The 144179-nt window shown below is 44.2% G+C and overlaps 1 protein-coding gene across 1 annotated transcript; it reads right to left on the reverse strand.

Moving 5' to 3' along the window:
- Positions 1 to 23275: 23275 nt before the first annotated feature.
- Positions 23276 to 116270, reverse strand: LOC124614049. Its single transcript, XM_047142882.1, has 4 exons — positions 116180 to 116270; positions 77452 to 77738; positions 51263 to 51445; positions 23276 to 23622 (listed from the first exon to the last, which is right to left on the reverse strand). The coding sequence occupies exons 1-4, from the start codon at positions 116243 to 116245 to the stop codon at positions 23604 to 23606; spliced, it is 555 nt and encodes a 184-aa protein (XP_046998838.1). The 5' UTR covers positions 116246 to 116270; the 3' UTR covers positions 23276 to 23603.
- Between the last annotated feature and the right edge of the window lie 27909 nt (positions 116271 to 144179).

Consider the following 144179-nt stretch of genomic DNA (forward strand, 5'->3'; position numbering starts at 1 on the left):
CTGTTAAATTCAGTGAGTAATTCAATTCTTCATGGTCTACTCATTAGGATACAGTCTTATGCCAAATATTTGATGGTAACTTGTGATCTGCCACCTCATACAAATAGCTGAGTATAACTCTTCATAGGGACATGACATGGAAAGATCACGTAGGCTCAGTTGTGGGTAAAAGTGGTAGACATCTGTTTATTGGTAGAATACTGGGAAGTTCAGTCAGTCACTCTATAAAGGAGATTGCTTGCAAATAGGTTGTGTGGCCTGCTTTAGAATATTGTTAAAGTGTGTGGGAACTTACCAAATAGCAGGGCATACTGAATCTATCCAGTTAATGGTAGTCGGCATGGTCTGAGGTTTGTTTAATCTATGGGGAGTCTCGGCAGACTTTTTCAAAATAGTTTACGTAAATCTTAGAATGTCACAGAGGTACTGAAGAAACTGACCAGAAACAGAGTTTCAAGAACCAGCTTTAAATGACACTAGGAATTACTGTAATCCCCTAAGTATTTTTCTCACACAATGAGGATAAGATTAGAACTATGGCATGCACAGTCAGTAGGGGTGTAGCTCATGATGTGCAATTTACCCAGCCTACATTCATGCAGTGTTTCATGTTATGTATTTAGTGACTTCAAAATTTTAGGGAAGGTTTGAACCTACATTTAATTTTTTTTCCTTGCTCACATGTCTGTTGGATATTTTAACATGAAAATAGCCACAAACTTCAGATTGATTCAAAAATATTTTAAAGACTTGGGAGTTTGATTCTTCAAGGAATCAGCAATTTGACACTAAACAGTAAACCTCTACTACTGCTCCTTTGACTGATGTTTCTTCTGTGGTTTATATTAGACCTTTTCAAAATATTTTAAGCATGTGCTTGAGCTGCAATACATTTTGTCCCATGAGAACTACAGTGTCAGTTTAATTTAGATTTTAGCACACTCTTTGCCTGTCCTCTAATCTCATCATATGCCTTTAAAGTTAACAAGGCCAAACACAAATAGATAACATTCATGCTTTTGTCTCTTTCAGCCTTGATTATCTGCGACCTTTATTGTATAATGTACAAAATTTTATACATTATTGTATAAAGTATAAAATGTAGTCATGTGGTGTTAAAACGCCTGTTCTTTAATCATTGTATGATAGTTTTCAGTTAAATACACGACATAGTGGTTGGAGCATATATTTGTATTAATAATTGTTTCAGTGTAATCTGAACATAATGGATAGGTGAAGGGGAAAAAAAAGAACTTCTGAGCCCTTCCCATTTCTCACTCTGTGAGAGTCCTTGCTCACCAGTTTGTGGGCTGTGTGTAACACATTTTGCTCTAATTTTTTGTTAAACTTTGAATATTTGTGTTAAGTTATTGTGCATATGGAATAACAACATGCAGACTCAGTATTATGTAGTGTTAGTGGACTATTCATATTGAACTGCTCCCACTTACATAGAGTAGTAATGAAATTGTGTGACATTATGGAGCTATCATGTTATGTTCTGTTGACTTGCTATTCAGTGTGATCGTCCATATTCTTCTGAATGATTAGATACTCGATATGAACATTGACTCATGTACTGCAGTCTTTTCATAGTGTTATGTACTTACGAAATACTGAACATAATTGTATTGTCATATTCCTTAATTTCATTAAGCCACTATGGGCTGCTCACACGAGCTGCAGTAGCATCAGACTTAATCTTGCTCACTGATGCTACCACAGCTCGACACATGTGAGTAGCCCATAGTGGTTTGCCTTCTATGTTTTGTATTTTAAAATTGTGTGATTAAAGCTTCATTGCTTGACACTTACTTTATACATGACATGTAAGTACTATGCCTTTTCTTTTTATACTGCCAGTCAGTTCTTACGCGTAACAAAATTTTTCCTAAAACTTTGTACTTACATTATAGGCCAGTTTAAATGTTTTATTTCTGATGAAGGGACTCTTTGTAGTGGCCAAAACCTAGGTCAAAAAGAGTTCATTTTGTGACTGAGGGCTGTTATTGCTTAAATTTTAATGTGTAATCCCTTCTAATATCATATTAAATTTCATTGTTACAGAGTTTCCTTCAGTTTTATTAATTATTCAGAAACATGAGGATGGTAATGACCAAAACCATCTGTAACAAATTTCAGAAGACAGCATTGTCATGTATTTTTTGAAGACAATGATTACTTAATAATTTTAGGGAGACTATGTGTACCTCAATGTCATTGTATTAATGTATACACACAAAGGTATCTTTGGATACCATTTGTTCATTGTGTATCCTCACCATTACCACAGATGGGCCACTCTGATTGTGGCATTGGATTGACTTCCTCTTCCTTCCTTAACTCCTCCCAGTGTACTGCTCTCTCTTGACTGAGGAAGTAGCTGTAACAGAAGCTGTAGTTTCTGCAGTTAAATTTTCCATTTGATACTTAAATTTCTTTGTATGAATTTTTGTGTGTATTCATACTGTTAGACTGACAGTGTGATAAACAGTTTGTATAAAATTTGTTAATTTTATTATTTACTTTCTAATAACTTGCACTAATGTTCGTATAAATTTTTCAGAGTACTTCATGAAACCGATTTTGTGGTGTGCTTGTAGTACTCATCTTGGCCAAAAAGGTTATTGTTCCTCTGTTCAGAGAAACTTTCAGATACTTGTATTACATAAGGTTACTGTCTGACATTTGTATTATTAAAGTCATTGGAATTTTCTCTCTTTGAAAGGAAACAAATTTTTACAATAGTCTTAATCTTCTTAAGCATTCTTATAAAGTCAATTGTGAAAATACATCTCTGTATTTAAAAGAATTTGGCAAATCGTAGATACAGATATTATTGGCCTACAGTTTTGTTATGAATAAGTTACTTACGTTATGACCAGATCAAGCTACTTCCATTGCTGTAGTTTCAAATATAACACTTCTTTCAATTCACGAAGTTTCTACTTATAGCTAAGTTGTAATGTGTATGTAACTTTAGTTACGCAAAGGTTCATATCTTCCATTTTGGAATAGAAGATAACATGTCAGAAGTGTGTGTATGTTGTAAATTTACATTTATTGAATAATAGTGCTGTTAAACATTGATAAAATTTGCCCATCCATGAGAAAATCTAATACTTCACATGATGTTCCCTTTTGTCTCTCACTTTTTGAGAATGCCACCACATGACTGAAAGCTAGAAAGCTGTTAGCGAAGTCAGACATTGCTTCCACTTATTTGTCAAACTATTATCACCTTTCCTGTCAGCCTTCCTCGGCCAGCTCTTCTTTTTCCTTCTTCTTCGATCCCGACGGTATTAGGTTGCGAGGCCAGAGGGTGTCTTTCATTTTCATTCTCTAATCTTTCCTTGGAAGGGGGGGAGGGGGGGCCTGCTCAGGTGTGGTGAAAGCAGCATTCCTTGTAGAGAAAATGCATGACACAAAACCACATAAAAATTATCCTCAAAAGCCTGAAAATAATATTCCTCAGATACGAATACCAAGTAAGAGGTGCTGAGGTCAGAACATGTCATTATGGACATGCAGAGCAGTGTTCGTATGATAGCACTGTGACTCAGGTCTGGTTTTGGAGCAAAAGTGACCATTTAGATGTTTCTCTGCATGAAGTGGAATGGAAAAAGGAACATACTGGATAAGAAAGCACCCTTATTAGGAGGATGCAAATATTAACCATTTCTGAGCTTGTATGTTACCACCAAAAGACACGAGGAATTTTGGGAATGTGTAGTCCCATGTTGCTACCATTGGTACATGGACAATCTTGGGGTAGTGCACAATACTGTCTCACCTGTTTTTGTTCGTTAGTGATCTCCAGCCTGCTGCACACTGTCATTGGTATTTTAGAACAGAAGCCAGCTCTGGAGTGACGCTGATGGCTAGTGACCAAAGTAATTGTGTCTATCAGATATGAAGATGACTGCACTATTCTGTGGTGGAGCAATGCTGAAAGTAAGAGTGATTGGTGTAATTCTTCCCAAGACAATCTTTCTTCAGCACACAGCATCTCGATTGGTACCATATTTGAAGGTCTGTTGTCATCCTAGACCTCACAGATGTCTGCACCGATCATCATTTGTATTTTGGTGACTACTGCTGGGAGAGTGAAGATTGCTTGTCACTGAAGATCGTTCTGCACCTCTGCCAGCATAATATGAAGTGTTCCAGCCAGATGTTGACCTGCTATCCTTCACTTAGTGAAAGGACATCTGCTGCCTGTAAGGCAACATCCTTCCATAAGTGTTAGAACCATGACACATGGTAAACTTTATGTGCCAAGCAGAATGCTTTTTCCAGTACTGTACATGTCTCACCTTAACAAATACGCTCATCATTGTTACAAGAGCCAGGGTAATGAATAAAAGTTCGAATGCCTAACTACATTCCATGGATTCTCTGGCACTGTTCAACATAGTAGTTGCTCATGGCACATCATGTTACCATGAGTAGATTCGAGCTGAATGCAGTATTAAGTAGCAATGGACTACTACTTTAGCGTCACCAGAAAGCAGCCAACTTACTAGTAATACAGCGCAAGATGCCAGCAGTAGCCTGGCACCTCAAATTAATAACGTGATTGCATGGTTTCATGTCAATACTTTCAATACAAGGTTACTGGAGTGGAGTATCTGTACATCTCTAATTTATTCATGGAAATTCATAATCGCCCACATCTTACAAATGTACCAGTAAACTTCTGATCCCTCAAAGAATTGAACACCTTTGCATAAAACAGCTTCAATAGTGTGATTACTTTAAAACTGAGTTAATGTGTTAAATATTTGACTTAAAGTACTTAGTGTACAGTGCCACAAATTAGCTCACTTACCATGGGTTGGGAAGCACTGCTCTGCACTGTTAACAACTGCACATACATTATTAGCCTAAATCACACAATAAAGAATCCAGGCCAGGAGGTATTTTCTCCTCAAACACCATTCCATCAATACTACCAAATGACTGGCCTGGTTCATGATACCCAGCACCAGATACATGTTGGCTATGTAATATCTTCCAGGGACAACAAGAACTTGGATTTCAACATTTCATATATATATTATTAAATTAAGTCAGTAATGAAGCACATGTGTCGATCTACTCATTAAGAGGTATAATGTTAAGTCAAAGGTTTAAAGCAGTTCGATGTAACATTGGTCTGATAGTGTCTCCATTCAGTGTAGCTCATGATGTGAAAATTAGACTATATTTATGCAATGTTTCTTACTGAGAGAACTTGAGGACTTCAAATGTAAGTTCAAACATCCTCCAAATTTTTCTTGGTTACAATTCTGTCAGATCTGTGAACTTGATAGCTTTACAAATAATTTAAAAACTTGGGTCTTTGATTCCTTAAGGAATCACAGGTTGACTGTTTACTGTTTGTCTAATTATTACTGCTTCTCCTGACAGAGGTTTGTTCTGTGGTTTATATTAGGCATTCTTTCAAAATCTAAACATGTGCTTGATTCGTAAAACATTTTGTTCCTTGAGACTAAATTATCAGTTTAAACTAGATTTTAGCGCACACATCTGCCACCATATTGCTTGTTTTGTAATCCCATCATACGTGTTTGAGGTGTAGTAGTAGTAGTAGTAGTAGTAGTAGTAGTAGTAGTAGTAGTATATTCATCCAGCAACAATGTACATTGTATGGATTTCGTCAAAGAAAGGCCCAACACAAATAGATTACATTCCTGCTTCTGCGTATTTCAGCCTTTTGAGTATCCGTGGCTTTACGTATATTGTTTAAACAATAATTCTGTGTTTACAGTCATATGGTGTTAAGACTGCTGTTGTTTTGTCATGAGACAATACTTTTTAGTTAAATACACAATATTGTTGTTTGAGCATAGATTTGTTAATCATCGCAGTGATGCGATAAGTATAATCCGATCATAATGTATAGGTACAGAAAAACATATTACTAGTCTTGTGGTTTCAAACCTTTCCAATTTTTCACTCTGTAAGAGAACTTGTTCACCGATTTATTGGCTATTGCTCTAAATTTTTTTTGTTTACTCTATTGTGTTTAAATTGTGAATGTCTGTTTACAGCTATTGTGCATGTGGAAAATCATAAGCAGATTCAGTACCATCTAGAGTGCCAGTGGTATATTCATATAGAATTCCCTCCCCTTAAATACAGTAGTAACAAAATTTTTGTGATTACATTATGAAGCTCTCTACTACTTTCATGGTCTGACTTGCTATTTAATGTGATTTTCCATATGCTCCTGGATGGTAGGTTACTTGATATGAATACTTAATGACTCATGTATTGGAAATCTCTTCATAGTGTTCTATACTTCAGAAATATTAGACATAAATTTATTACTATAAAACTCATTGATTTTATTAAATTTGACTTAAGTAGGTTTAGTGATTGAGCTCCTGATAACATTTGAGATGTGTACCTTTTGCATAAGTTGGGTTTTGTGCACTGTTCCTTTTATTCCATTTGTGTGGCATATACACATACAGTATATGCACTGTGTAGATATAGTTCAGACAATGTGTAAGTTTTTAAAAATTACATTCACACAAATGGCCATTTACACACACCTCCATAAGAACTAAATGTATAATATTATGTAGAAACAGTTCCATGTTGCTATCTATGTATAAGTTCTTTGTATTATCTTATGTTTGTTACATTGTTGGTTTCTTAGATCAAACGTGTGTGCCTGACAGTGTATAGTCTTAAGTACTGGAAATGTAAGTTTCCTGTTCCATACATTTTGATTTTGACAGTTTCTCTTCATGTGTGGAGAATGTATGCTAACTGACATGATATTTCTCTGCAAATTCTAAAAGAATTTGTAATCCCTTTAAATATGGTATTCTTTTTCATTGTTACATTGAGTTTTATTCAGTTTTGTCGATTATACGGAACACTGGGGATGGTCAGTGACAGTTACCAGCTGTAGTAAGGTCCAGGAGACATTGTCATGCATTTCTCCAAGGCTGTTATTACTTAAGAATTTTAGGCAGATTGTCAGTGTACCTGATTGTCTTTGTATGAAGATACACACAAAAGTATCTTTGTCTACCATTTAAACATTGTATACCTTCACCATTACCTCAGGTGGGTCCCTCATATCGTGAGCTTAGTGACTTCCTCTCTTTCTCAATTCTCCTAGCATACCACCCTCTACTGACTGAGGAAGTAACTGTTACAGAAGCTGTAGTTTTTGCAGTTAATTTTTCTATTTCATAAATAGATTTCTTTGTGTGAATTTTTGTGTGTTAACACTGCGACACTGACAGTGTGCTGAACAGTTTGTGTGGCATTTGATAATTTCTCATGTTTATTTACTTTCAATAACATTGCACTAATGTTGATAGTTTCCCAAATACTTAACGAAAATGGAATCTGTGTTGTGCTAAGAGTATTCACCTTGATAGGAAGGAAATGTTGTTACTTCTCTGTTCAGAGGGACTATCTGATGTTTGTATTCCATATTTCACATTATTACTGAAATTCTTAGGTTAGTGTTAAATTTTCAAGCATTGTAAGAGACTGTTGTAAAAATACATCTTTATACTTAACATACTCTGATAAATTCTATATACATAAATTATTGGTCTACAATTTGGTTGTTAGGAATAACTTACTTTTATATTATGACCAGATGAAGTAACTTTCATCGTTATAACAACTGAGGATTTTTTGACTCAAATTGTATTCATAGCTAAGGTGTAGGCTGTATGTAGCTTTCATTGTGTAAACATACACAACTTCCATTGTGTAATAAGATAACCTGTAACAAGTGTCTGTAATGGTTTTGTTGTAAAAGTTACATTTATTAACATTGCTGTTACTGTATAAGTAACAACTTGGTTCCTTTTTTAATGCACTGATAAATAGCTAGTAGACTATTTTTTACAAAATTTGACAATCCAGGCGGTATCTAGTCATTAATACTATGAGGTTTCTTTTGTATCAGGCACTCTTTGACAGTCCTTGAAAATGCCGTCACATGACTGACAGATAGTAAGCTGTTAACTGTCTGACATTTCTTCCACTTTCTTGTCAGACTTCTATTAGCTTTACTGTCGGCCTCCCTTGGCCAACTCTTGTTTTTTCGACCCCGACGGTATTAGGTTACGAGGCCAGAGGGTGTCTTTATTTTCATTCTCTAATCTTTTCTTGGAAGGGGAGGGGACTGCTCAGATGTGGTGAAGCTGGTATTGCTTGTGGAGCAAATGCATAACACAAAGCCTGGTATTCCAAGCTGGAGGTTATATGAAAAGTCTGGTAAGGTGTCCATTTAAAAATCCTCACAAGCCTGAAAATAATTATCCTTGGATATGGAGGCTGAGTAAGAGGTGGTGAGGTTGCAACAGGCCATAATGGATGTGTAGCTGGCAGTGGTCACACCTCACTCGCTGAAGTCTGGGTTTAGAACTAAATGTGACCACAGTTAGACATTTCTCTGCATGAAGTAGGTGGGATGGAGAAAGGAGCCTAGTAGATAAGGAAGCATCCTTACTAGGAGGGTGTCAACCACAGAAAATACCAGCTGTTGTTGCATTTGGAGGTGTTACCACCAATGATATAATGGAGAATATTTGAAGCATGTAATCTCATGTTGGTGCCATCACTAGATGGACAATACTGAAGCAGTGCACAGCCAGAGAACAAATAAGTGAGAGAGCAGGCTGTTGTTCCAAAAAGGCACTGACAGTGTCCACTAGGCTCAAGATGACTAATGAACAAAGTAATTGTCTGCCAAATGTGACGAGGAGGCCAGAGAGAGAAAGAGGACAGAATGCTGTGGTGTAGCACAGCTCAAGGTATGAGGTACTGGTGTACTGCTTTCCAAGGCAATCTCTCTTCAGTAAACACATTCTAGAGTAGTACCATGTTCAAAGGTCTCTGTCCCAGACCTTATGGATGTCTGAATCAATACTCATATTTTGGTGACTACTATTGGAAGAAGAATGATCATTGGTCACTTAAGATCGTTCTCAATCTCTGCCAGCAACAATATGAAGACTTCCAGCCAATCTTCACCTGCAATCCTTCATTTGAGGGAAAGGATGTCAACTGCCTGCAGGGCAACAGCCTCCTGTAGCAGTGGTACAACTGTGACACGTCAGAAGTTCTACCTGCCAAGAAGGATGCCTCATCCAGTACTGTACCTATCTTGCCTTCCCTATTGTGGTCATCAGCACTAAAGTGCCAAGGTTATGGATGGCAGAGTCGCAAACTAAAAGCAGTATATCCTCTGGCACATTTCACCATAGTAACTACTCATAGCACATTATGGTATCCTGACTAGTTTTCGGCTGAAGGCAGTGGAGTACTACTTTCACCTCATCAGAAAGTGGCCAGCTTAAGAGAAATACAGTGCAAGATGCCAGTAGTAGCCTGGCACCTCAAATGTGAAAGTAGTTTTGTGGTGATCTGAGCCAGTCCGTGAGCTATGGTCAAGTTGGCTCATAAAGGACAATGATGGCCAGCAGAACTTATCAGTGACACGGTCCTCCTCCCCCCGTCCTTCTCTTCTCTCACATAGTAATGGAAGCAGTAAATGGCAAAGAGTATAAAGTCATTGTGTATGTAAATTACCATGTAAAATTTCGTGTTCTGTTCATCACTTAAACTAAAATTGTTACCAGATATTCTCCAAATAATCTTTTAATGTTGTATTTTATTTCATCAACTACATGAATGGAAATGATGGTAAATCCATTATAATCTACCATCACATCACTGTAACAGTGGTTAAATATTTATCATGTAATACAGTCATTAACATTTCAAATAGTTCGTGTGTAAGTGTAAACGTGGGAAGTAAGATTTAAGGTTTCTATTACTATCGTATTGACATACTGAGGTTGTGAACAAATAACTTTATATACGCCACATAAAGTTTGTTGCAAGTTAATGTGCTTGCATGGTTAGATATTCTAGATACAGTCAGGTTACTGCAGTGGAGTTTCCATACAAGAGTAATTTACTCACGGAAATTTTGTAAGATGTGGATAATGAGGTACAAATGTACTAGTAAACTGCAGAACCTTTAAAGAATCAACCTCCCATGAGTAAAGTGGCTTTAATAGACTGATTACTTTAAAGGATTACATTAAAGTGAGTTCGATTACTTTAAAGTGAGTTACTGTGTTAAATATGTGACTTCAAGCATATCAGACCTTTCCTAAATTTTTAATTTTTTCGCTTGTGTGCTAAAAGTTCATTGGATGTCATTAAGAGGTCATATTCCCAAATACTGCATGAAAATAGGCCAGGTACTAGCAGTCTATCCGTTACCATGCTTAGACAAATTCATAGTGCCCAAATGTGACTTGTTTCTTTCTGTTTTAAACTATTAATATATCTCCTAATGTGTAGTTTCAGATTATGAGAGAATTTTAAATTTTTAAATTAGGTCAATCAATATGTGAAATAATGAAACTAAAAACTGACCATTTGCATGAGCAGTGAATTTTTTTAAATGCTCCAACACGTCTTTGTTCACATTCAGCATAAATATTACTAAACTACCAATCTGCCACTACTGGTATTGAAATAATCCTCCTATTTTGTATTCTTCACTATTACACAACTGCAGCTGTGTAGTGTCTCAGTAATGGTATACATGCAGCCAAAGAACGATGGGATACAGCTACACTACATCCCACAGTTTGAGGTATTTGACACTTGGATTCCAGTGCTACCTTACATGAGCACCACACTGTCCTAACACCTCTTCCTGGGGTTCATCTGACCACTCTGTCAAATGAACTACCTAATTTCCAGTATTCTCTTATTTTCAATGTTGCTCTATATTCAGATTTCAAATATTCAGGTGCAATTGTGTGTTCAACAAACAATAAGATTCTCCTTTCCTTGATACAGATTGTCTGCTTTTGTGCAACGTTTGTAAGCTACCTCAACCTGACTAATGTAGTGGGAGAAATTAATTACAATTAGCGGTAGAAAATAACTTTTTCTGCATCGTTCTTAATAGGTTCTTGAGGTTGTGGTGATTTAGTGGGTAGTTCACCAAATTTGTCATCGCCTGGAAGGTTTGTGTTTACTTCAGTTGTCCCACATGTAAATCCTGCAACTTCCATTTTTTGTTTGCTGAATTCAGAGCATATGCAAAGGAGTGTTTGATTCTCACTGCTGTATCAGTCTTGGAGGTATGTGGTTACTGTGCAAAGTGAATGTGTTGACGTGTATCTTCTTCCACTCACTGGCTTTTTTGTTTTTGGGCTTCAAAAGGGTAGTGATGTAATTGGAAAGCGATTACTCTGGCCATTTTGGGTCCAAGTTTAGTAAGCCAAGTCATTTGTGATTTTACTTTCACCTTATAACTGAAGAACATGGAGTTGTGAAGATCTCCATTTCTATCCATTTCTGTTCAACCTGTAAACAATTGCTTATTACATTCCTACAGCCATTAACCCTAACGATAAAGGGCATGGCACAAACTGTTGAAATACAATGTGCTACTAACTGAGCAGAAAAATGATCTCAGCTTGTACAATAGTAGCGTTCAGTAAACGTCAAATACAGTTTATGGATGAGAACAGAAAAATTTGTGCAGAGTAAACAAAACATAATAAGCAGTTAAGTATATACCACATTTTTATAATCTGTATTCATAGGGATAACATTTAAAAACAAAATTAAAATACTGTTACAAATTCCTTATTAACTTTCCCAAGAAAACTGAGAAATTCCTCTCTTCTGTTGTCACAAACCAACAAAGTTTAGACTCTGTAATGCAACTAGACCATGAGAAAAGTGTGACTAAAGCTCTGAGAACTTTAATTTGCTAAAAATTGAATAAAAATCAACCATTTGTTTAATTCACTTACATAGCATTATGTACTGTAGCTAAACTCATTGATTCATATTTTTCATTTTTCAACTGTTGTGCTCTACATTCTAGCTTGCTTTGCTAGCTTGAACGGCATACCTTTCTGCTCTAGCTATGCATTTCTATCAGTAGCAGTGAGAGCAGAAAGTGTTCTCTGCAGATATTTCCATCTCCCACAGCACATTAATTCTGATTATTGTTCCATCATTGAAACAAGTTCCATACTAAAGATGCTTAAGGAACTTACTCTGACAAATACATTACTGAAATGTATCTTGCACAAAACACTCACTCACTCACTCACTCACTCACTCACTCACTCACTCACTCACTCACTCACTCACTCACTCACTCACTCACTCACTCACTCACTCACTCACTCACTCACTCACTCACTCACTCACTCACTCACTCACTCACTCACTCACTCACTCACTCACTCACTCACTCACTCACTCACTCACTCACTCACTCACTCACTCACTCACTCACTCACTCACTCACTCACTCACTCACTCACTCACTCACTCACTCACTCACTCACTCACTCACTCACTCACTCACTCACTCACTCACTCACTCACTCACTCACTCACTCACTCACTCACTCACTCACTCACTCACTCACTCACTCACTCACTCACTCACTCACTCACTCACTCACTCACTCACTCACTCACTCACTCACTCACTCACTCACTCACTCACTCACTCACTCACTCACTCACTCACTCACTCACTCACTCACTCACTCGGTAGAAAAAGTTCGCTATAGCCTGTTTGGTGGCACTGTTTATTATCCATAAACTTTCCCAGTGTAGTAATTAATGATATTCATATTGGGTCTCCAGCTAGAACATCTTGACACAGTATTTAGGTGGTCCTCCTGGCTGCCATCTTTAGGTGATGAAGCTGTCACACTAACTTATTGGAATTGAAATCAAACTGCAGTGGTGGCTCTTTCATATACCACCTACAGATGCACTGTGCCTGTGTGATAGTAACTGCCCTCTAGCACAAAGCACAAGAGTGCACCGCTGCTGAAAACCCATGAAAATGATAAATCCACTGTTGACATATTTTGATGAAACAAATCCCAAGACAAGGCCCCCTGCTGCCCCTGGAGGTGTCATCTCCCCCTTGAAACCTGAGTCGACATATTATTTATGGATGTCAGCCCATCCCTGTCAGTGACAACCATCGAAAGAATGATAGAACCTCCTCTTGGCTTCTTTGTCTAACTTGGACTCTCACCATATGATCATTCAATGGAACTGCAGTGGATACTATACTCACATATCAGAAATGAAATGTCTTGTCCTCTCCTATTCTGCTTTTTGTCTTGCTCTTCAAGAAATGTACTTCTGTGATAACCACTCTCCAATGTTTTGTAGTTATCAGGCATTATGTCAGAAGTGTGCTGACCCCCAGGATAGCATTTGGTGGGTTTGCACTTTGGTTCGCTCCAATGTCATTAGTGACTGGATCCCCCTATGTACCAACCTGGAAGCAATAGTGGTTAGAGTGCAAATGACTTTGGCAATCAGTTTGCAATGTCTCTCCCTCCAGGTAAGCCACTTTCTTACTTTGAAATGTCTACCTTAATAAAGCAACTGTCTCCATTTTTCTTTCTTGGGGACATCAGTGCCCACCACCCACTCTGGGGAGTGTCACTAATTGAACAACTTACTATGGACTTTTTCTCTCATAAATGATGGTTCCCCTACCCACTTCAGTGCTGCTCGTGGCACCTTTACTGCTGTCAATCCTACGCTGTCTGCCCCCTGGTCTCGTGGCTTCCCTACATTGGTCACTTTGTGGTGATTCTGTCATTTCCCTGCTGCCGCTAGGCAAACAGGCCCTCACGTTGAGCATTCTGCAGGGCCAACTGGCCTTTATATAAGACTGCTGTGCACTTAAACCTCCCTCTGGAATTGCATTGATGCGGTCATGCAAGGCATCTCTGCCCCTATTCTTCATGCTGCTAGCACTGCTGTCCACCTATCCACAGGTCCCACTAGTCGCAGACTACTACTGTAGTGGACTAAGGATGTAGCAGTCACTGTCCAGGACTGCTGACAGACACTGCAGTGATTTTCATGACACCCTTCGCAGACCAACCTTCTCATTTTTAAGTGTCTCCATGCTAAGGCTTGTTAACTTAAGCAGAGCAAAAAGGAATGCTGGGAGTGCTATGTTTCTTCTCTGGGGATATGTCTCTTTATTGTAGGTTTGCTCAAAGTTCTGTAGCCTTCTGAGCCACCAGAGACAGTAAACTGTTCTGGGTCTTAACCTCCAGGGTGCTCTGTGCACTGATCCATTGGTCCTTGCACAACACCTTGTGACACACTTTGCAATTGCATTGGCGTCCTTCATATCCTGTTACCTTTCTCCGACAAAGTTGAAAACACAACCCCCCCCTCTTCATTACAACCTGCACCACACTGAGTCCTATAATGAACCCTTCACTAAGTAGGAATTCGTGCAGGCTCTTACCTCTTCAAGAGGCACAGCCCCAGGTCCGGATTCCATCCACACCCAGATGACCCAACACTTCGACATTACCCAGAGGCAACATTTGCTCAGGGTCTTCTACCACATTTGCCTCACATATTCTTCCCCACCAGAATGGTGAGACAGTATAGTTACTCCCATCCTTAAGCTCAGGAAGAACCCAACATCTCTAGAAGGCTACTGCCTGATCAGCCTAATGAATGTACTTCGTAAACTCCTGGAGAGGCTAGTTACAGATTATGTTGGGCACTCAAATAGCGGGGCCTTTTGTCCCCTTACCAGTACAGCTTCCGTGCAGCATGATATCCAACTGACTGATTGGAAACAGCAATGTGACAGCGTTTTACTCACCACCGGCACCTTGTTGTGGTCCCCCCAGGGGTCCACAACTCTTGTGGATACGTGCATAGCGAGCATGGGACCCCGAGCTAATGTGGCCCTCCTTCCTTTCTGGGCTGCATACCTTCCTTTTGCGCATCCTTCCCCATCCCCCATCTTCGCCCCCCTCCCTCACCTCCGCCTCTTTCTTCTCCCCCTCTGGGAGTATGTGTTGTGCCTACGTCCGGAGACGGGTGCTCGAATGTAACACGTTCGTTTTCTCTGCTTGCAAGTCTTCATCTTCCCTTCATCCTTCCTTTGTCCTTTTTTCCTTACCTCTTCTCTTTACCCTTTTCTCCTCTGAGATCTCTCTTCTTCCCTTTCCCTTTCTTTGTTTTCCATTTCTCTTTTTTCCTCCCTGTGCGTGTCTGAAGGCCGACCCACGCATTTCCATGCGTAGCCGGTGACAGGGTAACGCGTAATTCCCCGCCCCAGGTAGACAGGTAGGACACGTACGTACCCCCTGGTAACGGCCAGGCCCAGAGAGGGGTGATTACCCGAGCTGATAGCTTCCGAAAGTGCCGATTGGTCCCTCCGTCTGTTTCTCGGGAGGTATGACCTGAGGTGTGAACAATCACCTGAGGCGGGAGTATGCTCAGGGAGGGCCCCCACAAGGGAGGAGAGCGCCACTGGAGACGCCGGTTATCATGGGGGATACTTCCGCAATGGTTTCCTCATCTTCCACTGTCTGATCACAAGCGTAAGTTCACTGAGTCTCAGCCACAGACAGTTCTTCCGTCGTTGCCACAGTTCCTTGTTGTTTCTCGGTCTGACGAAGGTCACGACTTCTCCACGGTCAACCCTTTCATTATTCAGAAAGGTGTCGAAGCAGTTGCAGATCCTGCAAAGTCTTGTTCCAGTTTACGGAATGCCACCCTGTTAGAAAGTCAGTGCCCTCCAGGCACAAAAATTGCTGTGTACGTCACTGCTTCACACCTTCCCTGTCCGGGTGGAAGCGCACCGCACTTTAAATTCCTCGCGTGGGGTCGTTTATACACGCACCCTCGATGGATTGTCCGACAAGGAAATTCAACACTACCTGTCTGACCAGGGCGTCACGGCTGTTCATAGTCATGAAAAGGATTGACACGAACATTGTTCTAACCCGTACTGTCTTCTTGACATTTGACAGAGTTCAACTCCCATCGAACATAAAAGCGGGCTATAATTTCCATTCATCCTCACGTCCCAAACCCTATGCGTTGCTATCGGTGTCAGTGGTTCAATCATACCAGCCAGTCCTGTTCCAACCTGGCCAAATGTGTTACGTGTGGCAAGGATGCCCATGAGGGTGCTTGTCCACCTCCATCCCCTCGTTGCATTAACTGTTTGGGTGACCACGCTGCTTCCTCTAGAGATTGCCCCATTTTTAAAGACGAAAAGCTCTTTCAGGAAATCAGAGTGAAGGAAAAGGTGTCGACCTTTATTGCTCGAATATTATTCGCCAGTCGAAAGCCCACTGCACCTCAGACAGCACTGTTCTTGCCTCTCCTTGGCCAACAAAGGAGGCAGCCACGCAGACTTGTGATCTCACCTGTAGTGCCACGGACGTCAGATCGGCCAGCGCAAAGATCGCCTGTTCAACCTCACCACTTTCGCCTGCCCACTCTCTGGCTCACCCTTTATCGGGTTCTGCTAAATCTCGAGCCCAAAAGTCAGACACCAAGACTTCGAAAAAAGAGCATACTCATGAAGATTTTTTATGTACCCCAAATTCACAACTATCGGTTCCTCCTTCATCTAAACATCCTGTTTCCGAGAAGGCTAATAAGAAACCCAGTTCCTCCCCTCCTCCGCCATGGCGTGTCCCATCTACAGCACCACCTGGCGGTAACCGCCCTCGGCCGTCTTCTGTGTCGCCGAGGCGCAGTGCTGGCGGCCGATCAACCGGCCGATCGCTGGTGGCAGGAGCTGCTCCTGAACAACCTATGGATCAGGATCTTCTGCCTTCGGCTGACTGCCGTTCCACGCTGTCGGTCGCAAGCTCTGAGCAGTCGTTGAGTTGACGGCAACCTTGGTCACATTCTTCCATTTTCTGTCCACCCTATGTCCATTATCCATTGGAATATCTGCGGCATTCGAGCCAATTGGGATGAACTGTCAATCCTCTTACGATCCTACTCACTGGTCATCTTCTGTCTTCAGGAAACAAAGCGGCGTCCCCCCCACGACCGCTTCCCCCCCCCCCCCCCCCTCAATTTTCAGTCATTCCGATTTGATCTCCTCTCTGTTGAAGGCACTCCAGCACATGGAGGACTCACGATTCTTCTCCATGACACTCTCCATTATCACCCAATCCCCTTAAACACTTCATTCCAAGCTGTCGCTGTCCGTCTTCCCCTTTCTGGATACACCTCTCTTCGTACTGTATACATTCCATCGTCCACACCAATGGAACGAGCTAATCTCCTTCATCTTCTTGATCAGCTTCCACGCCCCTATTTGCTCGTTCGGGACTTCAATGCCCACCACCCGCTTTGGGGATCTCCTCATCCTTGTCTGCGTGACTCACTATTGATCGACGTCTACCACCAAGCGGATCTAGTTTGCCTCAACACTGGGGACCCTACATTTTTGTCTGCCTCCACGACAAATTTCTCTCATTTGGACATTTCGGTCGGTATTATTCCGCTGGCTCGGCGCTTTGAATGGTTCGCCCTTGCTGATACACACTCCAGTGACCACTTTCCATGCGTCCTTAGATTGCAGCCACAACTGCCATATATGCGCCTGCGACACTGGAAGTTTGCCCAAGCCGATTGGACAATTTTTTCGTGTCTAGCGACATTCGATGACCGTCACTTTCCTAACGTAGACGATGAGGTCACACATATTACAGACGTCATTCTTACAGCTGCGGAACGTTCAATACCACGCACCTCCGAATTGCCCCGGCGCCCCCCAGTTCCTTGGTGGAACGAGGCGTGCCGTGACGCAATACGTGAGCGGCGGCGTGCTCTTGGCGTTTTCCGCCACCATCCTACTTTGGCCAACTGTATCCGCTATAAGCAGTTCCTTGTGCGATGCCGTCGCGTCATCCGCGATAGCAAGAAGGCAAGCTGGAACTTCTTTACTAGCTCCCTCCTCGGAAGTTTGGAGTCGGATTCGACGGTTATCAGGCGCGCCTAGTTTCTCCCCGGTCTCTGGGCTCACTGTCGCGCATGATACATTAGTGGACCCGTCGCAATTTCTAACTCATTGGGCCAACACGTTGCTGAGATTTCGAGCTCTTCCAATTACCCGCCAGCGTTTCTCCCGAAGAAACGTGCAGCGGAAGTGCAACCTCTTGCTTTCTCCTCTAAAAATCGCGAAAGCTACAATACCGTTTTCTCCGTGCGGGAACTCCAACATGCACTCTCTTCTTCTCGCTCCTCCGCCCCAGGGCCGGATGGTATCCACATCCAAATGTTGCTGCATTTATCATACCACAGTCTGCGTTACCTCCTTCGCCTTTACAATCGAATTTGGACCGACAGTACTTTCCCCAGACGATGGCGGGAAGCTATAGTCGTTCCTGTTCCGAAACCTGGAAAGTACAAACATCTCCCCTCTAGCTATCGCCCCCTGTTCTCTCACGAGTAGTGTCTGTAAGGTTTTGGAGCGTATGGTGAATTGCCGTTTAGCTTGGTGGCTGGAGTCCCGCAGTGTTTTAAAACCTGCCCAATGCGGTTTCCGAAAGCATCATTCTGCAGTTCACCATCTTGTTTCTTTCTCCACTTAGATCATGAACAATTTTCTCCGGAAACGCCAAAGAGTAGCAATAGTTTTTGATCTGGAGAGAGCATACGATACCTGTTGGACAGGCATCCTCCGCACATTGTTCTCTTGGGGCTTTCGCGGTCGTTGCCCCTTATTCTTCGCGAATTTATGGCAGAGCGCAGATTTAGAGTGCGGGTGAACACTACTCTCTCCCGTACTTTCTCCCAAGAAAACGGTGTACCTCAGGGCTCCGTGCTGAGTGTTGTACTGTTTCCCATTGCCATCAATCCAATTATGGATTGTCTCCTTCCTGATGTCTCGGGCTCCCTCTTTGTGGACGATTTTGCGATCTACAACATCTCTCAACGGACCAGCCTTCTTGAACGACGTCTTCAAGGCTATCTCGATCGCCTCCACTCCGGGAGCATCGAAACAGGCTTCCGCTTTTCTCCCAGTAAGACCGTTTGTGTAAATTTTTGGCGTCGTACGGAGTTTCTTCCACCTTCCTTACATCTAGGACCTGTCTACCTTCCGTTTTCGGACGTCGCTAAATTCTTGGGTCTTATGTTTGACAAAAAACTGCGCTGGTCCTCCCACGTTTCCTATCTTTTGGCTCGCTGTCTGCGATCCCTCAATACCCTCCGTGTCCTGAATGGTACCTCCTGGGGAGCGAACAGAGTGGTCCTCCTTCTCTATCGCGCCTTAGTGCGCTTGAAATTGGACTATGGAAGCATAGTTTACTCGTCTGCTCGACCGTCTATTCTTCGGCGTCTCGACTCTATCCTCCACTGTGGATTACGTGTCTGGAGGTTTTTCCACCAGCCCTGTGGAAAGCCTTTATGCCGAGACTGCTGAACCTCCGTTGTCCTATCGGCGAGCTGTCCCGAGTCGTTGTGCTAGCCATCTGTCTTCCATGCCTGCTAATCCGGCCCATGACATTTTTTTCGACGCCTCCTTGGATTTAGGGTATGCAGGCCGCCCTTCCTCCCTACTACCACCGGGAGTCCACTTCCGTCAACTGCTCCATTCTTTCCTTCCGCTTTCCTAAAACCTTCTTGACAACTTGGGGTACAGCACCGCCTTGGCTCCATCCCCGGACCTGCCTGCTCCATGACCTTTGTCAGTTTCCCAAGGATGGTACACCCTTCTCTTGCGTATCGTTTGGCGTTTCCTGCTCTATGTGCACAAATGAAGGAAGCTACTTTTATTTACACTGATGGCTCAAAAACATCGTTTGGTGTAGGGAGTGCCTATATTGTTGGCGACACCCCAAATCGATTTCGGCTTCCCGACCAGTGTTCAGTTTATACTGCGGAGCTGTACGCTGTTCTCCAGGCTGTCAATACATCCGTCGCCATCAGCGGATACGGTGTGTTATCTGTTCAGATTCTCTCAGCTCTCTCCTCAGTCTCCAAGCTCTCTACCCTGTCCACCCTCTGGTCCACCGGATTCAGGACTGCCTACGCTTGCTCCACATGGAGGGCGTCTCTGTGGCGTTCCTCTGGATCCCAGGACACGTTGATATTTGTGGAAATGAGGCGGCCGATATAGCGGCCAAGGCTGCAGTCTCTCTTCTTCGGACAGCTATTCGCACGATTCCCTTCGCCAATCTATGGAGTGTTTTATGTCGTCGTGTTACTCTTTTACGGCACACACATTGGTCGACACTTCCCAGTAGTAAATTGCGGGACGTGAAAGCTCTTCCTTGTGCTTGGACCTCTTCCTCCCGAACGCGTTGTCGGGAGGAGGTAATTTTAACTCAGCTCCGGATAGGGCACTGTCTTTTTAGCCATCGACATCTTTTTAGCGGCGATCCTTCCCCACTCCGTCCCCACTGCTCAGTTGTGGACGGTAAGACACCTTTTACTTTAGTGCCCCTATTTTACTCCGTTAGGCGCCCGTCTACAGCTGTCGCCTGATATATTGTCTATTTTAGCAGATGACATGCGTTCAGCCGATCGCGTTCTCGAGTTTGTGCCAGTGAGATGACTTCAGTCATTTGAAGCTCTTTTTGGGGACAACCAACCCCTTCCTATAGTGGTTTTTTAAGCTTTCCTTCTCTTTTTAGTTTCTTCAATTTGTTTCGTTCCCATTGCTGCTGGTTTCCAGTTTCGGTTTTTTACCTTTTCCTAAGTCACAGACCGGGCGCTAATGATCGTAGCAGTTTTGCGGCCTAAAACCATAACAAAAAACCTTGTTGTGGTCTTCTTTGACCTACATAAGGCATAAGACACAGGTTACAAGCCCATTGATGGCTATGAAGAAATATGATGGAACCAATCTTAGTTGGGACTGTGGTTACCCCAGCACTGTATGTCAATGATATTTGCGTCTGGTGCAGCTCCCACTCGGCAGCATCTGCTGAGTGCCAGTCCCAGGGTGCCATCCAATGTGCCTCTGTGTGGGCCATCTTCCATGTCTTCCAGTTTTCCACCTCCAAAATGCAGGTTACGCTTGTTGTCGTTGATCCACAGTCCACCCTGAGCTGGAACTTTATGTAGGCTACCAGATCCTCAATGTTGTGGCAAAGCCCCATTTCTTGGGCCTGATTTTTGATAAAAGGCTGACATGGCTGTCTTATATTCGCCACGGTGGAGATTGTACCACTCATCTTCATCTTTACCATGCTCTGTTCTTGTCCAGACTAGATTATGGTAGTCAGGTTTATGGCTCAGCGACTACTTCTGCTCTGCAACTACTTGGCCCTGTTCACCATCATGAGATGCATCTGGCTAAGGGTGCTTTTCGCACTAGTCCTGTTAAATCTCCTCACAGAAGTGGGGCTTCCACCTCTACAAATACAACAGATCCAACTTCTGGTGTCTCATGCAATTGCCATTTGCCAATTCTCTGACCATCCCATGTACCCTGTCCTCTGTCCAAATGAGGGATATCTCCCTTCTGACAATCACCCATGGGTGGGGGTTGCTGATTGGCATGCCTCACTTCCATCTGTTGGGATCTCTATATCCACTCACTGGAATGCACCCCATGTATTTTCTTCCCCTCCCTTGGATGGTGCCTAAACCACAGATTAGGACTGACCTAGTCAAGGGTCCCCTAAGGTATCTGTTGCTCCTATGCTTTACTGGCATCTTGTAGGTGCCATCCTTGAAGAGTTCCAGGGTGCCACCATCTTTTACATGGATGGTTCTAAGACAATAGGTAAGGTGGGATATGCTTTCATGTCTCTTACTGGCTTAGAACACCATTTATTGCCAGGATCATGTAATGTGTTCACAGCACAGCTTCTAGCCATTCACAGAACTCTGCATTTTGTTTCTCAGGCCTCCCTCCAGTGTTCTAATTTATTCAGACTCAATGATCAGACTGTCCATTTATCCACTGCATTTCTACTCTTTTACGGCATTGTGTATGTTGCATTGCAAGAATATATTTTCTGTGAAAAAACAGCATTCAGTTACTGTGCCAGGTTGACCGAAGACCTTGTTTTTTCTATCCCAGAATGTAACCATCGAGGAGGTAATGTTCCAAGCATATCCTGATGCAACAAACATTTTATTGATTCAGACCGCAATACCCACATTATTGAAGAAATAATACATTGTGGATTTTATAGGCACTGTTGTTCCAATGAGCGATGGCATAGTTAAAGGTGCTCTTAATTGTTTTACCAGGAATCTAGCACATAGTAGAGCTAATAATCCCTACACAAATTGCTGTACTACCTAATACAATCACCACTGCTTGGAGAATCTCAGAGTAACCAATCCGCGGCTGTGTTCATTCCTGCTGTCTCCCCAGCTCTGTCTTAGCAGGCACCTCTGTTTTGCATAAGAAACCCAAATACACACCTGCTGCAGTCTGTGTTATCAGGTGGCAACAACCACAATGACACAACACCCCCCCCCCCTTCCCTGTACCTTCTGTGCAGCATGACAGGTTCGAGACCATGTTTTCTGTCTGCCACTACTGTTAAATCAACTGTCACCTATATGGACTAAGTTCTGTGGTACTTAAACTATCCCATTCAAACAACTCCTACTTTCATGTGGAAAAGGGTGAAGGCAGATTACTTAATGAAAGAAACTGCAAGTGCTACCACAAGTAACAAATTTCTGAAGTGGGATGTTAAGCCTTCGAACAAGTTGCCAGAGAAAGGATAGCTGTACACAAAAGAAACAGCTGAGAGAGAGAGAGAGAGAGAGAGAGAGAGAGAGAGAGAGAGATCACAACAGAGCTTCCACAGTCGGTTTGTTTGCTCATGTGGTGCTGACAGAAACTGAAGATCGGAGCATTCCATACATGGTCTAATGTACCACTGTGTCATTGTACCTATTTCAGTGTAACTACTTCTTCGAGAATTCTAAACTCACAAGTTTCATTTAAAACAAGTTAACAACAACAACAACAACAACAACAACAACAACAATGCTGAGCAACAAATCAGTGCCAGTAGTAGTTGAATCTGTTGGCTGTGGTTCTCTCTGTGCCAAAGTACCAACAGCATCCCTTTTACAAGGTACATGCAAGTACCGGAGTGACTGGATGACCATGGAAAAACAGTGAGCTCTGCTTCAGGGAGCCGTTTTCTGACCATGATCAGATATGCCTCTGTAGAATTGCTTGTCTTACCCGTCCTCCTGTATACTGTCACACTGACTGATTGCAGAAGTTCTGACTTCATACCAGTCATGTGACAAACCAATCTGTGCCATTCGCTGTGGTAAAGAGAGTACACTTCATCGAACACAGCAAATACATCTAATTCAACTGCTGATGAATATAGTCATAAATGGGACCTCATCCCTATGGGACACTGAATGTTTCTATAACTTTTTTACAGCACAGTAGACATAAATATAGGTCACTTTTTAAATCAGTAAATTGGTATATGTTTCTCTATTTTATCAGAAATGTTGATTACAGTTATAATACAAGTTTGCAGTTGTATTGTTTCTTCTGATGATATGAATATCTTTGAGATGACGGGAAACGGAGTCATATTTGTTTTGTAAAGCGAGGACCATTCTGTGATGAAAGTCTTATTTTATGTCCGTGTATCTTCTTACACGTGTTACTGGCAGTGTTACTGCACATATAAACGTTCTAAATGAATTCTGCGTTCTAGAGGAAAGATATGACAAATGATGATGTAGCTTTGTACATTTCTTGCCAATGGCGCCAATCAGTCGTCAGTTATTTCCAGATGACACTAAAACTGGAGACCACATCTGTGAAAGAAAACATTATTACTCACAAAAGGCAAAAAAATGTGATTTCACATTTAATTATTGATTGAAGACTGAAACTAGTCACTCCCAAGTACCATTTTCATGTGTAATACTATACATAAATATGCACAAGTTTTATTCATATAAGAGCTGTTGTAATTTTCAGTGTTTAAAGCTTTCCAGGTAAAACCAAATGGTTCAGGTAAAACGTAACTGGCCCACAAAATATTTCATGGCCTTAAAATAGGCAATCCGACCTGCACAGTGTACACTGGGAAGTGTAATTGGCATGGCCTTTCTTAAGATGCTCGAAATATTTTCTGATCTAATTTCATTTTCTCCAACCTGTATAAGCTACAAATACTCACCAGCTGTTTCTGAAGTGTCTAAAATTTTTTCAGATGATTAGCATAATTTTAAAAATGTTTGTTTTATATACTAGCTGAACTCTTGCATTGGATTTTCTCTCTTGGAATAAAACATACCAATAAATATGATGCAGTCTGCAACTGACAGTACAAAAAAGTGAAGAACAAATTCAAAAATTTTTCAGTTCACAATAATATTCAGAGCAAGAATCATGGAAGGAATTGAACACACAATCATAAGATCCGAATTTGCGGCAGTTGAACCACCCCGTTTTCTCAAATACAAAATAACTGACACTTCGAACAGGCTCAGTCACCAACATACTTCAAAACCTAAATACTGACAGTCGTGTAACTGAGTGTACATCACCATGCAAGGTTTGATTGAATAGTCACAATCTGAGAAATGAGATTAGGTTCTATTACTGCCATATTACAAAAAAAAAGCATTGTAAAATTTGTTCAAATTATGTGTCAGGTATTTATTCGCAAAGATTTCTGAGAAAGCAAAAGAGTGAAAGCTAATTTTGGAACGCAAGGTGGTCAGTGAGCTGGTGGATCATAAACATATCATGTTTTCACATTACGGCAAATTCTGGAAGGTACATACAACAACAAAAGAAAATTGAATTAGTTTTCATTGATTAAGTAGCAGCTTATGATACTGTTCCAAGGAATCTGTGTTGGGAAACATTAAATTTGGTGAATAAAGAGACCTGTTCATTGGAAAAAGTATTAGAAATACTCTTAAATATCTGTGTAAATGTACTGCCGACTTTAAAAGGAACACGAATGCCCATGTCATCAACATATTACTATAAGGGCACGGTCTCATAAAGATAGGGGAATGGAATTAGTAAATAATGTATATTTGTTCATTCTTATTTCTATTTGTTGATGATGAAGTAGCCACAGCACAGTATACAGTTTACATATGCAGTAGAATAAAAAGCTGTGTTCTGAAGATCAGTAATGAAGACACAAAATACATTATTTTTCTAGATAAACAGTTGATATAGAGGAACAAAATCTGAAAGATAAGAAATTCTTGCTACTGTAGATCTGTTGTAGAAAAAAGAGGGAAAATGAGATTTAGAATTTAATAAAAGTAGTAGTGATGGACAGAATGCCATTGGCTTATTCAGCTGAATTTTATGGAACACAAATTGATGAAAAAAGCTAAAACTACCATAATGAAATTGATATTAGATAGTATAGTACTGTATGAAGCAGAGACTTCGATAACTAATAGGAAGCATATTAATACACTGAAAGTATTGGACAATGATTTTTGGAGAAAATGAGCAAGAATTTCATAAAAAGAAAAAGGAACACTGAAGTGTAAAGGAAAACGGAATTGAATGGAAGAATGTGTTATGTTGTGTAGAAGAAAATAGCTGTGTTACGGTCATGTAAAAAGAATTGATGATACTGTGATACCATAACGTATACTGCAGTGGGGAACTGAAGTACACTGGAGAAGATTGTGATTCATGACTATGTTCTTCTGGACCTACCACTATTAGCTGTACAGTTTGGAGCTAGATATACAGTACCTAAATATTACACATTACTTAAACTCACAACACACGCCCCCATGCCCGGGGGAGGACTCGAACCTCCAGTGGAAGCGGTGTACCTTGTGGTGTTGATAGTTTGTGTTGACCACGAAACTTAATATCTGTGAACTCTAAAGTTGAGATGGAGACTCGACTGAGCACTCACTTCGCGTCCGTACAGAATGAAGTATAGCAAATAACTGACTAGTGTCAAGTGTTATATATATATATATATATATATATATATATATATATATATATATATATATATATATATATATGAGCTACGACATGTATGGGAATTAAGTTTCCTATATCCCGGTTACTGATACCATTCCCATAGTGGTGGCCCCGCAGTTCGTTTGTGTTTGGGATCTTCCTTGCCGGTGTTTATGCAACAGGTTATATGCACTATGCAGTGACCACACCAAGCAATGTCTTTTTCGAAGATGTGGAAGCACAACTCCGCTCACAGAGTTTCGTTGTTTCTTCGCCAATGGCGTATTCATCATTTACGCACAGTGATTCGTGTTCTCAACCAACTTACTGTCCTGTCACCACAAACTGCAGTCGGCTTTTGGCCTCGTCAAGTAGCCTGGCCACAAAGCATTCAGTTCTTGCCACCTTCACAGAGTGAGGTGGCGCAGTGGTTTGAACCGTTGTCCTCCCAAATGAGAGTCCAGTGTGCATCCCGCGTCCGTCCATCCTGATTTAGGTTCTCCATGATTTCCCTAAATCGCTTTAGGCAAATGCCGGGCTGGTTACTTTGAAAGGGCAATGCCGACTTCCTTCCGTAAGTCGATGAGACCAGTGACCTCGGAATTTGGCCTTCTCCCCCAACTCCCCTCTTGCCACTTTCTTCCCTCGCCCCAAATGTCTGAAGGTCCTTGGCCACCTGGTCTGTCCATTTTCCTTTGACCTACGTTCTCCAGGTTTCATCTGACACTTCCCTCGGTCTTGCTCCCTGCTCTCTTCTACAGATGTGCACGGCCAATCTCAGCCTCCTTGTTTTCGCTTCCACATCATCTGTTCATTATACAGGATGAGTCACTAATTATTGGCACCAAGAATAACTCCGAAAGTACGATAGGAGCTGAAAAGTTTGTGGGACAAAAGATGCATGGGACAACGTGGGCCATAATATGACGTTGGTGTTTTGTTACTAGGTGAGGTCGCTTCAGAGATTGTCAACTCTTAAATGGGATGCTATAGTTCCGTACTTATTTTATGATAGCAGCTATAGAGACGAATCCAATGATACGTAACAGGAAGGTCTTTGAAAATATTCTGTAAATGGACTTTCATGCCAGCGTTGTGACCTTCGTTGACCTTCAAAGTGATGACCATCGATATCAATGCAGTACTGCAATCTTCTTATCATGGACTGAGTGTTATTCCTTATCACTTCGGCACTTAGGCGAGAGAGAATTGTCAGAGCATGTACTTCGATATCTTCAGGTGTAGTTGGAACGTCTTTATAAACAATGTCCCTTACGAATCCACACAGAAAAAATCCAGAGGCGTCAAGTCTGGCGAACGAACCGGCCACGACACATTTCCTCCGTGTCCAATCCAACGATTTCGGAATTCTCTCTACAACTCATTTCTAGTCATTACCGAAAAATGTGCCGGACACAAATTAACACATTTTGTTCCTTGCTCCTAAAGGCATTTCTTCCAGTAACAGACGTAATGTTTCTTGCGGGAATGTGGTGTACTTCCTACCATTAAGATTTCCTTCGATGAAATGGGGGCTATATTTCTGTCCTCCAGAATCTAACAACATTCACCGGCCATGGTTTTTGGTGTGCAACTTGCCGCAGCCAATGTTGCCCAATAATGTGTGTTATACAAAGTAAAATTTCCTTGGTTCGTGAAAGTAGCCTCGTCAGTAAATAAAATCAAAATAATAAATGTGTCATCCCTTTGAATCTGAAGTTGAGCTCATCACCAGAATTCAATGCGACGCCTGCAATCCGTACCAGTTAATTCTTGGTGGAGACTGATATGGTAAGGATGATATTTATGGCGATGCAGAACACGAACAACACTACTCTGGCTGATGACAGATTCCCTTGCGATTTGACGCGAGCTAACACATGGATCTCTAACCACAGTGGCAAGAGTACCAATTTCCGTTCTCTCGTTAGTAACTTTCCTTTGTCGGATATGTTTCCGAGGCGTTAAAGATAAAGTTCTCTGTTTATCATACACGTATTTAAATGTACGACATGTAGGGTGAGTACGTTGTGGATATCTTTCAATATATGTCTCTAGCTCTCACTGAATTTCGTTGGCATTCTCCTCCGTAAATGAGAAGCATGTCGACTTGTTCTTCGAAGGAATACATCAATCACATTCGCCTGATTCGACGATACTAGTCTTACCGTTACTGTTAGTGATGTATTGCGAAACCGTCGAATGGTGTTTACATGTCGATGACACCTTAGATAGATACGCCGTATTCGGCGAATATTTACTATTTGCACGATATACGATAGAGAACTGTCAGAGCATGTGCTTCGATAAGTGTCGAAGTGATAAGGAATACCACTCCATCCATGATAAGATTGCAGCACTGCATTTATACCAATGGTCATCACTTCGAACACCTTCTGTAAAAGGACGCTTATGCCACTTTTGTAACTTTCGTTGATCTTAAAAAACCTTACTGTTAAACATCGCTGGATTCGTTTCGATGGCCATTATCAGAAAAGAGGTACCAAACTATAACATCCCATTTAAAAAGATGACCATATCTCGGAAGCGACCCCGCATAGCAACAAAAACCAATGTCATATTATGGCCCCCGTTGTCCCGAGCAACAATTGTCCCACAAACTTTCCAGCTACTATCGTACTTCAGGAGTTATTCTAGGTAGCGGTAGTTGGCGACTCCGCCTGTGTATCGCCATGAGCCCTCTGTTTCTTCTTCTTCGCCGCTGTCTTCCCTCACAAATTGATGCAAATATCTTCCACAACATTTTACTTAAAAAAATATTTCTTACTCTCTATACACTTACCTTTCTGTTTTGCGGTGTACAGTAACACTGCTCTGACTATAATTTTGTTTATCCTTCTTTTGGTCCCTCTGGAAAATTTTTTGGAGGTCAGTAATGCGTTGAGTGAATATGACGCTCTGGATACAGATTAAGTCTTATAGACCCATCAGAAACGTGGTTATCGACATGCAGTGTATCCCACCATTTTTGTCTTGTAATTTCTTTCTGTCCTCCTGAATTTCATTTTCTCTTTATTTTAACAAATCACGGGGCTCGTATTACAGGAAAATGGTTTTCATCTAGATTTTCAGCCAGTAGGCCCCTACTGCATAATCATCTGCAAAGACAAGATTTTCAATTTTATTCCTCCGTTTGTAGGGAAGCAGCCTACTCACGATGTAGTAAATTCACATCAGTTTCCATTATGTGCCAGCCAGTCTGCTGTAACTAGCTCTGACGTCATAAATGTTGCGCAATACCTTAAAAATTAAGCAAATGAACTAAAACTTTTCTAGCATGTCAAAAATAATACTAAATTAATGTGTGTTAAATATCAGTTCGATAACTTCAGCCATTTCCGAGATTTGGACGTTTTTCTGGAAAAATCATTGGCGCAACAGAAAAGAGCTAGAGACTTCAAAATTTATATTTAGATTCATCTTTCATAATGATTTAATAAAAACAGTACTTTGGATTTCACAAATTAAGACTTTAGTGGAAATTCATGATTTTCTGGTTTTCGTCTCAAAACTGAAGGAAGCAAGATAGATTAAGTAGGTTAGTAAATAAGGCTAGGATGTTTAGATTTAAATAGGTTGGAGGTCCGCTATGATTATGAAAATGTGTAAAGTTTCTTTTTAATACCTATAAAATTATAGCGATAGCGGATCTCAACAGGGCCAGTTCAGAGCTCATCTAGTGCGTGCAGGGCAATTAAATTAATTCTCTCGCCTAAAGTATTTAACTTAGCCACGTCAAAATTTTATTATCAATACTTACCTGCGTGCTGAATGCACGTTTAAATTAAGAACTTCTTCGGCCATCAGCCAAAGAAGCTATAAATTATTATGTAACTTGAAGTGGTGCGTTACTAGCCCAGCGGCTAGTCGGGAGAGCGGATAAGATCAGGCGATCCCTCAGCCGTCCGCCCCGCGGCTTTATATAAAAGAACACTGCGCGAGGAAGCAAGGCCCCAGTTCTCTCCAGACGCTGAATGACACGCCATCTGTGTCGGTAGTCGCGTCGCATCAGTGTATCTGCTACAAACAGCCTCGGGTGCCGTATTAAGTTACTAGAGATACGCGGAACTATGAAAACATTATATGTGAAGTGTTAATTCTGGAATGATTTTCATTATCTAGCTTCAGTTTGCGTATTGTCGTATTTTTCACGTGCCGTCGCGGGACAGTCATTCTACCAAAAATTTAGCGTGGCGTTTGATGAAATATTTTCATCAAATTATGGCGAGCATTCTTTTTAACATTTAATTCGGACATTTATAGTTGCATCAGCGCATTAGACTCTGAACTGCTCTGTTAGTTAGGTTGTAGGGATACTTGTGATTTTTATCAGTGAATTTCAGAATATACTCAACTATTTTGGAAAACCGTTTTTGATTAGAAATCCCGGACAATCTCCTAATTCCTCAGAGCTATAAGCTGCAGCTATAAGAACATTCTCAGGTAAAGTGGGCACTAGGATATCTATTTACTGGCTCCAAGTTTTATTAAATCACTTTCTGGGGGTCACGGAGTAAATAGAGAGCCAGTGTTGAGAACGGCAAAAGACAGCAATAACAACATTCTAAAAGCTAGAAACTGATTCAGCACGCAAGCGTTTATACAACAGTAGATAATTTATTTTTACAAACTCATCCGCCGCCCCACATATGGTGCATCGGCCGGGAAATGTTTCTACAGTCTACAAATACTTTTTACAAACTTACTCATCCGCCGCCCCACACGTTTATACCCTCTCCTGGTTTTCCTGCTGTATCCACTACTTCCTGTATGATTATTTTTAAACAAGAGCTATGATACTGCATCACCTCGCCTGACCCTTCTTATGTCAAGAGTTGGAATATTCTCCTTGCATTTTCACTCCCCCTTTCCAGGCTTTCAATGTAACTTTTGCAAAACTTGTAATCTCTATTGCTATTCCAGAATTGTGCATTTTCTCCCAAGACTTTTCTCTGTTTATGCTATCGTAGGTTTTCTTCATGTTAGCAAATGTAGTTTTGTTGTATTATGCATATTCAGATATGGCTTCCTCCAGTGGAAACACCTGATCAGTGGTGGATGGGATTCTTTATAAATCCACTTGCTTCTCATATATTCCCCTTTTTACTTGTAATATCCGTCTTTTATGGAGAAAATGGAGAACAGTTCATAAGATGTGCTAGTTAATGAGATGTCACAATAAGTGATATGCAATTTAAGTCCTATTCTCTCTGCAAAATACACTAAGCCATATAGAATAAAAAAGTAGGCTGCAGTGACGAAACGACTGATCAGTCAAATCTGTTCAAGCGAAGTGTAATTCCCGGTTCAGGCCTCAGCTGTTGCATACGATACTTCAGTCAGCTAGTAAGGTACTGAAAGAATTGGTTTGTGGAACTGTTTCACTGACACCCTTCTGGAAAAACAGCGTTTTGTATCTCTAGTTATATACGTGAAGGTGATCTGCACTCTACATTGGTAATCGAATATCGTGAGTGACCCAGACGCAATTTTTTATGAAATAGTCATCTAAATAACGGCAGACACCATACAGCAGTTATCCTAATTGTGAACAATTAGAAGCGTTCGTATTTGATATCAGAAAGCATTAAAATGCCAGAGGGAATGCTCCTCCAATATCGGTTGACAACAGACGAAATGCGTTAAGACAAATATTAACAAACAGCACATTTACTGCCAGAAATACAATAAGATCTGGACTATACGAAACTGATTGTAGGAAGACCATGAACTGCACTCATTGTTTCCATAATGTAGAGGTAAGGCACATGCAAATCTGTGATGTAATCAATATAACTTTTTTCTTCCTACTACAGCCCTTTTTTCAAATTTTCATGGTAGTATTACGGCCCAGTCATTGTGTGAAAAAAGCATGGTGTTCAGGGGTAAAATATCCGTAGACGGGTATAAATATATCCTTTTTTGGTACAGGGTTTGCGGCGGTACAGGGTTTGCGGCGGTACAGGGTTTGCGGCGGTACAGGGTTTGCGGCGGTACAGGGTTTGCGGCGGTACAGGGTTTGCGGCGGTATGAACTCGCTTGGACAAGTCTCATGTCTCACAATTGGAGAAAATTAAACGAGAGTACTGTTTTCTATGAGAACTGATGAATACAATTTCGTTTCTGTCAATAGAAGGCACAATTCAGAAACATCGTCACAATGAAATAAATAGTTACGATACACAGTGAAAAATTGTACAGTATGACAACACATCTTGATGGGACAACATAAGTTACCCGTAAGCAACTGATGGAGCAGAATCTCAAGCAATGTTCTTTGCCGTTCTTAGTATCGAAATGCACCATGTGGTTACGAGAAAGGGGAGCAGTCTTTTTGCTGAGGGGGCGGTGCAGCTCCACTCATGACAGGGAGTCAGTCTCGTGGTCCGTTGGCGGACGTAGGAGGAACACGGAGTGCTGGGCTGCGCACAGTGGCTGGAGGCGCCTGGGATGCAGGTGGTTTGCAGCGGTATGGGGGTTTGCAGCGGTGAGCTGTCAAGGGTGGATGTGTGTGTTAAATGTAGACCGACGAAACGTGCGTCTTCGACACTTAACGTTAGGAATATTTTGGACGTGCAGTATGACAACACTGTAATTTTATGTCTTTGTATTTTGTACACTGTTATAAATCTGTTCTTCCTCGTAATTCTATTAGACTGTAAGGAGCTGAATGTGCAAGGGCTGGAGAGAGATTTGTGTAATGAACGAAGAGTTAACGCGTTGACAGTGCGTATATCTTCCTCTGGTTTCATTCTGAGTTGACTCTGTTCAACCTGTTTCCTCAAAGATAATGTTACGAGCCACATCAGAATAGCAGCCGCTACGCGTTAAAAGAAGATCCCTAACGTCTTCTTTATTATTTTTTATTATTTTGCAAATAGATCCTTCTAGAACGGGTAATTTCTTTACGCATTATTTCGTATCAGCCATTGCAGTCATCATCTGAAAACTTGGATCAAATTTTAGAAAATGTAGTATCAAAACCTGTGCACAACTGGTATGTTCTTAATCCTCTGATGGTGGACAGTAGCAGAAACGGCATTATGACTAAAGAAGTACTGTATATTAACCGATCTAGATGGTTTCATTGTCAAAATACTCCCGATGGCCGCAGACAATTACTGAAAATGTATTTTTTATTAATAATTGCCTGTGAGCGAGTGCACATGCCGTCATAAGGTTCTTCTGCATCAAGTTATGTTTACGTGTTATCAGTGTTGTTACGTGTGGCTTTCGAATATTCGTTCTAAAAAGAGAAATTTAGATATACAGGCTTTACTCAGTTGTGAAACGTAAATTTTTCGCGCACCTGTGTGCAACGAGCGAATTATTTCTATGTAAGCGACACAAGACTTCGTAAATAAGCGTGTCGATGAGAGATTTATTTTGTCTTTGTGTTCAGTCTTTCAGTTGACATATTATTTCCTAAGCTGTTAGTGTCTGAAGGCTGCATCTTTAAATTACGTGTCGAACTGCGATTGACGTTGTTGGTGTAGCCAGCTTTTATGTAAATTTGTAATATATTCAAACCATTAAGTATGGTTTCAGGGTACTTAATTAAATTTGATTTTCCGGCCCTCTTTTCCACAGTGATGTTTGTGTTAAGAGATAACAGATGAACGGGGTTAAAAGTATCAGATGAGATAGTCGGTGTCAGTAGATAACTATCGCCAGCCTGCGCTCAATTCGGTCACGTTCGATCTGAGTCCTCACGCTGTCGCAGATCTTGATCCCTAGTCCAGTAGCGCTCTGAAGTATTTCGTAGTTGTGGTGCCATGTTGTCAGTACTGTTTGCATGCAATCACACTTGGACTTCGCAGCGCGGTTCCTTACGTACCAGCAATACAAAAATCTCTCCCAAAATTTCGGGCAGTAAATGGACGTTAAAGATTGGCAATCTGGCAAGGGGGGGGGGGGGGGGGGGGGGGGGAGGGAAACCTTGTTTCACAAAGCGACTTGCATCCAGCGCACGTTAGTCTATCGATTATTCATATGACTTTGAAACGCATTCCTGTCGGTTTTTTAGCACATTCTAAATTGCTTTCTGCATGAATCGTAAGTTGATTTGTGAATGAGTGCATAGTGTACATGATTTCTGTGTCGGGGGAATCCTCGTCGCATGTAGAAACAAACTTTCCTACAGACAAAAGGGGCTACACGAGCTGAGCGGTGTAAGGCCGAACGGATGAATGCCAACCACTGTCTGATTGTGTGGTTGATTGGGTTTGCGAATAATGAGCGTTGTTATAATTATTAGCGACATTCAGACTACAGGAGTGGAAATAAACGAATAACAGGAAAGAAAGATTACGTATTACCTTCTCTATGTAGCCAAGAACATGAAATTTTGACAGAAAATTTTGGGCCATATCGCTATACTAGTAAGGGCTAGTTGTAGCAGCCGCTGAAGTTCTATTCTGGGAGTAGTGCAGAAAATGTTGCACAATCACTTAATAACGTCTAACCGGAGAATAAACGCGGGATAACTAAACTGGTGATCGTGGCAGGGTTAGTGAAGTTAACCTGCGAATAAGCTTTGACACTAGCGGGAATAGTTACAGAATTAGTGATAACAAGACTGTTGGAATCGTAATGTTGTTCCATAATTTGTGTGATTATCCGTTTCTTCTCCTTCCAAGTTTGTATAAAAATTTCGTGCTACTACTTCTCGATTTTATACTTGAGAAACTGGAGCGTATGAATGAAGTGTGAAACTATTTCTTAACGTAAAGCTTTTTGCTTGTAGTGGGTGAAATAGGGATTTGATACTGGTACATGTGAATTATGTTCTGCCGTTACAAAAAAGACCGTTTGTACCAAAACAGTCATGTTTATTTGATTTGTGTTAAAATTGTTGAGCATTAGAAAGGCCTATTTTGTTTTACCTACCAGACACTGACAAAATAGACGTAATCAGATCGGAATCCACACCAGTCTTGGGTGCTATTTGTAATAACAGCTTTCTCAGTATTAGACAATGACATTTCGACGTTTCATGTAGCAAGACGTTTGACGAACTTTGAGGTACTGGATTCTTTCGCAGAAAGGGAAGCACGCCATGTAAAGCTGTAGCAAGATTAGAGAGAGAATACACATTTCTTCGATCCTTAGCTCCTAGAATTTTTTGTTTTGCTTGTCATGTCTTTACTGGGTTTATGTATCCTATATTTAATTTTGTCACACAAAGCAGCAAGTTGTTAACTGATATGGGATAGTGTGCAAATTTTCTGAAGTTTTTTTTAAGAAAAGGGGACAGGATGTCAAACCGGCCGACTGTAAGCAGGAGAGAGACCACAGGACATTTTAATTTCCGCTGTCCTGAATATGGTTTGATGGTATCCATTACAAAATATACGTGTTTCAATTTAGTGATTTTGCTGTTCCCTCTTCGTTTACTGCTCTCACGTCAAATGAAAACAAAACAGATTTCTGTGGCCGGGAGCTATCAAACGAAATAAAATAAATTCACGTAATTACGGAAGGCTAAAATGTGTTACTAGTTGCAAATTTATTTCCACCTTTCTGACAGTCGAGCATTAATTGCCTTGCAGAACAATGAAATCATTTTTGTCGGTTTGCTAAAGAAATTTTTTTATTAATCTTTTCCGCTGAGGCAGACAATATATTTGAAACGAAGTGTTCAATTCCACACACTGTTCGCTGCATTTCGAGTGCACGTTTTCAACTTCTTGCACGTATGGCATTATGCCATAATAAAGAACCAAACATGAGGTAATACAGTACTGGTACTCCAAGAAAATTTACATCCAGAAAACCACATTGAAATCTTAATATCAGGTCGTGGCTTACTTCACTGGGAATCTGGACATATTAAAATTTGCACATTTAAAGTGCACATTCGTGTCACGAAATTCTGATGCTCTTCGAGTGTCCTCTGATGTCTTGTTTCTCTTATGATATAATATAAGAGCTTTGATGTTTTACACCTGTGAAGATACGGGCTTCCTACGACATCGTAGCTGCGCAAGCGCGGTCGCGCCTGTCATCTGGCGTCTCTGGCAAGTGCAGAAACGAACCTATTTCTAACAGGTCGCGGGAAAAAATTCCGAATGGTGCTTTGAAAAGAGTTACCATCAAAGTAGCATTCTGGCAGTTATACCGGAACTATGTGCGATGATGTACGATGAATTTCTTAAATCACAGAGCGTTTTACTCTCATTTAAAAATTAACTCTGTGATGATGAGCCATTTAGATGAATTTCGAGCCCAGAAGATCAGACATTTATGTCATTACTAAACATTTTACTGGCACATTTGTGTGGTATATCTTAAAATGTAATACGCGCATAAAAGAACAACATTGTAAGTAAAAGCTTAGCCTCTCTCGCAGCGTATTAATCATATAGACGAATATTAAATGTGAAAGCTTCGCATGTCATGCTGCAACACTATGTATATTAATTTAAACCATTAACTTTGTGTTTTTGCACTAAAGTGATGTTGCTGTTGGCTGACTACATCACGTGCCCTAAGCTCTGAATACCTGCTGTCAAAGGCTGGCGAGATCACGTGACATGAGCTATGACTGGCTTAAAAAAGCGCATTGAAATCTAGATTTCAATGCTTCGTAAAGTAAGATGCGGTGTTTGATGTGCAGCAACATGTACGCTGCATATTTTCGTATTACGAAAGCATAAATTCGAATTCCGCCAAAGATCTCTCCAAAATGCGTGTCCTCTCTGTGTTTAGTTTTAGATAGCGCCAGGAAATTCTACGCCCATGTATGTGAGCGCGCGCGCGCACACACGCACACACGCACACACACACACACACACACACACACACACACACACACACACACACACACACTCTCTCTCTCTCTCTCTCTCTCTCTCTCTCTCTCTCTCTCTCTGAGCAGAGCATACCCATCTGGTGGAGAATGGGCTACACGCCAGAATCAATTTATATGCAATAAATCCTAAAGAGTAAGGTGTAGTGGTGATCATAGCTGCCTCTAGACCATGGGGTTTGATTCCCGGCCGTGTCAGAAATTTTCTTTGCTCGAGTACTCTGCGATGGTGAGACGACGTGATCAGAACCCTACAAACGCTAAGACTCAAGGATTTCTGTGTAAGGCTATTCACCGACTTGTGCATTGTCGTAGCGGCCCCTTATCAGTTAGAGGGCCCGCATAACAGATAAGCAAGAAGGGCTGCCGAATGCCTTTCAAGAGTTCAGATCCAAACATCGCCAATTTATGTAAACAATGTCTTCTGGCGAAGTAGTTCCATGTTTGAATAAAATGTTCTCGGGTTCCCAACCGCGTCAATTGCTTAAAACTCCACGAGCTTTCGGCCAAGCACTCCTTGGCCATTGACAAGTGGTATGACTGCCAGTGGGCTGTTGGTACGCCCTTACATAAGGCAGCTGCCGGCTGTGACGTTACTGGTGCCTGTGACAGTGCCATATATGGGCATGTTTTGAGTCGGCGTGCGATGTGCCCTCTTCAACTGCGCGATCGCTGGATTCCACGCAGTGCTGAGGTGCAAGCCACCGTCTCTATTCAGTGTTTGCGGTAATTTTTATTTCAATAGCTTCCTTTATTAAACTGTCCCAGAAACCATTAGTGCGAGCCGCGACAGAGGTATAGCCAAATTTTATGTGGTGACCGTTTTTTTTTAACGCATGCTCAGCTAACGCAGATTTCTCTGGATAGAGTAGGCGATAATACCTCTCATGTTCTTTCCTGCGTTGTTCCACAGTGCGCACTGTTTGTCCGATGTACTTCTGGCCACATCCACAAGTTACTTCGTAGACTATAGGTGTTCTCAGACAAACTGCGTCTTTAACTGGTCTCAATAATTGACGGATTTTCGTTGGAGGCCTGAAGATTGATTTGATCTTGCGTCTTTTCAACAGGTGGCTTATTTTGCCCGACACCCAGTCACAGAGTGGTTGCAAAGCAAGTTTCTTTTCCTGCTCTTCGTCGGTGGTCTTATTTTGATATTTCCCAGAAATTATTACTTTTACTTGATGGGTGCTGTCGCCGTTATTCCTGAAAACGTTGCGGAGGTGGCTCAGTTCATGGGGCAGGTTATCGTCGTCTAATATTACTCTTGCACGATGCACCAATGTTTGTAATACTGTGCGCTTCTGTGCTGTATGATGATGGCTGGTGGCGTGCAGGTACAGGTCTGTGTGGGTGGGTTTTCTGCAGACGCTGTGGCCAAGGCACCCATTTCGCTTACGCTGGACAAGGACGTCGAGGAAGTGCAATGCATTATCTTTTTCCACCTCCATGGTGAACTGGGTGTTACTGTTGATGCCATTGAGGTGTTCCAAAAGCTCGTCTAGTTTCTCGCGTCCGTGTGACCAAATGACGAAAGTGCCGTCAACGTATCTAAAGAAACACTTCGGCATCAGTGGCGCAGTATCTATGGCAAAATCCTCCAAATACTCCATAAACAGGTTTGCATCAGCTGGAGCCAACGGGCCACCCATTGCTACGCCGTCTGTCTGATCGTAATACTGGCCGTTGTACACGAAATAGGAGGACGTAAGAGTGTAAGTGATTGGTCGAGCTATTTAGGCACAAAGTACTGGGAAATAGGTCCAAAGCGTCTTTGATAGGCACATTCGTAAACAGCGCCACTACGTCAAAACTCACCATAATATCATCCTCACTAAGGCGTAGATGGTTGAGTCTGCGAACATCATATTAAAAGCACAGCAGAATTTATCAGCAGTGTCCTACTTGTGGAGCGAGGAGCTTGGCCAAGTAGTGTATTTTTAAGCAATGGACGCGGTTCGAATCCCGAGAACATTTAATGAAATGTTATCACCGCGAGACTCTGCATTCATACATCTATGTAATTCTCAAAGCTAATCATTGTCGTTTACTTTTCGTAATGAAACTCGTTAATACGGTTTCTTTGAATGTTGTCTAGCGATCCGAGAAAGCAGGTTTCCTAGACACCCCATATTCGACTAGACAGGATTTTAAAATAATAAATTTGAAACTTCCTGGCAGATTAAAACTGTGTGCCCGACCGAGACTCGAACTCGGGACCTTTGCCTTTCGCGGGCAAGTGCTCTACCATCTGAGCTACCGAAGCACGACTCACGCCCGGCCCTCACAGCTTTACTTCTGCCAGTATCTCGTCTCCTACCTTCCAAACTTTACAGAAGCTCTCCTGCGAACCTTGCAGAACTAGCACTCCTGAAAGATAGGATATTGCGGAGACATGGCTTAGCCACAGCCTGGGGATGTCGTGCTTCGGTAGCTCAGATGGTAGAGCACTTGCCCGCGAAACGCAAAGGTCCCGAGTTCGAGTCTCGGTCGGGGACAGTTTTAATCTGCCAGGAAGTTTCATATCAGCGCACACTCCGCTGCAGAGTGAAAATCTCATTCTAATAATAAATTTGCTTGTGCAGAGGTGATTTCTTGCTGGAACGACGACGGAATGCAGGTTGCACTTAAACAGTGGATTGACTTGGCAGAAATTCCAACAAACAAAATGATTTGTTTTGTGTTGCAGTCACCGTGTCGTAACAAACAACAGAGCACCCGTGTCAGAATTTTGAACCTTTGTGTATCCAGTAACATCAGCAGTGAGTTTGTCTCCTATAGTTTGTTGTTCGTTTTTCTTGAATCCTGCACGCTTGTTGTCGGGTATAATACGAAGAGTCGTGGCCACCATATTGCATATATTACTGGAATTATGTGGAATTAGGCATTCTACAGAATGCCTAAAATGGAACGTCAACGCATGAAAAGACTGCCTACGCTTTGTATACTTTCTCGGATTGTCTGCTGTCAATGTATAAAATATCAAAGTATATGATATGCCTAATCCCATCGTTTTTCCCTCCGCCACTGTTTGCGGCGGTGTTCGGGTTCACCTGCCTAATATCCTGCCTAATATCGTGTAGGGCCCCGAGCACGCAGAAGTGCCGCAACACGACGTGGCATGGACTTGATTAATGTCTGAAGTGGTGCTGGCGGGAACTGACATCATGAGTCCGGCGGGACTGTCCATAATTGGTAAGATCACGAGGGAGTGGAGATCTCTTACGAACAGCACATTGCAAGGCATCCCAGATATGCTGAATGTTCATCTCTGGGGAGTTTGGTGGTCAGCGGAACTTTTCAAACTCACACGGGAACCTCCCCATCGCACCCCCCTCAGATTTAGTTATAATTTGGCACAGTGGCTAGGCCTTGTAAAACTGAACACAGATCAATCGAGAAAACAGGAAGTTGTGTGGAACTACGAAAAAATAAGCAAAATATACAAACTGAGTAGTCCATGAGCAACATAGGCAATATCAAGGAGTAAATGATCATAAGTGTTCCGTGGTCTTGTGGTTAGCGTGAGCAGCTGCTGAGCGAAAGGTCCTTGGTTCAAGCCTTCCCTCGAGCGAAAAGTTTAATTACCATTTTTGCAAAGTTATGATCTGTCCATTCGTTCATTGACGTCTCTGTTCACTGTAATAAGTTTAGTGTCTGTGTTTTGCGACTGCACCGCAAAACCGTGTGATTAGTAGACGAAAGGACGTGCCTCTCCCATGCACAAAACATTTGATCGGAAGGTCATAGGTCAACCGATTCCTCCACAGGAAAACACGTCTGATATATTCTATACGACACTGGTGACGGCATGAGCTTCACATGACAGGTATATGTTGTCGACCCACCTAACTTGCACACATGGCGAATGGTTAAAAAGATTCTTCTTCCTTGTCCGATTTAGGTTTTCTTGTGGATGTGATGATCACTTCCAAAAAAGTGATGAAAACATAAGTGTGTCACATAAACTGCAACAAATGAATGCAACAGTTTCACAGTCGCACAGTTTTCTCTGTGCTGTCAAAACATATGTTTTTAACGTTTTCAAATTTTTCCGTGTGTAGACCGTCAAATTCTGCATATGTCCAAGCAAATCTGAACATGTCCTGGAATTTTGGAGAGCGACGTTGATTATGTGTGAGTGTCTGAACTTCGGTAATTGTCTGAAAATAAAAAATTAAAATTTTCACTAGAGGGAAGACTTGAACCAAGGACCTCTCGTTCCACAGCTGCTCACGCTAACCACGGGACCACGGCGCTACTGAGCTTACAACCTCCTTGATGTTGCCTATGTTGCCCAGGGACTACTCAGTTTGTATATTTTGCTTATTTTTTCATAGTTCCACACAACTTCTTCCTGTTTTCTCGATTGATCTGTGTTCAGTTTGTCAAGGCCTATCGACTGTGCCAACTTATAACTAAATCCGAGGGGGGTGCGATGGGGAGGTTCCCTTGTCAGAAGTGTGTTCCTGGAGCCACTCTACAGTAATTCGGGACATGTGGGGTGTCGTATTGTCCTGCTGGAATTGCCCAAGTCCGCTGGAATGCACAAGAAACATCAGTCGAAGCAGGTGATCAGACAGGATGCTTACGTACGTGTCACCTGCCAGTCGTATCTAGACGTAAGAGGGGTCTCATATCACTCCAACTGCAAACGCCCCACGCCATTACAGAGTCTCCACCAGCTTGAATAGTCCCTGCTGACATGCAGGGTCCATGGATTCATGAAACATGTTGCTGCTCCAGTCAGTTTCCAGTCATCATAGTCCAATGTCGGTATTGACGGGCCCAGGCGATGCGTAAAGCTTTGTGTCGTGCATTCATTAAGGGTACACGAGTGGTCCTTCGGCTCCGAAAGCGCATATCGATTATGTCTAATTGAATGGTTCGCGCGATGACACTTGATGGCCCAGCATTGAAATCTGCAGCAATTTGCGGAAGGGTTGCACTTCCATCACAATGAACGATTCTCTTCAGTCGCCATTGGTCCCGTTCTTGCAGGATGTTTTTCCGGCCGGAGCGATGTCGGAAACTTGATGTTTCACCGGATTCCTGATATTCACGGTATACTCGTGAAATAGTGGTACGAGAAAATCCCCATTTCATCGGTACTTCGGAGATGCTGTCCCACCACTCGTGCATCGACTGTAACACCACGTTCAAACTCTATTAAATCTTGATAAGCAGCAGCAGCAGCAGCAGCAGCAGCAGCAGTAGCAGTACAACCAGACACTTGTTATATAGGTGTTGCCGACCGCAGCGCCGCATTCTGCCTGTTTACATCTTTCTGTATTTGAATACGCACGCCTATACCAGTTTCTTCAGCGATCCAGTGTAGTTCTTCAGTGTATAGCACGCGGCTGAACTCCGACAGACGCTCTCCTGGCATTCTTTCCCGATGTTTTTGTATCGCTATTTCGGAAGGTAGTGTAGTGTCAAGACAAGAATCACCCCATGCTGAGATGCAGTGACGGTTCTTCGATGAATTATCTCAAGTAAGTGCCAATGCAGCTGATTTCTGTTTTCCTAACCGAAACCAGTCACCAGAACTTATTCAACGATGTGAACAACTCTGACGACTATGAAGGAGGAACCACAAGGCTATTGGCTGCTGTAACACTATGACTAATGATGGCTGAGAATAAGACTAAGTTGATCCATCCTGTTGAAGGTATGAGTATCATTCAGTTTTACGTCCGAATTATTTAACATACTCTGTGAGGCACATCTGGCTTTTGGTCATGTAAGGCGGGACAATATGTTGAAAGAACTTTCACCCAAGTATAAGGACATTACCCCTCATGATAACGAGCAGTACATTCGTCTTTTTGCTTCTTCTGGCTGACAATGTAAAATCCAAAAAGCCATTGGTTTGACCACAGCACGTTTTTAACAGTTTGAAAATCGATGAGATCGACCTGACAACGTAGTGTCATTCTGATAGAGAGTACAAGTATATAATGGTCTACCAGGATCATCTCACTAGGTTTATAGTTCTCAGGACTGAAATCGAAGAGAGCGGAAGAAGTTGTCTACAGCCTCATCGACATATTTACGTTGCTTGGTGCTCCAACAAGTGTACAGTCAGAGACCGGCGGGACTTCACAAACAGTGTGGTAAGTAGCGTAAACGAGTATTAATTGGCCCACCTTGAATATCGTCCATGGTACGCCGCGCCAAAGTCAGGGGATAATCGAAAGAGCCAATCAGAACACTGAAAATATGCTGTGTGCTTGGATTAAAGATAAAAAACTAGCTGCTGGAGAGACGAAAATCTGTTTTGAACAAACAGGAGTCCATGTTGGGTTTAATAGGTTTCATACGAAGGCAGAGTAGATGCTCGACCTCATCCCTGCCTGACGACGTTTTACAGGACGTAGAGACTGAGGAAGAGTTAGAAAACGCAATATAGAGCGTGCAAATAACAAAACAGCAGAAAGACGAGACGAATCAATGCAAGAGGTACAGCTTCCTGCGGAAGACGTATTTGAGAATGGAATCCACGCTGGAGGAAACAAAAACCGTGATGAAGCAATGGTTATCGAAGAACCTTCCGTTTTCGTGGTTACAGAAAATCCCTCTTCTAAAACCAGTTGCGTCTGCTGAAAAGAAACCAGCGGTGCTCAAACCTATAGTGTCCACAGATGGCATGAACGTTTCGGCCGCACTTTTCCTAAAGACGATGAGGTAGAAAGTTACGGGGTTAGCATTTTGTGCAATGTTTGCTTCAATATTGAGAAAGCTATCTAAAGTAAAATGGAATCGAAATGAACATAGAGATTCAGGCCCAAAACAAGGAAAAATTCCTGCTATGCGTTTGGATACTACTGTGAGAGTTTCGAATCCCGACTTGGACAAAGGGCGGAGTGACTCGCACCGGCTGTTGACAGTTGTTACGAACGTGACAGAAGATGGCTTTTACAGATTTGGAACTGCAGAATGAATTTTGATCTTGCATAGAGCTGTTTCAAGATTCCCAGTCTGTCTAAAGAACTTTAGGAGAATTAAAGATGTTTCTGACCACGAAATACCTCTCAGATCTGCAGCTGCTTGTCTGTACACAAAAGGAAGATTGGGCTTAAAGTTCCGTCGACATCGAGGTCATTAGAGACGAAGCACAAGCTCGGATATTATCAAGAACTGGGAGGGGAATCGGCAGTACGCTTTCAAAGGAACCGTCCCGGCATTTGGCTGGAGCGATTTTGGTGAATCGTGCTAAATCTAAATCTGGATGGCTTGACACTTGATTTTTATTCGAGAGGACGACGGTTCAAACCAGTGTGTTAACCACTGCATCTCAGTCCCCAGGAAGCGGCCAAGGATTCGCCAGCTGTATGAGCAACACGAAATATCAAAATATGACATGCCTTTGTGTCAAAAAGAAAAGAGTAATTCAGAATGTCGCTCTAGCCATCCCTGCTGTAAGGTGGTCATGCCAGTTTTGATTTGTTTTACCGCTAACAATATCATGTTCTCATTCTTCTCTAAATCGTGATATGTATGTACAAGATCAAATTGTCAAAATGTAAAGTGTTCCTTCATGAAGGAGAAAAGTGAGTACGTACTGTAACAAGTTGTTCAATCTCAGTTCTTCTTTCGTTGTTTTCCGGTAACAATATCCTGTGCTTTGTTTCGTAGGTTTGTTCTTTGCTTCAAATGGGTATTAGTTAAAAGGCACAAGATGAGAAGCCTTTAGTAACACTTTTCGTAGGCGTTATACAGAATGACCAGTACCATTTACGCATTGTATAGAATGCCTAGGAAAAGTATGTAATACTTTCGTAAAAAGCTTACGTTTCATAGTTTGCCTATAAATATCAGGAATTCTATACATTACTTCGGCATTCTACAGCATACCAGAATTTCACACAATGTTGATAAAATATGCACTTCAAATATGGCTATCCGCCATCTTTCTGATGTCTCGGGTCAAAGCAGATGTGTGGAATCGCAACTTTCGGTAATCCAACAGAGCGTCCTACACCAGGAGTCTGCAATAAAAGTCGCTCACCTGAAGAGGGATGAGTGCTTGTCAGCCGAAATATCGTAACAAGATGCCCATGTCATCCGGTTTTGATCGCAAAATTTCAAGAGATTCATTTAATTTATTCTGTGTATTTATTACATAAATATAGTTCATTTAAGCAAAATTTTTCAATAACGCTTTGTTTTTATTAAATCTACTTATATTACAAAATTTGTGAAACCTACCAAGTTTTACAGGCTGCGGACGGATGTAGGCAGCGGTGGGGTGCGAAGCTTCGGTGGTTGAGCCAGCGTACAGCTTAACCTTGTAGGCCGGTTATTCTTTTCCAGACCTTTCGTCGGACCCCTTTCGGTCTCACTTCGTGTGCCAGCCAGACCCAAATCGCGCTGTCTGACTGCTACACGGGGTGTTCTAGAAGTTCATATCGGGAATTTCCGGACTTGGGAGTGAGTATATAATACTTTGAATAGGAGCCCATGTCCGGCAATGTCATCAAACGACGCTACAGAGTGTCATATTTACAGGCGAAGGAGCATTTAAATTTACGAATATAGAGCGTGGTTCTGTGATGATTATAGAAACTTTCTAGGGTGATGGAGGTAGATAAATGTATCCATTTGAGGCACTGATCCCTGCTCCGGAAGCCAACGAGTCGAAAGTTAAAAGCGAAAATCGTTCTGATGCCACTGACACTGGAATACATATGCTGTTGGTGTTGTCGCTAAGAAATTAGGCTACGCAACTTTCAGAGGTGGGAGCATGGACCAAAACAAGGAAAAAATGTCCGGTAAATATGGGCTCTAAAATGCATACCTGAGGAGCTGTGAGCACTTTTTCATCTTCGCTATTGTGGAATACGTCTGCTATATCGAGCAGTGATTGTTCCCATGGAATGAACTGGGTTCTCTGATCCAAGTGAACCAAAGGCCACACCATTATTGAGCCACCACCAGCTTGTTGACAACTAGGATCCATGGCTTTGCGGAGTCTCTACCATAATGGAACTCTACCGTCTAATATTACCAATTTAAATCGGTATTCATCCGACCAGGTCGTCTGGTCGGTCCGGTCCGGTCATCTAATTTCCAACCGATATTGTCAAGAGACCAGGATAGGCGCTGCAGGCGATGCGTCCCTCTGCTGCCATAGCCCATTAACGCCAGTTTTCACCACACTGTCTTAACGGGTACGTTCGTCGTACCTCCCACATCGATTTTGTTAGGGGCCAACCACCCCTTACGTGTTGAGAACAATATATCTTTAACTACTGCGACCTGCGTGAGGCACTGTCGATAGTCGAGCGCCCAAAGCGCCAGAGGGAGTCTTTTTCTTTAAAATAACCTTGGAGTGGATTTCGGCAGGACGGCCGACCGCGTTTACAATTGTTTAACGGTTGTGTGGGTCTCCCAAATCCTTGGGCCTGACCTCCAGGAAATACGTGAATGGAGTTACTTGAGTGATTTGTCTGATGTGTTTAAGTGTTAATGCGTGCACCGTGATTACGCGACAAACGCGCTGGATTCCCACGATTTGGATTGCGGTGAGGATTGCACAGTCAGTCATCACACGCCAGTATTCATGTGGCACTAATAGGCGACCTGTGATGATAGAACTGTTGTTACTTTGTCAGACGAAGGGAGTAACTGTTGCTCATGTTCTATATCAGCACGGATGACGCAGAGTATGTATCAATTATTGGTACTCGACATTCTGGTTAGCTTTGTATTCGGTACGAAACAACTGCGTGTAAATTTTAACGATCAGCCTTTGTCAGCTGCACACAGTCAAAATATTGTTAACCGCGGAAACAAACACTCGCATAACCAAACCCACTGTTACTGACTAGTTGACTGTAGCCTAACAGTTATTTCACGCAGTGTTGTTCGTCAGTTACGCCGTCGGCACACGGACCGTGCTGTCGAACGTGCTTTCAGTGTGCTGCTGAACGCTCAGGAGCGATGCGACTTGGGCATACGGTACGTGGGCCGCAACGTAGCAAACGCGATCGCAACGTACTCCAGCGGCAGTTGCGGGATGTTTCTAGTTCGTGAATCACACTGTTTCGAAATGAGCACGTGTAAAATTCCGACATTACGATATGGACAACGGGGGAAATGTGTGTGTTTTAGTAGAGCTAGTGACATTGTTCTATATGTAATATACACAAATAACAACTTACATATCCATGTACATGTCTCAAGACAAAAAGGAAAGTACCATGTACAATCAATGACACATGCTTATAAAAGTTCCATTACAGACAGAGCGACATAAATTTGCAATAGTTCTCAAAATAATGTTTATCTTATGGTTTTACTAAAATGTGGGAATGATCACATAAGGTCATTCTAACTTGATTACTGTTCCTACCCTGTAGCAGAATATGTACTACATGTGGATTACGAAACTTGATTTATTCCTTTTTCTTTTATCGTTATACGAGCAGTCTTGCACATTGTTCGGTTGGCATAAACTCACTCCTCAAAAATCGGTGAACTTACGTTTACGTAACTTCAAATATTGTAGTATATACTGACATTAAACTTATAATAAAGCACTAGAACCTACTAAAAACGGAATGTTAGGAAAAAAATTTAGACATCTCGAGACGTGAGCCACCACTTTACCACGCATCTCGTTGTGAACCGTTAAGACAAATCACAACGTTAAACAGACAACACGTCATCTACAGCCAATCCTAACATGTTACCACTTGCTAAAAGCTTTAATCGTTGCTATGTTACTAACTGGAATTTAATTATAACAAATATTACCACGAATATGTTGTTTCTCATTACTTTATTGCAACGAATCACACAGTTAACAATGGGTTTTGAGTGATTCTCAGTTTGCTGGTGCTCAGAAACGGCATATACAGAGTGGTCCATTGATCGTGACCGAGCCAAATATCTCACGAAATAAAGCGTCAAACGAAAAAACTACATAGAACGAATCTTGCCTAGCTTGAAGGGGGAAACCAGATTGCGCTGACATAGGCCAAACGGATATCAACTGCGTTTTTTAAATAAAAATGGGGGTTCCTATTAAATATTCGTGTAGTACGTAAAGGAATATGAATGTTTTAGTTGGACCACTTTTTTCGCTTTGTGACAGAGGGCGCTGTAATAGTCACGAACATATGGCTCACAATTTTAGACGGACAATTGGTAACAGGAAGGTTTTTAAAATTAAAATGTTCAAACGTACCTACGTTCTGTACTTGATTTCGGTTGTTCCAGTGTGATACATGTACCTTTGTGAACTTACCATTTCTGAGAACGCCTGCTGTTCCAGTGTGATTACCTGTAAATACCACATTAATGCATTAAATGCTCGAAATGATGTCCGTCAACCTCGATGCATTTGGCAATACGTGTAACGACATTCCTCTCAACAGCGAGTAGTTCGCCTTCCGTGATGTTCGCACATGCATTGGCAATGCGCTGACGCATGTTGTCGCCGGCCGGAGTGGCATTGCGGTTCTAGGCGCTAGTCTGGAACCGAGCGACCGCTACGGTCGTAGGTATGAATCCTGCCTCGGGCATGGATGTGTGTGATGTCCTTAGGTTAGTTAGGTTTAATAAGTTCTGAGTTCTAGGCGACTGATGACCTCAGAAGTTAACTCGCATAGTGCTCAGAACCATTTGAACGCATGTTGTCACGCGTTGTCGGTGGATCACGATAGCGAATATCCTTCAACTTTCCCCACAGAAAGAAACCCGGGGACAGATCCGATCGGGCCATGGTATGGTGCTTCGACGACCAATCCACCTGTCATGAAATATGCTATTCAATACCGCTTCAACCGTACGCTAGCTATGTGACTGACATCCATCATGTTAGAAGTACATCGCCATTCTGTCATGCAGTGAAACATCTTGTAGTAACATCGGTAGAACACTACGTGGGAAATCAGCATACATTGCACCGTTTAGATTGCCATCGATAAAACGGGGGCCAATTATCCTTCCTCTCATAATGCCGCACCATACATTAACCCGCCAAGATCGCTGATGTTCCACTTGGATTTTCCGTTGCCCAATAGTCCATACTATGCCGGTTTACATTACCGCTGTTGGTGAATGACGCTTCGTCGCTAATCGTCCCGTAATTTCTCTTGTGGCAGAACTGTACATAACGTTCAAAATCGTCGCTATACAATTCCTGGTGCATAGAAATATGGTACGGGTGGAATCGATGTTGATGTAGCTTGAGATTCCCGATTCTCGCGCAATTTGTCTGCTACTGATGTGCGGATTAGCTGCGACAGCAGCTACAACACCTACTTAGGCATCATCATTTGTTGCAGGTCGTGGTTGACGTTTCACATGTGGCTGAACGCTTCCTGTTTCCTTAAATAACGTAACTCTCCGGCGAATGGTCCGGGCACTTGGATGATGATGTCCAGGATACCGAGCAGCATACGTAGTACACGCCCGTTGGCTATTTTGATCACAGTAGCCATACATCTAGACGATATCTACCTTTTCCGCAATTGGTTAACGGTCCAATTTAAGACGGGTAATGTATCATGAAGCAAATACCACCCGTACTGGCGGAATGTTACGTGATACCACATACTTATGGATGTTTTAGTTGGACAAAACTTTTTGCTTTGTGATAGATGACGCTGTAATAGTCACAAACGTATATTTCTTTACGTACTATACGAATATGTAATAAATAATGGGGTTCCTATTTAAGAAAAAAAAACGCAGTTGATATCCGTTTGACCCATGGCAGCGCCATATGGTGTCCCCCTTCAAGCTAGACGAGTTTCGTTCTTTGTAGTTGCTTCGTTTGATGCTTATTTCGTGAGATATTTGGCCCAGTCACTGTCAATGGACCATCTTGTATACGTATAGGCTTGAACTGAATGCCAATATAGCGCCTTACAGCTCTATGCTGAAGGGAGATGGCGTTCATGTGACGTTGGGCCATCCGATTGGTCAACGCTTAGACACACGCTCAGAATATCTGACGTGCTAGACATTGCTGTGCACGATAGGAGAGACTCCCGAACGTGCTACTCCACGCTATGGCGTCAGAAACTCGGCACGCTCAGTGTTCGGATGCACGTTCCACCCTAACAGCTGTACTCGAACGCCTCTGCTCTCGGTCGTTAAGTGAAGGTTGTCGACCACTGTGTCGTCCGTGGCAAAAGGTACTGACTGAAACCTTATTTTCTCAACGTATTCTTGACGCTGTGGATCTCGGAATATTGAATTCTCTAACGATTTCTGAAGTGGAATGTCGCGTGCGTTTGGATCCAACTACCATTGTAAGACATGCATATTTCTATTGTCAAATCACAATTTATGAAAGATGTTTATATTTTATTAGTAGGATTAAGTAGGAATAATTAATATTTGTCATGTTGGAAATAAATGCGGTAGCAGGGAATGTCTGCATCAAAGAATTGTTGAGAACAGAGACCGCAAATTGATAAAATTTTAAAAAGGGCGGGAGAGACCGCGTATGAACACATTTTAAGAAAAGAGCGGGGAAGACCGCGCATTAATACATTTTGTAATGTTAGCAGGAATTGTCTGCACCAGAAAGCATTGTTGGCAGGAGAGACCGCACTTTAGCGTTCGTAGGAAGTCAGTAGTAAGCGAGAAGTGAAGTGAGTCGGTAGCAGGTCTGAAGCGAGAGGTTGAGAGGAGCGGTGTGCCTGCCAGCTACCAGCTATGATTTACAAGAGATTATAAATGGATGTACAGAGACATCAGCTAACTATTATAATAAGAGAAACTAATATTATTGAATTAATTTTTTGAGAAACTCAAGACTACTGAAGGTACGTTTGCGCAATGCTAGTTGTAAGATTATTGTAAAAAGTAAGTCCCATTTGAACGTTTGCAAAATTATTTCATTCATAATATAATTAACATTTGTAATTACAATCCATCCCCAAAACCATCAACGTAAAACTTTGCAAAATTTTATTGTTACGTAATTCATAGTTACACTTTCTCTTAACTTCGGTCAAATTTAATTAAAGAATAACGTCAGCTTTGGTAATAAATACAGCCACTTATCAAGTCGGCCTGTTTGACGTCCTACCCCATTCCTGTCTTCACATAGACCACCAGCAGCTAATAGAGTATAGCAAAAACAGTATGTATATTCATGTCGCAGTTCGATGTAGCAGTCAGTTGGCGATCCAGTAACAGTAAAAAAAAAGGTAAGGAACAGTTTTGGGTTATTGCAGATAACGACTGAGGGCCACTCGACGACGACACATTCTATGTTCCGTCGAAATAATCTGAAAATCACTTTTAAAATAGCAGCAGTTAAATTTATATGAAAAGATTGAGAGAGAATAAATTTCAAAGGGAAGATTTCATTTGTCGTTGTTAAGCAAGAGATAGAAATCCTAAGGAAAGGTTTCATAGTTCATTGTAAAAGGGAAGGTTATCATTAACAAAAGAGGTATAGAGGAGACGGGAAGGTTTCACCATTCTGCGTTCAATGTCTGTCGATTTCCGTCGTGCGGTCGTAGTGCCATCGGAAACTTGTTCACGTGTATCACCTGAGCACAAATGAGTTCGGCCAAGCCGCTGCCACTTTAAATACCTCGCGTCCGCGAAGCTACCGCCATCTGTACAGGTGCGTATCGCTATCCCGTCAGCTCGGTGTAGGCTGGCAGCGAGTGGTGTGTGTGGGTACTCACTCGTAGCGGCCTTCGTCCCAGACGAGCCCCTGCGGGCACCTGTACAGCTGCGGCACCAGCCGGCCGCCGACTCGCGCGCACACGTAGTGGATGGCGGCGTTCTCCGGCAGGGCGCCCGCCTGCCCCAGCCGCAGGCAGCGCGGCACCGGGCCCTCAGAGCAGGGCCGCTCCGTCCGCTCCAGGCTAAGGGCAGGAAACACGTCACGTTGCACTACAGGCCAAGGGGGGGGGACACAAACAGTAAAAAAAAGCACTGATTTCCATAAACGGAATTGGTCATTTATGAAAGCTTAGTTCAGGAAGTAATAGACGGCAAATCATCGAGTAAAACTGAAGTGATATCAGGTGTTCCCCAGGGAAGCGTCCTGGGACCTCTGCTGTTCCCGATCTATACAGGGTGTTACAAAAAGGTACGGCCAAACTTTCAGGAGACATGTCCACATAACATATTGTATTTCTTTGCTTGTGAGGAATGTGTGCGGAAACGCTTACTCCCCATTTTAGAGCTCATTTTATTACTTCTCTTCAAATCACATTAATCATGGAATGGAAACATACAGCAACAGTACGTACCAGCGTGACTTCAAACACTTTGTTACAGGAAATGTTCAAAATGTCCTCCGTTAGCGAGGATACATGTATCCACACTCCGTCGCATGGAATCCCTGATGCGCTAATGCAGCCCTGGAGAATGGCGTATTGTATCATAGCCGTCCACAATACGAGCACGAAGAGTCTCTACATTTGGTACCGTGGTTGCGTAGACAAGAGCTGAAAGCCCCCATAAATGAAAGTCGAGAGGGTTGAGTTCAGCAGAGCGTGGAGGCCACGGAATTGGTCCGCCTCTACCAATCCATCGGTCACCGAATCTGTTGTTCAGAAGCGTACGAACACTTCGACTGAAATGTGCAGGAGCTCCATCGTGCATGAACCGCATGTTGTGTCGCACTTCTAAAGGCACATGTTCTAGCAGCACAGGTAGAGTATCCCATATGAAATCATAACGTGCTCCACTGAGCGTAGGTGGAAGAACATGGGGCCCAATCAAGACATAACCAACAATGCCTGCCCAAACGTTCACAGAAAATCTTTGTTGATGACGTGATTGCACAATTACGTGAGGATTCTCGTCAGCCCACACATGTTGATTGTGAAAATTTACAATTTGATCACGTATGAATGACGCCTCATCCGTAAAGAGAACATTTGCACTGAAATGAGGATTGACACATTGTTGGATGAACCATTCGCAGAAGTGTACCCGTGGAGGCCAATCAGCTGCTGATAGTGCCTGCACACGCTGTACATGGTACGGAAACAACTGGTTCTCCCGTAGCACTCTCCATACAGTGACGTGCTCAACGTTACTTTGTACAGCAGTAACTTCTCTGACGCTGACATTAGGGTTATCGTCAACTGCACGAAGAATCGCCTTGTCCATTGCTGGTGTCTTCGTCGTTCTAGGTCTTCCCCAGTCGCGAGTCATAGGCTGGAATGTTCCGTGCTCCCTAAGACGCCGATCAATTGCTTCGAACGTCTTCCTGTCGGCACACCTTCGTTCGGGAAATCTGTCACGGTACAAACGTACCGCGCAACGGCTATTGCCCCGTGCTAATCCATACATCAAATGGGCATCTGCCAACTCCGCATTTGTAAACATTGCACTGACTGCAAAACCACGTTCGTGATGAACACTAACCTGTTGATGCTACGTATTGGTGTCCTTGATTCAAGTACTGTAGAGCAATGAGTCGCCTGCCAACACAAGCACCGAAGTCAACATTACCTTCCTTCAATTGGGCCAACTGGCGGTGAATCGAGGAAGTACAGTACATACTGACGAAACTAAAATGAGCTCTAACATGAAAATTACATGTTTCCGGACACATGTCCACATAACATCTTTTATTTGTGTATGAGGAATGTTTCCTGAAAGTTTGGCCGTACCTTTTTGTAACACCCTGTATAAATGTCCTGGGTGACAATCTGAGCAGTTCTCTTAGGTTGTTAGCAGATGATGCTGTAATTTACCGTCTAGTATCAGTTGCAAAGCGATTTAGAAAAGATTGCTGTATGGTGTGGCAGGTGGCAGTTGACGCCAAATAACGAAAAGTGTGAGGTGATCCACATGAGTTCCAAAAGAAATCAGTTGGAATTTGATTACTCGATAAATAGTACAATTCTCAAGGCTGTCAATTCAACTAGGTACCTGGGTGTTAAAATTACGAACAGCTTCAGTTGGAAAGACCACATAGCCAATACATAAGTAGGCCCTACTTCCCCCACAGTATTATCTATCTTATTACTAAGTTAGGTTAAATGAAACTTAAAGATATTCAAATGTGTTAACAGCCATCAACGTTTTTCGTAGATACGCTTTGGTTGTGTAGTTTTTATTTCAAAAATTGTGTATAGTCACAGCCTCTGCACTGTTGTGCTCTGATTGTTGCGCAGTATAAAAATGGCTGAGGCTGCTTCCTGTTCCGTAGTGAATCATGCCTGTGGAACACGGTTAAAATATGTTGAGAAATAGGCAATTTTAATGTTTTTTCATAAATTTACGGAGATAACCGGCTTCGAAGTTTTCCGAGGGATTGTATTAGATACAGTTGCAATCCAAATGTAAGTTAATCTACAGCGGAATCGGTAGCGTATTATCTGGGTCACTTACTGCAGCACGTGGTTCTCTGGGTCAACTCTCGCCTGAGTCAATTTTTTCTCGTTCAATTTACATTTTTTTGAGATGAACTTGAATTATCTACATCAATTTTTTATGAACAATGCACGTCTTCGTGTTTTTAGTTACATATTGCACGTGAAATTCTTGTTTTCATTTCAAATATAAATTCTCAGTTACCGATGTTTTATGAAAGACTGTTAAGTTTTTCATTTTTGCCAAAAAATCTAGGTATCCGTCGTAGAAATCGGAAAAACATTCTTTTCACAACATCGAGCACACCGTATAAATGCAGCATTTTTACATTTGCCACTGTACCATTACAATATGAAACCAATAGAACTGATGTGTATGTGGAGTCAAGTTAAAGACAGTTCCAATACGTCTGGCAGCTTAACAAACGCACGCAGGTTTTTCACATGTCATTGCCGAACTTTGGCGGGGTATAGAACGGTACGGAGAAAGGAGAAAATGCAGCGCCTGGGTGGGGCTTCGTGGATTCTGTTGTCTGCTACGTCGATAACGAGTCGATCAACGACAGTTCCAGTACTGAAATGTATTCCTCGGATTCGAATAACGAAGGAGCTACGAGATTACCAGACGACTGACTGAAATTAATACCTTCAGTGGCTTCAGTATTAAACAGTACGGTTAAATCCGTGCAGTATACTTTTGCATCACACATGGCTCGCTCAGAAAAATTACGCTGTCTTCACGTTAGGAATTTTCATCACTCTTCTTTGTTCAAATGGCTCTGAGCACTATGGGACTGAACATCTGAGGTCATCAGTCCCCTAGAACTTAGGTTGGTTAGGTTTAAGTAGTTTTAAGGACATCACACATATCCATGCCCGAGGCAGGATTCGAACCTGCGATCGTAGCGTTCGCGCGGTTCCAGACTGAAGCGCCTAGAACCGCTCGGCCACAGCTGCCGGCACTCTTCTTTGTGATTATACTATGTCAAGTGAGAACTAGAGCATTTTTTGCTTTCCGTCTGGTCACCTAAGAAGCGCGCGGTCGTGCTGGAGTTTTACTGAATATCATTTCATTCTTTTTAAAAATTAAATGACATTAGAAGCTGTGTTGTTCCTATGCCCGTCTCCTTTTACGTCTGAACATTATCGCTCAATCTATATTCGTGTAACACACCTTAAAACGTATCCTTATAATCGTACTTGACTGTAGTGCTCACAACTTGGCTTCCACCTCACGTGAAACGAAATCTAATGTATTCTTCCACGTTTGCTTGAATCTCATTGCCGATGTTTACGACAGGTTTATTCTTGTGATGAACAGGGACGACAAAAAGTTTCAGTTGGGGAGTACTGCTTCAGTGTATGTAGTACTCTGACCAGCGACTTCGATGTGAATATATAAGCGCCGAATGTACGGACATCCATCGGAGAATGAAGAATGTGTACGAATCAGCACGTCTATCGAAAACCACGATTGTGGAATGGTACGCCAGATTCCGTACTGGTCACGATTCGGCACAAGAAATTGGTCGATCTGAAAGGCCCAGCCTCATCTACGCCAATTGAGGTGGAATGCACTCGAGCACCCGCCCTGTAGTCCTGATCTCTCCTGGCCCGATTATTACGCCTTTAGTTTTTGAAACAGGACTTTGAAGGGTCGACGAGTCACGTCGCATGAGGAGGTGCAGCTGGCAATTACGGACTTGATCACGTAGCTTGACGTGCGGTTATACCAGACGGATGTCTTCAACCTGGTGCGACAGTGAGATGGTTGGCTCAATGCTCACAACGATTTTGTGTGATAAACATAAGGCGATCAAAAAGTTTCTTTTCGAAGGCCACACAGCCCAGAATCCGTATGTTTATTTTTCGTATGGTGAAAACAAGTACACACATACAAAATTTGCATTCAAATGAGCACAATCACAAGCTCGTATAATCTTACATCTCCGTATATACACTACGCAGCAAAATTAATGGGGTCAGGACGTCAAACGGGCCGACTTAGAGCACGAGAGGCACCACAGGACAGTAAGACTTCGTCAGTATGACCAGGGAGGATTCAGGCTTCACACACAGAGCAGGGGAAGTTAATATTTTTTTTTACATGTGAAATGTCATTTTGTTCTGGTTTTTTTTCACTTATTGTTGGCAGCATTTGTTGTTAGAGGTACACTTTCCAACATAAGAGGGATTCTTCAATGAATTTCCCGCAGTACTTAGAACTGCATGAAACTCTAGAATTTTCCAGATCTGTGGTAAAAATTGACATGAACTATAAAATTTGAGTTTTTCCTGAACATGAGGTTTAAAATATAACAGCTCATTTAGTTTTTCATAAATCAAATAAATTCTATAGGTCCTGTGTAACAGTGCAAAAGCGTGTCGCCCTTCGACGTCACCTTTGGGCTAGGCAACACGTCTACAAATTCGTAAAAAAGGCCACAGTTCAGAAATGATAGGTGCCAATGTGACCTTAAAGCTCAAAATTCCACCGCAATTCTGGTCAACGGCACTGTGGACCTGTCATACTATGGGAAGGTCATCACACCCTCTCTTACACACATTCCGCCGCATCTTTTGCCGCTTCTGCGATGGAGGTCAGAACAGCGGCACCCAGTGATGAAATAACGCGGTTTTGTTATCAGTGGATCGGGGAAACATTTCAGGTATATCGCCGCTAAGATTCGACACGAAAGACCTCATAGGGTCGCATAAACAGTGTCAGTAAAACCACCCATTTCCTTGGGGCGTTGATTCCCACACACTTAGCTGTCTAAAACGAGGGTTTGTATTTTTGACAGCGTTCGACCCTGCTGCCACCAGATCGACACTGGGCGTTTCAACCCTTCCCTATGATATTTGGTTGGTGGGTGTGCGGCTGGTCCCGGCGGAGGTTCGATTCCTCCCTCGGGCATGGGTGTTTGTGTTTGTCCTTAGGATAATTTAGGTTAAGTAGTGTGTAAGCTTAGGGACTGATGACCTTGGCAGTTAAGTCCCGTAAGATTTCACACACATTCGAACATTTTTTGGTTTGTGGGGCTTAACTGCGCGGTCATCAGCGCCCATACAAAGTCCCAATTTTCACACTGGCCAGGTTGCATTGTGTAAAAATTGGACTGTCACGAATAACGATGAAGAGGCTGAAATGATGACAACACAAACACCCAGTCCCCAGGCAGAGAAAATAGCAACCAAGCTGCGAATCGAACCCGCGACCCCATGATCCAAATCCTACTCTGAGGATACAATGCTGCTGCAATCCCACTGGACGTGATATGACTCCTTTGGAGTGTAGTGAGACCACAGCCTCTCCACTGGTATACAAGGTGGAGCCAGTAGGAACCGTTGAAACCCATTCTACATCTGTATCTACACCCATACAACGCAAGCCACCTGACGGTGTGTGTGGAGGGTACGTTGAGTACCTCTATCGCTTCTCCCTTCTATTTCAGTCTCGTATTGTTCGTTGAAAGAAAGATTGTCGGTATGCCTCTGTGTGGGCTCTAATCTCTGAGTTTATCCTCATGGTCTCTTCGCGAGATATACATACGAGGGAGCAATATACTGCTTGAAGGTATGTTCTCGAAACAAAAGCCCGTACCGAGCTACTGACCGTCTCTCTTGCAGAGTCATCCACTGGAGTTTATCTGTCATCTCCGTAACGCTTTCGTGATTACTAAATGATGCTCTAACGGAGCGTGCTGCTCTCCGTTGTAGCTCTTCTCTCTCTTCTATCAACTCGATCTGGTACGGATCCCACACTGGTGAGCAGTATTCAAGCAGTGGGCGATCAAGTGTACTCTAACCTACTTCCTCCGTTTTCGGATTGCATTTCTTTAGGATTCTTCGAATGAATATGTCTGGCATCTGCTTTACCGACGATTAATTTTATATGGTCATTTAATTTTAAATCGCTTCTAATGCCTACTCCTAGACAATTCATGGAATGAACTGCTTCCAGTAGCTGACCTGCTACATTGTAGCTAAATGGTATGTGATCTTTCTTTGTGTGTATTCGCAGCACATTACACTTGTCTACATTGAGATTCAATTACCATTCCCTGCACCATGCGTCAATTCACTGCATATCCTCCTGCATTTCAGTACAATTTTCCATTGTTACAACCTCTCGATATACCATACCCTCCGTGAACTTCCGATTTTTGCCGATGATGCTGTCATTCACAAGGTCATTTATGTATATTGTGAATAGCAACGGTCCTACGACACTACCCTGCGGCACACCTGAAATCACTCTTACTTCGGAAGACTTCTCTCCATTGAGAATGACATGCTGCGTTCTGTTATCTAGAAACTCTTCAATCCAATCACACAATTGGTCTGATACTCCATATGCTCTTACCTTGTTTAATAATCGACTGTGGGAAAACAAGAAACACGGCCTCCACCTGGGAACCCTTGTCTATGGCCCTCTGAGTCTCGTGGGCGAATAACGCGAGCTGGGATTCACACGATCGTCGTCTTCTAAACCCATCCTGATTCCTACAGAGTACATTACTTGTCTCCACAAAAGTCGTTCACTTGTCTCCACAAAAGTCGTTCACTTGTCTCCACAAAAGTCGTTCTACTCGAACATAATACATGTTCCAAATTCTACAACTGATCGACGTTAGAGATAAAGGTCTATTAGTTCTGCACATCTGTTCGAAAAGCCTACAGCAGTTCGACTGGGATGAGGTGTACCGTGAACCTGATGCCAATTTAAAATATAATTTATTTCATGACAGTTTTCAAATGCATTTACAAAAATGCTTCCCCAAGAAAGTAGTTAAATATACTCGTAAGAAACCTTGTAACAAACCATGGCTTACTAAGGGTATAAAAATATCTTGTAACCGGAAAAGGGAAATGTGTCTGACAGCAAGAAATAGTGACCCAGAAACTATCAAAGATTATAAAAACTACTGTTATATTGAGAAAAGTTATTAAAAAATCCAGGAATATGTGTATCATGTCTGTTTTAATTTTATTATCAGAGTTGCTGATTTCAATTTCGAATATTATTAAAAGAGAAACAGGTCAACCAAGAGCAGAGGAAGACAGTATTACCGTCAAATTGAATGAAAACTTTACGAATAAAAAGTCAGAAGTTGAAAATATTTTTAATAATCATTTTCTAAATGTTGTGGATATAGTAGGATCCAGGTTTTCATAAGAAGATGCTAGGCATGTTAATGGAAGAGGCCATACCTATGCAATTTGATACAATTGAAGTCTCACCCACTTCTCCCTCTGAAATTAGGAAAATAATAAACTTGCTTAAAAGCAAAAACCCACATGGAATTGATGCCATTTCCAGCAAAATACTAAAAGCTTGTTCTCAACAGATAAGTAAGATTCTCAGCCACCTATGTAATAGCTCTCTGGAACAGGGCATTTTCCCTGATAGACTGAAATATGCTATTGTTATACCTTTGCATAAAGAGGGGGATAGAAGGGAGATTGGACGGTAATTGTTGACATCAGATCTAACAGCTTTATCCAAAATTTTTGAGAAAGTAATGTAGCTTCACATATCTGTAAAAATGAAGTACTAACAAAATGTCAGTTTGGTTTCCAGAAAGGTTTTTCAACAGAAAATGCCATATATGCTTTCACCAGTCAAATTTTCAATGATCTGAATAACCGAACACCACCCATTGGGATTTTTTTGTGATCTCTCGAAGGCTTTTGATTGTGTAAATCATGAAATTCTGCTAGACAAGCTCAAGTGTTGCGCCATGAGTGGGACAGTGCACAAATGGTTTAATTCGTACCTAACTGGAAGAGTGCAGAAAGTTGAAGTAAGTAGTTCTCATAACATACAAAGATCAGCACATTCCTCAAACTGAGGAACTATCAAGAATGGGGTTCCACAAGGATCAGTCTTGGGTCCTTTCTTGTTCTTATTATATATTAATGACTTGCCATTCTATATTCATGAAGAGGCAAAGTTAGTAATTTTATGAAAGACAGTATTGACAATTTCATCAGTTAATTCTTGTTTGTCAGGTGTGATTACTATACTTGTATCATCAGCAAAGAGAACTAAGTGGTTTCTTGTAAACGGACTCTCACTGAATTTTGATAAGACACAGTACATACAGTTCCGTACAGTGAATGGTATGACGCTATTAATAAATATAGACCTTAATCAGAAGCATATAGCTAAGGTAGAATATTCCAAATTTTTAGGTGTGTCCATTGATGAGATATTAAATTGGAAGAAACACGATGATGATCTGCTGAAACGTTTGAGTTCAGCTACTTATGCAATAGGGGTCATTGCAAATTTTGGTGATAAACATCTTTGAAAATAGGCGTAGTAAGCTAATTTACTCTCATTGCTTTCATATGGCATCATATTTTGGGGTAATTCATCACTGAGGAATAAAATATTTATTTCACAAAAGCGTGTAATCAGAATAATAGCTGGAGTCCACCCAAGATCATCCTGCAGACATTTAAGGATCTAGGGATATTCACAGTAGCTTCTCAGTATATATACTCTCTTGAATTGGGTTTGGTTGTTAATAACAAATTTCATAAAAGTAATAGCAGTGTGCATAACTACAATACTAGGAGAAACGATGATCTTCACTATTCAAGATTAAATCTAACTTTGGCGCAGAAAGGGGTGAATTATACTGGCACTAAAGTCTTTGGTCACTTACCAAATAGTATCAAAAGTCTGACAGATAACCAACAAGTATTTAAGAAGAAATTAAAAGAATTTCTGAATGACAACTCCTCATACTCCATAGAGGAATTCTTAGATATAAATTAAGGAAAAGAAAAACGAGAACAAAACAAAACCAAAATTGAAAAAAATAAAAAAAATAAAAATAGAAAAATAAAGAAACAAAAACACAAAAAAATAAAGTTGTTATATTAACTTAAGTATGTTGTTAAATTAACCTAATTATGTCATGTATTGGAAAATTCGACTCGTTCCACATCATTACGAAATACCGTATTCATGATCCATGGAACTAGTCTTAATCTAATCTACGCTCGTCTAGAGACCTACTGTACACCGCTGTAAGAAGGGGGCATGTTCCTTCGCGTATTCTGCGTAAAATCAAAATCGCTCAAAAGAGGAAAGGCCGCTGGACCTGATGGGATACCAGTTGGATTGTTTTTGTATCCCTCTGTCATCTGTTTCGATATCTAGATTGTTTCAGTACCATTGTGGTCACAGAGGAGGACTGCACTGTAGGTCCTCCACCATTTTGTCTGTGCGACAAAGGATGACAGACTAAAGGCCGAAATACTGAATGTCTTTTTCCAAAGCTGTTTCACAGTGTGTCGGTATATTTTAATTTGATCCACCTACCGTTTTGACATACGACAAATTTCTTAGGAGTTTCTGCCAAGTCAGTACATAGTACTTTACTTTCGAATTCATTTGAACGCCTCTCACATAGCCCTCCTCACACTACATTTCGCTTCGTGTAATTTTTGTTTGCTTCCGTAGCAAACACAAACATAGAAAACTGCTGTGAAGTTCCCTTTGTCTGCAAGGCTTTGGCTAACTCCGAAAAGAGCCACTGTGGTACAACAACCATCTCTTACGATCTTGCTTGGCACATACTCATATAATGCATATTGTACGATGGTTTTGAACTTTGTACACTGATCAACACTATCTGTACTTGAGATAAAACATTTGTACTCTGAAATCTGCTTTTTGTCACTCTTGCAAAACAGAAAAATCGTCCCACCTTTTTAATATTTCTGTTTGCGGCTGAAATCACCGATGCTGTAACCGCTTTATGATTGCTGATTCGCTCTTCTGCGTTAATTGTTTCAAATAGGTCGGGTGTGTTTGTCACCAGAAGATCTAATATGTTATCAACACGAGTCGGTTCTTTGTTTTATGAACTACCTTGATCAGTTAAACACTCTCGGTTTTCTTGCCGCGTCAATTCACGATAAAATCTCAGTCTTTCGACGATTACCAACATCGTCATCGTCAGGAGCAACAGTCTGTCTTCAATGCTGCTGTGGTAGCGTTTTGTATAGCCCGTGGACGGCTTGTGATTGGTCGGCGCTTACGTACTGCTGTCGCAGACGGTGTCAATGTGTGCGTCGGTGGCGCCACCGCTTCCACTGTAACGTAAACTTGGAAGGAACGTCTCTGCTCTGCATCAAGCGCACGTTTGCATACACAGATGGTATCCGCTATCGCGCTTTAAGTTTTTTTGCTAATTCTTATTTCAACAGACTCCTTAATAACAGAATCCCAGTACGTGGAGGCATGGGACAAAATATTGTTCGATGAAACAAAAATTCTATGTTTGTTCATGAGGCTGTGCTCAGCAATTGCCGATTTCTCCAGCTCTCTATTTTTAGTATGGCGTTGGTGCTCTGCATAGCGGTATGACCTATATAATTGCTTCCACTCTCACAGTTACCCTGAGGCCGAGATTGTCCTTAACAGGGCGCATCATCTTAATTTTCTTAGGAGGATGAAAAATCGGTCTTATACCCCGTCTACGCAGGACTCTTCCTATTTTGCTGGAAATAGCGCCACAAAAAGGAAGAACCGCAATCGGTGTTTCATCCTGAGAGAGTGCAGCATTTTTACGTTTCCTTCTTTTGGAGAACGCCGTCTTTATACTGCGTGCACCATAGCCATTCTTTCTGAACACATACTTCAGATGGTTAATCTCGGACCTTAAGTGGTATATAGATCAAAAACTGTTTCTGACGAGGACCAATCTGTTCAAAACTGCTCTCTTCTGTGCAGGATGATGGAAACTCTGTGCTTTCAGGTATAAATCGGTATGCGTCGGCCACTCTATATACCGTATGCCAAGACGCCCGTCCGCCTGTCGTAGCTTTAAGCTACGTTGTGCAAGACACGACAGTTGGCTGCGACAACGACGCTGCCCCCTCCACTTTTCCCACCCTGGCAGACGGCGACACGGCCGCAACACGACAGGAGTCGTCGCTGTTTCCCAAGCTCTGGAATTCTTACTTTTCTTATGTATTTGAATCCGCCGCCGACCAATTTTCTTGCTGTAAAAAAATTCTATATGTTAATGGAACAAAGTTACATCGGCTCCCAGAGTTAGTTTTCCGATACAGATTCTCCTTTTACTTTAGAAAATTGAAAAGTATCTCTTCAGGTATTGGTTTTTTTTCCGCTGTATATTACTTCCCTATCGATTGTGAGGAAAGTAAAAGGCACAAAAAATTGATGTTTGCGTATCTTAGTTTCACATCACAGTTTGATATTGAGGTGTCCATTTTTTTAGATATTCTTCAGTTATTCCGATACTTGATTTACAAGTAACCTACTGCATAAAATTTGAATTGTGTAGAGTGAAAAATGTGGTCGCTGGCTACTTTGTGTGTGGTTCACGTTAGCTTCTTTTCATCGGAAACGATGTATGACCTAACATATCGAAATTATTTTTAAAGTTGAGATCAGAATGATATCGATCTCCGTTTCCGAGATTTGGGCTCATGTATCTCCGGGTGCGTCGCGACTAGCCGCCAGTTCTGTCAACGCGCAACGTGAATCATGTGGTCATCACACGATAGAGAATGCGTTTGTTTTGTTTCGCTGACACATTTGGACCTAATGAAACCATTTTGTGTCATGTATTTCTCCATATGCTCTTGACAATTTCATTTAAAATGCCACGAAATGTAGGTTTCTTAAAAGTAAAGACGTGTTGCCTTCAATAATTTATCCTCTTCCCAAGAATGAGAAGAAAATATACTCACCTCTAGTATTTTCTTCTGAATCTGGACGAGGATACCCAAGTAGAAATGGACATCCTAACAAAACCAGCAAATGTCAAAAATTTAAGTGTTTCAACAGAGCGAAAAAACGTTCAAATTAGTTTAAGATCGCCTTGCCATCAATTATATTTTTTATATGATGTAGTAGGTAAATCATAGCGACACTGGGTTTTTGAGTATTACTTCCCCGTGAGTATCGCGTTGTCGCTTCACAGTACATCATGCGATAAGTACGGATGGGAATGCCATCTGTCGCTCAGCTGTATTTGACCTTCACTTGTTAGTAGCGGCGCGTGTTTCCCAAACTGCTGTCTGTCATTGACATGATGGAGAGAAATAGAGCCACATTCGATTTCACTTTAAAGTACTTAGATATTTTACAGCAAGAAGAAAACGATGACACAGTTACGTTGTCGTGGCTCCACAACAAAACGAAAAAGGTTCATTGTCTCTTTGCGACACGTGGCGATGAAGGCTGTTACAACATTTTGATTAACAGGCACCTTTTAAATGACGATACGAAATTCAGACATTGTCAGATTGTCAGCCAGTTTGCTCATGTTTTGGAACTTATAAAAAGTTACATACAGAGAAAATCGTGCAACCGGGTCAAGAAACCTGTCCGCATCACTGCGAGTTTTTCAGCTGCACTAAGGTACGTGTAGTTTTATTATCTTATGTACATTTGCGGCGCTGGGATCAGAACAATTTGTTTGTTCATCTGAAACTTTTGATGCAGCTTGTATTACTTTCGTATTGTCTTGTTGATACATTTGACGAGCTATAACAAGAGAGACGTTGTTCCAGATATGTCTGCAATATTTTGCTCTCTCAGTTGAATGAAATGATTGAAATCAGTCCCAGTGATGTAAACTGTATTGTGTAAAAGTTGTAAGGAAGTGCATGAGAATGTGTCCTATAATATTAACGTTTACGTAAATTCATCAGATTCGGTCATAAACCGTAATCCAGGGAATATGGAAAACAATACTCTTTTACTTATCACACATGTCATCTATATCATACATGAGACAGATGAATCTACAAGGATCATCACAACATTTACCTTCGTTCATATGACCTGAGCTAATTTTCATGGTGCACCACAAAACCGACTGAATTGGTATGAATGAAATTATTTCAGCAAACACTGTTATGCATTTCATTACACCTGTGCATGGTCATCTTAACAAAATTATCAACCACAGGCTTAAATTATTACCCCCAACACCACATTAGCAAAAAACTGGTCCTTTTCCAAGCTTTATTTTTCTTCTATTTCTCCACGTAACTCCCAAAAATGTTCCGTCTGTTCTTGCACATTTCACTAGTATCACATGGTACCCAAGTCTATTCAAAATAGTAGCTTAATGGGTTCTCTTATTTTCAGGTTCTTGGCAACAGGAGAATCTTTCGCATCCTTAGCATTCTCCTTCCGAATCTCCACAGGATACATCAGTACACTAAAGTGCGTGTCATTCACGACGGCGACCGAGTTTGTGTTTTGTGACGTCAGATGCGCAGAACGAACCTAGTCAGCCAATGAACAGAGAACGACGTTAGCAGAGCTCGTCTGCAGTGCAGAGCACAGACGAGTGTCTTCAATTTTAGAAACGTTCACACACAATAAGCCTACTAATTCAGGCGATAACAAGGAAAGGTGTTTCTATCATTCTCACTAACCGCTTTTTCGCAATAAACAATTACCGCTGTTCTTTATTTCCTATTGTACTTCGACGAAACGTGAGTAATTCATAGTCATACCAACAGTGATGTCAGTATTTTGCGTGACATTTTAAAGTCCTCTGGGAGTCTGTTAAATGACGAGCTGCGTTAGTGTAATGGTTAAAGGGTATGGCTGCTAAGTGAAGGGTTCCGAGTTCAAGCCTCGTTCAGTGCTCAATATTTTCTTTATTTAAAAACAATATCGAAGTGTCTCACTTCTTGAAATTTCTAGTAGGAACTAAAATCGACCATACGGAAAGTACACACTATGGACTTTCACCTCTGCACGACATTCTGAAGAGTTTGCAATGGTTTACTACATCTAATGCTGCACAATAACTGCGTTGAACATCGGAACAAAATTGTCATTTATGGGGGGGGGAAGGTATCAGTCAAGATGATGTGTAAAAATCAATTTTTTGTGCCAAATAGTTTTTGTGAAATCGAATGATAATGTGTGACAAAGCAGTCGAAACATGTGTTTGTGGGGAGCACGTATCTGTAGCAGCGAAAGGGTTAATGCGGCCATGGTGGCTTTATTTCATAAACTGCGCGCTCCCCACTAAATGTAATTTCGCAAACTATACTATGGCACTGCTGCTCTTGGCATGTACAACTGGCAACGCAGCAATCTCACAATCTCTCGCGTCTGGGCGGGCATGCGCGAACCGCCAAGATAAAAGAATTGAACTATAGTGGAAGAAGTACTCACAGCACTTGTCAACAGACTTTCTCCACTTCACCTGCCAGTACCTTCAAACTCCCCCAGGGGGTCCACAACTCTTTCGTGGATACGTGTGTAGCGAGCACGGGACCCCGAGCTAATGTGGCCCTCCTTCCTTTCCGGGCTGCATACCTTCCTTTTCCACATCCTTCCCTATCCACCATCTTCACCCCCCCCCCTCCCCTCACCTCTGACTCTTTCCTTCCCTTTCTCCCCCTCTGGGAGTATGGTTTGTGCCTACGTCCGGAGACGGACGCTCGTAAATGTACCGCATTCTTCGCCTTCTCTGCTCGTATGTCTTCATCCTTCCTTTGTCCTTCTTTTCCTTACCTCTTCTCTTTACCTTTTTTCCGCTGCGGCGTTAGAGACCTCTCCTCTTTCCTTTCCCTTTCTTTGTTTTTCCCTTTCTCTTTCTTCCTCCCTGTGCGTGTCTGAAGGCTGACCCACGCATTTTTGTGCATAGCCGGTGACGGGGTAACGCGTAATTCCCCGCCCCAGGCAGACAGGTAGGACACGTACGTACCACCTGGTAACGGCCAGGCCCAGGGAGGGGTGATTACCCGAGCTGATACCTTCCGAAAGTGCCGATTGGTCCCTCCGTCCGTTTGTAGGGAGGTGTGACCTGAGGTGTGAACAATCACCGAAGGTGGGAGTGCCCTCAGAGGGCCACCACAAGGGAGGAGCGCGCCATCGGAGACGCCGGTAATCATGGGGGATTCTTCCGCAATGGTTTCCTCACCTTCCACTATGTCTGCTCACAAGCGTAAGTTCACTGAGTCTCAGCCACAGACAGTTCTTCCATCGTTGCCACAGGTCCTTGTTGTTTCTCGGTCTGACGAAGGTCACGACTTCTCCACGGTCAACCCTTTCATTATTCAGAAAGGTGTAGACGCAATTGCAGGTCCTGTAAAGTCTTGTTCCAGATTACGGAATGGCACCCTGTTGTTAGAAACAGTCAGTGCCCTCCAGGCACAAAAATTGCTGCGTACGTCACTGCTACACACCTTCCCTGTCCGGCTGGAAGCGCACCACACTTTAAATTCCTCACGTGGACTCGTTTATACACGCTCCCTCGATGGATTGTCTGACGAAGAAATTCAGCACTACCTGTCTGACCAGGGCGTAACGGCTGTTCATAGTCATGAGAAGGGTTGACACGAACATCGTTCCAACCCGTACTGTCTTCTTGACTTTTGACAGAGTTCAACTCCCATCGAAAATCAAAGCGGGCTATGAGATAATTTCCATTCGCACTTGCATCCCAAACCCTACGCGTTGCTATCGGTGTCAGCGGTTCAATCATACCAGTCAGTCCTGTTCCAATCCGGTCAAACATAATACGTCTGGCAAGGATGCCCATGAGGGTGCTTGTCCACCTCCATCGCCTCGTTGCATCAACTGTTTGGGTGACCACGCTGCTTCCTCTCGAGATTAAAAATGGGGCAAAGACGAAAAGTTCATTCAGGAAATCAGAGTGAATGAAAAGGTGTCGACCTTTGCTGCTCGAATATTATTCGCCAGTCGAAAGCCCACTGCGTCTCAGACAGGAAATTACAGCACTGTCCTTGGTTCTCCTCGGCGAACAAAGGAGGCGGCCACGCAGACTTGCGACCTCACATTTAGTGCCACGGTCGTTAGATCGGCCAGCGCAAAGATCGCCCGTTCAATCTCACCACTTTCGCCTGCCCACTCTCTGGCTCACCCTTCATCGGGTTCTGCTAAATCTCGAGCCCAAAAGTCACACACCAAGACTTCGAAAAAAACATACTCGTGAAGAATTTTTACGTACCCCAACTTCACAACCATCGTTTCCTCCTTCATCTAAACATCATATTTCCAAGAAGGCTAATACGAAACCCAGTTCATCTCGTTCTCCGCCAAGGCGTGTCCCACCTGGCGGAAATTGCCCTCGGCCGTCTTCTGTGTCGTCGAGGCGCACTGCTGGCGGCCGATCAACCGGCCGATCGCTGGTGGCAGGAGCTGCTCCTGACCAACCTATGGATCAGGATCTTCTGCCTTCGGCTGAATGCTATTCCAAGCTGTCGGTCGCAAGATCTGAGCAGTCGTTGTGTTGACAGCAACCTTGGTCACATTCCTCCATTTTCTGTTCACCCTGTGTCCATTATCCACTGGAATATCCGCGGCATTCGAGCCAATCGGGATGAATTGTCGATCCTCTTACGATCCTACTCACCGGTCATCTTCTGTCTTCAGGAAACAAAGCTGCGTCCCCATGACCGCTATGTTCTCCCCCATTTTCAGTCTGTCTGACTTGATCTCCCCTCTGTTGAAGGCACTCTAGCCCATGGAGGACTCATGATTCTTCTCCATGATACTCTCCATTATCACCCAATCCCCTTAAACACATCCTTCCAAGCTGTTGCTGTCCGTCTTCCCCTTTCTCGATGCACCTCTTTTTGTACTGTATACATTGCATCGTCCACACCAATGGAACGAGCTGATCTCCTTCATTTTCTTGGTCAGCTTCCACCCCCTATTTGCTGGTTGGGGACTTCAATGCCCACCACCCGCTTAGGGGATCTCCACATCCTTGTCCGTGTGGCTCACTATTGCTAGAAGTCTTCCACCAAGCGGATCTTGTTTGCCTCAACACTGGGGACCCTACATTTTTGTCTGCCTCCACGACAAATTTATCTCATTTGGACCTTTCGGTCGGTACTGTTCCGCTAGCTCGGCGCTTCGAATGGTTCGCCCCTTGATGATACACTCTCGAGTGACCACTTTCCATGCGTCCTTAGACTGCAGCCTCAACTGCCATATATGCGCCCGCGACGCTGGAAGTTTGCCCAAGCCGATTGGACACTTTTTTCGTCTCTAGCGACAATCGATGACCGTCACTTTCCTAGCGTCGACGATGAGGTCACACACATTACCGACGTTATTCTTACAACTGCGGAACGTTCAATACCACGCACCTCCGAATTGCCCCGGGGCCCCAAGTTCTTTGGTGGAACGAGGCATGCCGTGACGCTACGTGAGCGGCGACGTGCTCTTCGCGTTTTCAGACACCATCCTACTTTGGCCAACTGTATCAGCTATAAGCAGTTCCGTGGGCGATGCCGTCGCGTCATCCGCGATAGCAAGAAGGCAAGATGGAAATTCTTTATTAGCTTATTTAACAGCTTCACTCCCTTTTCGGAAGTTTGGAGTCGGCTTCGACGGTTATCAGGCGCACCTAGTTTCTCCCCGGTCTCTAGGCTCACTGTCGCACATGATACCTTAGTGGACCCCGTCGCAATTTCTAACTCATTGGGTCAGCACTTTGCTGAGATTTCGAGCTCTTTAAATTACCCGCCAGCGTTTCTCCCGAAGAAACGTGCAGCGGAAGTGCGACCTCTTGCTTTCTCCTCTCAAAATCGCGAAAGCTATAATACTGTTTTCTCCATGCGGGACCTCCAACATGCACTCTCCTTCTCGCTCCTCCGCCCCAGGACCGGATGGTGTCCACATCCAAATGTTGCTGCATTTGTCAACCCATAGTCTGCGTTACCTCCTTCGCATTTATAATCGAATTTGGACCGACAGTACTTTTCCCACACGATGGCAGGAAGCTATCGCCGTGCCTGTTCCGAAACCTGGAAAGGACAAACATCTCCCCTCTAGCTATCGCCCCATTTCTCTCACGAGTAGTGTCTGTAAGGTTTTGGAGCGTACGGTGAATTGCCGGTTAGCTTGGTGGCTGGAGTCCCGCAGTGTTTTAACACCTGCCCAGTACGGTTTCCGAAAGCATCGTTCTGCAGTTCACCATTTTGTTTCTTTCTCCACTTATATCATGAACAATTTTCTCCGGAAACGCCAAACAGTAGCAATAGTTTTTGATCTGGAGAGAGCATACGATACCTGTTGGCGGACAGGCATCCTCCGCACACTGTTCTCTTGGGGCTTTCGAGGTCGGCTGCCCCTTTTTCTTAGCGAATTTATGGCGGAGCGCACATTTAAAGTGCGGGTGAACACTACTCTCTCCCGTACTTTCTCCCAAGAAAACGGGGTACCCCAGGGCTCCGTGCTAAGTGTTGTACTGTTTGCCATTGCCATAAATCAAATTATGAATTGTCTCCTTACTGATGCCTCGGGCTCCCTCTTTGTGGACGATTTGGCGGTCTACTACAGCTCTCAACAGCTTGAACGACGTCTTCAAGGATGTCTCGATCGCCTCCACTTTGGGAGCATCGAAACAGGCTTCCGCTTTTCTCCCAGTAAGACCGTTTGTGTTAATTTTTGGCGTCGTACGGAGTTTCTTCCGCCCTCCTTACATCTAGGACCTGTCAACCTTCCGTTTTCGGACGTCGCTAAAGTCTTGGGTCTTATGTTTGACAGAAAACTGTGCTGGTCCTCCCACGTTTCCTATCTTTCGGCTCGCTGTCTGCGATCCCTCAATACCCTCCGTGTCCTGAATGGTACCTCCTGGGGAGCGGACCGAGTGGTCCTTCTCCGCCTCTATCGCGCCTTAGTGCGCTCGAAATTGGACTACGGAAGCATAGTCTACTCCTCTGCTCGGCCGTCTATTCTTCGTCGTCTCGACTCTATCCACCACCGTGGATTACGTCTAGTGTCTGGAGCTTTTTACACCAGCCCTGTGGAAAGCCTTTATGCTGAGACTGCTGAACCTCCGCTGTCCTATCGGCGAGCTGTCCCGAGTCGTTATGCTAGCCATCTGTCTTCCATGCCTGCTAATCCAGCCCATGACATTTTTTCGACGCCTCCTTGGATTTAGGGTATGCAGGCCGCCCTTCCTCCCTACTACCACCGGGAATCCACTTCCGTCAACTGCTCCATTCTCTCTCCTTCCGCTTTCCTAAAACCTTCTTGACAACTTGGGGTACAGCACCGCCTTGGCTCCGTCCCCGTATCTGCCTGCTCCATGACCTTTGTCAATTTCCCAAGGATGGTACCCCTTCACTTGTGTATCGTCCTGCATTTGCTGCTCTATGTGCACAAATGAAGGAAGCCACATTTATTTACATTGATGGCTCGATAACATCGTACAGTGTAGGGAGTGCCTATATTGTTGGTGACACCCCAAAACGATTTCGGCTTCCCGGCCAGTGTTCGGTTTATACTGCGGAGCTTTACGCTGTTCTCCAGGCTGTGCACTACATCCGCCGCCATCAGCGGATACAGTACGTTATCTGTTCAGATTCTCTCAGCTCTCTCCTCAGTCTCCAAGCTCTGTACCCTGTCCACCCTCTAGTCCATCGGATTCAGGACTGTCTGCGCTTGCTCCACCTGGGGGGCGTCTCGGTGGCGTTCCTCTGGCTCCCGGGACACGTTGGTATATGTGGAAATGAGGCGGCCGATATGGCGGCCAAGGCTGCAGTCTCTCTTCTTCGGCCAGCCATTCAATCGATTCCCTTCGCCGATCTACGGAGTGTTTTATGTCGTCGTGTTACTCTTTTATGGCACGCACATTGGTCGACACTTCCCAATAATACATTGCGGGACGTGAAAGCTCTTCCTTGTGCTTGGACCTCTTCCTCCCGAACGCGTCGTCGGGAGGAGGTAATTTTAATTCGACTCCGGATAGGGCACTGTCGTTTTAGCCATAGACATATTTTAAGCGGCAATCCTCCCCCACTCTGTCCCCACTGCTCTCAGCTGTGGACGGTAAGACACCTTTTAATTGAGTGCCCCTATTTTACTCCGTTACGCGCCCTTCTACAGCTGTCGCCTGATACATCGTCAATTTTAGCAGATGACACGCGCTCGGCCGATCGCGTTCTCGAGTTTATTAGAGCCAGTGAAATGACGTCAGTCATTTGAAGCGTTTTTTGGGGACAACCAACCCCTTTCTGTAGTGGATTTTTAAGCCTTCCTTCTGCTTTTAGTTTCCTCAATTTTTTGAGTTTCGTTTCCATTGCTGCTGGTTTCCATTTTCGGTTTTTTGTTGTTTCCTAAGTCACGGACCGGGCGCTAATGTCCATAGCAGTTTTGCGCCCTAAAACAAAAAAAAAGCTTAGATGGTGGGGTCATGTTACACGCATGGGAGAAGCAAGGTTACCCAAGAGACTCATGGGGTCAGCAGTAGAGGGTAGGAGGAGTAGGGGCAGACCAAGGAGAAGGTACCTGGATTCGGTTAAGAATGATTTTGAAGTAATAGGTTTAACATCAGAAGAGGCACCAATGTTAGCACTGAAAGGGGATCATGGAGGAATTTTATAAGGGGGACTATGATTATGCATTTCAGCGTTCAGTCTGGAGCAGTCTTTGTGGATATCATCATCATCATCATCAGTGTCAAAAGTCTGTTAATGGCCGTCGTGCGTCTCCAAACCACGCCGGGCACCTTTTCACATGAATCACCTGTGTAGAAATGACAGCTCCGGCAATGAAATTCCCTTTTAGGCCGATGCTACCGCGACTTTTGTCACCTCATAAGTTGCAAACAAGTTTCCGAAGAATTTCGTTTTTCGTTTTGAATTTTGTAGCTACTTTTTGTAAGTTAGTTATATCTAGTGCACTGTTTCATGTGTATAATAGCGGTCAGTGCGTCACACACATCGCGATGACGTCACCATAAATTTTTGACGAATTTAACACTGTCGCTCACCCACGAATAAAGAGCCGACAATTACGTTCAAGTTTTTGAGTTACTATTATCGAACACCTGAGTTCTAGAGACCACTTGCTGACGCACTGCGCTCGTACCGACTGAACCAAATTTGTCTGTCGCATTACGTACTTCACCAATTCATAAAGGGAAAGTGTGTTTATTCGAATGTTCGCCGATGTTCGCATATCCCGTGCACCCACCACATTATTTTCACGGTCGTTTAATTTCGTCAGAGTGGTCTTCCGGCTGCTACGCAGCGTCCTTCCACCTGCCTGTCGCGCTCTGATCACGTGATCACGACGCGAGTATTCACAGGAGCAAAACGTGTGTTACTCACATGGTAATCTGACGCTCTCAAGACGCTTCTGAACGATTATTTTTTCACGGTATTTTTATAACCAACGGCAAAGTGTCCTTTTGATTTAATTGATTGAAGTTACATATTACAATGCGATGCAAATGTGCCAGTAAAACTGGAAGGTGAAATCTGAGGTGTCCAAGGATACGGTAACTTTAAAATTCCATCATTTACATAAGGTGTTGGTATTTCGGTCCGTCCCGTTTCCTTCGTGATTAGAAAGCCCAACGAAAGGTTCGCTTGAAGAAATTTCTTTTGGATTATATTGTTTTAGTTATCTTGCATCTGACATACGCCTCTATCCCTCTCGATCTACATCGTTTTATTCTGTCGGCTATGTTTTACGTATACAATTCAGACAGAATCTCATAACTCTTTTTAGGAAAGTGGCTGTATATACTTTAATGGATAAAAGTTCATTACACGTGCTCCTATTCTCTTTTTATGAGTTTTCTAAAGGGTCCAGTATTCTCATCCATAGGGCAGTATCAGTGTCCAGATAAACTATGTGATCAAAAGTATCCGGACACTTGGCTGAAAATGACTTACATGTCCGTGGCGCCTGCCATCGGTAATGCTGGAATTCAATATGGTGTTGGCCCACCCTTAGCCTTGATGACAGCTTCCACTCTCGCAGGAATACGTTCAATCAGGTGCTCGAAGGTTTCTTGGGGATTGACAGCCCATTTTTTCACGGAGTGCTGCACTGAGGAAAGACACCGGTGTCGGTCGGTGAGGCCTGGCACGAAGTCGCCGTTCCAAAACATCAAAATATCCCAAAGGTTCTATAGGATTCAGGTCAGGACTCTGTGCAGGCCAGTCCATTACAGGGATGTTGTTGTCGTGTAACTACTCCGTCACAGGCCGTGCATTGCGAACAGGTGCTCGATCGTGTTGACAGATGAAGAGCAATTCGGCGATGGCGATTGCAACAGTGGAAAGGTGCTTAATCCATCAATGTAGACCTGTGCTGTGATATTGTCACGCAAATCAACAAGGGGTGCAAGCCCCGCCCATGAAAAACACGACCACACCTTAACGCCACCGCCTCCGAATTTTACTGTTGGCACTACACACGCTGGCAGATGACGTTCACCGGGCATTCAACATACTCACACCATGCCATCGGATCGCTACAGCGTGTACCGTGATTCGTCACTCCACACGTTTTTCCACTATTAAATCGTCCAGTGTTTACGCTCCATACACCAAGCGAGGCGTCGATTGGCATTTCGTGATGTGTGGCTTATGAGCAGCCTCTCGACCATGAAATCTAAGTTTTTTTCACCTCCCGCCTAACTGTCATAGTACTTGCAGTGGATCCTGATGCAGTTTTTAATTCCCGTGTGATGGTCTGGATAGATGTTTGCCTATTACACATTACGACCCTCTTCAGCTGTCGGCAGTCTGTCAGTCAACAGACGGAGTTGGCCTCTACGCTTTTGTGCTGTACGTATTCCTTCACGTTTCCACTTCACTATCAAATCGGAAAAAGTGGGTGTCACTTGTGTCATACGTCTGTACGCTAGATTTCCGCATTCTTAAACATCCCTAGGTCCAATCACCTGACTACGTTCGAAGTCCGTGAGTTCCGCGAAGCGCCCCATTCTGCTCTTTCACGATGTCTAATGACTACTGCGGTTGCTGATATGGAGTGCCTGGCAGAAGGTGGCAGCACAGTGCACCTAATATGAAAAACGTATGTTTCTGGGGGTGTCCGGATTCTTTTGATCACAGTGTAGTTGAGCAGCGTAACTCTCTGCACTTCCTTTGCCAAGGTTGATTGTATAGTTCCACTGAAATAGTAACTTTCTTTGAATTTCATTGTACAGGATATTCGGAAATTCCTGTTACTCCTTTCCTCAAGTCCTAGGAGTTTGTGGGTACATAATACGAGGGTTGGAACTTTATGCCAAGTTTAATTTATGAGACTCCTTTAGAGGCAGAGGAAGATATGCCCGTACGAATTCTGGGCTTGCACTAGAAACTGAACAGAGGCCAGGTGGGATGGAAAGTGTGCACCAGAACATGCTTCGTAGGTACTATGTCTGTAACAACGTTACCATATCCATGCACTATTGTAATGGATCAGTACTGTTCTGTTCATACAGTACGCTGGGCTCTAGGTGTTTACATTATTCCAAAACAAAATGTTTAAGTGTTAAGCACATGCGTTTGTATTAACTGATACATGGAGGTTTCGTTATGTTTCCTTTCAAATGCAACCTAATAACTGTAGTGCGTCACCTAATTCAATTCCTGAGGTGGAAGTGGATGAGTTAATCTTGATTGGAACGGTCGTAGAACAAAACAGTACGTTTCTGGACAAGGGTTGCTATGCAAGATGTGCTCACTCCCCTCTACGAGTCACAGAAGTTTGTAGTGGTAAGTTTCAAACACTCTGTATAGAACTTCACCAGAGTATCTGTACAGACTTCCTTTGCGAACCTTCTGTGTATAGTTCCAGAGAAACAAAGACTTACTTTGCATTTCATTACATACCCAATATATGGTACCACACCACATACAGGGTTATTTTTTTCACCGTGTTGATCGATGAGAGGATACGGAACAAAAAAGGTCGAATGAGCTTATGCCTGGAAATGCATGGGTTCCATGCTAGTGACCATTTATTCAATCATATTTTGTTACAGAGACTGTAACTACATGATACAGTGCATACTGAACCACAGTTACAGTAAGCGTGGTTCCCTCCTAGAGGGTTGTAATGTTTTTCATGCGTTATACCCTAGCGCCCTCTCATGCCATATTGGTAATGTGTACGATTGACTAACTTCTCGTGCTCACCTTGTAGTGGATGTGATACAGCGTTGTAGGCAGTGGTTCAAATGGCTCTGAGCACTATGGGACTTCACATCTGTCATCAGTCCCCTAGAACTCGTCCTTAGCTTTAAGTAGTTCTAACTAACCTCACACACACATCCATGCCCGAGGCAGGATTCGCACTTGTCACCGTAGCAGCCGCACGGTTCCAGATCCAAGCGGTAGGCAGTGGTTCCGAGAGCTTGGCGACATGGTGTTTACTTACAGGAAGGCCAATGGCAGTGGGCGGCGGGCAGCAAGGTTCTATCAGGAGACCTGTCCCCGCCGACAACGACCAAAGCGTTTGGCTGCAAAAAGTGTTTCACCCATTGTCCGAGACAGGGTCGTATCAGGAAGCAGGAAATAATGAATGTCATACCTGAAGAGTAACACTACGGAAGGCGACCGCCACGTCAGTAATCAAATTTTCCTCAGTCTCTGGTGTCAGTACAAGTCAGTTTGCCTGCCAGCACAGCGTAAGCCAGACAACCATGTGGAACGTTCTCCATGACAAGGGTAGTAACAGTTATCTCCTACGGTATGTGCAGGCTTACTAGCGACAGTTATTTTCCACGTTGGGAGCAGTTTTCTCACTGATTTCTTCACAAGGCAACCACTATTGGGGGATTTGTTTCATCCATCAATGTCATAGTTGAGGCCACCTTTACACAGAGTGGTATCTTCAACTTTCATAACGGTAATCTGTGGGATAGTATGCAGAACCCCCACGGTGTGGTGACAGCGAATCATCAGTATTACTGCAGCTGGAATGTGTGTGCGGGATAATTGGCGACCATGTTTTGGGACCGGCCTTCCAGCCAGTTAGGCAACGTGGGAGGAACTGCTGTTGGCGTTTCTTGTGGGGATTTTGCGTCCCCTGCTGGGAAAAGTGCCATTGAAGATTCGAAGAGTTATGTCGCTGCTACTTAATGGTGAAATGAGCCGGAGCAACATCAACATCTGGACGCATCTCAATTGTGTCTCCCCTGATTGATGAGTCGGACCAGGGGCTTAAGTTGCATGGCCAGCATCGTTCAGGGGATCTCAACCCGTGCGATTTCTCGTTATGGGACCACATCAAGTGTATTGTGTATGCAGAGCCCATTCCAGATGTGGAGGCAATGGAGCAGCGTATTCATGGTGCTTTTGACACCGTTGAGATACAGCCTAGGTGATAACGTGAGACATCACATGCATGTGTGTGATGTAGCATGTTTTGAGGCACATGGAAACCATTTTCAGCAAATGGTGTAACTATGGCTGCATGGTACAGCACGTATTAGACTGCAGGCTCTGTAACAATGTGTGACTGAATAATTAGTCTCTAGCCTGGAAACGATACATTTGTGGAGATAAGTTGATTAGATCTGTTTTGTTCCGAATCCTCTCATCGATCAATCCCTAGAATTTGTACACCCTGTGTATTTTAATGTATTAACTTTTTGTACTATTTGCTTGTCAAATTCGACGTGTTGTGAGCTGTAATGTATTTGAGGGTACTGCTATTTCACTGTCACACATTCTCGACACTACATCCATTTGCTGTGTACAATCCCTCGACCACGGCGGTAGCTCACCTGCAGTCGGTGGTTAGCGGGTTGTAAGCCCAGGCGCCGGTGCAGGTGCCGGTGACGTAGTTGGGGTCCCCGACGTTGGGACAGAGATGGTAGATGCTGCAGTTGTACGGGTCAGGGAAGTAGCCGGCGGCCCGGCACTCGAAGCCGTTGGCGCTGCCGCTGCGGCACTCGGACAGCTCCGGCTGTGTGCACGCCTCGTCGCCGGCGCTGCACCTCAGACCGTCCGTACAAGTCTCCAGCGTCGAGGTGGCCAGCCCTCCAGCGCCGTCTCCCACGCACAGTGAAACCTGTGACAGCGCGTGCTGCTGGAGGACAGTACACGTGCATCCACACCAGTGGTTCCCAACCGGAGGCGGAGGAGGGCAGGGGGAGGTAATTATCCCCTGAGGGGTAAAATGAAATTTTCAGAGGGGTAAAAACCCAGCGATTCGATTGCGTTTGTCACGAATCCAAATTACACTATGTGACCAAAAGTATCCGGACATCTGGCCGAAAATGACGTAAAAGTTCGTCGCGCCCTCCACTGGTAATGCTGGAATTCAGTATGGTGTTGGCCCACCCTTAGCCTCTCGCAGACATACGTTCAATCGGGTGCTGGAAAGTTTCTTGGGAATGGCAGCCCTTTCTTCACGGAGCGCTGCACTGAGGGGAGGTATCGATGACGGTCTGTGAGGCCTGGCACGAAGTCTGCGTTCCAAAACATTCCAAAGGCGTTCTATACGATTCAGGTCAGGACTCTGTGCAGGCCAGTCCATTACAGGGATATTATAGTGTACCCACTCCTCCACAGGCCATGCATTATGAACAGGTGCTCGATTGTGTTGAAAGATGCAGTCGCCATGCCTGAAGTGCTCAACAACAGTGGGAAGCAAGAAGGTGCTTAACACTGAGTGTAGGCCTGTGCTGCGATAGTGACACGCAAAACAAGGGGTGCAAGTCCCGGCCATTAAAACACGGCCACAGCATAACGCCACCGCCTCCGAATTTTACTGTTGCCACTACACACGCTGGCAGATGGCGTTCACCGGGCATTCGCCATACCCACAGCCTGCCATCGGATCGCTACATTGTGTGCCGTGATTCGTCACTCCACGCAACGTTTTTCCACTGTTCAATCGTCCAATGTTTACGCCTCATCACCAAGCGAAGCGTCGTTTGATTTCATGGTCGAGCGGCTGCTCATAAGCCACACATCACGAAATGGCAAAGTTTTTTTCACCTCCCGCCTAACTGTCATAGTACTTGCAATGGATCCTGATGCAGTTTGGAATTCCTGTGTGATGGTCTGGATAGATGTCTGTCTATTACACATTAGGACCCTCTTCAACTGTCTGCGGTCTCTGTCAGTCAGCAGAGTAGATCGGCATCTACGCTTTTGTGCTGTACGTGTCCTTTCACGTTTCCACTTCACTATCACATCGGAAACGGTGTACGCAAGATTTCCACACTCCTAAACATCCCTAGGCCCAGACGTATGACACAAGTGACACCCGATCACCTGACCAAGTTCGAAGTCCGTGAGTTCCGCGGAGTGCCCCTTTCTGCTCTCACGATGTCTGATGACTACTTAGGTCGCTGATATGGGGTACCTGGCAGTAGGTGGCAGCAAAATGCACCAAATATAAAAAACGTATGTTTCTGGGGATGTTCGGATACTTTTGATTACATAGTGTATTTTCAAAAGGGCGTTACACAATCAATAACAGGGTCTCACAAAACTGTGATAATGGTAAGTCGTTAGTCACTGTCCTCACCTATCCAGTCCGTTCTCATTCCAGCACTACGCACCTGTTATTCCACCACCACAGTATTTTTACTTCTGCCCTTTTTCACTATCCATCCCTACCCCAGCTTCCTCCTTACCCCCACCTGGTCACCACTCCCATCGCTTGCTGCTTGTGTGTGTGTGTGTGTGTGTGTGTGTGTGTGTGTGTGTGTGTGTGTGTAGAGAGAGAGAGAGAGAGAGAGAGAGAGAGAGAGAGAGAGAGAGAGAGAGAGAGAGAGAAAGATTGAAAACTTTCGCGCGGTTTGAGAGACCACACCTCGTGAGTTACGGGTTACTGGCAAAATAATCAAAGCATCTGGAGATTTTGGTTTGACAATCAACATGAAATATTTAACAGTATATGGAATAACGGCAGAAGGACAGAGGACTGGACAAAGTCGGTGATGATTCCGTTTCATAAGAAAGGAATCGCAAAGCGTTGAGAGAATTACAGAACCATTTCATGAATTGCAGATTCTTCTAAATGTCACCAATGAATTCCTGACTTCCTGCTTAGATGAAGAAATACCGCCAGAGCAAGCTGAGTTCGACATTGTGCATAATAAAGGAACATAAGTCCAGATTCTCAGACAGCTAACTGCAAAATGTAAGGAGTTCAACACCCCATTAGTTCTTCGTTTCTTGGACTATAGCAAGGTTTTCGACTGTGATCAATGGAAAGAACTGTGGAATGTACTGTCAGAAATAGCCTTTTCTGATCATCTTACTACCCTTACCAAAAATATCTAAATACTTATATCCAATCTGTCAGTGTAAAGTCCTTTTGAACCATGTAAAGGAGTCAGAAAGGGGCGCATTTTATCGCCGGTTCTATTTAACATCTATGGAGAATATGTTCTGAGAAAAAGTCCTCATGGCTCGACTGGAGAGATGTGAATAGGACGACGCAGTAACAGGAATTCAAAATTTTCTGATGACACCACACTGCGTGTAGAAACACAAGTGGAAATGAAAGAACTACTAAGGGAGAAAGTGAGAAACGTGGATTGTCCATTAACAAGAACAAGACCAAGACCATGATTACTGACAGAGGTGAGTCATTACTGGCTACTGGTGTGGTATCAGAATATGAATTGAAGACTTTGTCGTATTTTCAGTGTAGAGCCACCATATTTCTGAGCCACATAGCACAGGTAGCCATAGGATTGTTCTGGGTAGGGATGCTTCATCGAAGCTGGCAGTCAGTTGTGAAAGACTGAATGCTAACCAGACTTATTAAAATGAGATTGCTGGAATCTTCGTTCTGTTTTCCTTTAAGGCGCTGAAACATGGATAATGAAGGGCACTGAAAAAGAATTCATGCTTTTGAAACGTGGGCATATAGGTAGTTACTGAGAATATCATGGCTGGAGAAATGGAACAAGAAGTCAATCCTTCAGAAATTAGGATGCAGAAGAGGTTGTCCAGAATCTGACAAATACTGCAGTTCTTTGGTCACATAATTCGAAAACAGGAGGATAACTTGTAAAAGATGATCGTTCAAGGCAAAGTCGAAGGGAAAAATTGCAGGCAAGACGACCGAGAGCATTGATAGATCAGATAAAGGAGAAGACACTCCAGACATGGGACCAGTTACTCAGAGATGCAGAAGCCTCCGAAAAATGGAGTCAGGCTGATAAGAGGATTGCTTGATGGGTTACGAACTTTCAATTACGAAGACGGACTGTTGGTGGTGGTCTGGAAGTGTTGTATCAGCAGTTATGACATGAAAAATACTTGCTGCCAATGACTCACCATTTGCATCAGGCGGGCGACAGAAAATCATTGTCCGGGAGATGCAGCGATCAATCTTGTATGAAGTGTATGTATCACACTTCACAAAATGGACGTGGCGAGCCACAGTGATCACGAAAGTTTGCAACATCAAGATTGAAGACGAACTCCTTGGAAGTTACAAACCGAGCCACACGTTCAGCTAGGTACCCACTGTTAAAGAAAGAGTATTGAATCATATTGTTTGACGGGGTGATAAGCTCCACAAGAGACTGGCTCGCATTCGGCTGCATGCCGTCACATTCCACCGGTGCTTATTATGGTTCAAATGGCTCTGAGCACTATGGGACTTAACATCTGAGGTCATTAGTCCCCTAGAACTTAGAACTACTTAAACGCAACTAACCTAAGGACATCACACACATCCATGCCCGAGGCAGGATTCGAAACTGCGACCGTAGCGGTCGCGCAATTCCAGACTGAAGCGCCTAGAACCGCTCGGCCACACCGGCCGGCGGTGCTTATTATGAAACTGGCTATTCTTTAAGGCGTAGCTGCAGATAGTGCGATAATACATTTTGTATGCACGGAAAAAAGTCCAATCTGAATTGATCCAATGGTTCCAGGTGATGGTAACTGCAACGTGACGCACTTTTCAGGAGGGATGGTTTGCTCGAAAGGAGTACGTTCTTATACGCAGACCAGGAATCAAGCAAAAGCAAAGTTTTTGACCAGATATTTGTCAAAAGCAGTGCTCATACCATAACTGCAGTTATCTTACGCCAATTTTCCCCCACTCTCTCTTCCTGTGACGTAAATATTTCCTACTGCCTTGGCAAGACCACGCCCGTGGGAAAGATTCGTATGGGGCAGAGCACCTCCAACTTCTTGCAGCACAACAAATAACTTCCCAGCCAATTTAACATCCAGATTAACAGCTAGCATCTGTTTCTGTAGGTATAATGCAATGTTTCCTTTATGTATTATAGCCAGTGCTCTGTTTCGTATCAACACTATTAGCACTGTCCAAATGTTGAGTTACTCGTCGACTAAACAGTTAAACTACACTCTGAAGTCTCGTGCTGTGTTCTGAGCAATTCATAGACTTCATGTTCCCAAATATCTTTGAATAAAAAAAGTAAGGGTGCCTTCCTTTTCAGTCGTAAGCTTATTAAATTCCATGCATGAAAATATTGTCTGGGCTAAGTATTTTGTAATCTGCAGTTTAGCAAAGTATAAGAAAGTACAACATAAAACTCACATTGCAGTACCACAAAGTTTTGTCCCGATTTCCTTATTTATCGAATCTTCGTCGAAATAATTGTACAGATCGGTCTCTCAAACGCATACGATGAATCGAATATTAGGAGGCCAGGTAAAAATTTTGGAAATATGTGGTAAGGTCTTATGGAATCAAACTGCTGAGGTCATCGGTCCCTAAGCTTGCACACTACTTAGTTTAAGTTATATTAACTTACGCTAAGGACGACACACACACACACACACACACACACACACACACACACACACACACACACACACACACACACACACACACACGAGGGAAGACTCGAACCTCCGACGGAGGGAGCCGCGCGTACCGTGACAAGACGCCTAAGACTGCACGGCTACCCCGCGCGGCTAGGAGGCCAGCTGAACAGCTTTTGATTTTTATTTTTTTTTTTTCGGACCATCTTCAGAAAGAGGACTGCAAGGACTACAAAGTTGCTCGAAAAAGTTCAACGTCCAGGTAGGTTTCCATACGGTTAACAGTTTGGGAAACATGTTGAGGCTTAGTCTGGAACCCGTGCAAAACAATTGATTTTATACAGTCCAGTTTTACAAAATTTGATCATGAGACTGTTTTTACATGAGATAAACAGGGCGAGAATACAGAACGAGATATAAAGAACATGGGTGTACGAGCAACAGTTGCGCATTAGGTTTTCATTTAGAAGATAGAAGCAGTATGCTGGCAGAATCAGAAAGTAGCATGACTATTCTGCACACAGAGAGGAAGGGAAACAATCTGGACAATTTGGAGGGATTGGAAATACATGAATTCAGTCAAGTGGCTCCAGAACAACTAATCAACGAGAAAATGAGTAGTGGTAAGAAATAGCTTTTACGTGCCTCTCACAACAAATCGTCAGGACTAAAAAACCATCATAACTGTCGCAACTACTTTTATGAAATTGGTACATAGACAGCCACCTCTCCCTTTAAGACATTTTCCTCCTGAACCACTGATGAACCTAACTATTATTTTTTGTGCCCTACAATGGTTAGTGAACACCACGTTAAATTTCAACGTTTGTCGTTTAGTCAGGTAGCGCTATACCAAATCAAGACAAGTCCTTTTGTAATTATGACATGTTATCTTTTAAATAAAAACAGAAAAATTCTGAACGTTGAAATGTACACTCCTTTCCGTTTGTACTACTGTGATCAGTGAATCAAGACAAATTGTTTTGTAATTCTGGTACGTTAATTTTTTAATATAAATAAATATTAAAATATGTTGAAAGGTACAATCTCGTGCCTGTATACTACAGTGATGCTTCTTTTATTGTGTTTAAGTGCAGGCAGGCAATCACCTTTCCCTTTACCAATTTTTACGTGCAGGCACGCTACATATGTTTTTGTTGCTTTTTACTGTTTCAACGGACATAAACAGTTTGGCACATCGATAACCGCAAAAATGAGCCACAGGATGGGACAATTGTCTTATGTTTGACGAACAGTCTAGATTTGCAATTACACTTCTTATCAGATCCTTTTTGTAATCTTCGACAAATCGTGCCTTTCCAAGACAGAGAATTGTGTGAAGAAAATATCTTAATGTACTTGTTCTTTGTGCTGCTGCAATCCGATTTTGTCGACCTGAATCACGGTGTGGTCCACTTAAAAAACAATTTTCGGTTTTCATCATATCTCGATAGATCAAGGTTTCATTTAAGTACTCTGAATAGCATTTTGCTGAATTTTTTTTTTTTTTTTTTTTTGAGGAATTAAAGAGAATTTTCTTACCACGTGTGTTTGTGCCACGCCCACTTTTGTCACCCACTTTTCTGCATATATTTTGGATCTTTATATCCCCTACATCGCACGTTAGGGATTTTTTTTACTCCCGCGTGTGTTGGCTGTCACTTGAATGCAACGGTCGGTATTCTTTTGTTTATGCTGTTCGTAAACAACACGCTTTCAAACACGAGGTTAGTTTTGTTCAAGTGTGATTGCAAAGGTGAGTATAACAACTACTCGCAGTGCTTGTTAACGTGTGTTTTGTTGTGTTTATTGAAGATGACGAAACGTAAAGGCGTTTTCGAGAAACGACAATTCAGAGGAAACAAGTTCAGAAAGTTTTCTGTACAAGAGGTTATGCCGCCTTCCAACGATGCTTCTAATTGTAATTCAACAAATGGCTCTGAGCACTATGGGACTCAACTTCTGTGGTCATTAGTCCCCTAGAACTTAGAACTACTTAAACCTAACTAACCTAAGGACATCACACACATCCATGCCCGAGGCAGGATTCGAACCTGCGACCGAAGCGGTCACGCGGTTCCAGACTAAAGCGCCTAGACCGCACGGCCACACCGGCCGGCTGTAATTCAACAAGTGCATCATCAAAGAAGCTCTCACCATTTCAAGTGTGTCATAACGAACTTACTGTAAGTGACAAGGGGTGCAGTAACATTATTATAAATTCGAGAATCTTATCAGATGTAATTACTAAATTTGTGCAATGTGTGACTCACCACACTGTCTAGAGTGTGAAAATTTGTGAGAGTGTAATTGCTAGGCCTTTTCTTCCACTGACATTGGATTTAATTTGCACTAAATGCTCAACTCTGATTTCATTTTCGAGTTCTTCGAAACCAGATGCAAGTGGCCCTTATGAAATCAATACTAGATTAGTTCGTTCTCCCTGCAGCCAAGCCCTTGCCAATGGATCGTAAGGCATATTTTGTTCAGTGATGAGCTTACATCAACCACCAAATAAATTTGAAAAACTGACTGACCTCGCACACAGCTTTCTCTAATATTGCAGTGAGGAAAGCATGAAACTGGCTGATGGGGAAGCAGTGACAGAAAATGATGGATGTTCGGATATTGCAGTTGCACTTGATGGCAGAAAAGAGGACATAATTCTCTGAATGAATGGAGTAGTGACTACCGGTGTCCACACTCGTGGCAATGTGTTAGATGTCTAAATATTGCAAATGTTGTAAAGTCAATGAACATAAAGAACACAACTGTGTGGCTAATTTTAGAGGAACAAGTGATGGTATGGAAGTTCATGGAGTACAACAATTATTTCATTACTCCGTAGAAACGAGAGACGTACGGTACACCAAATATTTGGGTGGTGGCATACAATAATGTGGTGAACTCGGTCATATGGCGATGCCATTATTAGCAAAATAGCTAGTTTTCTCAGCCTTGTTCCCAAACGTTTCTGAACATGGCCTACACATTCTGTTGATATGAGAGGAAAAAAATTGGAAGATGGAAAATTGTTGACTGGACAGGGTCAGTTAACTAAAACTGAAATAGAAAACTTGCAGGTATACTATGGACAGGCAATTAGGAGAAATAAAGAAAATCTGGAGGCAATGAACGGAGATTTTTGGGCCATATTCTTCCGTAAGTCCTCTACTGATGATAAGCCATGTCATGGATTGTGCCCATCGGGAGAAAATCCGTGGTGAAAATACAACAGGGCTTAGGCAACTGGAGAATCTTACTCTCACCAGCATTCTCTTCCTGCTGCTGTTATTACAGCAATTAAACCTATTTTCAGAGACTTGGCTCATCCGACTTTATGCTGTTCAAACATTCAATTGGGTTCTGTGTCTGCCTATGCAGAAATTGGAACGGACTTCCAAAAACTTAGTTTCATTGTATGCATGCCTAGAAATACAGAGTTCATGATGCTGTTACCACATTCAATTGTGGTAATATTGGAAAGTGTTGGGTACTGAAAAAGCTGGGAATTAATCCTGGTGAAAATATAACTGGGCTGCAACAGTGCGATAAAATGGCCGTATTAGATGCAGACCTGTCTGCATCGGCTATCATCAAGAAAGCAAGACAAACCTCCAGGAAGGTGAAAAAGAAGTTGGAAGACCTGCTAGAGGCCAAAGAAGGGCCATCATATGCAGCAGGATAGTTTTAATTAAGTGCAAGTAACAAATTTAAAAAGTTTTTTCTTTTTGAAGTCAATTTACCGCAAACTGAAAATTTCATTCATTTATCTGTGATATGTCCCATTATATCACACTATGTACTGAAAATTTTAGACTCTACATAACATAAAAAACCACCTCTGGTACTGCATTTATTAATATTCCCCGATTAGGAAGTTCACAAAAATCTTTTCTGCAGAAAAAAATACGTTATGTTAATAAATTTAAAAAAGTATTTCTCAAAAACTATACAATGGATAAAGTAGATTTTAGTACAATTGACTCTATTCGCGTCATGTACATACAGTAAAAATATTAAGGTCCGGCATCAAATAGTTTTTTTCAGAAATGGGTCAAATACTTGCCTAAATTAACATGGGTTAGATAGGCGACGGGACGTTAAACACTAACCACCACCACTAAGAGGTCATTAGAGACGGAGCGCAAGCTCGGGTGAGGGAAGGATTGGGAAGGAAATCGGCCGTGCCCTTTCAAAGGAACCATCACGAAAAACCTAAATCAGGAAGGCTGGAGACGGGATTGAACCATCGTCCTCCCGAATGCGAGTCCAGTGTGCTAACCACTGCGCCACCTCGCTCGGTGATAGGCAGGGTGTGGTCCCCTTAATGTACCTATATACTTTTAGTTGCTGTTGGTTACTGTTTCAATTCTCAGTAAACATATCGGGATTTCCATAGCCGCGTTGCTAGTTAACCACGCGGTGCAAGAGGGCACCTCATTACGGCAAGTAGGAGCACAATGGAGTAGCAGTTTTCCGTAGTCCTTCTCACGACTAACTTTTCTATGTTTCATGTTTAAATTCTATGTCATCTTTCGGTTCGTGAATGTATGAGTAAAGAACAAGCTGTCAAAGTTATTTTTGCTATAGATGGTATGTATTGGTTCTGATACTTTGTTCCATTTTACGCTTTCTTGTTAACATTTGGTGTTAAAAAAATCTGTAACAAGTTTTTTGTTATAAATTGTTTACACCAGAAAGTCTCATGTAGGGCAGAGCCCGAAACACGTCATTTGGAATAAATGCACCAAAAAACATCCAATACATTTTTTGTTTTTGCGGCTAATCAGGTTTTCTAAAATTCAGTCAACTAGGTTAATAACCGGCAGATTCAGGACGACATACTTCAGGTTAGTTATGACTGGAAAACTGCAGTAACGAAGGAAATGGTTGGTGTAAACTCATATATCATCAACAGATCAGACACACATTATTTTGAAGTAAGGTTCTGTGCTCATGGATAGAAATTAATGAGACACGAAACAGCATCTACTGTTGTAACAAGACAGTCACTACAAACCCACCATTAATATCTGATTCGCACAATTTAGAGACAGCAGCCATTGTACACAACAGGGCTGATTTCATAATAGCTGAAAAGACACTGACGTACTATCCTGCTGGAGTATAAGATCCCATACGACAATTCACGCTAAAACGGATTCGTGATTGACCTGCCCACGCCCTGATCTACATGTCTGAATGCGGCACGTCTTGTCATCGCATCCCAGTCTCAAACTATGAATTCCACAGAATGCCACACAGTGCCCAGTTGACTCTGGCTGCCAAGGGTTCCCAAAATTTTCCTCTTATTAAACATTTCTTGAATCCTGATACGTTGACGAGACACCTAGTTCATTTTGAATGTCAATACAATTTTTTAAAAATGAATAAAACAAGGTTTTCTCATTGATTACTACAACTTAAATAATAACTGTATATGAAGACAATAACTGTTATCGAAAGAACAGATACCATTGATGACTGTGTAGCTTCTCTAGAATAAATGATGATTAATTGAAACGCTCAGCTGCCGACAGGTGTTGTTGAGATACCTCGATGGGGACAACTGAAAATGTGTACCCCGACTGGCCACGGTCCACAATCTAGCTACGTAATGTTCCTAATAGATACTTTGCCCGTCCACTCTTACGGGAATCGTCAACTTAAGTGGGCGCGAGTAACGAGTGGCTGGGGAATGTATCTATTAGGAATATTACGTAGCTAGATTGTGGACCGTTTGGGAATGTGTATCTCACGGGAAGCGTACAGGGGATAAGTCCTAGCAGTCGTGCTACTCATCTGTGTCCTCGGTGGCTCAGATGGATAGAGCGTCTGCCACGTAAGCAGGAGATCCCGGGTTCGAGTCCCAGTCGGGGCACACATTTCCAGCTGTCCCCATCAAGGTATGTCAACAACACCTATCGGCTTCTGAGGGTTTCAATTAATTATCATTTAATAAAAACTGTTGTCTTTATGGTTTTCAGTTCGAAGACTGGCTACTCAGTTCTGCAACTGCTGTAGCCTACATCCTTCTGAATCTGCTTACTGTATTCATTTCTTGGTCGTTCTAAAATTTTTACCCTCCAGTACTAAACTGGATCCCTCGATGTCTCAGAACGTGTCCTCCTTTTAGTCAGGTTGTGCTCCAAATTTCGTTTGTCCTCTGTTCTGTTCAGTACATTCTCATTGCTGAGGAATTAGATGGGTAGATCACTCAGATAGTCTTCTGTAGCACCACATTTCAAGATCTTCTCTTCTCTTCTCTTCTCTTCTCTTCTCTTCTCTTCTCTTCTCTTCTCTTCTCTTCTCTTCTCTTCTTGTCTTATCTGTTTATCGTCCAAGTTTCACTTCCATACAACGCTACACCCCATACAAATACTTTCAGAAGAGACTTCCCAACACTTTATTCTATATTCGATGTACCAAAGAGGAACGCCTTTCTTGCCATTGCGTGTACACTTCATGTCCCCTATATTTCGGCAGTCATCAGTTTTTGTTGCCCAATAGCAAAACCTGTCTAATATTTTAAGCGTATCGTTTCCGGATCTAATTACTTCAGTATCATCTGATTTAATTCGACCACATCACGTTACCCCTGTCTCGCTTTTATTGACGTTCGTCTTGTATCCTCCTTATGAAACACACGAGCAGTTTAACGGAATAGATAGTAAGTTTTTTGCTGTCTCTGACAGAATTACGATGTCGTCAGCAAATCTCGAGGTATATTTCTTCTCCCTTAACAGAAAATGTAGAGTAGGAGTTAAAGTTGTTCTCTGTACTGCTTCGTAAGGGCACAGACTGAATAACACCGGCGATAGTCTACAGCCTTGCCTCATTCCGTTCTCAACCACTGCTTCCCTTTCATGCCCCCTCGACTCTGATAACTGTCACCTGGTTTATATACAAGTTGAAAATAGCCTTTCGCTCCCTGCATTTTACTCTTGCTACAGTCAGAATTTTAAAGGGAGTATTCCAGTCAGTATTGTCAAAAGCGCTCTCTGAATCTACAAATGCTATAAACGTAGGTTTGCCTTTCCGTAACCTATCTCACAAGGTAAATCGTAGGATCAGTATTACCTCATATGTTCCTACATGTCTTCACTGTCCAAATTATTCTTCCCGGAGGTAGGCTTCTACTAGTTTTTCCATTTTTTTTGCAAATTATTCGTGTTAGTATTTTATTTTCCAACGATAAGTAATAACATGTAAATAATAATTAAATTTAGAAAATTAGTGTCGTCAAAATGTGCAAAACAAAATGCTATGTTATTAATAGTTTTTCATGGAGCACCTACTCACTCCCCGTGGGGGAGCAGTGTTCCGCAGAACAGAGTTTGGGAAATCACTACTGCCTGTGGTATGGTGCCAGCCGTTAACGAGGTTTCACCTCAGCTTCCGGTAAACTGTTAAAAGCGGTTCGTGGCGACACCTTCGCCTACGGTTCTTGATACCCGGTTGCCCTGACCTCTCTTTCAGCAGTCATTGTACTGACAGTTGCCAAAATACAATCTGATTGTCACATCCCTCATGGCAATGAGGCGACCTTCCTCAAACTCCTAATGATGGCGGTAAGATGAATGTACGCGGGCGATATACGCCAGAAAAGTTCCAGTAATGTCCGATACACTCAGTAATTCTCACAGACAAAGAATGGTGTGAGATTATGATGGTTACTTTTTCTCTATTGAAAATTCTCAAAATAAGCTCGCATAAGGATGAAATGTTAATACACATGTCCTATAGGCGTGAAAATATAATATTTGTTGCAGCGTTTGGTCAACGTGTTCGTGGCATTGCACTATCTATTTTCGTCGCTGCATGTAATGCGAGCCTCTTGGTCGAAGCAACTGGTTTCTTCTAACAAGGCGTCAAAATATTCCATCCGAAACGGAGTGGGTTACTGGAGCTGGACCTCATCTACAGGCTAGGACGGGGGCTACCTCCTGCATTTTAGGCACCGTTCGTGCGAGCTGTCCCACTGATAGTGTGACGTCGAGAACGTTGTCTGTAGTACTGCTTATGTCACCCTGGAGCTCCGCCAGTGTCCAGCCATGTTAGTGTGGCCACATGGTCCAAAGCCTCAATAACCACGTCTTGTAGCGCGGATGTGCATTTACAGATTCCGTGAATTTCTGCAAGGTACCGACAGGAGCCATGCCCACACCAATTCCGTGGCCAGCTAGGTTTCTCAGTTCAGAATCCATGTCGCGGACAGCTCGATCGAGATGGTCCCATATATTCTCGACTGGGTTTGAATCCGGGGACTTTGGGAAGAGTTTACTGTACTCCCTTTCTCACCAGTGCTTTTCCAGCTACGCATGTACACTGCGAGCTGTGTGTATCGTGCTGCTGGAAGACGCCATGGCGCCGAGGAATAACAAACTACTTTGGGAACATGCCCACCACTCCGTGTAGAGGTGCGTGCTTGTGTTAATCCTTTGCGCGTTCCAGAGAGACGAGATCACCCAGAAAATGCCACGATGACGTTATCCAGACTATAGCGCTTCTCGCTGCAGCCTGGAACGTTCCGACGATTGTTGCACGGGCATACATGCCAACGGCCATCTGTCGGATGGAGCATGAAACTTCTTCTTTTGAAACGGCCACCTATCGCCATGTTCAGATGTGGTACTGCCGTGCAGATTTCGGCTTTCATCGCGGATGAACAGCACTCAGAATGGGTGCACGAAACAGGCGCCTGCTGCGGATATTCGTGTGCAGCAACATACACTGAACAGTCGTTGACGAGAGATGGTTCGCAGGCCCTTGGTCATCTGGGCGGTCAGTGGCATGGAGTCGCCCGTACACATCCCCGTGTCTGCCGTTCACCCCTGCGCTGTGATGGACCACCGTTGCCTCGACGCCGGTTTTGCATAGCGCTATTTTGCCATACACGGTATACTTTAACCACTGTGACACGTGAACAGCTTACGAAACTGACCGTTTCGGAGATGATTCTACCCTTCGCCTGGGATCCAATGATCATCCCCTTTTGGACGGTAGATAAATCACTCAGTTTCATTACTACAACGACTGTACTGTTTTCTACATCCCCAGACATCTTTGTGAGTGAGAGAGGAAGTTCCTATGGGAGCCGCGCGAACGTACCAGTCACCACATTTCAAGTGACATTCATCACTATCCAACGGGGACCAAGCAGAGGCCAAAGAGGTTGTCACATTAATATGGCCACCGTCTATGTTCGACATCACCGTGCAACAACCACTAGCAGTGGAACGGCGTACCTGTGGAAGTGACGTCCCTGCTTCGTAACTGCTGAATGACGGCTCCAGGTACGGCACAATTGTGACACAGCCACTATTGGTGTGACACTCGCGATACTTTCCTAGAGGGAACGAGCTGTCATGGCGAATGGCCATTGTGCTATGGTTGCTGTGTTCAGGCAAGAACGCAACGTGACTGATATATCTAGAACTCATAAACCTGACGAGGTAACACACAAATTTTTGGCCTGTTTCTAATTCAACTGACAAACTCCACGTGTCACCCCCACTCCCCTCCGCCCCCTCCCCCCTCAGAGTTAATGGCAAGATGGCCCGTCAAAAAATGAACACAGATCAAGGATGAAAACACGAAGGTGTACTGAACTGTGAAAAAAAGCAGCAAAATAGAAACAGGCTGCTCTTTATTCACTTCTTAATCTTGGACCGTTCGCTAACAAAGCAACGGCGTCGTGGATAAGTGGTCATGGTGTTGGTCTGACAAGTGGGCGCCGGCACGGTAGCTCAGCCTTTTCGGTCACATAGCTGGCTGGTCTCTGTAATAAATGAAACTGAGAGAAGGGATCAAGAGCGAACTTCAACGGGTGTCATGCGACGTGCGCTACGACCAAATACAACGAACAATGACGAACAAAATACAAAAACGAAAGTGGGCGAGCCGTGTTCAGAACTTCGTCGTGCCATTTTTTTTTTTTTTCCCCCTCAACATTGTGAACTGTTTGTCCGGTTACTGAAATGTTTGTTCTCTTTCTGTAATCTTGGCAGTTGGCATACTATACATTGGTTATAGAATATGTTGCAAGAATGGAGTTACTTATTTGTTGTTTTCATTTCTGTGAGACGTGTATGTGGTACCTCGTTTGCTCTAACATTTACTTTCGACAGTAACTTATTCTTACCGCATGACTCATACGTTTTTAACGTTGGGTTCCGTTCTGGAAGTCTTTGGGTGTGAACTATGTTTTGACAGAGCACAGAGAAACTATGTGATTGTGGTCTCTGTCACAAACTGATCCCTTCACTCAGTTTTATTTATTACAAACAATTAAGTTTTCATCATTTCCTTGTGAATGATCACATTCACATTCGCACGAACACCTATATCGGGCGGGGAGCCTCACCTCACTCACCAGGCCTACACATTACGTGGGTCGATCAGAGATTCCTGTCATATGACACGTATTGTTACTAATGCAGTCTATAATACATCAGTCGTGTTTTACGGCGGAGTACTCGGTTGACTTGTCGCCTTGTCATCAAACGTTTGCGGTTCCCATTCGAAAGCCACTTCCTTTCGGCTGGTAATACAGAGTTGTGCACAATCAACTGTCGTTATGAGTCCCTACCTTACACCTTGCTGTTGCAGACGGACGCTACTGCACGACACAGGCACAAATTTGAATTAAGGGAACAGCGAAGAAGAAAAAAATTGGCATCTGCCTACCACTAGGCAGTCCAACAGCGTAACCACTTAACCGCGTTACCGTTCCTCTATCCAGCTCTCTGTTCTGCACTACTTCTTCTTGGACCGTTTGAAACGGTACAGTGGTTTCCGCCCTATAAGCAGCAGGTTTCTCTGCTCGCTCGCACCGGGAAATAGAAAGAGGCGGCTGCGCCACCAATTTTACTGCACGACGCGGCCGGCCGCGGGTGCAACAGAACCCATGTGGACAGGTGGAAAGAAATGTCAGGCTTCATAATCCGTATTTATATGTGTCGTGTATTATGCATTTCTTGTACGTGAATGTGAATTTGCACATGAACTTCCCTAATCCTCCTCACACATTTCCGTAAAAGCGCGACCAAATCTTAGTTGGGAAGTAGTTCTGTAGTAGAGTAGTGCCAACCTTTCTCCTGAGTAGGGGATCAGAGGGACAGCACAGGCAGGTAAAAGTCAGACTTTCCAGTGTCACAAGATTTGGGGTGAAGAGGTTGGTCACGGCCAAGTGGTTCGACCACTCCCTCCACCGGGGCCCAGGAAGACCTCTGGGTGCCCGGCATATTCTGAGAGTGTTACAGAAGACGAACATTCAGACAGACGCACTGAGGGCACGTCTGCCCACTTACCCAAGCATGGAAGAGAGGTATTTGAATATTTGTTATTGTTGTGACTTGGCAAGACAGCCAAGCCGCTATGACAGGAAGCCGAAAGGCACGCGTTTAAGCTCACGCAGGCTGGCGTGAGGTCTGGAACAGTTAAAGGAGTTGAGTCTAGTAAAGTACGTAGCTTCTGGAATACTTAACTTTAATCCATAATTGGTAAACATCGGTCTGACGGTACATGCATCACAAGATAAATAGCAAATGATAATGGCGCCTTGCTAGGTCGTAGCAAATGACGTAGCTGAAGGCTAAGCTAACTATCGTCTCGGCAAATGAGAGTGTAATTTGTCAGTGAACCATCGCTAGCAAAGTCGGCTCTACAACTGGGGCGAGTGCTAGAACGTCTCTCTAGACCTGCCGTGTGGCGGCGCTCGGTCTGCAATCACTGACAGTGGGGACACGCGGGTCCGGCGTATACTAACGGACCGCGGCCGATTTAAAGGCTACCACCTAGCAAGTGTGGTGTCTGGCGGTGACACCACAGTTATAATTCTTTATTTCCAGCTTTGGATTGTGTAAGGAAATGAATGTTCTCGTTTACCACAGGGGTCAATTTTCCGAAATTAATGTATCTGGTCCCCAGTTTGCCCGTCATCCTCCTCACGTAGTGGATGTCCTATGTAAAATATTGTGAGACTTTGGTGGTATACATTTGGCCAACGCAATTCCGTCTTGCCCGTAGAAGTGTGCGTGCAGATTGGCATATAATATACCCGAGCTATAAGTTGTAAAACTGTAATATCTGTAAACTGAAACAATTGCTGCAATCGCTGTAAAGTCGAGAGATAATGTTTAAGAATTGATTACCTATTTATTTTAAAGATCACAAAGAAGTCAAGTTAAAGGAATTCATTTAAAATAAAAGAATGCAGGGACCCACACATCAGTGTGCGAGTCCTTTGTGCCCTTCCTGTACGATACTAGGCAAGGGGCTACTCTCTAGCTAGCGCTCTCAAGCTCCCTTCCTCAGTTATCCGTTGCGCAATTTTCATTCAGGGCTTGACAACATCAACTTTCATCTGGCGTCCCTAGGCAAAGAGGTTAGACGGTAATCTTTCATCTTCCACCCCAAATCTTGTGACACTGGAACAGCTTTGACTTTTACCTGCCTGTGCTGTCTCTGTGATCCCCTACCCAGGAGTTAGTTGGGAAGTAGTTCTGTAGTATAGTAGTGCCAACCTAACATTTGGTCACGCTTTACAGAAAGGTGTGAGGAGGATTAGGGAAGTTCATGTACAGATTCACATTCACGTACAAGAAATGCATAATACACGACACATATAAATACGTATTATGAAGCGTGACACATTTCTTTCCACCCGTCCACATGGGTTCTGTTGCACCCGCGGCCGGCCGCGTCGTGCAGTAAAGTTGGTGGTGGAGCCGCCTCTGTTTGTATTTCCCGGTGCGGGCGAGCAGCGAAACCTGCTGCTTATAGAGCGGAAACTACTGTACCGTTTCACGCTTACTGTTTCGCTTTTTGTTTGACTGTCCAGTACACCATCTTCCTGTTTCCACGCTTGATTTGTGTTCAGTTTTTGACGGGCTGTCCACTGGGACCTTTTACCACTGAATCCGAGGGAGGTGCGGTGGGGAGTTCCCCTTGTAACAAACATCGGTTCCCAGAGGTGGTGTTTTCTGCGCATCCTGTGTTTTATTTTGTTTTTAAGTGCCCTCTATGATCAGCAAATCTCTGTTCTGTGCTTGTTCACTGCCTTGAATGGAAATATAAGTTTAGCTGAGTGTTGGGACGAATTTCTGCTCTGCCTTGCTGAGGAGGGCATGGAACGGCCATTAGCTTTAGAGGAACAACGATGATAGTTTTCTCTTTAGGCGAGACGTTTCATTGGCTCTTCGTATCTCTCGAAAGAAGCTTCTAGAAGGATCTGGTAGCTTTCTGTTTTTGCAAGGGCGCCAAAGAGGGGTGTGTTCCTAGCCGCTTTTCTCGAGCTCTGGTTGGGCTACTGCCATGCAGAGTGTAGGTGATCGATCAGAGAAGACTGCGAGAAACAGGACCTTTCGCGGGCCGAAAGGGAGACAGCCGTGTCGCTGCGTAGAGGGCAGTGGGACAGACGCGGTGGAGGTCTGGTGTGTACGGATGGGGGAGAGTAATTTTGGTGTTGTAGAGTACAGTCAGATAACCGTGGAGTTCCAGTGAGAACAAGTCACATAGCATCGGGAATTAATAGAAAGTAATTTTTGATGACGAAAGGATCAGATAGGTATTGGGTGTCTTCCATTACGCTTCTGCTGTGTCCAACACAGATCAGATTTATACGACTTTGGAGGTTGTTGCTGCAGTTGGCGAGCTGAGATAGTAGGACGACATGTACCGGTAAGTGCGGTTAGCGAGGTGGTTAGGCCTCGGTGTATTTTGTTTACTCCCCTGAGCAATGGCGCTGTGATCATTCTGTGTAGCTCAACTTCGTTTTACGTGTGCACACAACACATAACAAGCCAACTTGCAGCCATGCTTTCAGTTGGCGAAAGTGAGCGAGGTTCTAAGAGTTCCAAAGCTTCTATTAACGGTGCTCTGACTTACCCTCTTCTATCTTACTACAGAGCAATTACGGATTATTTTCCGCTAATGCACATTCAGCCAGGTTCTGTAGCTCATTTAACTGTGCATGCCTAATGGCAGTATGGTTAACATTCTACTGAAACTTACAATCCGTTCCCGTAATACACAGAGATGCCTCTCGCACTGACCATGGTGTCGGGCGTGCCTTCGTCATTGGCGCCGACGTTTTCAGTATCGGCTTCCGGAACACTGCTCAGTATTTACAGCAGAGCTCTTCGCCCTGTATTAGGCCACGCAGTACATACGGCGTCACAGGTTTTTCAGTTGCGTCATCTGCTCTCTTAGCGCCATTCAAAGCCTCTGTGTGCTGTACACAGCCCATCCCTTAGAGCAACGTGTCCAGGAAAGCGGTCACTTGCTCACTCTTGAGGTAGCCGCTGTGATGATTGTGTGGGTTCCTGGTCACGCCGGTCTGACGGGAAACGAGGCCGCTGACGCTGCTGCCAAAGCTGCAGTCCTCGTACCTCAGTCCGCCAGTTCTTACATTCCTTCCGACGATCTGCGCGTTGACGTCTGTCACTTTGGCATCATCACTGGTCTTCCCTTCATGGGAACAAGCTCCGGGCTATTAAGCCTCTCCCAGCGGCTTGGACGACCTTCTCCCGGGCCTCTCGCTGTGAGATCATTTTAAGTAGGTTGCACTTTGGGCACTGTGTTTTCGGCCATCGCCATTTAAGTGAACATGGCGGACAGTCAAAAGTTGAACGCAATTTTCTGACATAATGCCCTTCTTTTAACTGCTAACTTTCCCGTTTGCTTTTGTCGTCTGGTTTATCGGCCTTTTTAGCGAACGACGCGCGGGCTGTCGACCGCGTTTTACTTTTTGTCTGTCGTAGCAGTATGGTGAAGACCATTTCATTTTTAGTTCAGGACCCCCACCTCTCTGTGGGGTAACTTACAGACCTCTCTTCACGTCACTTTTCTTAGCTGTCTTCCTTCCGTCGATTGGGTTTGACGTGCAGTCCTTTTTAACACCTCTCTTTGTATTCGTGTTATACAGTTTTGACATGCGCGCGTATGACGCTAGTTGCTTTTGCGCCCTAAAACAAAACAAACCTTAAAGGTTCAGCATGATGTGGACTCCGTGTATTATCTCACTATTAGTTTCCTCTCTGATACGAGTTGGCTCTGAGCACTATGGGACTTAACTTCTGAGGTCATCAGTCCTCTAGAACTTAGAACTAGGGGAAGGCCGGGCAAGACGGGGGAGGGCTATAAGCTACAGTTAGTGCTGCCACCTGTGGATAGCTACGTCAACATCATCAATACACAGGTCCCAGTGTGTTGACATTGCTGAACCTTAGTTTCGCGGCGCTTTCTGTGAGCTTTGCAAATCAGTATAACAATTATACGTACCGTGCAATGTTTTATACCTTTCGAGGTCCTAAAACATAGGTTTCGTGAACATTTGTCCAGACTGTATATATAGCACTGAATAGTACGTCTTGTTAACAGTAAACTGCTGTCAGTAGTCAGTGTTCACTAAATAGTGTTAATGTAGGCGTAACATAACCTGACAGCATGGTAGGGGGCAAGACGGGGTGGGGAAAGATGGGGAACTTCTCCGTCTTGCCCCCTACTATTTGTCCAACCATTACGTTCTTATCGTCTCATGTGTTTACCTCGCTGACGGTATTGAACACGTACATTATACGTTGAATACGATTGTAAATAGAATGTAATTAATTTGGTATTCCTTATTCCAACGTTTCCTAAGTATGCCTTAAGCTATATGATGAATACAAATACACAAAACGTGCAAAGTCAGTATTCTTGCCATGCCATAACGACTAACTATTAGAAATACGGTATTTACTATATAATATAGATTACCAGGAATGATATGACTCAACAGTACGTTCCACGTGTTTTATTTCAGATGGTTCGCAAGTATCGGCGACAAACGTCTAGGCAAGAGTGGTCATTGCAGTCAATGGGAGGCACTGTAAATGCTGTTATAGAAGGTCATATGGGTTTTTTCAGGCGTGGCAAAGAAACGTGCTAATCCTGGCTATACAGTTGTGAGAAGGTTACGGCCAATCACTAGTGTGTTTACCCCAGAACAAGAGGCAGAACTCAAAGAGTACTTAACACAGATGGGACAGTATTTTGGCCTGACACAAAGAAATTTGTGAACTTGCTTTTCAGCTAGCTGAACGAAACATCATCAAACATCCATTTAATACTACAGCCAAACCTGCTGCAAGAGATGGATGGTTTCCTGCACGAAAACCTACCTTAACAATACAAAAACCAGAGGCCACATCAGTCGCTCGAGCAACTTTCTAATATATCGAAAAACCGATCTACAGCAGTCAATTAGACACATTCAAGTTCACGGGAGACAGAATTTTTAGTTGCGATGGGACAGGTTTAACAGTCATTCCAAAAGGTCACACAAAGGCGGTTGGTTTGAAAGGGCGCAGACAGGTGGGAGCAGTTACTTCAGCAGAAAGAGGCCAGACTGTGACTGCAGAAATCTGCGTTTCAGCGTCGGGATGCTACGGACCACCTATGTTAATTTATCCTCGAAATCGAATGCAACAAGCGTTTGAGACTGGCCTGCCCCCTGATGCCTGGGCAGAAGTCCGAGAAACTGGTTGGGTGACGAAAGAACTATTTTTGACTTGGTTTAAGAAGTTTATTGTATTTACTGGAGCGTCAAAGGGAAGACCAATAATTCTCATATTGGTCGGCCACAAAACGCACACCAAGAATTTAGAACTGACAGATGTGGCCTGCGAAAATGGGGTTGTCTTGCTGTGTTTGCCACCACATTGCTCACACCGTCTTCAACCATTGGACGTGGCATTTATGAAACCTCGCAGTAAATTTTACGGAGATGAAGTAAGATCGTGGCTTCGCACCCATCCTCGAAACGTTGTTACGCTGCATCAGATCGCAAGTTTATTCGGCAAAGCCTTCATTCATTCAGCTACAATGTCCACAGCAGTGAACGGGTTTCGGAAAACAGGCATTTGGCCTGTAAACAGAAATGTGTTTCAGGAAAGTGATTACCTTCCCTGTTCAGCTACAGACATTGATCAAGCTCACACATCTGGTCTTCCGTTTCTGTAACTTCAAATACCATAGAGTAAATAATCCTCGTTTAATGTTGACAACATGCGCAGAACGCAATGCTCACTCCAGAGATGTCACGTGTTTTCGGGACTTCGCTGTGCATGTGTGCTTCCTGCAGCGTTTGAAGTTTATAATATCAAGAGTTTTCGTTGTGTTTCACCGTTTGTTGATCGTGTAATAGCGATGGTGAATTACTGTTGTTGCTACGGATGCAAAGAAAAATATGTGAAAGGAGGGATAGTAACTTTTCTTGGGTACATACCACGTAGCTCTAATTATACAGTGTCTCTTACTGATATGATAACTATATGTTAAAAAATTTCGAGACGCGTTGTAATTAAGGCTTGATTCTGTAGACATATTTGTCTACGATTTTATGACTATATAATACATATTACGGCTCGTACAAAAGCTTACAAACAATCGCTTCCTCTCGCAAATTTACTAGTGGAACATGAAAGGGAATGGTTAGTTGTTTCAGCAAATACCATCCTCCATGCATTTATCAGTGACTTGTCGATTATCTATATAGATTACTCAGTCTACTAATTACGTAATAAACTGGGAGCAACTACGTAAAATGCGTTAAATAAATACTTCAAAGTGTCACCAGTAAGAAAAATTGTGCTTTAGGTCGCAAAAACGAGAAAATAAATACGCAGAAATAGCAGAAAAAAAGGACGAATTCGCAGGGATATAATCGAATTTACCACACATTAGCGGTGTTTTTCGGACACTTGACAGTACGCTAGTACTTTTGCAAGTCGTTTTGCAAGACTATCACTGATAAAATGTATGCCAGGCTCTGTAATACTATAAAGTGCCGTATCATACCGAAAACTACCGAAAATAGAGTGCATCTGAACTGTGATATTACATCCTGCTTCTTTGCGATAGGTGTCAGTTCCCCTTAAAAGTTACGTGGCTGGTTTATTCCCTGTATTAAATGGGTACTGTTAAAATGTCTGCGCAACATATATAAATAATCCACGACACGTTAGAAAAGAATCCGTCTGTACTAGGGAAGTAGTGACAATCTAAATATACAGGGCGCTATACGGACATAACACACGACGTCCCGAGAACACGTGACCAGGCCGGCAAAGTATGTTGACAACACTGTTCTGCGCATGTGAATGCTCACTCCAGAGATATTTAGATTTTCTCTATGCCAAATACCAGAGATGTTGTCAAGACGTGAAACACCTGAACAATCAACAACTGAAAGTTAGACGAGACAGAGGCTTGATCGTCAGTTTACCAGCCCTGAAATTGTGTTAGACGGTTTCCTTTTGGTTTTTTAATCCACCTTTGGAACAGCTAACAGGCGTGGAAAACCTGTTGTTCTAACCGAATCTCCTGTTCGTTTAATTTCTTCAGATAGTTCACTCCTATAAGGAGTCCACAAACGTGCTGCATGTAAACGAAAACTCTTCTTAAAGACGTTTAATAAACCTGGGATACCACCAAAAGGACATAATGGCAACGAAAAAGTGACGAACGTTACTGACGTCTTAACCACCCCTTCATGCTCAAGGGATAATAAACTGAGGTCGAGTGACAACGAGGAAGAGAGTGAAGAATGTTTATACTGCTATGACTTCTCTGAAGGAGGCTGGATACGGTGTATTAGCTGCGGACGCTGGGACCACGACACTTGTGCAGGGATAGAAAGTGATGATGACGAGGCTGTGCACACTTGTGTATTATGTGAAACTAAGAGGCCTAAATAAAACGTAATACCTCATTCTACAATCCGCAGAACCATGTTTCGAAACCTTACCGTCACATGATTTCGTTATTCCAGTCTTTATGCAGGGTAAGATGGGGAACTAGCATGAATTCATCTCTAAAGCTTAAATATGGGGCAAGACGGGGAATTGGTAGTATATGTTTCAAATCGAGATAGTTGTAAATAAATGTAACAACTTTGCAGGTTTCTTTGCATGCTATTGCAATTCAATGGTTCAGTAAACAAATGATAATCAGACCTACTTGAATTTATTTTTGTCCTTTTTGTAAGGGTTTAAAGATAGCTTCCCCATCTTGCCCCGCCTTCCCCTACTTAAACCTAACTAACTTAAGGACATCACTGACATCCATGTCTCGCCCCCCCCCCCCCCCAGGGGGTCCACAACTCTTTTGTGGATATGTGCGTAGCGAGCACGGGATCCCGAGCTAATGTGGCCCTCCTTCCTTTCCGGGCTGCATACCCTCCCTTTCCGCATCCTACCCTGTCCCCCGTCTTCGCCCCCCCCCTTCACCCCTGGCTCTTTCCTTCCCTTTCTCCCCCTCTGGGAGTATGGTTTGTGCCTACGTCCGGAGAGGACGCTCGAAACTGTTACAAATTCCTGACTTTCTACACTTGCAAGTCTTCGTCCTTCCTCTGTCCTTCTCTTTTCCTTCCCTCTTCTCTTTGCCGTTTTCTCCGCTGCGGCGTTTCAGACCCCTCCTCTTTCCTTTCCCTTTCCCTTTCCCTTTCTCTTTTTTCCTCCCTGTGCGTGTCTGAAGGCCGACCCACGCACTTCCATGCGTAGCCGGTGACGGGGTAACGCGTAATTCCCCGCCCCGGGTAGACAGGTAGGACACGTACGTACCCCCTGGTAACGGCCAGGCCCAGGGAGGGGTGATTACCCGAGCTGATACCTTCCGAAAGTGCCGATTGGTCCCTCCGTCCGTTTGTCGGGAGGTGTGACCTGAGGTGTGAACAATCACCGAAGGCGGGGGTGCCCTCAGAGGGCCACCACAAGGGAGGAGCGCGCCATCGCAGACGCCGGTAATCATGGGGGATTCTTCCGCAATGGTTTCCTCACCTTCCACTATGTCTGCTCACAAACGTAAGTTCACTGAGCCTCAGACTGAGAAACAACAAGGAACTGTGGCAACGATGGAAGAACCGTCTGTGGCTGACGAAGGTCACGACTTTTCCACGGTCAACCCTTTCATTATTCAGAAAGGTGTCGACGCAATTGCGGGTCCTGTAAAGTCTTGTTCCAGATTACGGAATGGCACCCTGTTGTTAGAAACACACAGTGCCCTCCAGGCTCAAAAATTGCTGCGTACTTCTCTGCTCCACACCTTCCCTGTCCGGGTGGAACCGCACCGTACCTTAAATTCCTCGCGTGGAGTCGTTTATACACGCTCCCTCGATGGATTGTCTGACGAAGAAATTCAGCACTACCTGTCTGACCAGGGAGTCTAAGCTGTTCATCGGGTTATGAAAAGGGTTGACTCGAACATCATTCCAACCCACACTGTCTTCTTGACATTTGACAAAGTTCAACTCCCATCAAAAATCAAAGCAGGCTATGAGATAATTTCCGTTCGCCCTTATGTCCCAAACCCTACGCGTTGCTATCGATGTCAGCGGTTCAATCACACCAGCCAGTCCTGTTCCAATCCGGCCAAACGTGTTACGTGTGGCAAGGATGCCCATGAGGGTGCTTGTCCACCTCCATCCCCTCGCTGCATCAACTGTATGGGTGACCACGCTGCTTCCTCTCGAGATTGCCCCGTTTTTAAGGACGAAAAGCTGATCCAGGAAATAAGAGTGAAGGAAAAGGTGTCGACCTTTGCTGCTCGAAAGTTACTCGCCAGTCGACAGCCCACCTTCCCTCAGAAAGGAAAATACAGCACTGTCCTTGCTTCTCCTCGGCCAACAAAGGAGGCAGCCACGCAGACTTGCGACCTCACATTTACTACCACGGTCGTCAGATCGGCCAGTGCAAAGATCGCCCGTTCAACCTCACCACTTTCGCCTGCCCACTCTATGGCTCACCCTTCGTCGGGTTCTGCTAAATCTCGAGCCCAAAAGTCAGACGCCAAGTCTTCGAAAAAAGAGCATTCTCGTGAAGAGTTTTTACGTACTGCAACTTCACAACCATCGGTTCCTCCTTCATCTAAACATCATACTTCCAAGAAGGCTACGAAGAAACACAGTTCCTCTCCTTCTCCGCCAAGGCGTGTCCCATCTACAGCACCACCTGGCGGAAATCGCCCTCGGCCATCTTCTGTGTCGCCGAGGCGCACTGCTGGTGGCCGGTCAACTGGCCGATCGTTGGTGGCAGGAGCTGCTCCTGACCAACCTATGGATCAGGATCTTCTGCCTTCGACTGAATGCCATTCCATGCTGTCGGTCGCAAGCTCTGAGCAGTCGTTGAGTTGACAGCACCCTTGGTCATGTTCCTCCATTTTCTGTTCACCCTATGTCCATTATCCACTGGAATATCCGCGGCATTCGCGCCAATCGGGATGAATTGTCGATCCTCTTACGATCCTACTCGCCGGTCATCTTCTGTCTTCAGGAAACAAAGCTGCGTCCCCATGACTGCTTTGTTCTCCCTCATTTTCAGTCCGTCCGATATGACCTCGCCTCTGTTGAAGGCACTCCAGCCCATGGAGGACTCATGATTCTGCTCCATGATACTCTCCATTATCACCCAATCCCCTTAAACAGTTCCTTCCAAGCTGTCGCTGTCCGTCTTTCCCTTTCTGGATACACGTTCTCTCTTTGTACGGTATACATTCCATCGTCTACACCAATGGCACGAGCTGATCTCCTTCATCTTCTTGGTCAGCTTCCACCCCCCTATTTGCTGGTTGGGGACTTCAATGCCCACCACCCGCTTTGGGGATCTCCACATCCTTGTCCACGTGGCTCACTATTGCTAGACGTCTTCCACCAAGCGGATCTAGTCTGCCTCAACACTGGGGTCCCCACATTTTTGTCTGCCTCCACGGCAAATCTATCTCATTTGGACCTTGCAGTCGGTACTGTTCCGCTAGCTCGGCGCTTCGAATGGTTCGCCCTTGATGATACACACTCGAGTGACCACTTTCCATGTGTTCTTCGACTGCAGCCTCAATTGCCATATATGCGCTCGCGACGCTGGAAGTTTGCCCAAGCCGATTGGACACTTTTTTCGTCTCTAGCGACATTCGATGACCGTCGCTTTCCCAGCGTCGACGATGAGGTCACACATTTTACCGACGTTATTCTCACAGCTGCGGAACGTTCAATACCACGCACCTCCGAATTGCCCCGGCGCCCCCCAGTTCTTTGGTGGAACGAGGCATGCCGTGACGCAATACGTGAGCGGCGACGTGCTCTTCGCATTTTCCGTCACCATCCAACTTTGGCCAACTGTATCCGATATAAGCAGCTCCGTGCGCGATGCCGTCGCGTCATCCGCGATAGCAAGAAGGCAAGCTGGAAATTCTTTATTAGCTCATGTAACACCTTCACTCCCTCCTCGGAAGTTTGGAGTCGGCTTCGACGGTTCTCAGGCGCGCCTAGTTTCTCCCCGGTCTCTGGGCTCACTGTCGCGCATGATACCTTAGTGGACCCCGTCGCAATTTCTCACTCATTGGGTCAGCACTTTGCTGAGAATCGAGCTCTTCAAATTACCCGCCAGCGTTTCTCTCGAAGAAACGTGCAGCGGAAGTGAACATCTTGCTTTCTCCTCTCAAAATCGCGAAAGCTACAATACTGTTTTCTCCATGCGCGAACTCCAACATGCACTCTCTTCTTCTCGCTCCTCCGCCCCAGGACCGGATGGTATCCATGTCCAAATGTTGCTGCATTTATCAACCCATAGCCTGCGTTACCTCCTTCGCCTTTATAATCGAATTTGGACCGACAGTACCTTTCCTAGGCGATGGCGGGAAGCTATTGTCGTTCCCGTTCCGAAACCTGGAAAGGACAAACATCTCCCCTCTAGCTATCGCCCCATTTCTCTCACGAGTAGTGTCTGTAAGGTTTTGGAGCGTATGGTGAATTACCGTTTAGCTTGGTGGCTGGAATCCCGCAGTCTTCTAACACCAGCCCAATGCGGATTCCGACAGCATCGTTCTGCCGTTGACCATCTTGTTGCTCTCTCAACTTATATCATGAACAATTTTCTCCGGAAATGCCAAACGGTAGCAATATTTTTTGATCTGGAGAGAGCATACGATACCTGTTGGAGGACAGGCATCCTCCGCACACTGTTCTCTTGGGGCTTTCGAGGCCGGCTGCCCCTTTTTCTTCGCGAATTTATGGCAGAGCGCACATTTAGGGTGCGGGTGAACACTACTCTCTCCCGTACTTTCTCCCAAGAAAACGGGGTACCCCAGGGCTCCGTGCTGAGTGTTTTACTGTTTGCCATCGCCATTAATCCAATTATGGATTGTCTCCTTCCTGATGTCTCGGGCTCCCTCTTTGTGGACGATTTGGCGGTCTACTACAGCTCTCAACAGCTTGAACGACGTCTTCAAGGATGTCTCGATAGCCTCCACTCTTGGAGCATCGAAACCGGCTTCCGTTTTTCTCCCAGTAAGACCGTTTGTGTTAATTTTTGGCGACGTAAGGAGTTTATTCCGCCCTCCTTACATCTAGGTTCTGTCAACCTTCCGTTTTCAAACGTCGCTAAATTCTTGGGTTTTATGTTTGACAGAAAACTGTGCTGGTCCTCCCACGTTTACTATCTTTCGGCTCGCTGTCTGCGATCCCTCAATACCCTCCGTGTCCTGAATGGTACCTCCTGGGGAGCGGACCGAGTGGTCCTTCTCCGCCTCTATCGCGCCTTAGTGCGCTCGAAATTGGACTATGGAAGCATAGTCTACTCCTCTGCTCGGCCGTCTATTCTTCGTTGTCTCGACTCTATTCCACCACCGTGGATTACGTTTAGTGTCTGGAGCTTTTTACACCAGCCCTGCGGAAAGCCTTTATGCTGAGACTGCTACACCTCCGCTGTCCAATCGGCGAGCAGTCCTTCTGAGTCGTTATGCTAGCCGTCTGTCTTCCATGCCTGCTAATCCAGCCCATGACATTTTTTTTCGACGCCTCCTTTGATGTAGGGTATGCAGGCCGCCCCTCCTCCCTACTACCACCGGGAGTTCGCTTCCGTCAACTGCTCCATTCTCTTTCTTTCCGCTTTCCTAAAACCTTCTTGACAACTTGGGGTTCAGCACCGCCTTGGCTCCGTCCCCGGATCTGCCTGCTTCGTGACCTTTGTCGATTTCCCAAGGATGGTACCCCTTCATTTGCTTATCGTCGGGGATTTGCTACTCTATGTGCACAAATGACGGACGCCACATTTATTTACACCGACGGCTCGAAAACATCGTTGGGTGTAGGGAGTGCCTATATTGTTGGCGACACCCCAAACCACTTTCAGCTTCCCCACCAGTGTTCGGTTTATACTGCGGAGCTTTACGCTGTTCTCCAGGCTGTCCACTACATCCGCCGCCATCAGCGGACACAGTACGTTATCTGCTCAGATTCTCTCAGCTCCCTCCTCAGTCTCGAAGCTCTTTATCCTGTGCACCCTCTGGTCCACCGGATTCAGGACTGTCTGCGCTTGCTCCACCTGGGGGGTGTCTCGGTGGCGTTCCTCTGGCTCCCGGGACACGTTGGTATCTGTGGAAATGAGGCGGCCGATATTGCAGCCAAGGCTGCAGTCTCTCTTCTTCGGCCAGCTATTCAATCGATTCCCTTCGCCAATCTATGGAGTGTTTTATGTCGTCGTGTTACTCTTTTATGGCACGCACATTGGTCGACACTTCCCAGTAATAAATTGCGGGACGTGAAAGCTCTTCCTTGTGCTTGGACCTCTTCCTCCCGAACGCGTCGTCGGGAGGAGGTAATTGTAATTCGACTCCGGATAGGGCACTGTCGTTTTAGCCATCGACATCTTTTAAGCGGCGATCCTCCCCCACTCTGTCCCCACTGCTCTCAGCTGTGGACGGTAAGACACCTTTTAATTGAGTGCCCCTATTTTAATCCGTTACGCTCCCGTCTACAGCTCTCGCCTGATATATCGTCGATTTTAGCAGATGACACGCGCTCAGCCGACCGCGTTCTCAAGTTTATTAGTCCCAGTGAAATTACGTCAGTCATTTGAAGCTTTTTTTTTTTTTTTTTTGGGACAACCAACCCCTTTCTGTAGTGGATTTTTAAGCCTTCCTTCTGCTTTAAGTTTCTCCAATTTTATGACTTTCGTTCTCATTGCTGCTGGTTTTCAATTTCGGTTTTTTACTGTTTCCTAAGTCACGGACCGGGCGCTAATGACCATAGCAGTTTTGCGCCCTAAAACCAAAACAAAACAAAAATCCATGTCCATGGCAGGATTCGAACCTACGACCGTAGCGGTCGCGCGGTTCGGCAGTAGTACTTAATAATTCACCACGATTTGTATTGAAATTTATTCGCATTATCTTGGAAAATTGATAGTAAAATCAACACTTTAATATGTTCCTTTTTGAATTACCTTGTCCACGGTTAGTTGTGTATATATATATATATATATATATATATATATATATATATATATATATATATATATGAAAGGTGTAAATATCGTTTAACTCAGTACAGCCCTACACACATGACTACATCTTTAAAGTTACCTTGTGCGGGGTTACATTGACAATATGGCCTCTTAATTTCAGGGCTTAGGTTATCTATACTTTGTCTAGAATCCGGAGGGGCCACTGCAGTTCTGACTGACGACTAATTAAAAACAGTAAAAGTTCTTGCGTCTGATGGGGGAGGTTTCCAATTTGTTCTAGTAGGACAGGCGCTATCAGCCATAACTAATTCACAAGTATCTATCGATTATGAAACCTAGATATTTCCAAACATTTATACCACCAATAGTCAGATGAAAGCAAGAAGCACGTGTCATCAGTAGAGGTCTGATTCTCGCCATGGACCCTCCTACCGCACAGGTGGCTAAACCGGTTCTGACGTCCTGTCAGCTCCGCGCTCTCGTGTGTGTTGCGTATATGCAGTTAACATGCGTTGATCGCAATCTAAGTCGTCGATGTTTAGCCCTATCGTTGGCCGAATGTGAGGGGGCCGATTAAAGCGACTCTGTAGCTCGACCTTTTTCCGTTGACTGGCGTCCTTTGTAGCTCAGATTCTGCAGGTGCTCCACAACGCTAATTTTAATTCTGAATCTGAACTCAAATGGCTCTGAGCACTATGGGACTTAACCTAAGTTCTAGGGGACTGATGACCTCAGATGTTAGTTAGGCTTAAGTAGTTCTAAGGACAGCACAGACATCCATGGCAGAGGCAGGATTCGAACCTGCGACCGTAGCGGTTGCGCGGTTCCAGACTGAAGCGCCTAGCCGGCTGCATCTGAACTCCCAGCCGCTTTACACTGTAACTGGAATGGTGGTGTCATGAAGTGTTCTACGCCAATACAAGTACAGAAATGAGTACTGAGACTAATTTCAGGCTAATTATAGTCGGTACACAGTCCACACGTAGTCCTAGAGTACACGCTTGTTTGTAGTGGATAAGAGTAAAGTCTATCACCTTGTTTCTAGAACCTGACTCGTCAAATGTTGTTTGACACGATCGCATGGCGTAATACTACAGCTAGCTGTTCCTCGCACAGTTGTAAGGTGTGTAACACGTGCATTTTTTTCTGCGTCGATGCCTGACTTGCGCACATCGCGACAGGGACTGATGTCTTCTGTTGATGATAAGTTTCACTGAAATTCTTTCTGGCAGAAAGTAAGACTGAGGAGCAAGCCATGACAGTGACGTAGTACTGGGAAATTCTTTCATTCCATATGTGGCATATAGCAAACCAGTGCTTAACAGTATTAGTTCAAAAGTAAAAAAATTTTGCAACCAAGACAGTTTTTAACGACGCGTTACGCCTTATTTAGGCATCTTCAGGTTATCTTATCTAGATGGACGCGAGAGGCACCAAGATCTGCATAACGCGTTCCCGTTCACAGGAGTGAGTAACAGAGTAAGATTGGGGGCTCAGTAAAGATAACCTGAAGATGCCTAAATAAGGCGAAACGCATCGGTGAAAAATAAAAATACTAAAATTGCAACCAAGACTGGCTGTTTGTTTTTAACTAATACGAAGTACTGCGCATGTGCAGCATGGCAGCAACTCAAAGTGTTAGGCGCCTTCGGCTAACGGACCACTCTTCCGAGCGCAGTACCACAGTCGGGGTACTGCTGTCAGCCAAAGCGATGTGCGACTTATTCCATCGTCTCGATTCGTATTAGAAAGCTCCTCCACAAAATCAATAACCTTTTGTTTCCTTCTCTTGAAGGTATACAAGCTTTTAGGGAGGTCAAGTGGTTACTGACGGGGTACGTAATGACGTCACACTGATAGGTAGGTCCAGTACCCAGAGTGCCGTACTTCGAGCAAGAGCATGCTTACAGCTGCTACCATAAAATCATCATACTGCAGATTATCCCCATTCACTATCGCCAGTACGTATCAATTAAAGCGTAGTTCAGTACCAGAAAATGGTACTCTATATGCTTCTACAGAATGCAAGCATGTCGAGTGAAAAGACACGGCACCTATTCGCATGGAGCGGTTTCTTCAGTTTCGGAGTTTCCGAACAACTCCCTAAGGCGACTGGGACCGACGTCTTCATGGTTCAGTTGACGAGTTTCCTCGTCACAACAAATTCATTTTCAAGCGTCTGCCAGTTCAGTTTCTTCAGCGTCTCCGTGACGCACTCCCATTGTTTAAACAAATCAAGGACACCGACGCCGCTTTCATTTGTATGTTTGAGCCTGCTTTGCTGAAGAGTGAGTTCACGCGATAGTTCCATTTCATCTCCCTACAATTTGTTACACGTAGGTGACCGATTCCAGTTGCCACTCATCGAAATTATATTCATAGGCTACTGCACAATTTTACATTCCTAAACATTAAAGTGGGTAGGACGTGAAATGGGCCTACTTGAAGCAGGGAATTTTAGTTACCACTGTCTATACTTTTACAAGTAAATTCATAATTGTCAAAATGACCAGGATTGACACTCACATTATGTTTTTGAACTTCCACTGCTGTTTTTTTTCTTTACGTGTGAAATTTCATAATTTTTTCACTTACTGTTGGTTGCATTTGTTGCTATAGGTACACTTTTCTTCGTAAGTAAGAGAGATTCTTCGATGAGTTTTGCACTGTTCATTCAAATCAAACTCCTTAACGGAAAACTCTAGACTTTTGAAAACTATTAATTATCTCTATTTTTGCCACAGTTTTTAACTGTAAAATGTAACAGGTCATTAAAATTTGAGTTTAAATAAATTTTAAACTGATTATTCTAATTTATGAAATAAACATTAGTTTCATACTCCTGTAAGTATGGTTTGTATGCTGTGCAAAATTCCACCGAAGAATCTGTTACTTACGAAGAAAAGTGGACCTCTAGCAACAAGGGCAACCAATAGTAAACGAATAAAATGATACAAAAATTTTTATTTTGTTATGTGATATTTCATGCTTTTGAACTTTTACAAAAAATTCATAGAGCTTTGTCAGCATGATCAGGAAGGATTGAGGATTCACACTCACAGCAGTAAACGTGTAGACATTGGAAATTAGAATGTCCTTTGGTGCCTCTCCTGCTCAAAGTTGGTCCGCTTGACAACTTGCTTTAAGGGGTGGTAGGACGCCAGTCTTCGCACAACTTTTAAATCTTACCATCACTAAAGGGTATCGTCAGGAGTGCCCCAGTGAAGTGTGATAGGACCGCTATTATTCCCTATTCCCTATGTACGTAAATGATTTGGCACACAGGGTGGGCAGCAGTTTGCGGTTCTTTGCTGATGGTGCTGCGGTGTACGATAAACTGTCGAAGTTGGTTGACTGAAGCAGAATATATGATGACTTAAACAAAATTCATAGGTGGTGTGATGAATGGCAGCTAGCTCTAAATGTAGAAAAATGTAAGTTAATACGGATGAGTAGGAAAAAGAAGCCCGTAATGTTCGGATACAGCATTAGCAATGCCCTGCTTGACACAGTCACGTCGTTTAAATATCTGGACGTAGCGCTGCAACGCCCTATGAAATGGAGAGACCGTGTGAAGGACGTATTAGGAAACGCGAATGATGGACTTCGGTTTATTGGGAGAATTCTAGGAAATTGTGATTCATCTGTAAAGGAGACCGCATATAGGATGCTAGTGCGACCTGTTCTTGAGTACTGCTCAAGCGTTTGGCATCCGTACCAAACCGGATTAAAGGAAGACATCGATGCAATTCACAGGTGGGCTGCTAGATTTGTTACTGGTAGGTTCGGACAACACGCAAACGTTATAGGAAAGGCGTCAGGTACTCACATGGGAATCCCTGGAGGAAGGCAACGTTATTTTCGAGGAACACTGCAGAGAAAATTTGGAGAGCAGGCATTTGAAGCTGAATTGAGAACGATTCTGTTGCCTCCAACATACACTGCGGTTCACCTCGATAGCTGATTGCACAGCATTCGGCCGCGCTGACCAAAGGCGCCCAAGTTCGATTCCGGGCTGGGTCGGAGATTTTCTGAGCCCAGGGACTGGATGTTGTGCTGTCATCCCCATCGACGCGCAAGTCGCCGAAATGGCGTCAACTCAAAAATTAAATGTCGTGCAGCTGGCACCTCCCGTCGGGTACACCGTTCGCCTGGTGCAAGTCTTTTAACACACACTGCGCCTAAGGACCCTAAAGATACGAGAAATTAGGGCTCATATGGACGCATATAGACAGTTGTTTTTCACTCGTTCTATATGCGAATGGAATAGGAAAAGAAATGACTAGTAGTCGTACGGGATACCCTCCGCCACGCACCGTAAGGTGGATTGCGGAGTATCGACGTAGATGCAGATTTAGATCTAGATATCAAGATTTGGAAGCACATTTAAGCAGCTATTTTGAGATAATCAATTAGGAGAAACAGTAAAGATCGCAGTCTCCCATTTGTTGAAATGATCGGTTTCGATACGTTTACGCGACCATCTTCAAATTATGAGCGCCGTAAAAAAAAAAAATAAAATAAAAAATTAAATTGCTTGTCAGTTAGGGATGTTAGCCTTTACAAAAGATATACAAAGGATTAGAAATACGGTAGCTTCATATTTGGCTGGAACTTTAATGTATCTCTGGTCTTTAGTACAGATTACGTAGAATGGTGTTTATCCATTTGCCTGGAATTGCCGGCTTGGTGAACATCTGCATGTAATCACAACGGCACCTGCTGCATAACAGTGGCTCGTGTGCCAAGAGTTAAATAGAGTATATAAAACGCGTGCATTTCCTCCATTACGTCAGCTGCAGCCAGTGGGAACTTAATTTACGTGAAAAAGCATTGTAACTGTTGAATGAAATGTAAAAACAGTAAAAATGGCTCTGAGAACTATGGGACTCAACATCTTAGGTCATCAGTCCCCTGGACTTAGAATTACTTAAACCTAAGGACATCACCCACATCCATGCCCGAGGCAGGATTCGAACCTGCGACCGTAAAAACAGTAAGATAACTGTATGTGTAGCATTATACAAAAATGACTATTAGACTTGCATTGTTTGTTTAAACGTTCTTGCTATAAACTTATGAAAGACTTTCAAATAGGAACACCAACAGAAAGAGTGGTAGGATCGATGAAAGCCAGCTGGTCACTCTTCTTGGTGCTTCCATACAAAAAGGTAGAGTAGCCACTAGTATGGCGGCAGGTAGCTTTAAGACACGCAGCTGTTCAACACGCCACCAGCTCCGGCCAAATGGGTAAACACTGCACTGTGGTATCTCTCATCTTTTGTAAACGTTACGCAAAGCTCCAGCGAAATATCACGCAACAGTTATTTTGATCTTTGTGTATGTTATTAAAAGGCTGACATCCCTAATTAATAAGCACTTTCATGTCTTCACAGTGCTCACAATCCGGTTTTGCCACATTCATACGGTCATCTTCAGTCATTTTAATAAGTGAGAGATTTTGCGATCTTAACTTTTATTTCTTCTAAATGATCATCAAGAACCAATCGCTGTCACAGCTTTACCGTGCTGTATGAAATTATATTTTGAGATTATTTTTCCTTATTGATAAAAGTACCATCTATGACTAGTCTGAGAATACTGTTAATATCGTCTGCCACTTCAGTAACATACAACACGTACAGCTAGTGCCCCAAGACACTTCGCCAGGACGCACATGTAGTTACTTCCGTGACACTCTAGTGAAGATAAGCTGCGTCCTCGCTACCAAAAAATCCTCAATACCGAAAGAATGATCCTATTGTGGTACTAAGTGAAATTTGTCGCGGGGCTGAGCGTAGATATGACACTGAGTCAGGTGCTTTCCGATAGTCTGCCTGAGGCAGTTTGATCCATGGTTTTCAGGAGCTCGTGTGAGAAAAGCGCAAGCTAGGTCTCACATCGTGGTTTTATTTTGAATCCGTTCTGGATGGCGTGAAGGAGGTAATTATCTTCGAGATACATCATTTAGATTAGGTATGACCTAAGAATTACAGGACCTTTTGAATGGAATTAACATTCTAATGAGTATAGAATATGGACGGAGAGTAAATCGAAAGAGGATGACAGTAATGAGAACTATAAGAAATGAGAACAGTGAGAAACATAATACCAGAATTGGTAATTACAAAACAAACTTAAGGAATTCTGCTACTTCGGTAGCAAAATAACCCACAACGAACGGAGCAAGGAGGACATAAAAAGCAGATTAGCACTGGCAAAAAGTGTACTCCTGACCAAGAGAAGTCTGTTAGTATGAAACACTGGTCATAATCTGAGGAAGAAATCTGTGAGAATCTACGTTTGGAGCACATACTTACATGTTAGTGAGACATGGAATGTGGGAAAACCGGAATAGAATAGAATCGAAGCATTTGCGATGTGGTGCTATGGAAGAATGTTGAAAATTAGGTGGACTGATAAGGTAAGGAATGAGGAGGTTCTGTGCAGAATTGCCGAGAAAAGGAATAAATGGAAAACTCTGACAAAAAGAAGGGACAGGATGATACAAGATCTGTTAAGACATCAGAGAATAAGTTCCGTACTACTAGAAGGAGCTGCAGAGAGCAAAAACTGCAGAGGAACACATACATTGGGATACAAGCATCAAATAACTGAGGACGTTGGTTGCAAGTGCTGCTCTGAGACGTAAAAGGTTGACACAGCAGAGGAATTTGTGGGGGTCCGCATCAAACCAGTCAGAAGCCTGACGACCGAGAATACGTCCTAAGTTTCTAAAACAGATGGATGTGAAAGACAGTTGTCGGTAGTTTAATGGATCACTCCTGCTTCCTTCCTGGCAGATGGGCACGATCTGTGCTTTCTTCCAAGTGCTGCGGACACACTTTTTTGTTCGAGACATCTACGGTACATTATCGTTAAAAGAGGGGTTTAATTAGGCTCGCCATTGGTTCCAGAAGCTTTGTTCAATTTTAGCGATTGTACTCTTTTTCTCAGTGCCGCTGACATTGTCTGTATGAACTCGTCTTCGCAGTGCTGTGAGAATTGAACTGGGCAATTCTCCTGGATTTTCCTTTGTAAAGGAACATTTGAAAATGGCGCCAGGAATGCAAAAGCGCACAGGCAGAACTCCGATTCCAGTTACGTGTGCACTAACGTTGGTGCTACTAACAGCTCTTACATATGTTTCGCTAATATTCGGATATGCTGACGTCGTTCAACTGCACTAAGAGCGATGCGATGGCGGTCATGGCAGTCACCGACTCTGCAAGCGTTCTCTTATCGTGAGATTGGTCAAAAAATGACATTTTTAGATTATTATCTCTAATAGCGTTTGATCTCTCCTAAACAATTTGATGCATCATTTGTCGAATAATTCTAATTAGAAGTGTAGATTTTTTTACACTTGCACTATTAACCTTCAAATAATAAAAACTAGTCTTCCTTCACTGACTCCCTCTACCTCCGGAACTATTCGATCTAGAAGGCTGTGGTTTGGAGCTGTTTAACATTAACATGAACTCAAGGAATAATGTTCGTGTTAAGAGTTTGGATGCAGTATGGCGATATTGCACATGCGTTCTGTGGAGAGTCTAAATGATATAGGAAGGTTTACAGATAAAAGCATTGATGAACTCTAGCAATATTATGGATAGTTATGAACGTCAGTTTTCCTTCTAGTGCTGTAATTTTGTACATAATAATCCACTACAGTTCGAAAGGAACGATTTACACAAAAAAAGAAAACTTCATGAGGGAATAAACATACTGTGAAGGAGTAGTCAGACTGCTCAACGTCTTAACTCCTTGAATAGGCGTCTGCGAAATGATCGCGAATGTGCATGATACATTCTTCATACAGCATGTATTTGAGCAATTAAGTTTTCTTTCTTAAAGATTAGTTGCCCCAGAAAATAATTCTATATCACATTGTTGAATGAAAATGTGCAAAACATGTCAACTTACTGATTTGTCTCTACCATAGATTTGCAATGATTCTAAGTGCAAATATGGCTAAACTGAGTTGTTTTCGGAGTTGCAAAATATGCTTTTTTCTGTCCAAAATCCTTGTGTGTCCATGTTGATGAGATTTTAAAGTTTCCATCCTGTTTATTATTTCCTAATTATTTGCTACTCCTGTCAATGGTGTTGTATTCTTTACCCCTGTTTGTCATTCTTTGCCTAATTATCCCTTTGAAATTCTCAACAGCTTAGTGAAATGACTAAGTACTGAATTGGCAGCACGTGACTTCATTAGTTTCTTAACACCTTCATATCTTTAAAGAAATAGTGGACATATAATCACAAGCCTATGTGTGAATAAACATTCTACAACCAGTCAAGGCAAGTGTGCATTAAGGGTTGTTCACTGTGGTCGGCAAAACCACTAACGTAGCGATATGCTTCTAAAAGCTGCGGTTTTCACAGAGGCAGCTTTTGCACGAACTGAAAGTACTTAAAGTCTTCCGCATCAGGAACGTGCAGTATTTTTGGCTACCTTGGAGCAGCTATCGGTGCAGATGATCTGCCCAACTTTGGTGCAGCCCCGATTCGTCTCCTCCATCACTCGACTGTTCCATGAAGACGCCGTCACCTGCAACACACAGCAGAAACTTCACATTATTAGACACACACTACTCATCGAAGCTCTGAGTTACTTGTGTGTCTTCTTTAATAGCGATCATATTTGGATCTCATTAACGATAACAGGTTTTATTTCTCGCAAATTAAGAAGTTAGTAATCTCTTTTCAATCTAAGGTGAAATCTTGATCATTTTGTGTGCCACGCTATAATAATGTAAATGTTAACGGAAACCACCTCATATATATTTCAGGCACGTTTATAACGCCACAACTGGTTTCCTTCGAAGCGGACAATGTCAAGTCATCTGCAGGTGAAGGAGAGGAAATTCAGGTTAAGTCACTAAAACATTCACATATTATCATGTACACTGACGAAGAAATAATCACTATAGAGTAACTGGATTTCGGGAATACTTTTGTCTAAATAACACGTTTAAGTGATTAACGTTGCACGATCACGAGCTCAGGTAAACGCGAGAAAAATCATTGCAAATGTGAAATGCTAGTACATTGCTAACCGCTATAACCGGCAGAATGTTGAACGCAAGTGTGAAAAAGTGCGTGCATTGTGTCGTACAGGTGTGGGATGTCCGATTAAGTGGAATAGGCGTGGAGATCCATTCCACGAACTGTCAGTACGCGGTGGTTGTGGGTGAGACAGGAGCTATGATGTCCCATGCATTCTCCATTGGAGACAGATCTGGTGATCGAGCATGGCAAGGCAATATGTCGACACACTGTAGAGCATGTTGAGGTACAACAGCGGTATGTATCATCCTGTTCGGAAACACACCCTGGAATGTTGTTCATGAATGGCAGACAACAGGCCCAATCACCAGAATGACGTCCAGATTTGCGGTCAGAGTGCGTGAGATAACCACGAGAGTGCTGCTGCTCTCATACGAAATAGCTCGAGGTGTAGGTCCATTGTCCCCCCCAGGAGGCCCACATTCCCCTCTGTGGGTACATGTGTGGCACGCACATTGCCCCATTCAGTGTGAGCCATTTGGGGGTGAACTCCAAACCTAGTTTCCATGGTGCAGACTCCTCTCCCCCTCCCCTCCCTTTTCCACTTGCACCCTGGCCCCAGTCCTACTAGGTCACTAGCACAGTAGCCAGTCCGTGTGGTGGGGCTGTTAAGTACCCACTTGGCTGAGCCCCCTGAAACCACAGGGATCACAATGCTAGTGTGTGAGCTGTTAATGCCTCATGTATGCCCAGGAGTCGATGCTCATCACTCAGTGGCACCAGAACTCCCAGCAATGGCTGCCATGCCAGACGGCCCTTGCTCTGGCGCCCATAGGGCGAGCCCCTGGTCAGAGTGGGTGGTACTAGGGCAGATGCATTGCACATGAAGCGACAAAAGCGTCAACACCCTGGTCATTCCGTGGCCGTCTCTAAGAGTGATAGAAGACATGACACTCCTTCTGATCCTTCGGCTTTCCACTCCCTGGTCACCCCCTGGGAAGAGGGTGAAACTAGCTGGCTTTGGTTGAGACCTTTCCCTCGGTACCTGGTTTGTACCAGGACAGATGGCAAAAGTTTTGCCACTACCAAGCCTTTGCTTTTCATGGAGACGAAATGGAATCCTTGAGTAAAATGCGGTCTGGTTCTTTGCTGCCCAATCTGAAGTCCTGCATGCTTGTGACCATCTCGATGACATCCCAGTCTCTGTCGCACCTCACCAATATTGGGAGAAGATGGTACAGGGCATCATTTTCCACTGGTATCAATTTCAAACTGACGAGGAGCTCTGTGCAAACTTCGAGCAGTGAGGAGTTCGATTTATCCGCCTTTAAATGGTTACACTGCACCCATGATCCCCTCCATGAGGGGAGTGCCTGTGCTCCCCTGCCAGTGTGTATAAATTGTAAAGCGCAGCATCCTCCATGCTCACCAGCATGCCCGGTGTATGTGAAAGAACGACGGATTCAAGAGTAAAAGACCTTAGACCAACTAGTCAAAAGTATGACTGGCTCCATTCTGTGACTATAACTTCTACTTTTGCTTCAGTTATCTCCATTCCCCCTCCTCTTCCCAAACCCACCCCATTCACCCCACGCCTTCCTCCTCACCCTCCCACTTACCTTCCCCCTCCCACTCCCTTTCGGTGCTGCTCCCGCTCCCCCACTGGAGAAGCACTTCCCTTCTTCGGCAGCTGCCGATGCTGGAGCTCCCTCCTTGGACTCCTTTTCCTGGCACCCTCCCTGGAAGCCAATTTGCAGCTCCACATCAGCCGCGTGATCTACAGCCAGTGGGCGCCAAGATCGCCAGGTGAAATTCTGTGCCCAGCCTCGCTGCAGTCTGCCCTTCTCTTCCTTCACAAGAGAAGAAGCAGAAACACAAGAACAATGGCCCCTCCGGTACCTCCTGAAGTGACGCCTTCCCCTCCTCCAGCCAATGAACCAACAGTGTCTGCCCCCACCCCATCCTTGTCGATGACTGATGGCGACTTAGGAAGCAGACTGGAGCCAGTCACGCTGCTATTTGGACTGCAGTTTGAAAATCCTCCAGTGGAATTGTAAGGGATATTTGCGTCACCTGCCGGAGTTGCAGCCCCTTCTTTCCTCCTACTCTGGTGCTGCTTGGATTGCTCTCCAGGAGACCCATTTTGTCGGTTCTTACTCACCCAGACTTTGTGGGTTCCACACTTTCTGTCGAAACCGAATTGGGCCCTTGTGGGCTTCTGGTGGTGTTAGCAATTGCTTCCAATGTCCTTGCAGACCAAGGTGCTGTCAGGGTCCATCTGCCCACTCCAGAGTGGTATGTAGGGCAACTCATTTACTAAAAATCACAATCTGTAATCTCTACCTCCTGGCTGACAAGCCTCCCACATCCCTTGCCCTAACAACCCTTCAGCAACAACTCCCTTCTCCTTTCCTGCTTCTAGGGGACTTTAAATGCCCACTGTTCTGGCAGGGCTTGACCTCTGTCTACTAAACACTGGCTCTCCCACATGTGGCACATAGCACTTTCTCTGCCATTGACCTCTCCATCTGCAGTCTTGGACTTCATCCCTCCATTCAGTGGGGTGTCATTGACGACTTACTTGACAGCAATCATTACCCGATTGTTTTGACCTTCCATCAGTGTATCTCGCTGTCACCCTCCCAGGTGGGCCTTCTCTAAAGCTGATTGGGGTGCCTTCTCCTCTGCAACCATCCGCCCTGCACTATCGCACAGCAGTATTGATGAGTCTACACAGACTTCGACTGCCGCCATTAATTCCACAGCTGTTTCAGCCATCCCTTCTTCCTCGGATTCCCCATGTAGGAAGATGGTCCCCTGGTGGACTCCGGAAATTGCTGCGGCCATAAGACTGCCGCCATGGTCTTCAGCACTTCAAGTGGCACCCTTCTACTGCTGTCCTCGTCTTAAACGATTCCGCGCCCAGGCCAGCTACCTAATCCAATTTCAGAAACGGATTTGCTGGGAATGACATGTGGCTGTCATAGGACCACACACCCCCCTCTTCACAAGGCTGGGCGAAACTCGGGCGAATTTTTGGCCATCGTCCTCACACTGGCGTTGCAGAAATTTCTGTATGTGTTACTGTCCTTGCCCATCTGGACTTTGAGTCGTTGCAGAGGCTTGGGCGAAGTGTTGAGCGAAATGCCCTGCGACAGTTTCCACCCACGTTCCTCCTCCTGAAAGAACAACTGCCTTTGTCTTTCGTTTCTCGCTTTTTGGAGCCTTATAATTCTCCATTTAGCGAATGGGAGTTCGCCAGCGACCTCGCCCTTTGTCCCTACACGGCTCCTGGATCAGATTGAATAAATAACCAAATGCTCTAACAATTATTAGTGGCTGGCCACTGACTTAAATTGACCCTTTCCAACTGTCTGTGGAGTGAGTGGGTGTTTCCTACCCAGTGACAGGAAAGCAATGTTATTCCGGTGTTGAAGCTTGGGAAGCCAACTCTTCAGTTGGATAGCTACCGTCCAATTAACCTTACCAACACCCTCTGCAAGCTCCTTGAATACCTGGTGTCGGCCTCTGTTTTGGATCCTTGAATCCCGCGACCTTTTGTCATCGACTCAAGGTGGTTTTCGGTGTGGCCGCTCTGCGGTGGATAACTTGGTCCACCTGGGGTCTTCTATCTGGTCGGCTTTTGCCCATTGGCAACACCTCATTGCAGTCTTCTTTGACCTGCATAAAGCCTACGGCACCACCTGGTGCCACCACATCCTCACCGCCCTTCACAAATAGGGCCATCGTGGCGCTCTGCCCGTTTTCGTCAGTCACTTTCTTTCTTGTCGCTCTTTCTGGGTCCAAGTTGGTTTCTCCTACAGCACTTCCCATTGGCAAGAATATGGGTTCCACAGGGTTCTGTGCTGAGTGTCCCTCTTTCTTGAAGCTATTAATGGACTGGTGAGGGCTGCTGGTCCGACAGTCCCTCTTTGTATGCTGACGATTTTTGTATCTACGTTGCTTCCCCCATCATCGGCGCTGCAGAACGCCGTCTACAGGGGACAATATACCAGGGTCCAATCTTGGGCCGTCCCCCATGGTTTTCAGTTTTCGGTGGCCAAGTCGTGTGTCGTGCATTTCTGCCGTCGGTGTACAGTCCATTCCCATTCAGACCTGTTCCTCGATAGCCAATACCTCTAGGTGGTGGACACCTTTCGCTTCTTGGGTCTGGTGTTCGATGCCTGGTTGACATGGCTCCCTCTTCTTCACCAGCTGAAGAGGATGTGCTGGTTACATCTCAGTGTTCTTAGATGTCTGTGCAATACCACCTGGGGCGTAGATCGCTCTATTCTACTCCAACTGTACAAAGCGCTGGTCCGGTCTTGTTTAGACCACGGGAGTCCTGTCTATGGTTCTGCATCACCTTCGACATTGCAGATACTAGACCCCCCATCCACCATTGTGGGGTATGACTTGAGACTGGTGCCTTCCAGACTAGCCCCGTGATCAGCTTTCTCGCAGAGGTGGGGATTCCACTGCTGCGAGTTTTGCGCCAACAACAGCTGCTATCTCACGCGTTCCGCATTTGCTGCACCCCAAAGCACCCTAATTATGGTCTCTTTTATCCAGACATGGAGATCAACCTCCCGTGGTGGTGGCGGTCATGGTATGATCTTACAGTGGCTTCCCGCATTCAGTCCCTCTTTTTTGAGTCCCAGAAGTTCCATTTCCGCCTCTTTTCTCCACTCATGCACGTACCCCTATATAGTTCTTCTCTCGGCCACAGATCTGTCTTGATCTCTCCATCAATTCAAAGGATTCTCTCCCTCTGGAGACCCTTCACCACCAATTCTACTGTCTCCTCAATTCATTCCAGGGTTCCAAAGTGATTATTACTGATGGATCCATGGTTGCTGGTCAGACTGGTTATGCTTACACCTATGTGAGATACACAGAACTTCGTTCCTTGCCAAATGGATGTAGTGTTTTTACTGAGGAATTAGTCCTGAGCAGAAGTGTACATGGTCCAATGCGCGCAATATGGCTACCGTCTTTCACTCTCTGTAGTGACTCCTTGAGCAGTTTGCAAGCTATTGGCCAGTGCTTCCCTCACTACCTGTTTGTCATAGCTGTCCAGGACTCCCTCTCTCTCCTGGATCAATGTGGATGCTCAGTGGTTTCCATTTGGATCCCAGACCATGTTGGAATCCCTGGCAATGAACTTGCCAATCGACTGGCTAAATTGGCTACTAACAGGCCATCTCTTGCTATTGGCATTCTGGAAATAGACCTCCGCTCGGCATTACGTCATCAGGTTTTGGGACTTTGGAGTGCAAAATGGCACACTCTCTATCGCCCTGAGCTTGTTCGGCGAAGAAAGGATTCTACAACTATCTGGCAGTCCTCCTTATCGGCCTCTGGTAAGGCCTCTGTCGTCCTTTGCTGGCTCCGCATCTGCCATACTTCGTTGACTCACGGTTATCTCCTCCATCGTGAGGACTCCCTCTCTGTCGTTGTGGATCGATGTTGACTGTGGTTCACCTCTTACAGGACTGTCCCAACTTAACAGCCCTGCGACGGACTCGTAGCTTTCCTGACTCGCTTCCTTCTGGTGTTAGCTGAAAATACCTCAGCGGCTGATCTCGTTTTACGGTTTCTCTGTGATTAGGGCTTTTATCGCTTTATTTAAGGGTGGGATCTTCAACCTTATCGGTGGGTGGAGAGGATGGCAGGCCATCTTGCTCCCCCCTTCGCCTCGATTGGACTGGACGGGCTTGGCTTGGTGGTTGACCCCTGCCCTCTGCCTTCCCACTCCTTTCCTTATGGGGACTGTTTTGAGTGTCTTGTCTACCTGTGCTGCTTCCTTCATGCTCCTGTCATTCATCGCTTTCTTCCCCCCCTCTCTTCTTCTGCCTTCTTCCTTCCTTTCCTGTCAATTGTTTGTAATTTTATGGCCATTGTAGTTCCCTCTTATAGTGTGAGGTTTTATCTGGTTTAGTTATTCCAAGGATGGGCGGACTGATAACAGTGTAGTTTGATCCCTTCTCCAGTCCAACCAACCAATGTAGGTACAGTGTGTCTGGGACACAGGCAGGTTGGTTGCAGCCCCTCAACTGACGTTCTTGTAAACAGGACACAGTCATCACTGGCAGTGAGGTAGTAACAGCTTTCAGAATGCAGCAGACTGAAAATTTCAGAGTGTGTGCTGATGGGAAACTCCTGGCTGATTAATACTGCGTGCCGGACCGTGACTCCAACTCGGGACCTTTGCCTCAATTGAAGCTGTGAGGACGGGTCGTGAGTCGTGCTTGGGTAGCTCAGATGATAGAGACAATGTTCCAGAGTTCGAGTCTCGGTCCGGCACGCAGCTTTAATCTGCTAGGAAGTTTCACAGAAACAGCTTGCATCAGAAAACACAACAGACGTCCACTCTGCCCTCCATTGAGCTCTTGTTTGACATCACTGAAGTCGAAAATGGCGGTCAGTGAACGCACGCCACAAGGAGTCTGGCTCAGAGCTGTTCTTGAAGCACCCGATTTGTAACAGTTCGTTGTGGCACTGATACGCCAACTGCTGCTCGAATTGCTGCTGCAGGTGCCATATGATGCACCACAGTCGTACAATGAACATGACAGTCTTCCCTCCCGGTAGTGCCACGTGGTCGTCCGCAGCTAGGTCTGCTCCCCGTGAGAGCTACAGCGAGCAGCAGTCAAGAAGAACCAATACACAAGGAAGTGGGATACAGAAGTACGAAGGAATGACAAGATGCGTTTGAAGTTCTCTAAGGGTATAGATACAGCAATAAGGAATAGCTTGGGAGGTAGTACAGTTGACGAGGAATGGACATCTCTAAAGAGCGCGATCACAGAAGTTGAACAGAAAATCATAGGAACAAAGATGGTAACTGCGAAGAAACCATGGGTGACAGAAGAAATACTTTAGTTGATTGATGAAAGAAAGAAGTACAACAATGTTCAGGAAAATTCAAGAACACAGCTATTTATTCCATTCCTCAGCGACTTGTATTTCTAAGACGAAATGACCGCATGAAAATGTGAAGAAAGCAGAAAAGAAATGATTGTCGGAAGGACTAACTCAGCATATAGAAAAGACGAAACAACCTTCGGTGAAATTTAATGTTAACGCCTTTGCCTTTAACAGTGGAATTCCCGTTGCACTCTAAAAGCAGAGGACAGAGGAGATAGAAGAAGAATCTTCCTCCTCACAGAGGTCCTCGATGTCTTTCCACCTATCTCATCAGACGAGACAGGAGTCGATTTAAGGGAGACAGGGGATCCAGCATAATCAGAATTTAAGAGATCTTTGGAGGACTGAAAATCAAATAAGGTGGAAGGTATCGGTAACATTCATCAGGTTTTCTGAAGTCATTGGGGGAAGTGGCAACAAGAAGACTATTCACGTTGGTATGTAGAATATATGAGTCTGGCGGCAAACCATCTTTCGGAAAAATATCATCCACACAATTCCAAATACTGCAAGAGCTGACATGTGCGAGAATTGTCAGCAACTAAACAGATCATACATCCAAGCTGATTGTGCGATAAGAATAATATACAGAAGAATAGAAAAGAAAATTGAGGATGTGTTAGAATTGCCTCTCTGTTCCCTTAAAGTTTCGAAAAGCCAAATTGATCGGCATCTGACACTGCAGTTGACAATGAAAGCAAGACTAAAGAAAAATAAAGACACGTCGTAGGATTTTTAGACCTGGAAAAGGCGTTCGACACTGTAAAATGGTGCAAGGTGTTCGAAATTCTGCGAAAAATACGGGTAAGCTATAAGGAAAGACCGGTAATATACAATATATACAAGAGGCAAGAGGGAACAATAAGAGTGGACGACCAAGAACGAGGTGCTTGAATTAAACAGGGTGGGAGACAGGGATGTAGTCTTCCACCCCTATTGTTCAATCTGTACATCGAAGAAGCAATGATGGAAATAAAGGGAAAATTCAGGAGTGGGATTAAAATTCAAGTTGAAAGGATATCAGTGATCCGATTCGTGATCACATTGCTATCTTGAGTGAAAGTGAAGAATTACATGATCTGCTGAACGGAATGAACAGTCTATTGATGCAGAATATAGACGGAGTGTACTTCTCATTGCTTTTGTCTTTTTTAGATTTAAACTTCCTCGCTGTTCTCATTTCTGCTACATCAGACTTAACTTCATGCACTTCGTGACCATTAAGGAATTCTTATACCTAGGCAGCATTATAACCAATGACAGACGGAACACCGAGGACATCTAAAGCAGACTAGCACTGGAAAAAGGGGCATTTCTGGTGGAAGTCTACCAGTATCAAACTTAGGCTTTAATTTGAGGAAGACATTTCTGAGAATGTACGTTTGGAGCACAGCATTGTATTGTAGTGAAACGTGGACTGTGGGAAAACCGGAACGGAAGAGAACCGAATCATTTGAGATGTGGTGCTAAGACGATGGTTGAAAATTAGGTGGACTGATAAGGTAAGGAATGAGAAAGTTCTGCGCAGAATCGGAGAGGAAAGGAATCTGTTGAGACATGACTTCCATGGTACTAGAGGGAGCTATGGAGCGCAGAAACTGTAGACCAAGACAGAGCCTGGAATACATCCAGCAAATAATTGAGGACGCGGGTTGCAAGTGTTACTCTGAGATGGAGAGGTTGGCACAGGAGAGGACTTTGTGGCGGGCCGCGTCAAACAAGTCAGAAGACTGACAACACAAAAAAACTGCGCTACTGGTGCCATTATTAAGCTAATGACGTGAAATTCGAATAGACGTCACCTTTGAGATGTAGAAACAGGCATAACAACTTTGTTTATCTTGCACAACTCCTAATGATGTTGAGATATTTTTCCCGTCAGTGTACGATGATACGTAACTGACACTGAAAGTTCACCAACAGTCTTTGCAACTACTTCTCCGAAGTAGCAGAAATGTGCCGTGTGCGATTACGAAAAAATGTATAGTCGTCATACGTAGCTCTTAAAGGCCCACTCTGGAACATTACGACCACGCTGGAGCGTTGACCGGCCATCTGTTACAAGCGCAGGCTGCACTACCAGCACGGATCATATTATGATGCTGTGCTATGACGCACAGCCCAGGCAGGTCAGTTGACAGTAATGAACTCGTTTCGTTCAAGTTATCTTCCATCAAGAATGTGCCCAGCCATTATCAACGCACTGTTTCATGGTATCAATGAATGTCCTGGCTAGTCAGTCCCCAGTTGTTCGAGCTTCTGTCATATTTCTTTCAAGAACGAACGAACTTTGATAGAAGCCCGAACAACAGGGATTCACGTACTAGGACATGCACTGATACTGTGAACTAGTGCATTGATAATGACTAGGCACTATCCGAAATCTACATTTGCCTAATAAAACCTGAAAGAAAAGGACGACTGACTGCTGTGCTCCATCATTTTGGAAGTTCAATACTAAATATCCTGCTCTGCAGCTATCGAGTGTGATTAATCGATTGTAGGATATCATACTCCTTTAAAACAAACGTAATGACCCTAAGTGCGAGAATATAAAGTAATAAATACACACACGCTGTCTGAAATATTTTGGGTAAAATTCAAACAGGTCGGAAACGAATATTTATTGTGTTATGAACATACACAGCGAGCACCGCATAACAACAGTGTTGTTTGTAGTAATTGTTCAAAGTGACGACTGCTAGTTTATTTATTTAGACATGAAGTTTCGTAGGACCAAACCTCCAAGGACATGGAACGTGTCACTACTTTTATGTATTAACACAAAAAATAAAATGTTAAACTTATGGCTTGACTTTTTTGGGTTCATTAAGTAAACGCAATCAACAATATAACAAGAATCAGCTTAATTTTCCAAGAACTCCTCAATAGAATAGGAGGAGTGACCCATGAGGAAATTCTTCAGTTTCTATTTGAAAGCGCGTTAATTACTGCTAGGACTTTTGAGTTCTTCTGGTAGGTTATTGAAAATAGATGCAGCAATATACTGCACACTTTTCTGCACAAGACTTAACTGAGTAAAGCTGCAAATTCTTGGGAATAAGCTGATACTGTTCACAGGTAACAGCAGTAAAGAAAATGTATGTATTCAGAGGCCAATTCAGAACAGGGATCGACAAGAAGTTCGCGTACTTACACAGCTTATTGGCCGAATCATCCCTTCCCGAGACAGAAATATCCTTTTGGAATTGGAAGAGTTACGCCAAACACTAACACCATACGACATAAGCTAATGAAAATAAGCAAAGTAGACTAATTTTTCATGTCGAACGTTCACTTACTTCAGGATCTTGTTCAAAGACTTAATGCTGCCATTTTCACTAATAGAGCGGTATCTGGACATGGGATTTCAAAAACAGTTTACTATCTATCTGAACATCTAGAAATGTGAAGTGTTCGGTTTCACTAATCATATGCCCATTCTATGGAATTAAAACGTCGGGTTTTGTTGACTTGTACGTAAAAAGTGAGTCTTACTGTGATGCAGCGTTAGTGCCATTCATGACATAAGCTCATGGCTTGTAGAAAATAAACTATTTGAAACCAAGGCAATGTTGCACACAACATCCTTTACTACCAAGCCAGTGTCGTCCGTAATACTAGAAAGCATATTTCTGTTTGATGATAACTCTCAAATATCATTTATTTAAATAAGGAACAGGAGTGGCCCCAACACTGATTCCTGTGGCACTCCCCATTCGAACGTACCCCACCCAGACCCCACATCACAGCCATTCTCAACACTGTGAGTAATGATCTTTCGCTGCCTGTTGTTAAAGTAAAAGGTGAACCAATTGTGACCTACTCCCCATATTCTGTAATGGTCCAACTTCACTCAGCAATATTTTGTGATCATCATCAGGCTTTTGATTTTGTTGAAGTCCGTGCGGCATTGCCGTGCATGCACCCAAAGTTCTGCCGCAGTCCCTCAAAGATCCCTGGTGTCAGTTGTACCAGAAGACAGGCAACTTGGACTGCAGAAAGCATGCCTACATAAATTTCCTCGAGGGTTTCATACACCAAAAGTCTTAGCATAATCCCAGAGGAAGAAGTCCAGATGTATGAAATCAGGCGATCTCGCCCATCATAGGACTGGACCTCCCCATCCTACCAAATAATGTGTCTGCGAGCACCTGAACAACCCACACCCTCTTTAACAGCGAAGTGGACTGTTGCACTGTCCTGCTGAAACCACCACCTTTTGCGGACAACAAGCGGTACAGTCTCCAAGAACTGTGTGGCAGCGATCTCGCAGGAAAACCAGTTAACGTGGAGGCAGCAAATAAGGTTCTGTTACGCGATCTTGGCCAATGCACACCCATACATTGGCAGAGAATCGTTGCTGGTGGCTACTAGTGTGTACAGTTTGTGTTGTTCACGGATGAGGCCTCATTCACCCTTGTTGGATCCCCCTGTGGGTCTGGGGATTAGAATAGGCCCGAGGTATTCCTGCCTGTCGTAAGAGGCGACTAAAAAAGGTCCCTCCCCCTAAAGGGGGTAGTTAGCGCCTGCGTCCGGAGACGGACGGTTCCACGACCTATATTTGCGGTCATTTTGGTTTTTCACTTCTTCTCGTTTCTTTCTTTCTTCCTTTGGTTGGTTCCTTACTTTGTTCTTCTCCATCTCACTGTCTTCCTTACTCTTCTCCCTGCCTTCTTCTCCCTGCCTTCTTCTCCCTGCCTTCTTCTCCCTGCCTTCTTCTCCCTGCCTTCTTCTCCCTGCCTTCGTCTCCCTGCCTTCGTCTCCCTGCCTTCGTCTCCCTGCCTTCGTCTCCCTGCCTTCGTCTCCCTGCCTTCGTCTCCCTGCCTTCGTCTCCCTGCCTTCGTCTCCCTGCCTTCGTCTCCCTGCCTTCGTCTCCCTGCCTTCGTCTCCCTGCCTTCGTCTCCCTGCCGTCTCTGGTCTCCGCCTCGGCGTTTGAGACACTCTCTCTCTCTCTCTCTCTCTCTCTCTCTCTCTCTCTCTCTTTCTTTTTCCTCTTCTTCCTTCCTCCCTGTGAGCGCCTGAAGGCCGACCCACGCGTTCGCACGCGTAGCCGGTGACAGGGTAACGCGTAATTACCAGCCCTGGGTAGACAAGGGCGGGAGTGCCCTCTGAGAGGGTCCCCACAAGGAAGGAGCGCGCCATCGGAGACGCTGGAAATCATGGGGGATTCCTCCGCAATGGATTTCTCTTCTTCTTCTTCTCTCTCGACTTCTGCCCATAAACGGAAACTTGACCAGCCCCCAGTGACAAAAGTACTACCGCCTGCCCCACAGTTCCTGGTAGTTTCTCGATCCGAGGACGACAAGGATTTTTCCTCTGTCAACACTTCCGTTATCCAGAAGGGCACAGATGTCGTGTACCAGGTTGCGTAATGGTACCTTGTTACTAGAAACTGAGAGCGCCTTTCAGCCACAAAAACTGCTTTGGGCCACACTCCTGTACACGTTCCCTGTCCGGGTGGAGGCTCACCGCACTTGGAATTCGTCTCGTGGTGTGGTATATACTCGATCACTCGACGGATTGACTGACGAGGAGATTCAGCCTTTCCTCGCTGAGCAGGGCGTGACGGCTGTCCATAGGGTCATGAAAAAGGTCAACAATGACCTTGTACCGACCCAGACACTTTTCTTGACCTTCGATAGTGTTCAGCTGCCGTCTCGTATCAAAGCGGGCTACGGGGTTATTTCTGTTCACCCCTACGTCCCGACACCTACGCGCTGCTACCAGTGTCAGCGTTTTAATCACACTCGCCAGTCTTGTTCCAAGGCGGCTAAATGTGTCACTTGTGGCAGGGATGCCCATGAGGGTGACTGTCCACCTCCGTCTCCTCGTTGAGTGAACTGTCAGGGTGACCATGCAGCGTCCTCCCGCGACTGTCCCATCTACAAGGAAGAACGCTGTATCCAAGAAATTCGCGGGTCAAAGAGAAAGTGTCCACCTCGGCTGCTCGCAAGCTATTTGCTAGTAGGAAGACCACGCTGCTCCCAGCGGAAAAATACAGTACTGTCCTCGCCTCTCCTCGGACTACCAGGGAAGTGGCGACGCAGACATGCGATCTGACCTTCAGCACCACGGTCGTCCGTTCTGCCAGTGCTAAGATCGCGCGGTCGACGTCTCCTCTTCCTCCGATCACCCCTCAGACACAAGCAACTTCATCAGCTTCTGCCAAGACGAAGACCCAGAAGTCAGATGCATGGGCCTTCAAGAAGGAACCGTCCCGTGAAGACTTCCTACGTACCTCGACCTCCCAGCCTTCGACCGGTACTTCAACCAAACGACCTTCCAAGAAGGCTCATAGGAAGCACAGTTCTCCTTCTCCGCCACGGCGCATTTCTTCTCCTGCGCCACCCAGCGGTTGCCGCCCCAGGCCGTCATCTGTTTCGCCTGGCCGCACCGCTGGTAGCCGAACATCTGGCCGTCCACCGGCGGAGGAAGCTCCTTCTCCCGGCCATCTTAACGAGATGGCCGATGAACCTATAGAACCAATGGACAATGACTCTCCGCCTACTGATAGCGGCGGAAGTGGTCGCTCGAAGCCAGGCCCTCAGCGGCCTTCGAGGTGACCCCTTCTTTCATCTTCCTTTTCTTCTTACGATGGCACTTATTCACTGGAATATTCGCAGCATTCGCTCCAACCGAGAGGACTTGACTTTGCTGCTCCGCTTGCACCGTCCGCTCGTCGTAGCCCTCCAGGAAACGAAGCTACACCCATGCGATCAAATTGCCTTGGCACACTACACCTCTGTGCGTTTTGACCTACCCCCTGTGGTAGGTATTCCGGCTCATGGAGGGGTTATGTTGCTGGTCCGGGATGATATTTACTACGATCCCATCACATTGCACACCGGCCTGCAGGCAGTTAACATCTGCATTACTTTCCCCGCTTTTACATTTTCCATTTGTACCGTCTACACTCCATCGTCATCTGCCGTTACCAGGGCAGACATGATGCACCTTATTGCTCAGCTACCTGCACCATTTTTGTTAACTGGAGACTTCAATGCCCACCATACCCTTTGGGGCTCTCCAGCATCCTGCCCGAGGGGCTCCCTGTTAGCAGACCTTTTCAACCAGCTCAATCTTGTCTGCCTCAATACTGGCGCCCCTACTTTTCTTTCGGACACATCTCACACCTATTCCCATTTAGACCTCTCTATATGTACTACCCAACTTGCACGCCGGTTTGAGTGGTATGCACTTTCTGATACATATTCGAGCGACCGCTTCCCGTGTGTTATCCATCTCCTGCATCATACCCCCTCTCCGTGCTCAACTAGTTGGAACATCTCCAAAGCAGACTGGGGGCTCTTCTCTTCCAGGGCGACCTTTCAGGATCAAACCTTCACAAGCTGCGATAGTCAGGTCACACACCTCACGGAAGTCATTCTCGCTGCTGCTGAATATTCCATCACTCACACTACTTCTTCTCCACGTCGCGTACCGGTCCCCTGGTGGACCGCAGCATGTAGAGACGCTTTACGTGCTCGTCGACGTTCTTTACGCACCTTTAAACGCCACCCTACAGTGGCGAATTGTATCACTTATAAACGATTACGTGCGCAGTGCCGTCGTGTTACTACAGAAAGCAAGAAAGCCAGCTGGGCTGCTTTCACAAGCACCTTCAACAGCTTTACTCCTTCTTCTGTTGTCTGGGGTAGCCTGCGCCGGCTATCTGGCACTAAGGTCCACTCACCAGTTTCTGGGTTGATGGTCGCGAAAGACGTCCTTGTGGCCCCGGAGGATGTCTCCAATGCCTTCGGCCGCTTTTTCGCAGAGGTTTCGAGCTCCGCTCATTACCACCCTGCCTTCCTCCCCCGAAAACAGGCAGAGGAGGCTAGGCCACCTAACTTCCGCTCCTCGAATCGTGAAAGTTATAATGCCCCATTCACCATGCGGGAACTCGAAAACGCACTTGCCCGGTCACGGTCCTCCGCTCCAGGGCCTGATTCTATTCATATTCAGATGCTGAAGAACCTTTCTCCTGCGGGTAAAGGTTTCCTTCTTCGTACTTATAATCGCATCTGGATTGAGGGACATGTTCCCGCATGCTGGCGCGAGTCTATTGTTGTACCGATTCCTAAGCTGGGGAAGGACAAGCACATGCCTTCCAGTTATCGACCCATCTCGCTTACCAGCTGTCTCTGTAAGGTGATGGAGCGAATGGTTAACTCTCGTTTGGTTTGGCTGCTCGAATCTCGACGCCTGCTTACCAATGTACAATGTGGATTTCGTAAGCGCCGCTCTGCTGTTGACCATCTGGTTACCTTGTCGACCTTCATTATGAATAACTTCTTGCGGAAGCGCCCGACCGCACCCGTGTTCTTTGATTTGGAGAAGGCTTACGACACCTGTTGGAGGGCGGGCATTCTCCGCACCATGCATATATGGGGCCTTCGCGGTCGCCTCCCTCTTTTTATTCGTTCTTTTTCAATGGATCGACAGTTCAGGGTACGTGTGGGTTCTGTCCTGTCGGACACCTTTCCCCAGGAGAATGGGGTACCACAGGGCTCAGTTTAGAGCGTCGCTCTCTTCGAAATAGCGATCAATCCAATAATGGATTGCCTCCCAGCTGATGTATCAGGCTCTCTTTTAGTGGACAATTTTACCATCTATTGCAGCGCGCAGCGTACATGTTTCCTGGAGCGCTGTCTTCAGCGTTCTCTTGACCATCTTTACTCCTGGAGCGTCGCCAATGACTTCCGTTTTTCTGCCGAGAAGACACTCTTTGTAGCGCCAGAAGTTAATACAGACCTTCTCCCACCGTCCTTACGACTCGGTCCCGTTGCTCTCCCATTCGTGGAGACAACAAAACTTTTAGGTTTTACATTTGACAGGAAACTTAGCTGGTCTCCACATGTGTCTTACTTGGCTGCCCGTTGTACCCGTTCTCTAAATGTCCTCCGTGTACCCAGTGGTATGTCGTGGGGAGCGGATCGAACCGTCCTACTTCGCCTATATCGGTCGATCGTCCGCTCCAAGCTGGGAGCTTCGTATACTCCTCTGCATGGCCATCCATCTTACGCCGCCTCAACTCCATAAAACATCGAGGTTTACGTCTTGCGACCAGAGCGTTTTATACTAGTCCCATCGAGAGTCGTCATGCTGAAGCCGGTGAATTGCCACTGACCTACCGGCCCGATATACTGCTTTGTTGGTATGCCTGTCGGCTACTGTCAAGACGGGTGGTCGGGCATTATCGTTCCTTTTTGACGACTCTCTCGATTGTCAATACGGGTTGTATGTCTCTGCCCTGCTACTCCCTGGAGTCCGCTTTCGTCGCCTCCTTCAACACCTTGATTTTTCACTCCCTGCAACCTTTAGAGTGGGCGAGAGCCACACGCCACCTTGGCTCCAGGCTCAGGTTCGCGTTCACCTTGACCTCAGCTCGCTCCCAAAGGAGGTTACCCCCGGTTCGGTATACCACTCCCGTTTTGTCGAACTTCGTTCGAAGTTCATTAATATGACCTTCATTTATACAGATGGCTCTAAGACCAATGACGGGGTCGGGTGTTCTTTTATTGTCGGGGCACAAAGTTTCAAATACCGGCTCCATGGCCATTGTTCGGGCTTCACAACTGAGCTCTTTTCCCTCTACGAGGCTGTTCTTTATATCTGCCGCCACCGACGTTCTGCTTATGTCATCTGCTCCAATACCCTGAGCGCCATCCAGAGCCTCAGTGATCCGTATCCGGTTCACCCTTTCGTGCACCGGATGCAACGCTCTCTGTGGACAATTGCTGACGGTCCGCCACATTTTAACGTCCTGTCTGGCTTTTAACACACTGCGTCTTGATCTTGGCCTGCCATGTACTCTCGATGCCATTTTAGCGGATGACCCAGGAGCAGCTGCTCGCGTTCTTAGTTTTATCAACTTGACAAACCTGTCTAAGGACATTCGATTATGCTGTTTTTTTAATCCTATGCCTGTCAATCTTTTATCGTGTTTTCCCTTTTAGTTACTGTTTTAAACTTGTGCCTCGCGGTGCATTCCTAACGTAGTGTGGGCGCTAATGATCGTTGAAGTTGTGCGCCCTAAAATCACAAAAAACCTTGTTGGTGTTTTTAACAGCCGCAACACCAATGCCTGGAGTGAGGACAATGCCCACGCCACTCAAAGTTCGGCGCCACTGCACTGCGGTGGATTATCCACTGTCAGAAGAGAACGTGGGGCTCAAAATCCGTTGGTCCCAGTGCTTGCTGTGGTGTCACCGCCAGACACCACACTTGCTAGGTGGTAGCCTTTAAATCGGCCGCGGTCCGATAGTATACGTCGGACCCGCGTGTCGCCACTGTCAGTGATTGCAGACAGAGCGCCGCCACAGGGCAGGTCTAGAGAGACTTCCTAGTACTCGCCCCAGTTGTACAGCCGACTTTGCTAGCGATGGTTCACTGACAAATTACGCTCTCATTTGCCGAGACGATAGTTAGCATAGCCTTCAGCTACGTCATTTGCTACGACCTAGCAAGGCGCCATTATCATTCGCTATTTATCTTGTGATTCATGTACCGTCAGACCGATGTTCACCAATGATGGATTAAAGTTAAGTATTCCAGAAGCTACGTACTATTTCTGCTACTATATAGACCTTGTCCTGTTCCAGACCTCACGCCATCCTGCGTGAGCTTAAACGAGTGCCTTTCGGCTACCTCCTTGTGGCTTGGCTGTCTTGCCAAGTCACAACACTTGCACAAGTTGTTTGTCAGGAGTGTAATATCTGTTCCACCAGTACTCTCCTCACTATGTCCTTCAAAGTATGCATTTCCCAGACAAGTTGACGGGTGTTTATTGCTTGCTGAGTGGTTGTCCACGCGATCCAACACCATCTCCTCAGAGTCTAGTTTTCGGACATGGCTTTGGCGGGAATCGTGGCTGGCTCTCTGTGGCGTCTCCCCTAGTTCGGTATCCACCGACCTAAACATCTTCCAGTTAGGATGGCGCCTGTTGGGAAAGCGTTCTCGTTCGTTAGTGCTGATTTACGGGTACTGCATTGTGCCATACCATACATTAAATGCGTGACGAGAAACGTTGGATCTTCGTCAACCCCTCGTGCACTGTACACGGTAACACACCTCACCGTGGACACATGACAAGTTGTCTGATGCTGTGGACGACTGACACCAGTGATAATAACGTGCGTGCGTGCGGCATGCAGCATGTCACATAGCACACATGCTGTGAGCTAAGTTGTGTGTAGTATGTCAGGGTGTACACTGTTCATCTCCTGGTGCCTGTTCCCTGTGTGAGAGTGCTGCAGAACTGCAGGCGCCCCTGCAATACATGCTCTGAGACTGGTGGTCCGTCGCTTCGAATTATTACTATCAGCTACGCTGCTGTTACGTGGTGTATACTGTCCATGTCCACGACAGAATAAACAGGCATTTCCCACTATTGGTTACCTTTCTCAATATAATAGGATGTGGGCCCTCTCTCACCTGTTTCAATTGTACCCAAAAGATTTGACACACCATGTATACAGTGTACAACAGAACGAGGCTTTAAAAATGGGAGATTGTAAAGGATGAAATTTTGAATGTTTTGACTCAAGGAACCTACAAACGGTAATGTGTGATATAATTTATACACTACTACGCATTCCATAGACGAAATGAAACCCAAGAATAGTGCATTCTGTAAACACTTATTGACAGTACAGCACAATAAAATACTGCAAATGAAATCTGTAACTACACTATTGCAGGCTAAAAGTGCTATGTGCCAACCAGTTACTTCGATGTATGTGATCCTCTGCAAGATTCCACACTCCCTGCTAATGATGTTAGACGGTCTAAAGAAGAGCTCAATACGCTTCGCTCAGTTATTACTGGCATTGAGTACATAAACAGCATCATATATCTACAGACGAAAAATTCCGGAGGGGTGAGGCCAAGGAACTGGGCACCCCCTTCCAATTACTGTCTGTCTGTAGTTGACCACCGTGGTTCAGCAAACGAAATTTGGAAAATGAGGAGGAAGTAAATGCTGTTGCACTCTCGATTGACGAAAGAACGGACAAGGCGTGCGTCTTTTCATCCAGTCACGCGTTAACCCGTCTGGTGTGGCAGTTGGAGATAAAAAATGAAAGCTGATGTTTTAAATTATACGCTTAAAAGTCGTTCACTTAGGAGAATCGTACAAACATACTGTCATTTGACCATCACACACAGTCCGGCATGGCTGGCATAGTAGTTAGCATCCCCGGCATAGAGGAACGGCTTAAGACTTGCAGACATAAATAGCCAGGTCCTGAGGGAATCCCTATTCGGTTTTACAGATAGTACCGGGTGATCAAAAAGTCAGTATAAATTTGAAAACTTAATTTTTACCGCTCTATCTACATTATTCCGTGGTTTATTGACACACATGCCTGGAATGAAATGGGGTTTTATTAGAACAAAAAAAACAAAGTTCACAAAATGTCCGATAGATGGCGCTGGACAGCAAAACGTCAGTGACTGCGCATGACAATCGTGTATAAAAGGAGTTGTAATGAGAGAGAGAATCAGGTGCGCCAGCAGTCGCAGCATGTTGACGTTACCTGAAAAGGCGCTTTTAGTGAAGCTGTATTATCAGAATGGGAGACGTGCTAGTTCAGCGTTACGATCCTATCGCCATAAGAAGGGGATTCCAACGGGTAAAGGTCCGTTGACAAATGCAGCTGTGGCGAGAATGATTTCGAAGTTCGAAACCACGGGTTGTTTACACGATAGACCCCGTAGTGGCCAACCGAGCACAAGGCGTAATGCTGCTGAGACAGTTCAGGAAGAAATGGAGACTGTAGCGGGTTCGTCTATGCACGGGGACGTCAGCGCTCGTGCAGTCGCACATCGCACCGGCATTCCATTCACTACTGTTTGATTGGCACTTAGGCGTACCCTCCGATGCTATCCGTACGAAATCCATCGGCATCATGAACTGTTACCTGGTGATTTAGTGAAGCGGAGGGCATTTGTGGTGTGGGCGTTTCAAAAGATGGCGGAAGATGACGATTGATTAACGTGTTGTGGACCAACGAAGCTCATTTCACGCTCCGAAGGTCAACACCCCACAACTGCAGAATTTGGGCTACCGAAAATCCTAGAACTGTCGTGGAAACTCCATTGCACGACGAGAAAGTCACAGTATGGGTTGGATTTACCACAACTACCGTTATCGGGTTTTTTCCTTCGAGGAAATGCGTGATTCTGGTGGTGTAACCGTGACGGGTGAGAGGTACGCCGATATGTTAGAGAATCGCATCATCCTCAGCCTGGCTGATACACACCTGCTGGAACATACGATGTTTATGCAGAATGGCGCTCCACCCCATATTGCTAGACGCGTGAAGATCCCTTGCGCGCGTCGATTGGTGATGATCTTGTGCTCAGCCGCCACTTTCGTTATACTTGGCCTCCCAGGTCCCCAGACCTCAGTCCGTGTGATTATTAGCTATGAGGTTACCTGAAGTCGCAAGTGTATCGTGATCGACCGACATATCTAGGGATGCTGAAAGACAGTATCCGACGCCAATGCCTCACCATAACTCCGGACATGCTTTACAGTGCTGTTCACAACATTATTCCTAGACTACAGCTATTGTTGAGGAATGATGGTGGACATATTGAGCATTTCCTGTAAAGAACATAATTTTTGCTTTGCCTTACTTTGTTATGCTAATTATTGCTATTCTGATCAAAAAATGTCCGATGGCGCTTTATCGGAACTTTTCCATTTTTTTGGTTCTAACAAAACCGTATGTCATTCCAAGCATGTGTGTCAATTTGTACCCCTCTATGAAAAGTGAATAAATCACGGAATAATGTACAAATTTATACTGACTTTTTGATCACCCGGTACTTTGCTTGCATTTATCGCGAATCTCTCGCCCAACCCAAAGTCACAAGCGACTCGAGAAACGCACAGGTGCTGCCTGTAAATAAGAAGGGTAAAATAATGGATCCGCAAACTATAGAACACATTCTGAGTTTGAATATAATATATTTCCTGGAGACTGAAAAGCTTGTATCAAAATTCAGCATGGTTTTAAAAAGGATCGTTGTTGTGGATCTCAGTTTGCAGTGTATCGTGTGAGAAAAGGGCAAGCTAAGGATGAAAGGCAACAGGTAGATACCATACTTGTAGAGCTCCGAACAGCATTTGACTAGGTACCTCACTGCAGAATGTCCACAAAGGTACGAGCATACGGAATAGCATCCCAGATATGTGAGTGGCTCGAAGATTTCTCAAGTAGTAGAACCCAGTATGTTGTCGTCGATGGCGGGCGCTCATCATAGAGGAGGGTATCGTCAGGAGTGTTACAGGGATTTGTGCAGGACCGTTATTATTTTCCGTATTCATAAATGATCTGGCGTACACGGTGGACAGCAAGTCTGCTTTAGTTTGCTGATGATGCTGTGGTGTACGGGAAGGTGTCAAAGTTGAGTGACTGTAGGCTGATACAAGAAGAGGTAGACAAAATTTATAGTTGGTGTATTGAATGGCAGCTAGCTCTAAATGAAGAAAAATGCAGATGAGTAGGAAAAACAATCCCTTAGTGTTCGGATACGGCATTGTTATTGTCCTGGTTGACTCAGTCTCTTCGTTTAAATATTTGGGTGTAAGGACCAGGAAGATAGTGCTCATACGGAGGTATATAGACTGACGTTTTTCCTTTGCTCTACCTCCGAGTAGAACAAGAAAAGAAACGACTATTAGTGGTACAGGTACCTTCCGCGACACAGCGTATGATGGTTTGCAGAGTATGGATGTAGATGGTGCTGTACATGCAGAGTGGTTGTTGGGTCGCATCTTCCAAGGACAGTCCTTTTCAATCTATCTCAGCCATGGTCGGTAGGGTTCACGTCTGGAGAATATGCTGGCCACTCTAGTCCAGCTATGTCGTTATCCTGTCGTTCAAGATTTGCATGATGGGGCCGCGAAGTATCGTCCATGAAGACGAATGCCTGGCCAATATGCTGCCGATATGGTTGCGCTATAGGTCGGAGGATGGCATTGACGTATCGTACAGCCATTACAACGCCTTCCATGACCACCAGCGGCGTACGTCGGCCCCACATAATGCCACCCCAAAACAGTAGGGTACCTCCACCTTGCTGCACTCACTGTACGGTGTGTCTAAAGGGTTCAGCCTGACCAGGTTGCCTCCAAACACGTCTCCGACGATTGTCTGGTTGAAGGCATGTGCGACACTCATCGGTGAAGAGAACGTGATGCCAATCCTGAGCAGTCCATTCGGCATGTTGTTGGGCCCATCTATACCGACTGCATGAAGTTGTGGTTGCAAAGATGGAAATCGCCGTGGATGTCTGGAGTAAAATTGCGCATCATGCTGCCTTGTGTGCGACAGTTTGTCGTACCACAACGTCCTGTGGCTGCACGAAAAGCATTATTCAACATGGTGGCGTTGCTGTCAGGGTTCATCAGAGTCCTAATCCGTAGTTAGCGGTCATCCACTGCAGTAGTAGACCTTGGGCGGCCTGAGCGAGGCATGTCATCGACAGTTCCTGTCTCTCTGTCTCTCCTTCATGTCCGAACAACATCGCGTTGGTTGACTCCGAAACACCTGGTTCAAGTGGTTCAAGTGGCTCTGAGCACTATGCGATTTAACTTCTAAGGTCATCAGTCGCCTAGAACTTAGAACTAATTAAACCTAACTAACCTAAGGACATCACACACATCCATGCCCGAGGCAGGATTCGAACCTGCGACCGCAGCGGTCGCTCGGCTCCGGACTGTAGCGCCCAGAACCGAAACACCTGGACACTTCCCTTGTTGAGAGCTCTTCCTGGCACAAAGTAACAACGCGGACGCGATCGAACCGCGGTATTGACCGTCTAGGCATGGTTAAACTACAGACAACACGAGCCGTGTACTTCCTTCCTGGTGGAATGACTGGAACCGATCGGCTGTTGGAGCCCCTCAGTCTAATCAGCGCTGCTCAAGCGTGGTTGTTTCCATCTCTGATTGTTCAGAGACGTCACTAAACCCGCCCAAAGGGACTGTGTCCGTGATAAAATACCAACAGTCAACGTCTATCTTCCAGAGTTCTGGGTACTGGGGTGATGCAAAACTTTTTTTGATGTGTGTATTTGAGTATAGGGAACAGGAAGATAAAGTATGAGAAATTAGTTCTGATACGGAGGCATCCAGCCTGTCGTTTCTCCTTTGCTCTTTCTGCGAGTAGAACAAGAAAAGAAACGACTGTTAGTGGTACAGCTACCTTCCGCGACGCACCGCATAGTGGTTCGCAGAGTATGGACGTAGATGTAGATGCCGATGTAGATGTGTATGATATGGTGCTCCAGTGCACTTTTACTGTCAGGCCAGGGCATATCTTTCCGAAATCACAAGCATACTAGAAATGCAGACCTGTAGAATCTGACCTTAAGCTCACACTCACAGCCATACTCAGCTTTGTTCGTTGTTCGTGAATAACTAGAAAACTACGGCCTCTAGGGGATGCATATCCCAGTACAAATTTTCTGCGAAAAGATCCTCATTTATTTCTGAATGACTAATTAGAGGGTTGTCCAGAAAGTAGGTTCCGATCGGTCGCGAAATGGAAATCACTGGGAAAATCTGGCAAAGGTTTGCGCAGATAGGTTGGGCAGTGTCTCTAGTATGCCCGTCGATCGTGCCGCCTCGATCTTTCCAGTTTTGAGTGAACAGTGAGCACGTAAAGATGCGTAGGGAATAGCGTCTACCGCCAAGTATGAGGTGGTTAGAGATTTCGCCTGTGTAATCCAGCCCACATAACACAACTGTCGAGCAGTTCCTTCTCCATGCCAATTCTCGGCCGCACACTGCAGGGGGAATGAAGGCGCTCCTGCAGCGTTTCCGATGAAAAGTGTTAGTGGGAGCCAATTGCAGACTGTATTGTGGGTGATCAGAGTCTCATCTCTGCTCACAAGAACCGCTGGCTATGAAGACAAAATTTTTCCACAAACAACGAGCTGCAGAGCAGTGCAGATAACTGGCCGAAAGCACATGCGGCTGCTTTCTATGACGAGGACATTGGGAAGTTGATACAACACTACAACACCACTCGAAGTTGGAGCGGCGACTATGTAGAGAAATAAGTCGAAGGTGTGCCTAACTGTTGCAAATAAAACGTTTCTGGTTTTCATTGTGGTTTCCATTTAGCGACTGATTGGAACTCGCTTTCTGGACACCCGTCGTACTTCGCGCGTACCGGGCGAAAGAATATGAAAATCTTGTAGCCGGCCTTCATACGCCACGCGCAACATTCCGGGTTGCGTAAGACGAAAGCCGTAGGGACAGGTGAATTACCCTGTGTGTAATACTTGAATGGGCTATGCAGCAGGTTACTCACTCCACTACTTCCTTCGTTGACGTAAATCCTAAAGCAATTTTGAACAGACTAAAGGTGCGAGTCATTACTCGTGCTGTTCTCACGATGTGCGCGACTTCGGTTTTCTGTGTGTTAAGTACTTGTTGCAGTTTCAACTCCCGACTATAAAGCGCTAAATATAAAGTTGCGGCAAATTTAGCGAATTTTAATGTTGGTAAGAGTGGGTCTTTAAACTATTTCCTTCGAGCTTTGAGAAGAAGGCAGCGAGCAGCTGTTTGTTTGCTGTTATCTCAAGCTTCCGGTGACGCACATTTCGAAGAAACGGATGAAGACCTGTATTACTCAACGATAAACCACAGAGGGCTTGAGAGCGCGATTGTTGGAGGAACTTTGATTGCTGATCGGAAACAGTCTACGAAGCATCTTATACATCGGGATTGTTTAAAGTTGAAATCAATTCAACACTTTTGGCGTAGTTTTATGACTATAGTTGAAACATAATCTGCCTATCAAAGAAAAAAAAAAAAAAAAAAAGTGAAACACCCAGCAGGGGAGCAGGAAGCTGAAGATTGAGAGGGTCTGTGATGCTGTGTAAGTGATTACAAAATAGAGTTAAATTGAGAAACAATTTGGCAATATGAAGCCACTTACCAGCCGGTTCGTTCGACTCCGTCCGTTGGAGATTAGAGTCCTCCCTCGGGCATCGATGTGTTAAACTAACTTAATCTAACTGAGTTGTCCTTAGCGTAAGTAGTGTGTAAGCCAGGGGACCGATGGCCTCAGCAGTTTGGTCCAATAGGAACAGCGGAAAGATAATAAAAAATTTTATGCGTCGGAATTAACTCTGTAATAAAGTAACGCTTACAGATCAGCATCGGACTTCGTTGTCATGTAAATGAACCAAAATAGGTTCGTCTAATAATTTCCGGGTATGCAGTCGGATCCCGTCGACATTCTGCCACGATATTTCGGCCTAGAGACGTCCGGCCATCATCAGGTGAGTACACATCTACTGAAGAACCGAGGTGCGATCGCGGTATTTATGCCGAATCTCGCGCGTGCGAAATATACTGGCATCCTACAGCGCATGCATCAAGTGTTGACATGCGCGGCATAGCCGAGTTGTACGTGCTGCCCTCGGTGGTGAAAGTAAAAGATCATCTAGTCATTGAGTATCGAATGACGCCGTCGATTTCGCTGTGATTGTATAATTTTAATAACAGGATTCCAATTTTTATCCAGCTGAAAGCCGTTTTCACGATTTATAAGATTATCGGCAAGACGTATTTCCACTTATTCTTTGATTACAGAATCCCAACATCTGGAAATCGGAGCTAAATTTTTTGTTCCATTGTATTCCATTGTATGACCCAAAGAAATACAGTGCTCTGCTACTGCCAATTTTGACGGTTGTCGCAGACAGGTGTATCTTTCATGTTCTGTACATCTTTCATGTTCTGTACATCCTTCATGGACAGTTCTTGTCGCCTGGCCAATATATGCAGAGCCACATTCACAGTTGTAAATCGTCTTTAACTGCTCCAACCAGGGCCCGGTTCTTTGCTGGTGGATGGAAGATAACATTGATTTTATTTTTCTTCAGTAATTTGCCTATATTCGACGACACATTGCCGGCGTGTGGAAGGAACGCAGTTGATTTATAATTGTCATCAACTTCCTCAGTGCGTTGCTTCTTGTTACGACAGTTGCGCATGGCCTTCCTTATTTGGCGTGAAGGGTAGCCATTCTCTTTAAAGACCTTCTCAAAGTGTTCTAATTCTGCTTGCAGGTTTTCATCATCCGATATTACATGCGCTCGATGTATTAAGATACTGAGAACACCGGCTGTTTGTGCTGGGTGATGGCAGCTTGACGCCTGGAGATACAGATCTGTGTGAGTCGGTTCCCTGTACACAGAATGTCCTAATGACCCCATCATTTTTAAGGCGTACTAGCACGTTTATAAATGGTAAATGGCCATCTTTTTCAATCTCCATCGTGAATTTGGTGTTGTCATGTAATGAGTTTGTGATGAAGGAATTTCCCCCGTTCCTGTCTGCCATGAGACCATACAACAAAGGCATCATCTACGTACCTCCAGAAGACCGTAGGCTTTAAAACTGCAGAGTCGTGTGCTTTCTCCTCAAAATCCTCCATAAAGAGATTAGCTACCACAGGGGACAAAGGGCTCCCCATGGCGACGCCGTTTGTTTGTTCAAAGAATTCGTCATTGAATAAGAAGTACGTTGAGGTGAGTATATGTTTAAACAAGGCTGTCAGTTCTGCACTGAATAAGTTACAAATAAGATGTAACGATTCCATTAAAGGCACTTCGGTAAAAAGTGAGACCACATCAAAGGTGACTAATAAATTCGGGCTGCTAAGCTTAACTTCCTTCAAGCGACTGACAAAATCCTCGGAATTACGTATATGGTGGAAACACCCACATACGGCTTAAGTAGTGAGGCCAGATATTTTGCTGTAGAATAGGTCGCAGCACCAATATCACTCACTATTAATCGTAGTGAGGCACCATCCTTCTATATCTTGGGAAGACCATAGTCTTGGTGGTACTGCATTGTGTTGTCTCAATCTCATGATAACTTGTTCAAGGAGAGAGCAGTCGTTCAAAAGGGTAGCAGTTTTCCTTGAAAAGGACGTAATAAGGCGAATATCAAGTCACATCAAAATAGGTTCGTTTTCTTGAACGTGCTGCGAGCACTTAAGGCTGCAACAATGGCGGTCAATCCATTGCATCATCATATTAAGACGACCGACAACGAATATTTATTGAAAAACATCACAAGTTATTAAATGATGCCGAGGAGCATTAAATAATACAAACGAAAAAGTAAACCTTCAGACTAATGTAATTCGAGTCATTTAAACAACCACAATAAGATGGCACCTCTTATTCTTCCCACTCAGTATGACGACTACGACAGGAGAGAATACAAGACCGGGTAGAGAAATCTAGCATTTGTTTTAAAAAACAAATTCAGATCGAAAATAAGTCATAGAACATAACACTGTAATTCCACAATTTATCATCATTATTATCACTGCGTCGCGATATCAAAGTGGCAATCCGCGAAAAAGTGGCTTAGAAGTCGGATCTACACACGGCCATACTAAAGTGCTAAGAGAGCCATATTGGTATCCGAACTTTTTAAGGATGAACGAGGAAGCTTTCAACGAACTTCG

The sequence above is a fragment of the Schistocerca americana genome, chromosome 4 (assembly GCF_021461395.2).
Source record: "Schistocerca americana isolate TAMUIC-IGC-003095 chromosome 4, iqSchAmer2.1, whole genome shotgun sequence".
NCBI classification, from domain to species: domain Eukaryota; kingdom Metazoa; phylum Arthropoda; class Insecta; order Orthoptera; family Acrididae; genus Schistocerca; species Schistocerca americana.

Bases quoted from the DNA above. Each gene is read 5' to 3' on its own strand.
- LOC124614049 (XM_047142882.1), bottom strand. From the start codon at position 116,245: ATGGAGGAGACGAATCGGGGCTGCACCAAAGTTGGGCAGATCATCTGC. The intron at 77,739-116,179 runs GTAGCCAAAAAT...GCGCTGTCACAG, and splicing joins GCACCGATAGCTGCTCCAAG to GTTTCACTGTGCGTGGGAGA. The intron at 51,446-77,451 runs GTGAGCTACCGC...TCCTGCCCTTAG, and splicing joins CCGCTAACCACCGACTGCAG to CCTGGAGCGGACGGAGCGGC.